We start from the raw sequence: 143299 nt of genomic DNA on the forward strand, positions 1-143299 counted from the left end.
TGTGCTATTCACAGAGGAGACGACTGGCATCTTGTCACCGTAAGACATTATCTGCAGGTTTATTAGGAAGCATGTCTGGAAAAAGTCAGTTATGTCCTGCTATCACAAACACAATGGGATTTACTAAACTCTACCTGGATTAATTGATAGTGTATTTTCATTATCAGAGGTATCAAGTAACTAAGGACAAAACCTTTGTTACCTTAAGTAGAATTTTTGGTTATTTATACTGTAGTGGAGTACTTATTTTTTTTAGCTATTTACTTCTACTCCTTACATTTTCATCCAATTATCCTGTATTTTATACTCCTTATACTTTGAAAATAGTTTCTTTACTTCTATTTTATTTCAGGTTGTTTCTGTACTGGCTTGTCCATAAAAAACAAAAAAATATTCAGATAAATAGTGCTACTCGAACATAGTGATTTTGATTGTGGTTGGAGGCAGTACTCCACCAAGTTGTTTACCAAACACCCCAACAAAAGCCTTAGAAGAACAAAACGTAGAAGAACACTACATTTTAAGATTATTTGTTATTTTCCTTTTTAGATTAGCAACTAGGATTAATCATTCACTTTGACAACACTGTCTACTGTATACAGACAACCATGCAAGCGTAATTGTTAAAAGAGGGTAATACACTCATTTTCATGTTGTCTTATCTTACATCTCTTGCCCTCGTCAATTCCTGTAGATATGCTTGAATGTTAATTTACATTCCCATAATAATAAGTAAAAGGTTATTGTTAATATGTCTCTGAAGTTTGACTTTTTGCACCAATACTTATAGGCAAATGAAACCCATGTTGATGCTCAGTATTGATCAGGAGCAATACTGGAGGCAATACTTTAATACTTTAAGTAGTTATATATCCGGTACTGTTATACTTTTTCTTGAGTGAAATGTTTGAGTTGGTACTTCTGCTACTACAAAAGTAGTTTTAAACCCTAGTATCTATACTTCCAATTGAGTAACAGATCTGAATACTTTTGATACTCACTGCTGTTTCGCCTCCAAGATGCACAGGCCCATAACGGCTGACCTACGTAAGTGTTAGCCGTTTTTACAGCTGAAACATGTGACATTATGACTGCGTATCATGTGGATCTTTTCTTATAGACATTGAACAAGTCAGAGGAGATCACCGGGTTTCAGCCAAGGGTGGTTTCTTCAGTAGCAGTGACACTTTGCCCGTTTCTCTTCGAGACTCTGGGATCCCTGTTAGACCTCCAGGCAGTATGAACTCTTAATACCAGGACATTAAAAAAAATATGTTGAATATATATATATATATATATATATATATATATATATATATATATATATATGTATATATATGTATATATATATATATATATATATATATATATATATATGTATATTCAATATATTGAAGTATATTCCTTAAACCCCCTTTTATTCATTGCCATCTCAGTCCTTGCTTTTTGTGTAAATGGAGACTCTTTCATGACACAGAAAAGCAAACATCAGCAGAGAGAGCAGACAGGTCCAGAGATTTTATTAGTTGATACCCGTGAACAGATAACAAGTGCTTTGAGGGTTTTAGAGTAGTCATCCTGCTGATCGAGAAACTAAAAGCACAAAAATGCCCTGAATATGTAACATGCATAGTAATGTGCTCGCATCATACTAAAGTGTGCTTTCGGATAATGAAATGTAACCAGTTGAAATTTACAATGCACTTGGTACGCAGTGTCACCGTGTTTGTGCTGAGGATAACATTTGGTACATTGACTCAACGTAAGCATTTCTCTACCTTACATTTAGGAGGTTACTGGGTTAGGTTAATAAGAATAATTAGTATGATGACCTGTACAGTGCATCGCAATGACTCTACTAGAAAATAACCAATGAGACTTCTCCGGCGGCGCGCCCTGGTTGTTCACTGCTGCAGGCAGTGGCCTCAGGGGGGAGCTGCGTCCCAGCACTTCCTGTGTGTAGAAGAAGGCAGCATCCACGGACGGAGCAAAGAGGCCTCCAATGTTCATTCTGTTTCCTCTTCACCCCATTTCAAATTCTAGATGTTCAGTCATTAACGAGTCCGGGTCCAGCTCAGTAGGGAGTTAAGCCACCCCCTGCACTTCCAACATGGTCCAACATGCACCATTTTCCACATGACAAGCACTCGACAGTTAGCAGACAGAGAGAAATGAAGACGGGCATTGGTTTTAGAGAAGAAAACATGAGATATCCGTGCAACTAAACAGAAAATTCTCCACACCGGGCAGCAAAACATCTCTGTTGTCACTTCAGCACAGGTGCAGCTCAGTAAATCAGAACCGAATATACCAAACCAAAGATTTTATTTCAGTAATTTCATTCACAAAGCAAAATCTATATAGATTCATTTCACACAGATCTATTCCAAACGTTTTTTTTTATTGTTGAGATAAAAATTTAGCATAAAACCAGTTTTATTTTATGGAAAGGCTCTGGCCCACACGAGCATGGGGAAGAGACTGGGCGGTATTCCAGCAGACGGTTATTGACAACCTCCACAAGGAGGACGGATCATTATCAGAGAGGAGGGATATTCACAGAGCGCTGGATACGATATTAGTGGAAAGGTGAGAGGAAGGAAGATCTTTGTTAGAAAGGGGTGCCTTAGCAACAGGGATCACCAAAACCTTAAGATAACTGTGAGGCAAAGCCCATTTAAGGGTTTAGAGGAGAGTTACAAGATGCGAACTACAGCCGGAGACTGTGCTTCAAGGACCGTCACACACAGATGTAACCGGGACATTAGCTAAAACGGTCACATCTCTGGTACCAGACATACTTTCAGAATCGTTTTATCCGGGCCATAAGGGTTCCAAGGATCGGACTGTTGCTCAGTGGGCCAAAGTCCTCTTATCAGCCGAAAGTAGGTGCCTAAAGTCAACAGTGAATTGATCATGGAGGATTTAGAGAGCCATCTCATGCCCTGCTGTTGGTCCACTTTGTTTTGTCAAGGCCAAAGTTAGTGTAGGTGTCCACCAGGAGATTTTTTAATAATACATTTTTAATGCTTCCACGTCAATTTTATTTTCCACCAAACTGGCCTGACCTAAAACTCTGTACAGAATCTATGGAGTATTGTCAAGAGGAACAACAGAGCCAACAATACTTCTGGGCTTCCTTAAGTCCCAGGCCGAGCCACAGGCTGGATACCTCCATGTCAGGCTGGAGACCCAAAAATAATTCACCCAAAAAGGACCTCAGATGAAGTACTGGGAGCATGTCCTGTAGAGTCAATGGGCAAAAATTTGGATTTTCATTAGCTATAAGCCATCATTATCCAAATGAACAGAAACTACTCTTGAAGTTTATCCCGCTGTGTGTAATGAATCTACAAGCGACCTTCCTTTTTGTCCATTAACCTTTGCATGGACTTCTGCTTTGAGCCGGAGAATGACGGCGACTTTGATGTCAAAGGTCTGTGGTCACATGTTATTTGCCTAAAGGCGCGGTTAGAGGAGTATCCAGCCGGGACACGCGAGGGCGTGATGCCCCATACTACATGTGTTCTGCCTTGGTCCTGTCCTTCAGGCAGTGTTGCCAGACTGCGCAGGTCTCCACCCAACCGGGCTGCTTTTGAACGTGTTTGGCTGGAAAAACAGCTTTGAGCGGGTTGCAAAAATGTTCAACATTTGGATATTTTTTTTTATTTTTTTTAGAAAGTATTCATATTTCCTATTAATACTTTCAATCAAAAATATTTGTCATTGTGTGGCAGAAAAGTAAAAAGTTACAAATTTCAATGAAATGTGTCCCCGCACTCGTTTCGTTTTTAAATGCAGAGAATCTTACAAACTTGACAAGGTCAATCAGTGATATCTTGGTTAAGCGTCACTGTGAAAGGATATTGGTCAATGTGAATTCTGACCCAATCTGTATAATATGATTGAACTTGACTTTGTAAAGTGCCTTGAGATGACATGTTTCATGATTTGGCGCTATATAAATAAAATTGATTTGAATTGAATTGAATTGAATTGGCAACGCCCTAAAGGGGGTTAAGAGTCTGTTGGCCTGAGCCTGTGGGAGACTCTTTCTGCGTAACCTGCGTAAGTTTTCTTCTTTGTTTTAGTGCAATTTTGATCTTATGGCATGTTCTTCACTATGCATGAAATACCTTTATGCTTTTAACGCGAACTTTAAGACAGGTTGAGGTTCGGGCTGGTTTTTATTGAGGTGGGCGGGTTTTGTGTTGTGTTTGGGCTGGAAACTGTCCGTCAGATCTGGCAACCCGGCCTTCGGGTACTGAATTACTGAAATAAAATAACTTTTTTTATTTTTCTACGAAGTTCAGTTTTATTTAACGAACCTGTAGCATCTTTTATCACGACGTGCACACAGCACAGTGGAGTCCTGTCACGCGTCTGATGGTCCTGTGCTCTGTGCACCAGTAGATGGACCCATGGCACTGGAAACGTTTAGCACTACTCTACAGTACAAACCCCAGCAGCACACGGATCTCATTTTGCTCTTTATTTTGTGACTGCACACACTGGAACTGTGCCTACGCTCGAAGCTTGGATCGCGTTCCCCTGAACCTGTACTGGTGAGTCACGCTTTTAGGCCTCTGAGGTATTCACACAGACTTTTGGAATCGGTTAATTTCACTGGGAGCGTCGGAACTGGAAGCCAGGAGGTCGGGAAAGCAGCGAACCAAACCTTCCTTCGGCAACAAGTCTGGTTAAGAAGCGGCGCTGTTGGAACGTGAACTCTCAGCGAGGACATTAGAATGGAACAACAGTGCCTCATGGTTGCTACATTAAGCCCTTATGTCGGATTTTGGAATGTAATGAAGATTGGTTTTAAAATATGAACGGGTGGGGCCGCATTCCTAATAATCACCAAACTTTTCCTACCGCTTAGCTGACGTTTCATGTGCTTCGTTAAAGACATATAATAAAAGTTTTTAAGAGTATTAAAAAGAAGCTGGGTTTGTTTTTATTGCTGACTGCCTTGTGACGACATTTGCACACCTCATTTTAGTGTTTATGGCCCCAAAGTGCTGCGGCAAATACAAATGAAAGAATATGAAAATAACAAAATCAATAAGCCAAGTCAAGCCCGACGAGCATTTGCCCTCTGAGTGACGAAGATAGGGCAGAATTAGTTTGGATGTGCTTAATCTTTTACACCGCATGCCGTGTGATTCGTTAGCGGGGGACCCTTTGATTGGCATCGTCTCTTCATCAGTGGTTCTGTTTCGGTGGTTCGGCCCAGTAGGGCCTGCACTGCACCAGCAGTACGGCAGCAGACCTCGAAGCAGTGTCCAAGAGCCTCCACAGCAGCCCCGTGCACCCCGGCTCCAACGTTTGGGCCCCTGCTCCGGCCCCTGTGTGGCTGTCACCCCACCAACAGGGTCTGGTCGTGGCTCTCCAGGACAGGCTTTGTCAGGACGACTGCATAAGGCCTGTCAGGCGCTTCCCCGTCAAAGACTTCCCCTAGAAAGTTAAATGAAATAGTAATAATAACAAATAAGTTATTACAAGACTGAAATCCTAATTGAAGACGTGTTCTACAAACTATAAAGCCACTACTGTTTTAAAACATTTTCCACCTTTAAGTTTTCTATTGTGTTCTTTTGTTTTGCAGATGAAAATTAAATCTGTGTTCAGCAGGAATTAAACCAACAGGCCCTATATTGCATGTTAGGTTGGAGGGTGGGATTTATAATGTGTATATAAATTATTAGACACACTTAGGTGCTTTAAAGGTATTTTACAGGCTGAGGGACAGTTATATAAATTTGAGGCATAGTTTTAAATTCAGTTGGGAGTGTGCCTCAACATGTGAAGTTAAATACATGGTCCAGGATTAGTGTCTGTATGAAGAGCATGAAAAAAATCCATAGTTTTTGTTAACTATATTAATTTCTTTCTGTTTGTAGTACGAGGGGTTTTGTGTTTCTGTGTGTGTAGAATGGTGTTCTAATATAAACCAGTTAAAAAAAACAGATATGAATCTCTCTATTACATCTTGTAGAAGAAAATGTTTGAAATTAATAGATTTCTGTCACTTAGTGAAATGACTTCATGCTTAATAAAGATTGAATTAATATAATTGCTAATGACTCTCTGAAAAGGGATGCGATGAGCATGCTCTTGTTCCCTCTCCTTTTTACACATCATAAACCAAGTTGCAGCTACATAGCAACATATTAGTAATATTGTGTTTTTCTATTTCTCACATTTAGATGTTTTTTTCTTCCAAATATACTTTCCTGTATTTCTATATTTAAAGTAAAATGGAAAAAAATACAATCCGAGATGTATTAAATAGGAAGAAGCTTTATATTTTCATATATATAAATATATATATATACACTAAAAATGTCCATCCTTAATAAAATGTTATTCTAATAGTACGTAAACTGATTTATTTATTTTTATTTGTTACTTAGAAGTACTTTTCTGTTAAATGTAAACCTGAATCCCTGATTTTAAGCACATCTGTGTAATTATTTCTTTGCTTCAGTGTGACATTGTTTTCTTTAAAAAGATGGCATTTTCATTCGGGCATATTTTACAAACCAGTTTTTGTTCCATTTAAACAATTTAAACTTTGAAAGCGCTCAAATATCAACACAGTTATTATCAATAGAAATAAAAATGAAAGTAAAATAGAAAAAAAATCTGTCTTGACCTAATTATTTGTTTAAAGACTTTCTAAAACTAAAAAAAGCTTTTTTTTTTAAAAAAATGAATACAATCAAAAAAAATTGAAGGAGGAAACTTCTGATTGCTCTAACAAGACCAGAGTCTTACTTTGGTGCAGCCACTCACATCACTGTAAAAATGTCTCATTTACACAAACACATGCTTACACACGTTTAGAAAGCCACTACAGAGTGTAATATGGTTGTAATTGCAAAAGCCACTGATAGTGAGCCAGCCAGTGTGGTTTCTGTGATATGAACAGCCCCAGCTCCAAAGGACTTACCACGCTGCGGGTGAACTTCTCCAGGGAGGTGCGACGGCCCTGTTCTGTGTCTGCTGGCTGCTGTTTTGGGAGGGGGGGAAGCAGGGTGAGTGTTTGGGTCAGGTATGGGTGTTGACGGGAGGAAGGTTGGCGGTGGTGTCATTAGAGCAGGGAATAAAAATAAAAAGAGGAGGCCAAGCATTGCAGAAAGTGAGGGCCCGGTGCAGGCAGAGCAGAGGGGGTTTGCGTTTGGAGGGGGGAAAGGTGTAGGATCAGTGAAAGGCCAGCAGAGGGAGCAGTGTACAAATGAGAGAGGGCAGAAAGGCTGGCATGAACAGAGGAAGCTGTGATCTGATGAAAAGCTCCATATTACACCATTAAACAGCTAAGATGTTTCTGTTTTTTAGCACTTACGCTCTGCAGGAAGTACACATAGCGTTAAACAAATAAAAAGATTAGGTTGTATTTGGCAGCTATTAGTGCATCCCTAATAAATTGGAGTCTGGCTTAAAGTTTTCCCTTTTCAACACCGGAGTTTGCGATTTTTTTTTTCTGTATCGTTCCCTCTGAGCTTGCGAATATTTAAGCAGATCCTCTGCTTCTATAATTTTGCAGTCTCGGGTCTTTTTACATCATGATACTTGGAAACCATGAATAAATAACAGTCCAGTCTCAACAACCTGAAAATGGAATTCGTGACCTGGTAAAACATCACTGACCTATCACATATCAGCAGAAACAGGCTCATAAACATTGCTTTGATTACAATATTTTTAACTATGTAAACAGTTTATCTTTATTACTAAAGGCAAATATGTTCACTACGGACACTTAGTGATTTCAGAGTGCCATAATGTATGTATGTACAAGTGTGGTCACTAATATAGCAGCCCATAAAGTTTGGTTGATTCAAGTTGTGAATCTTTTCATAATCTCTGCATTTCTGCTGATATTATGGTATGAAACATCATCGGAATTGCACAGTAGAAAATTTTTTTTTTTTTACACAACTTTCACAGTATCTAGTTTAATACCTAATTCTATATGTATATTTTTGCTTTTAGTTATTTAAATAAATACATCACATACTGTATATATTTTTTGCCAACAGTCAAGTAAGTTATTGTTGGGGATTTATTTCCTCTGTGACATTTCTGTCTAGAATTATCTCCTGGAATCAACAAGAAGATGCTGAACACATGGATTTTTTTATTTTTTTTAAAGGGCATATTCCATCTGGGGCATGTTGCTGTCAACAGGAATCCGATCGATTTGTTGACCAAAAAAAAAGAGCTGAAGACCTTCGCCGCTCTCTTCTTGAGAGGCCAGTGGTTTGTTGTCTGCTGACGTCTGAATTTAGGTGCTCTTTTTTAAAGTGTTTCTTGACTTTAGTCGTGGAAATAAATAATTACCGAAGAGGTCATTGTGGGAAAACAATTTAATATGCCTTCTAACTTAAAAAAAACCCTGAACCTCCTACTTAAAAACCTGCTGTCTGTGAAACTCCGTGTAAGGGGCAATGTGGTCACAAGCTGGTTTCCGGTACTTTGGATCAATAACGGAGTAATGAGTTTTAAAGTGCATCACTGGTTTCTAAAGGGAAATATGAAGACTCCCATCAATCCATCAGAATCGAAAGGAAAATACTTCTTACTATATAAATACACTGGATCTTACGCTTGCAAAGCTCTGAAGTTTGCAGCTTGCATCAACATCCTTCAAAATGAAGGTCCTTAGTAGAAAGGGGAAGATACATTTATCTATGCCAATAGTAAAGGAGCAGATACTGAAGGTATTCTTCTATTTCTTGAAGATGCGTAATACTTAAATGTTCTTCAATATCAATTGATTAAAATATAGATTTTTATATCCTTTATATTCTTAACTTAATTTTAAATCTCATATTTAATTTAAGACTAACACACACCTAATTTGTTCAATCTTTTATTTCTAAGCTAATTATAATTTGTAATACTACAAACATTGAAACATACGATAAGCATCATACTGAATAAATCGTAAAGGAATTTTTTTGCCTCCAAATGTTGCATATTTCTCACATAACATAAAAACCCTCATGGCAGAACTTAAAGTATAAAACCCAGCACTCTTTTTACAGAGCTACCGTAATCCTTAAAGAAAAAACAAAGAACCGAACCGGTTTGAGAGATGCAGGCAGAATGCGGGAGGAGCAGAGGTCGGCGTCAGGGCTGCTGGAAAACTCACCTTCTTTCTGGCCAACAGGAGGTCTTGGTAGATGTTGGATCGCAAGAAGCGTGCATAGCTGTCACTTTTCATGAGCTTGAATATGTGCTCCTGCAGAAGAGAAAAACAAAACAAAAACATAAACATCTTTGTCTGGTATGAACACAGCAAGAAAGCTTCTGGTTTTATTGACGGACAAGGTGTATGCACAGCCGATGAGTTCACTTAAACCTTTTTACATTTTGTCACATTTCAAAGGCGAACTTGAATAAATTTATACCAAAATTTAGTGCGATTGACCAAAAAGACGTTCAAACTATTTTCAAGTCCGCATCCTCACTAAGACTAAGAAAGTAGAGCACATAACCCCAGTTCTAAAGTCCTTACACTGGCTCCCTGTATCTCAGAGAATAGACTTTAAAATACTTCTGTTAGTCTATAAATCCCTAAATGGCTTAGCACCTAAATACATTACAGACTTGTTATCAGTGTATCAACCCTCCAGACCACTAAGGTCTTCTGGCTCCAGTATACTCCACATACCTAGAACCAGAACTAAACATGGAGAAGCAGCATTCAGTTCCTATGCTCCACTTATCTGGAACAAACTTCCAGAAAACTGTAAAAGTGGAGTTCCTTTAAATTAAGATTAAAAACACATTTGTTTAAAATTGTCTTTGACTGTTCTAGTTAAACTGTTTTACTGTTTTAATGTTCTTTTTTGTTTCTACATTCTATCCCTACTTGCTTTTATTCTGTTTTATTTTCCTATATTTTAATCATGTAAAGCACTTTGCATTGTCTCTGTACTGAATTGTGCTATATAAATAAATTTGCCTGGCCTTCAAATAAAAATCTTAAAAGCGGAGTGTGCGTCTGCATTCGCCCCCCCGAGACAATATTTAGCTCCTTCTACACCTGATATTCCTTTTCGTATCCAGATTCAGATAGAAAAAGTCTGTGAATTTCAGTTTTTAAGTTTTGCCACAAATTCTAGTGATGGTGCGTTAATGGTAGTGTGCTTATTTTTGTGATTGTGGCAGATTGCAAAGATTTATTTGCAGAGGTGGGTAGCAACTAGTTACATTTAGTCAGTTACATTTACTTGAGTAACTTTTTGAACAAAATGTACTTTTAAGAGAAATTTTACTGCACTGTACTTTTTACTTTTACTTGAAACATATTATTACTCAAGTATTGCTACTCTTACTCGAGTCAAATTTCTGGCTACCCTACCTGCTGTGAGTAACTTCTTGAATAAAGAATATACTTGTTTTAACCAGAAATGTTCCAGAGAGACAAAAACCTAGAGTTTATGTTAAAGTGAGACTTCTTACATGTACACAAGCTTTGTTGTTTTAATATTTCCTATCTGTTGAGTTCATTGAGCGATTTGGAGGCCAAATAAATGTACAGTAAATGGTGGATATTGTCACTGGAAGTACTTTGCACTGTTCCAACCTGCTGTATATACATTAACCGCTGTAAGTGTTGTTTTCAAGTTGTGGAAAAAAATATTTCAAAAAGTGTTTCTGCTGCCTGAATTTGTTATTTGGCAGTTATGTTATTCTTTGTATATTTTCTTCCTGTTTGTCTTTCAAATACCAGAATTTGCACATAACCTTATATATTTGTCTGTCTGATTACAGCATTTTTAAATATTATTTTAACTATTATAATTAGTTAATCAGTTCTTGAGTAGCCATCCCACTGAATACTTTTTTGCTCTTACTTGAGTAATTTCTTGGCTGACAACGTTTTACTTTTACTTGAGTAAAAATATATTGGCGTGGCGCTACTCTCGTAAAGTCATTTCACAATGAAAGCCATTTAATGACGTTTGCTGTTAATTGTTGTTACAAAAAAAAACTGAACCAAAGTGAAATCTTTTGTCTACTTAGTTGATTTTTAAAAGGAATTGGTTGCACTGGATTTCATTGAGGGGAATTAGAGTAAAGTGAGCTCAATGCAATTGCTTACCTTCTACTTCACAAACTTGCCCTACATAAAGTTGGTATATTAGATAAAATCCCAATAAAAAAGACTGTGCTGTTTCTGGTTGTAAGATTAAAAAATAGAAAGCATATCTGCCAGGTTCTGTTTATTGACCTGGTCGGTGCTTGTGTGAATGACTGAGAGCAGAATGGCAGAGCAGAAACGAGGGATGTGTTGCCAGTCAGAGACTCTGTGCTCGACACATGACCAGTCCACTTTAAGATCAGCTTAATCCACTGTGAACTGAATGAAGGACCTGTTCATGGTATTACTCGCCTCATTAGGCCCAGCCACAAATACGCTCTGTCATTCTTTCTCTTCCCATTTATTCCCCTCTCTAACCCGGTCGCGTCTACACTCAAAGGTTTTGGGACTTCTTTGTCGAAGCGGCTGAGACGCGTAGATAAGTGGCCGGGTTTCCACTCAGCTTATATTGCTGGTGTTCTTTGGCCGTGCGCTCGTGAAAACATGAGGCCATGTGCATCCGTGAACAAAAATCCACACAGTCAACCTGAGCGTCTTCAAAGCTGTATCGCCCAGGGTCCTTGAGGTTCTGGCTGGTCCGCTCGTAGCTGTGCGAGTCCAGGTTGATGGAGCTCGGAGCTCCCTCGGCCAGAAACTCCTGCCAGATCTCCTGGGCCCTGGTGGACACCTCCTGGAGCGGCCTTCGCTTCAGATCCTGCACCGCTAACCAGAACCTGCAACGGCGTTTCACCGAGTTATTGAGATTTTACTGGGAATGGAACCTGTTCACGCTTTCTCAAGAACCTCTAATGTAACGTTGAGGGTCGGTCTCACCGTAGGTTCTCGGAGCTGAACTCCGACTCCAGGAACCTCAGGAACTGGTCCCGTCCCACCGGGTCCTTCAGAGCCTCCTCCAGGGAGTAGCTCCACTTCTTTACCCGCTGCTGACTGGGCTCACGGCTGCTCGATGCGAAACAAAAGAGAACAGATGAATGCCAGACCACCGGGCCAAATCCACTCGACGACGATCCTCACCTTGCCTCCATGTCCCAGCAGGTGGTGTCGTCACTAATCCAGGGGTTCGAGGGCTCCACGCCCGTCACGAAGGGGTCGTACTCCATGAACTGCTCCGTGTAGATCATCAGGCTGTCGGCCACTTTGGAGACCTTCATGCAGTGTCTGTCCAGCTGGATGTTCAAAAAGGTTATCTGAGGGCGGAAGGAGGGAGAAAAGAGGGAGCTAAGTAAGGTAACGGCTCATCGGTCTACGTGTCTGATTGTCTCCGTGATGGATGAGAGGCAGATCTGCGGTAATGAAGCGCTGAACGTAAGGTCACGCTTACCTCCTTCTGAACGTCCTCTTTGGTGGGCTTCCTGGTCGGCTGGGAGCTGATATGGATCGGACTCGGTTGGCTCTGGCCGTCGTCTGGCACCCCATAGACCGACTGGAAAAAGTGAGAGGAAATGGATATCAGGCAGGAGTTTGTAGCAGTGCCAGTGGTTCACTGATATGTTAGGTAATCTTAGTGTAACCTTTGTGTTTTTTTAGGTGTTTTTATGTTTTTTTTCCCCCCGGGGACTTTTTGTTGCAAACATAACAAAGAAACTTCTCATAGCAGACTTCAAAAACAGGCAGAACATGTTTCCAAACCAAGTATCTTTTTGATTAAAAAAAAAATAATGTTATCCAGTTGAAACAAGAAGTTTGCATCAGTTGCATAAAAAGACACCAAATAAATGTTCTCACTTTCTGAAACTGAATCAGACCTTTCCTTTGGGTCAGTTATAACAACCAAAGCTGCTTTAACTATCAGCTCTGTTCATTATATTGAAATATTTTTTCCTCCAAATTTGATGTTATGGCTTCAGTTTAAGTTTCATCTGTCCACTGGACATGTCTCCAAAAGATGAAGGTCTTTGTCTGTGAGTGCATTCGCATGCTTTAATTGGGTATTTTACCTGCAGTAATGGCTTCTTCCTCACTGGGTGGCTTTTCAGCACATTATGGTCCAGGGTTGTTTTTTTTACTACAGATTCTGGTGTTTGCTAATTGTTTGAACATCACTTTTTTCATGGAAGGAGTGTTTAAGGTGTTGCCTTAAAATACATCCACACGCGCATCTCAGTTTAACTCAAATGCAGTGATTTAGATTCCTTCAAAGCCATTAGATCATCCTCTAGGATTTGCCAAGAAAGTGGGAAGGGTCTATTTTTCTCACTCTGCTGAGTTCTCCTACTGTTCTCCAATTTGCATTGCTTGATTGTTTTTTTTTTTTTCATATTTTACCTTTTTGTTCTCTGTCATTTTTTTTCTTCATAGTAGGTACACCTGGTCTGCCGTTCTGTGACATTATCCGGGGAAGACAGATCACCCGCTATTACCATATAATGTAGAAAGGATTTCTGGATCCATGTGTTCTTCTGTGCTTTTTTTGTCTCTCTTATTGTGTCTCTGCTCTGTCTTCTCTAACCCCCTGTCGTTCGAGGCAGATGACAGACAGTGGGTTCTGTTGGAGGGTTTTCCTCCCTGTTAAAAGGGAGTTTTCCTCTCCACTGTCGCTTCATACTTGCTCAGTGTGAGGGATTGCTGCAAAGCCATCGACAATGCAGACGACTGTCCCTGTGGCTCTACGCTCTTTCAGGAGGAGTGAATGCTGCTTGTCAAGACTTGATGCAACCTACTGGGTTTCCTTAGATAGGAGACTTTTTGACCTGTATGTGTAATCGGATTGAATTTGACTTTGGAAAGTGCCTTGAGATAATATGTGTTATGAACTGATACTGATTATATAATTACAATTGAATTGAATTTAAAATAATAAAAAAAACAGTATAAATGATCTCTCTCATTAATGTTGCCTTTGTCAAACAGAAATAATTTCTTAACTGACATAAAACAGGATTTATTTTTACATTTACAACAATATACTTATTTTATTTCATTAAATATCAGACACTTAATAAATCTTAATATTTTGTCTTAATATGAAAACTATATATATTTTAAACAAAATACACTTAATACAGTTAAAGCCTATATTTGATAATTTAGAAAATAAAATAACAACCAATAAAAATGTATTCTAAATACATTAGTATACAAAAAATCTGGGATTGAGAATGTAAATGTGTAATTAAACATGTAAACCAAAAACGAGCTGCCATTTCACCATTTCCTTCAGAGAAGATGGCGCTACAGTATATTTGGGACAGTGAGACCTGATGTCCACTTCTATGTTGCCTCAGTCTGTCACCTTTTTCACCCTGTGTGGGTTCTTCTCTCTCCGACACTTGCGGATGTCCATCTCTGTGGTGTTGACGCAGCCTGGCTGTGAGAGGCAGAAGGAAACATGACGGTTCGGCACACTGTTTGCATGGGCATCTATTGTTTGCCAAACACAGTATAATGCCATTTATTCATGCACAGACACGGCCTCTACCTCTACATTTTCGACTCACTCTCTGCTTTCCTTCCTTGTGGGCTCACGGCTGCAGCAACTCTGACATTTATGCTGTTTTTTTTTTTCTTTTCGCATAACTCACCACTGGTCGATGAACGTCCCAAAACGCCCTCTCCTGGCTGTCAAGGATCTTCCTCTCTGCCTTGTCCTTCTTTCTGTCGATCCTGCATGCAGAGGAAACAAGCCGACCAATACAGCATATAGAATTAAAACATGAGGTCAAACTGCATAAATTCAACGCCGTCCTGGGTCATAAATAAAATAGCCTCTCTCTCTCTCTCCTCGCTGAAGGTTGCAGCCAAAAGAGCAAAAAAGGAAAAAAAAAAAGAGGAGTCTGGGTCCTGATCTATCTGCTGGTGTTACCTCTGGAGAGACCAAGCCCTTACATAACTGACATTTACTGATCGGCTCCCGCGTCATATTTTCCCTCCCTGATGCATGGAAGCTCAGGGCTTCATGCGTGGATCTTACCCCTGGCAAACAGCAGCACAAAGACCGATGTGACTTTTTAGGATGTTTGCACTGACAGCAGAGGATAAAAGTGTCATGACTACGGGACAGGGGCTTTATTGTGCTTACACCCGCCAGCCACCAGATAGCAGCCTCACAAAGCAATCCGGAGCATGCGCGCGTTTGAATCCACGGGGGAATTGCTGTTACCTCCTGCAGAATAACAAACCGATGTGTCGAAGCAAAGCATGATTGACGTGTGCACTCACTTGACTTGAGCCTCGGCCTGCATGAAGATGAATTCCCACTTCCTGGCGAAGGCCCGCTGCAGCCGGGCGAGGTTCTCCTGCAGGACGCAATTTGGACAGAATTTATGCAAGACTTCTCGACGCAAAGCGTTAAAATGCATAACTGTTGACGCCGATCATCTGCTGTGCAGTGCATTGCAGAAGTATTCATACCCCTCCTTGAACCTTTTCTGCATTGCACTGCATCACAACCACAAATATGAATGACTTTCTGCTAATAACCGCTGAAAGTGTACATCTCTAACACGGGAGGTCTCAAACCCAAATCCTTGAAGAGTCCGGCAACTTTTAGATGTAACCCTTGGACCTGCGCACATGAATCAAATGGCTAAACGGCCTCACCAGCATACAGTTAAGTTTTTCACCAGTCTTCTTTGCAAGATTGTTCAAACTCAGTCAGATTGGACGTAGATCTTCCAACCTCTAAACTAGATTTAGGTCTGGGCTTAGGCCATTCTGACTTGTAAATAGGCTTTGATCTGCCACAGGTGTCTCACTCAAATCCTCGGAAAAAGGTTTCTAGTGACTATGAACAGTTATGAATAACATGATTAGGTCATTAGCAGGATAGTTTGTAGCTATCAGCTGCGCCAGGAGGTAATGTAGTCATTTTTCTCAGGTCTGTTGGACTCGGATACCAACCCCCGAGGACTGGAGCTCGTCTCCCCTGACCTGGCAGTATGCTTGTTGTCATTGTCCTGCCGGAAGGTGAACCTCCACTACAGCTTGAACTCTGCTGCACTTTAACAGGTATTCTTCTGGGATTGCCCTGCGTTTAGCTCCTTTCATCTTCCATTAAGTCTGGCCAGCTTCCCTGTCCCTGCTGAGCAAAACCATCCCTGCAGCGTGACCCTGCCACCGCCAATGTGTCACTACGTGGATGGTGTGCTGGGACGATGTGAATGTTTAGTGCTTTGGCTTTCTTCTGTAGCTTTTAAAGAACGACATTGGTTTACCCACAGGTGGACTCTTTATTAGGTGATTTCTGAAGGCAACTCACCAACAGAATATCAGAGTAAAGGAATAAAGGGGAGTGGAAAACACTGGCCCCATCTTGGCCCCCCTGGTAAATTTGGTCTACAACCGCCACTGGGAGTGAACACAACAGTGCAGCACATTTTTTTTAGATTTTTCTTTTTTTTTAATGAAACATTTCGGAAAAGAAACAATGTCCTTCTTCTTCAGAAATCCACACTTGGTGTTGGTTCTTTAAACACAACCACCATAAAATCCATTAAAGCCTGTCGTTCAAAGCGTACCGATACATTGGCGAGGCACCGTAAAAAAGCAGCTCTACAGCACAAGCGGGCAGATTTTATTCCTCAGGTGTGTTTTGGACAGGTTTCAGCGTGGTGATGTACAAAAGCTGAAATTACGTTTAGTAAAAAGCACAAAATGTAATTTTTAACAAATGTATTCGTGTCTCTCGGTTAATGCTGGGAAAAAAACAGCATCTGTCAAGTTCAAGTGAGTGTCCTCGTTACAGAAAGGAAAACCTCCGACCAGCAGGCGTGTTAACAGTGAGAGCGACGACGCCTGCAGGCATAAAGTGACCTGAATAGAAAAGGAAGGAAGCGAACTGGACAATAGTTGCCGAGTCATTTAGAATATTAAAGTGCAGTAGATTGCTGCTCTGTGTGTAACAGCGAGAGATCAGCACTAGGGTAACGCGCCTCCTGGGGCCATATCGATCTGCTGATGCCAAGTAATGCTGAGGATGTTTTTCGGGGTACGTTTTGTGACCAGGAAATTAATGCCATCAAACGGATCTCCTGGAGCCCAAGTCAAACAATTTATGCCATTTTTAGACCCACGAAGAGAAGACTAGAGATTGTTTTTCCTGTTTGTCATTAATTTACTGGTGATTTTTTATTTATTTTTTTAAAGCAAAGGAACATTTTACTTACTGCTTCGTAGTCAGCAAGCTCGAGCCTGGCTTTATTCTGCATGGTGCGCTTGCACAGGTAAATGGCTGTAGGGGAGAAGGAATAATCACATTTTTTAAAAGGTCAGATGGTTTTGCACGAAAAGGTCATATGTTTCAAATGGGAATCTGTTTTTCTGAACCAATATCTCAGATGCTTAAAGCAACCCTGACGATTATCCGATTTAAGCCGGAAGGCTATTAATTATCTTATAAAAATAAAATCAAAGCAAGAGGGGCCATCCAGTGAGACAGAGATGTGGTCAAACCAGCCGACGCGCCTTGATTTGTTAGGCTAATCCTGTCCCACCGGGTTCTCTCTGGTGGATGTTCCTAAGGGCCAGATACATTACAGGGAATTGCCCCGTGGATCAATACTTAGTGAGTGTCAACAGCAGCTCTACAGTGTGAGCTGTGTTTAAGCTCTGGAGAAACACGCAGCCAAAGGCATGGGGGGAAATCTTAGCAGGTTTGAGAAGGAGGTGGAAGTGGAAAAGAGCGTGACTCACCATAGTCCGTGTTCTCGGGTTCCCAGCAGTTTGAAGGCCAGAAGTATGGAGACTGAGAATAAATTGAGTTAAACAAAAGAAAAAAAAGGTTTATTTTCTGTTTTACAAACTAAATACATTCTTTATCTCTTTCTTTTCACTATTTTCAGTACAGTGCTGGTCAGAGGTTTGCATACACTCATTATTTTCAGATTTTTATCAGGCATTTGAACCATTGCTTTTTCAGCACACAACCGCCATGAGTTTTTAACATGAGTTTTTAAAGAACTGGATGCAAGATTCAATCTAAAGTAGATTAATTCGGATTAATCTGTAAATGTGACTAATCTATGATACTTGGTAATCTTGATTTTTATTTGGATCAATGCGTATTTTTTGCACACTTGGCATTCCATATGAGTTAATTTTTTAATGCTTGTGTTCCTTATTTATTTCTATGTACTGTGTTAGACTTTTGCGTTGGAATGTGCTTCTGCGTTTGATCTTTCATAAATTCTGCTCTTTCTTAGTCATTAAACTCATAATTCACTCTCTCCTGCTTGCCTTTGGGTCTTCAAACGAGACAATTAATGGCAAATACATGCAGGATCAAGATTATACATAGAAGTTGTTTTTTTTTTGTTTTTTTTGCCAAAATTTTTCTTTGCATATCATAAAGCAACAACATACTTTTAGTGGAACTGGTTAGCCATTAAATAAAGAATATTAATATTAAGCTTCAGGAACCAAACCAGTTTGAAATTAATATTAATTTTGGGTTGGCCAGAACCTCATTGCTGACTGCAAAAAGCAAGTGGGTTCTCTGTAATGGGATGTTTGCTCAACTAGTGAGGGTGTATGTATGATTTTGAGCCTGTGTGTGTCCATTTCAGCAAAAAATACAATACATTTTAAATTGTGCACGCATCGCTTGTTTTAAAAATAGTTAATGGAGGCTGCGTTGTTCAAACACATTTTAAACACTGGAAATTAATAACATTTATGCACATGATAAGTGTGTGTGAACTTATGATCACCAATCTAAACTCCCTCAGCTTTATTGTGATCATACGGTAAACAAATATTTGTTTAAATGCAATCTTGGAAATTACTTCAGCTACTATAAATACCAGTTCAGCAATGGAGCTTTCGTTCTCATGGTTTGTGTTTAACTCTGTATTCTAGCTGGAAATACAGATTCAAAATTCCTTCCTGAGTCCATCCATAATTGATGACTTCAATTTGTCATGCATTCTTAATAATGGGACAGAATTAGAACCGCATATTTCATTTGCACTATTTGTCATGAAGGTAATTAGCCAGAGGAGAAAGGCTGATGCTGATGAATGCACCTGTGCGAACATAATAACTTGCTCTCATTCAGGACTGTCAGCTGAGAATAAAGCAGCCCGCCCCGTAACACAATGCACGAAAGTGTGACAAAAGAGTAAAGGACAGCCGCCATTAAATCTGGGTCCTCCACTAGTGTGGTATCTATTTTAAGGCTGCCACGATCTCATGCAGCGCCGCTACGCAAATTTCCCAGTAAGTTACGGTTGCACTGTGGATTGTTTTCAGAGGTTCTGGTGAAGCGAGCCTGTTGCATCACCGTCAGGGAATATTTTTAGCCCCGGCTGAATGAGCAAGTTTTTCCCTCCCTGCGCAGGCACAATAATGGCTTTTAATCTTGGCCAATACAAGCGAAGATAAATGCTTTCACAGGCAGCGTAGACTCAGGAGGAAAAGCAGGGACGCTACGCAGCCGGCTCTCAGCTTCCCATCTTGGGGCTTGCAGGTCAAAGATCGGACAGGATAAGATGGAGCAAACAAAAACTCCTTCCTGACAAGCTCCACGGCTGACCCTTAGGCTCTGTCCCGCTGCCCTCCTCTCGCTCCGATGCAGCAGGGGTGCACTGTATTCTATCGACCTTGGTGGGGGTGAGTAATAGGCTTAGGAAGGATTGCTCTCATTGGCTTTGCACAGTAAACACATCCCTCTGATAAACAACCATCATCTTATTATTCTACACCCAAAGGCCTCCCTAAAGCCCATCAAGGACAGCCCCCCGCAGCCAGCTCCGGTGTACCTGAAAGCGGTAAAGGGTTCCGTCATCCTTTAGGGTCAGGACGTGGTCAGAGATGGGAAAGATGTAGCCGTGGGCTGCGATCAGACTACCGAGGTGGATAGCTTCAGCTAGTGGACAGGAGGGCGGGAAAGCACATGAAATTGTCTTCCACCGCTTCGGGTTTGCATGCACCGGCGACGTCTCTCAGCAGGCCTTACCTGGATCCTCGATGGAGAGGTTTTTCATCAGCCACTGAACGATGTCCGCCCCTGTTTTCCAGAGAACGGCATCAGTCAGAAAGGGCGTCACAATTAAAATCCGCAGCAGTTGAAACAAAAGTCGTCTACTGTCAAAGCTGTCAACGTTAAGTGTCTAAATATAACATATCATGGCAGACAGGTTTGTGCTGTGTTCACTTTACAACATTCACCCCCCCCCCCCCCTCCTCCCCGTTGGGGCTACGCAGAGGCTGCTGGAAAGGCCCGGAGGAAACCATGTGAAAGACTGACTCAGAGAGACGGAGCAACCTCCACGGCCTAATCTTGTGACTCACTATTACACAGAAGCATAAACATGGAGGAACGTACACAAACAGGCACACAAACAGAAAGGAGAAGGAGCTTTTTTTCTGATTTACTGGCAAGGACAGGATCAAACAGCCGCGCAAAGACATTACCGGCCTCCCCCTGTAGTAGTAGTAGAGGGGGAAAATGAGCACAGAAGGTCAAACATGTATAATTTATCGTGACTCATATGTTTTTGCACGGTGAAAGTGATGGAAAAAACACAATGGCAAGGGTAAAGTTATAAATGCATCAGGTGAGATAAGCCCTTTAAAAAAAAAAAGAAGCAGCTCATTTGGGTGCTAAACATTAAAGCACAACACGCACATATATCCTCGTTTATGGTTTTCACACAAATACGAACCTGATACCACACTTGGGATCTTGGAGAGGAAGCTTTTAACAGTCCGGATGGCAACCCCTCCTGCTTTCTCGTCTTGTATTCGGGTAACAATGTCTTCCATCTGTGGAGCACCAAGACAGAGGTTGCTCATATTGTCGCATTTCACTCACTACTGGCTAGAAATTTTACAACACAACCACTTACACCAGTTCTCGATTTAAAATTCAAGCCATAACCTGCATAACTTGAAACTGTATGAAAGCAATTGGTGAACAGCCAGATGGCAAAATAAGACGGCAAACACCAAAAAATAATGTGTTGTTTAGATTGTAATAAAAAGGCCTTTATCCAGAAAAAGAAATTAGTTAAAACAACTTGAGCCTTTATGCAGCAATAGAGATTCCTCACACCTCTAAAGTTCCTGTGACCAATTTCTATACATTTCTAAAATGTTACCAAATCTTCTTGATTATAAAACAAGAGCATATGTTGTCATGTATAAAATGTTATAATAATTTATTATGTGCCCATTTTGTCTTTACATTGTGCTATTTTACAAGAACAAAAAGAAACAGCCTTTTTTCTTGTTTATTTTGTTTCCCACAGCTCATAATATCCAGAACATCCAGTGCTGAAACTTCAATGATGGCCATAAACACACAGACTATGACTTTCCCCTGAATTGATCAGGTCATTACTGTGTCATTACTGCACAACATGTATACACATTTGTTAAAGGTGGCACTAACATGTGGTTTCTCTTCATTGCAGTGTAGGCCAAAGGACTTTCCGGAGATCACATTACAAATGCTGCAGTACAATAGACTAACCGACAACCGCCTGCACGCCATTGAAAAGCGCCGCAGATATACAAAGCAGTGAAGTGAATAAACATAAAACAAAAGCTTTGAAACAAAACTATTTGCTAATTTTATGTGAGATATTAGCATCTAAATATGCATGCACAGTATTTTTCCTGCACATTTTTTTACAAGAATTTGAAGAAGCTGGATTGTGCTGGACTGAGATATTTCTGTCAGACCAGCGGTTAAACATTTCATTTAACCGACATCCACAACTGACTTGCAGCCCCACTTGATATTTGCAAAAATATGTTGCAGAACCGCTGACCATGACCTCTGAAAATAACAATTTTATCATAAGAGCCAAGCTATACAAGAAAGCACACAAGGTATTGTGTGTTATCTTGCTAGATAGCATTAGCAGTGCCATAGGCAACGAAGACCTGTTTGAAACAAATACTACAAAATGAGTGACTTAAAATAATTTTGCAGCTCTATCTATCTATCTATCTATCTATCTATCTATCTATCTATCTATCTATCTATCTATCTATCTATCTATCTATCTATCTATCTATCTATCTATCTATCTATCTATCTATCTATCTATCTATCTATCTATCTATCTATCTACCTACCTACCTACCTACCTACCTACCTACCTACTTACCTACTTACTTACTTACTTACTTACTTACTTACTTACTTACTTACTTACTTACTATGGGGCCCCTGAAGGGCCATTGAAGTGAAAAACAAACCTATGGAGCAAACCACATACTTTTTTGTGTGTGTACCAGATGGTTGCTTTTTGTTTATGCTAAAGATGGCAGGCAAAGAAGTAACGGGTGCACATGAGAAAGTAAAAAATAAATAAATAAATATGTCTATGCCTATAATAAAATAAAATAATAACAACAAATGTCCCTCTAGGGGCTGCATACTTATAACTTCATCAACTTAGACTATTTTAGTGCAGATCAATCACATAAAATAAGGTTAAAAGACATTTAAATTACAGATTGGAATGTAACAAAATAGGTAAAAAAGCCAAGGAAAGGTGAATACCTTTTTTGTATAAAGCACTGCATGACTATTTTAAAGCAATGTGCCTAATCCTTCAATTTTATATGTCCTCACCTTCAGCAAAGGAGTTAATCTGATATCTAGGCTTTGTAGCTTTGAGATGTTTGATGTCAATGCATGTATGTAAAATGCAGAGGACGGGCGACATGCTACGACTGACACATCATATCATATTCAAACCTGGTGAAGTGGCTTAAAGCTGCACAGTTTAATTTAAACATTTCTCTCTCTGACAGTAACATAAAGTGACATCCTGTAGAATCTTCTGCTCTGTAAAACTCCAAACCTCAACGTACAAAGTACACGTGGGTTCAAGGTTCAGCGCAACTTCACACCGTCTTTGCATGGTGGTGGCCGTATATTTGGGGGGATTTATTTACTGGGGATTTGGAGTTTTCCACAGTTGAGAAAGCTGTCAGTGTTAATCCCAGAGGCAAAGATAAACATCACACCTCCGACCGAGCCAGAGCCTCAAACACATCACACATCAGCTGCCTAAAATTAGGCGCATCCCGACACGGCTCGCCATGCAGCCACTACACAGGCCGGATCGCACAGCAAGCAAACATTCAGTCTGCCAAGGACAAACAAGACACATCATTATAAGGATTCATAATTTATTATTATCACTATGCAATGTGTCTAAATGTCAAATCTTCAATGATTTATGAGGTGGGTAAGATGATCTGGTGGAGCCTGACTTGGATCTCCTGGTTATTTACTCTTAGGTGTGTACCTAAAGGCAGTTTAATGCACTACTTTCCATTCAGGTAAATGGATTGGCTTATGAATGCTTTATATCCGCTCATAGGGTAAAGCCAGACAGATACAAACATGCACACACAGTTTGTGTTGGTCAGTTTAGGACGGGCGTTTAGGACAAATGTAAACAGAAATTATAGACAGCCTTTTTTTACAGACATCCCGCCACATTTAAGGCTGACGCCAAGTCTTGAAGTTCAGCTCACAGCATCAGGCTGCGCTCTACAGTTAGTGCCCGTGCATTTCTGGTCAGTTGGACCATAGTTCATTCATCCTTTAAGAAAGCATCCATGTCAGTGAGTGCCTTTTACGTACACAGGGAGGCTGGCTTGAAAATCCAGACTAAAGCTCCTTCCAAGAGCGTACCTATCCACGTGCAGTATGTACATTCGCTGTTAACCTTGTCACAGCATCTGGGTGCAAGCTTGTCTTTTGCCAGTGCTAATATCGTTTCACAAATATTGGGAAAGCATCATAATAAAGCTTTGTAGAGACATTTATGAGTAGTGCATGTACAAACTGTAATCAGACATTTTTATTGCTTTTAAAGAAACAACTTCTTCCCCACAGAGTGGTCTTTCAGCCCATGTTGGTACAGGAGTCATTTCACTGTGGATAATAAAGCTAACCTACCAGCCACAATCCACGTCTTCCTAAGGTTTTTTCCCCTCTTTATGCACCCAATTAATCTTTCCAAAAATGTTAAAAAACAAAAACAATTGGACTTTTTTTTCCCGAAGTTTAAAGTCGTTTCGCTTCCTATCCAGAAAGCTTTCTCAGTTCAAAATGTCTGGAGTGGTGTGGAGCTCCAAGCTTTGTAGTGCTGCCCAACAAAGACCTCGTAATGACTTAGATAACATGCAAATTGAACCGAAACAGATCCACCCCAATAGTAATGGGAGTCGTTAAGGTCATTGTTGGCCTGCAAATTAAATCGAAAGTGGTCCACGCCACTGCAATGGGGAGTTGTTAGAGTCGTTATTGGCCTGGCTTATTAGTCGTTATTAACGACTTCAAACAAAAAAAAAATTCCGTTGTTTTGTTTTTTTAACATTTTTGGAATGACCATGACGTGGATGACTGAGAATCTTCACCAGCACCCAATTAATCCTTTATTTTCTTCGGCCTGAGCCCGGCCGAGTCCCACCAGGTTCCACCAGGTCCGACCACCAGGTGCTCACCCCCACCCCCCCTCACCTATGGTCATGAGATATGGATCACACGAGAAAGAATGAGATCCCAGATACAAGCGGTTGTAGCGAACTTCCTCCAGACGGCGGCTGTGCTCAGCACCAGAGATAATGTGAGGAGCTGTCTTTCATCCAGAATGGAGCTAAAAGTGGAGCCACCGCTTCTCTGTGTTGAAAGGAGAAAGTTGAGGTGGTTTGGACCATCTGATCAGGGTGGGAACGCCTCGGGATCCCCCCAGAAAGAGCTGGAGGATGTCACTACAGGGGGATGGGTGTCTGGGATTCCTTCCTGGACCCGCTGCCCCCCATGAGCCGATCTTGGATAAGTAGAAGAACATAGACGTATGGATGGAAATCTACAGTCAAAGCTATTCCCTGATGAAGGTTCACATTGATTCATACACCTGCCCTGCAAATCTACAGCAAGACACATTTTATCTTGCATTTTACAAAGCATAAAGCTGGTAGAGAGCAAGTTGGATTCTGGCAGAATAATTTCTAATATCTCATCTTATTGAATTGCATTAAGATTGATTTGTGAACATTTGCTTTGAATAGTCACTGCATCACCTGTGTTGATAAATCTCTTGGGAGATGAGCAACTACGAAATACATTTTTGGGGAGTTTTTATGACTTGTTGGTAATTGAGATCTACCTTCACCTTATTTTGCATATGAAGTCATATTGAATAAATTGGAATATGTTCTCCAAAGAGGCTCATTTCTTAGATTAAATTAAGAACCAAGAATCTTGTTTCAGGAATGAAACATTCCTGATAAGTTAAGACTGTGCACTGATCCCAACCAGTGGCCAGATGCATTGCCACTGGTTGGGATCAGTGGCAATGCATCTGGCTCTTCTCTGGACTTGTGCTGCATAAACAGAGTTCAATTCTTGCAGACAGCATCCCACAATTCCCTGAATTGTCCTCACCACCAGTGCTAAGTCCTTCCTCTCCTTCACTGTGCAGCTCCCATACCACAGTTATGCTAAGACATAAAACATTTTCTATTGTAGCAATGTAAACGTACCTTTTGAAAATAATAACCTTTGAGCAGGTATAAAGCATGTTTTTTTTTTTTTTTATTAAGCACACTTTTCTGTATTAGAAATATTTTTTGTTGGTCTGATGCAATATTCTAATCTTAAATGTTGTGCTTTGATAAATTGTCAGCAGAAAATAATCATAATTAAAATAGATAAAGGATTGAAAACATAAATATGTGTGTAATTAATCTATATGATGTGCTTCAGATAGCAATTAGTTATTGAAATTAATGAATTTCCCAATGATATTCTGATTTATTGAATATGACCGTATATTGTTTAGGCTGCCATACAAAAATAAGCTTCGTGACTCAGAGTCTTTCCTTTGAAGATTGAATGCAAAAACATTTAGCAAATATTAAAAAAAATATATTGTCAAAGGGAAGAAAATAGCTTTGAAATCAGAACAGTTTGTTCTGTCTCCAAAGGATAACTCAAATCCCCCTTTGAGCAGTATATTGGAAAGGAAGATCTTGTTCTCATAAAAACATGAGTAAAATACTGCTGAACACCTTATTTCTCTATATAGGGACGACAGAGGAGCTATGGAAAATGTCGTCCACTTAATGGCGTCCCAGCATGGAGCGAAAGGTTTCTGAGGGCTGATCAGTGCAGCTCGCATGCAATTAAAGCACTTTGGTCGTTGCTCTGTCAATGCTTATCAGAAATAAAGTAATTTTCTTCAAAGCTAACTACTAAGTATTCTCATTTTTAGCACATATGAATGCATACATCCTTATTAGCACTCTGGCTTTAAAATTACATTTTTACAGCAGCAACATAATTTAGGAAAAATCATACCTTTGATTCAAATACATTGTTTCATGGAGTAAAAAGTCCCCAGTAATGTGGTGCATTATTGGGAAAGTGTCCTAGCACCTCTTCAAAATGGAAAAGACGGGAAAACATGCCCTCATATAATCCACACACCTTTATAAGCTTTCTGCCTTGCCAGTGCAATAAATTGCCGTGTTGTGGATGATTTTCAAAGACCGCATCTGTAATGGATAGGATGTGCAAAACTCATTCTGTCTGTTGCATTTCGATGAGCAAATCCCATGTGCTGCTGGCACTTTGGAAGCTGCTCTAAAACAAAAAGATGAATTTCTGAGCAAAGTTTCAATTTCTGAATGCAATGCCAGTCAGAAAGGGCCGTCACATCTCTCCAGAAACCCAGGATGCATGAAACTGTTTTTAATGAATGGACTGCCGCTATTTAATTTTTTTATTTATTATTAAAGGCAATATTAGTTATTACAAAAAAAAAAAAATGAAGGAAAAAAGGTTGTTTTGTCAGCGGAAGTTCTGCAAATACTGTTCAACTACATAATGACAAAACAGAAGCCAAAAGTTTTATTTTATTTTTACTTTTCTGAGCTTAATAACAATTGTTACAGTTGACAAATCAGATTTACATAGGCAATGAAAACACCCCCATTATTCTACAGGTTTGTGTATCAGTAACGATGCCCATGCCAAATGCTGAGTGGAGCTTCTGCAGCCTCCATCCACTGAAAACCTTCCTCTGGTCGTCGGATGTGATAATGATAATAATTATAAAAAAAAAAAAAACATAATGACATTGATAACAATGTCATTATGTGTAATGCACTTTAAGTATTACAAACAAAAGTAAAAGAATAATAAAGATATAAAAAAGATCAACAGTTACATTTAAAAGATTAAATATCAATCCTAAAACCTGGAAAAGCTGGATTTAACTCTGCCAACTCCTCACAACTGCTGCTTGACCCAAAATATTGCAGCCAAGATAGCCCCAAGGTTGTAAGCTTAATTCTCTCGCTATTTCACTGTAAAAAAATAAAAAATAAAAAAACAACAAAAAGACAAGTTTGCAGAACTCAAAATTTAAAGGCAACTAAACTCAGAAATATTTTAAAGTTTAGGACTTCATGTTAATCATTTACGTTTTATTTTGTAGTTGCCATACTTTGAATTTTAGGGTCAGGGGTTTGTGTCACTTGGAATACTGAATCTTTCCAATTTATACGAAAGAAGCAGTGACTTAGAAAATGTAATGTACAAACCATGAATTTCTTACTTTACTAAGATCAGACTGTTTTTTTTTAGCCCTTATTGCCCTTCAGTGGAGACATTTTTCATCCGCATTATAACTCAGACAGTAACTGTACGAGTTTCAAAGCAGCCTCTCTACGAAGCAGCCTCTCTACGAAGCAAATGTTCTGCTCTCTAACCCCTGCGTCACCACCTCACAGTTTCAAACCCTAACCTCTGGTAATTTAAGAATAAATTGTAATAACCTTAAACTTAAATGGGAAACTGTATTGTCATTGTACAGAAAGTACATGAACATTTCACTTGGCAGCCTCTCTTTGGCAGCAAATTATTACACTAACAGAACACTCAGCCTCTAACTCAAAAGCCATCCCCAAGAGTTGGTTTTCCTACATTTATTAATAAAAGCATAAAAGCTAGCAGACCTTTTTGCCGTTTCGAATAACCCATAACTTAAAGGTTTAAATGCTGACAACTCATTCAGTGATGTTAAGGATTGCATCTGCCTTGGTTTTCTGAACTGGCTTAAATTATTGTCCCTATATGTCACACTTAGTTTTACAGGGTTTCACAACAAAAAAATAGTTTTTCAGCCCCAAAAAAAGGAAGTTGTTCTTTTTACAGTGTTGTAACACGAGAATGATAATGTGTAGAACTATTTTTTTTATTTTTTTTTATTTATTTATTTATTCGAACATGATACAAATATAAAAATAAAAATAAAATAGTGCACAGTAACAAGAAGTGCATAACTAAACTAAGATTGCTATATGTTATCAATCTGGTTAAGGTAGTCCCATAAGAATTTAATACAACATAACTGTGCTTCGTACAGAGCCCATAGAGGAGCACCGAGGGAGTAAAAAAGAAATCCCTTGCACCACAAGTAATGAATGCGCCCTCCTCCCTCACAGACATTGAACAAGATGCCACCACTTTCTGTAACATCTTTCTATATTTAGTAATAAATTAATAGACAAAGTTCCCTGGAAATGACTGGCAACCTGTTCTGGTTCATAACTAGGAAGGAAAGGAAATCAACCTTGAGACACGGCAGAGCAGGGATGGAAATAAGCATACGGTAAATGTGATGTGCTATTAGTGTAAAAACATTTTTACGTACTAAAATTAAAACACTGTGCCAGTCTTTCAGGCCCAGCTTTTACAAATGAGACTGAAGATGGATCCATCGGTAATGGTACCATCAATGATTCAGCAGACGCGGGCTATACGTCCCTGCTGGTTTTTTTGAGCTATGAAGGAAATGAAAAATGTCCAGGTGATGGTTGAAACAAAGAAAGATGTCTGGCCTGGAGGTGATTATGGCTTGTCAGGGAGTGCAGGGGGGGGGGGGGGGGGGGATCAAGAAGTGAGAATGAAAACTTAGAAACTCCCAAAAGTATTCCCAGGCATCCAAATTAGCTCTTTTATATTTCATAAACAAAGCTCAGAACACAGTTGATGTATTTACAACATTTGGAGCTATTTGAATAAAGAAAACATTATCAAAGAATATGACAAAAAAAAACTTTATTAAATTACAAGCTATACAGAATGAACAACAGGGTCCTGCCAGCAATAGAAGCAGAATAATAATGATCATCCTGATAATTTTAAAAGAAAATTCCTCTACCTCATTGTCATTATTATGGTCTATATACTTTGGTTACCCAGGCTAGCCTTGCAAATACCATCTTGATCTCATTGGGGTTTTCATCTGGTTAAATAAAGGAAATTAAACATTTTACACCCTTAATTAAAGCCCAATGCAATCAGCTGCCATCCGCTGATACTTAATTTGTCAAAAAAAAAAGGTTGCATCTGCATGTAATTGAATCTTCACATGAGGAGTGCTGCCACAGTGAACGGGTGGAAGATGGGGCTCTGGTCTGTTGACACCAAGACCAAACTTTTTTGCTTGTACGCCAAACTCCATGTGTGCACATATGCATGCCAGGTACATGGGGTGGTGGCAGTAACATGCTTCAGTATGGACAAGGAAGCAGGACAAAGTTGATGCAAAGATGAATGGAGCTAAATGTGGAGCAACTCTGAAAAGAAACCTGTAAGAAACCTGTATGTTCATCCTCCAGCAGGACAACAATCCTAAACATGAAACCAGAGTAGTAAAGGAATAGTAGAGATCAAAGCGCATTCATCACGTCTTAGGATGGCACAGTCCAAGTCCGGACTCAGGGGGGCTGAATGCAAAAATCAACACACATTTGATTCAGAAAGGGTTCTGAATACGTGCAAGTTCATTCCTCTATCATGTACTACTTTGTGTTGGTCTATCACATGAAATGCCATTGAAATACACTGAAGTTTGTGGTTGTAGCGGGGGAAAAATGGGGAAAGGTTTATGGTGTATGAAGACTTTTGGAAGGCCTTAGATTTAGATGTCGCTATAAAAAAAACACAGAAGAAATGGACGGCATCCTTTTGCCTTAGGTCACGACGTTGCCTGTCTCAACAACTATACGTCCCCAGAAGTTTTCATTCAGTTTAAATATATGACATATGCTTAACTGTTCCCCAGCATTCATATCTGTGTTTTTGCAACAAACAAAAAAAAAGTGCGGAAGTCACAAGGCCTCCTGAAAGGAGGCGCCATCTGCTCCAACTGCTCTGAGGTGTTGTGCCGACGGTGAGATTGGCTTGGCCCTGCCTCAAATCCCTGATTGTGTTAAAATGTTTACGGCTTCTGATTCTTCTGAAACTGCTGTTCGGTGACTGCGCCGTTGCCAGTCGCCTCGTGTCGTGCCAGTCGTTCTTGCTCTGCAGTCTTTCGGTAACTCACTGTGTGAGTTGGTTCAGTCAGAGTGGATTTAATAGGATTGAATTTTAATCACTTTAAATGGTGCATTTTAAACTAAATTACATCTCAAAGCCGTATAAGTGAATAAACTTTTTTTTCTTCTCAAAACTTACACACAAGTGAACAATAGCTACTTATTATATTGTTCTGTCTGGATCATATAAAGTGGGACAACATTACGCTCCTTGCAGGGATGATTCATTTAGTTGCATTGAATCTGATTTCTTTTGGTACTTATTTTGTGACATATTGCAAAGTAACTTCTCCAAAGTACACAGCCTGTCGCCCAGTACTCGCCCCAATGCCACTTTGACCTCTGCCCCATGCCGTCTGCATAATAAAGTGAGTTCCAGCTGGTATGTGAAGCCCCCGGGGGGACCGAGGTGAGAATACAGCCTGCTAGAGAGCGAAGACACCCCACTTATTCTTTTTCGTTTCTCCTTCCTCCTTGCGACGCCAAAACAACTCTGGAGCATGCCGAGTCATGACGGGGGAGCCGTGAGAGCTTCCCTGCTGGATGTGACACACAGAGGAGAGCCACCGACAGCTGCTCGCGCGAGCCGCACGCAGGCTGGAAAAAGCCAAGCTCAATAGGCGCGACGGTCGGGAACTCGGACTGCTCGGAGACGTGTGAATGAATCACATTTGCATAAACTCCCTCGCACGCCGACACGTCTTCGTGCACGGTCATGTGTGCAGAATTCGAAAATGAACCCAAACATAAACAGTTTTCCGCGGACGTGTAAATGTGTAAATTGCCATCTTCCACAGAAACGCCCGGCAGGGAGAGACTTTTTCTTGCATGCAACAAACCGTTTTCCCTTCAATCTTTTGAGCATCAAGTGCCTTGCAAATATATTCGAGGGTGGAGTGTGCATTTGTGTTCAGCCTCCCTGGGCCAACTCCTTGCAGAACCCCTTCTCATTGTAATCGCATCGTGTAATCTTTTTGGGTGAGTCTCTATTAGCTTTGCAAATCTAGTATGCCATTATTTTTTTTTTTTACCAGACTTTCTTTAGATCAAAGTAAAATAGCTCAAAGCCAGTCAGACTGCATGGGGAGCATTTCTAAACAACAATTTGTCAAGTCGCGCCAAAGATTCTTGACTCCATTCAGGTCAGGGTTTTAACTAGGCCATTATGCTTTGATCTACACCAGGCGTGTCCAAACTGCGGCCCGGGGCCATTTGCGGCCTCAGTGGGGATTTTGTGAGCCCCCCCCCCCCCCCCCCCCCCCATTGCATATAATTACAACAGACAAGTTAAAATCTTACAGTTAAATGTTGGGTACAACACAAAAAACATCTGTTGCACTGAAAGTCTGAAATGTATTTATAAAAATTGGCTAAATACAGCTAGTCTAATTTGCTTATTTAAAATAATCAGATTTGATTTTGTAGAGCAGGTAAAAAAATTTCACAATTGTTTGGGTATGTTATTTTTTTATTAATAATTTGACCATTGAGTGCTTTTAACTTGATAATTTCGGCCCACGAGCCAAAAAGTTTGGGCACCCCTGATCTACACCATTCCATAATAGCTCTGGCTGCATGTTTCTTCTGCTGGAAGATGAACACTCACCCCAACCATAAGGCATCTGTAGCCTTCATCATGCTATCCACCTGCATTGCCCTGCATTTAGCGCCATCCTATGTCCCATCAGCTCTGACCAGCCTTCATGCCCCAGCTGAGAAAACGATTCCCCTCATCATACTTCTGCTTCCACCAGGTTTCACAGTGGGGGGTTTTATGTTCAGGGTGAGGTGTGGTGATTGCTGTCACACAGCATTTTACATGTGGGGCAAAAAGTTTATTTTGATCTCATCTGACCGGAATGCTTTCTTCCACATCATTCACGTGGATAGCTTGAGGCTTGCTATAATAGCTTTCTTTGTGCATCCCGTTCATAAAGAACAGATTTCTGGACTCAGCAACTTATAGGGGTTGTGTTAACAGACCTGTTGTCTGCAGCTACTTGTAAATTCCAACGTGTGGAAATTTAAAAGAAGCATCTCACAACGGCGTTCTGTTGAAAGTTTCAACGCCGAAACGCAAGATTCGCAAGTAATGCGCAGGACGCCGCTGTGGACCCGAGGCACGGGGTCAGATGTCAGCTCTCTGTCTTCTGGGCAGAGGCTTCCCAGGTGCAGGTTCTTCAATTCCACCTGATTCCACTTGAAGAGAGACAGAGGGAGACTACGGACGCGAGAGGTCATCCATGTGGGGGAGTAGTGGCTTATTCCAGGGCAAACTGGAAATTTATGCAACTTGTATCCAAGAAGATGGTGGAAGAAAGAAGAGAGCAGGAAGGAAGTCCATATACGGCCGGCTGTGTCACAAGACACCAGCCACTCCATCCTCGCCTTAGAGACTCTGCCTTTTTGTAATTTTTGTATTAAATCCTTTCTTATATGTTAATCATGTTGTTATTCACATTTATATGCTTAGATCTCTGTTAGAAGACAGTTTTTTTGGACTTTTTTCAGGCCTGCCTTTCTCAGAACGAGACCAAAGCTGTTTTTAGACATTTTTCATCTCTACTTTTTAAATGCACCAGAAGAAGAAGCTTCTGAAACATGGTCATCTTTTTATATAGCCTGATTTTTGTATCTGTTCTTTTTAATTTTGTCCTTTTTCAATCACATATTGTTTACTGAGTTTTTCTTTTGGTAAGTGCCCTTCCATCTTTTAATAATGTTTTCGGTTCTTGACTGGATCATAAAATAAAGGCACGTGTTGAGGTTTTAAGGTGAATTAATTTTAACTCTCTCCTGGACTCACACCATAGCTCCCTGTAGGGGACAAAGAGCAACTCTTCTGTAAAGAAATATAAAACTTTATAGAACTAGGGAGATGGTCCAAAAACTGCGAAAAAAACGCCAGCAAAACCCCCTTTTGCCCCTTTCGTCAAGAACAGCCATGTAGGTTTTATATTTTATTTCATTTTTGATTGTTTAATTTTTCTTTTTTTCCCCTTTTAAACCCTACCCACTCTGGTAAGCTTGATTGGGACATTAATTCTGAGCTAGCTTATGTAAAATCTCTACAGTAGGATAAGTGGGTGTGAATTCTGCAGGGGCCTTATTTCATTTTTGATTGCTTTATTTGTTTTCTTTTTTTCTTTTCTTTTAAATCCCACCTACTCCAGTAAGCTCCAGTAAGGGTCAGATACGGCAGGTTGATTCGACACCACTTCAGGCCTAGTCCACACATAGTAAGGGTTTTAAAAAGAAATTAATTTCTCCCCTACACTGATTTTTAAAAATAATACCACACACGCGGGAGGTCTTTTAGAAAAGTTTTCATCCACACCAACCCTCCACAGAAATAGTGTTATTTTAAGTACGCTAGACGCACAGGGAGCAGTGTACCACAAAACTAAAACTTCTGTCAGCCAATCAGAATCCTTCAAAAACAACCACGACTTCCTGTTAGGAATAAATCATGGCGCCGGGAGGTTTTGATCTTCTGGACAGATGAAGAAGTTGAGCTTCTTTTAAACACCAAATCAGAATATAAAGTTAATAAAACTCAAGACAATGTCGATTTTAACTCCACCGTATGGCCAAGATTATAAACAATGGTCGCACATGTGTGACGCAGCAATATGCGTTGCAGACCGTGATGCGGCAAATATTAACATCTGTCTTTTTACGTAGGCTTCAACGCAGGCTCAAAACTGCAGCGATTATAAGTCTCGACTTTAGCTGGAGTTTTTAGAATAATTCATTTTAAGGGATGTAAAACGACATTTATGTGTGGCTGAAAGGCATAACCGCATAAAAATGTCTCGTTTTTACCAGATATCCTGCTACGTGTGGACTAGGCCTCAGCGTAGCAATGGGCCTCCTGGATTCCTCTCTACTTAATGCTCTCCTTGTCTGGCCTGTCATTTCAGGTGGATAGCCATGTCTTGTTAGGCTTGTGGATGTGCAGCGCTCTCTCCAGTTTCAGATGTTGACTTGAACAGTGCTCCCTGAAATGTTCAGGGTTCAGCTTACCGTTTTATAACCTCTTCCTGCTTCAGGTCTCACCACATCTTTGTCTCTGACCACTCTGCTCTGTTTGTTGAACTTTGTGATGCTGTTTTTTCACTAATGATCCCTAACACACAACTTGGCCTTTGGATTCATGCATCAAGATTTAATTACACACAAGCAGACTATTTATTTATAGGGTTGATTTCTGAAGGGAACTGATTTTGCTGGATTTTATTCTGTTTTTGTTTTTCAGATTAAAATGGGGACTGAGTACAAATGCATGCCACACTTTTAAGAGTTTTATTATAATACCGTAACCTTTTTTTAATTCCATTCGATCTCACTGTTACATGCAGTTTTTGTAGGTTTATCACATAACATCCAATTAAATAGAGTCATAGTTGTAGTTAAAACATGAAAAAAAATTAAAAAGAGATGAATGATTAGCACTGTGATCTCATATATGCATTAAAGTTTAGAATTTTTTTAAAAAGGAGTCATATTTTTTCTCAGATCTGTATTACAGCACATGTTGTTCAACATCCTTATCTGATCTTCTGAAGCATGCAAGCATTAAATGAGCTGAAAATATTCATGACACTGATGAAAATCTAGCCCTTGGATCATCCTTCTTCCCTCTAGTCAGGTGTTGACAGGTTGATTCGTGTGTAATTGAATTACACAGCAGGCATTGGCAGTCTATACTACTAGTATCCACAACAGAACTGAGTCCCAGCAGAAGTCCAGAGTTGCAGGCCTGCATTAAGAGTCCACGTTTAGAAGCAACTTGATTGCCCGCCCATCTGGATGCTAATAAAGGAAACATCCTTTTAAACCAGATGGATTTTCCTCCGTTGGTTAACCTTCGTTGGTTATATTAGAAACAACCAGACCAGAGTACTGGATCAGGACGTTCAGGCCAGTTAGGAATCAAGAAAACACTTTTTTATGTGCATACATCGGTTCAGATTATCGTTCCAAAAACACGTGTGGCATAACAATCAAAGCAATTAAAAGTTTAGCTCCAGTGATCAGCATTCCTCCTTTCTTTTTTGCAAACTGCTGTGTCAAAGAAGACGAAAATCAAAGGCTTGATGTTGGCTAAATTCTTGTGAGCAGCACAGAAATGGAGCAGCCGGTGCTGAGGAGAGTTTAAGCCTGCCCACAAACCGCGGTGACTCATCGGGTCACCTTTTGTTGATGGGACTCAAGGAGGACAGAAAAAGATCCCCTCTCCTCTTGTAAACGTCTGTTGTTGGATACTCCATGGGTTGCTAAGGGCTTGAGTGCTGGGGGGAAAACGTGAGTCTGCCGCTGCTCTGAACAGACAGTGCTCTCTAACGCAGAGTGCCCCGGTCAGAAACAGAGGCCGCTGTTCAAAAATGAAGGGCATTAACTGCCTCAGACTGGACAGGCTGCTTCTACAGGCTGCTTCCTACCCTGTTGTTGTGTATAAATCTGCACATGTCCCGAGCTTGGTCATTTTCTCCATTACCTGCAGTTTCTTTCTCCGTGGGAGATCACTCAGTTGAGGAAAATGTACATACAGGGAGGCAAAACCTCTCTCACCACCTGCATTTGAAGTGCTTTTAGGGCTCTGTTAAAATTTGGACCACATTAAGGATCAGTATTCTCTTTTATTAGAGAAAAGGATCAATGGAAAGCAACTGGCGTGCAGAGCAAGGAACGTGACGATAGGGTGGGGAACAAATTGTGAAAAGCCATAAAATGTTAAATTCCATCAGATGCAATGCCTTGTACTCACACTACTTGGACGTCTCCAAAATGTATCACTTTAAAACCTCAAACTTCGGTGTATTTTAGATTGCACACATACATAAAAATGCACGCATGCAATCCACACATTTCAGATTTTAAGTATAAAACAACTTTAAAACCATGCATCATTTTCCTTCCTATATACCAAACATGTGGTTGTTAGTATCGATATTGTTTCTATCAACTCAAATTCCAATGAAGTCCATTGAAGTTTGTGGTTGCAAACATCACAAAGTGTGAAAAAGTCACGGTGGATGAATACTTTTTCAAAACGGCGTAGAGAGGATGTGTAGAAAGTTTCAGGATTTCACTTTTTTTTTCCCTCCACCTGTAGTCCTTTACTTTCTCGTCCTCAGAAAAAGTCAAACTCTCCCCTTTGTAGTCCTCTCCCCAGCATGTCCTCTATGAAACTAGTGGTAACTTAACTCATGCAACAATGAAGGATATCAAAGGTGGAAGATGAAAGAGCTATTTTGAAGAAACTGGCTGAAGCACCTCAATCGGGTATTATTCTATGGGGCTTCCAATAAAAATTCAATTTTTATAACCCTCTTGGTCAATAGACCTTTACCTTGACTTAATATCTGGGGCGCAGGACACGCTAACATGTTCTAATGCTTGCATGAAATTGGTTTGAGGTGCTGAAACCTCAGAACCATCTGTCTGCCTTTGATGCAGGCATCGTCCCCTGACATCGTTCCTGCCGGCCCCCTTTCCTCGAGGCCTGGCGGTAATTGGGTTGCAGCGAGGGGGGGAGAGGGGGGGGGGGGAAGCGGATGAGTCGTCGTGCCTGGGTTTGTCTCGTCCCTCGCCGGATTCGCAAGCCTGCTCTTGATGTCTGAGGCTCAGGAGACGAACTCTCCTGCTGCAGAGTCTACTTACGGGTTAGCAGGGGAGGAGTCCACATGCAACTAGAGGGGCCCTGATGACTGAATGAGGCTTTGGAACTGAACAAAATAGCTTATTTTAAGTTTCTAACAAACACGATCTGTAACTCATCTACATTGCCTTGTAGTTACGTTACAATTACAGACTGCAATATATTTAATTGGTGTTTTATGTGGCACAAAGTAGTGAATAACTGTTAATAGAAAAAAAGAGGAATCATGGTTTTCAGCTTTTTTAAATGTATCTGATACGTCTGCCCTCCATTTGTACTCAGGGCCCCAGGATCAACACTGTTACCAAATTTAGCTGCCGTTGCACCTGCAAGCGTGTTGATGTACATTTCTACCAGTTTTGTAGATCTAGGGAGCTTTTTGAATGTTTTTTTTTTCTAAATGAAAGAACTAAAGAAGAGTATGTGTTGATCAGTTTGTGCCAAATATTCTCTACTGGTCCATGAATTGTTATATTGTAGCCCTTGTTATATTTACGGTTTAGGGTGGCCGTCTAAAAGTGCGGAAAGCCTAAGTTCCTTTAAATCAAGATTAAAAACACATTTGTTTAGGATTACCTTCAACTGTTCTAGTTAACTGAAGCACCACTATTTTTTATCTACATTTTAATCTTACTTGCTTTTATTCTGCTATATTTTAATCATGTAAAGCACTTTGCATTGTCTTTTTACTGGATTGTGCTATATAAATAAATTTGCCTTGCCCTGCCTTGCCTTGTCTTGCTGGGAGGTGAACATTATCTCCAGCCTAAAATCTTTTGAAGCCCCATCACCAGTTTTCACAGTGGCAATGGACTGAGACTGAGATTATGGTCAGTCTTAGTTTTCTGCCACACATACAATTTTGCACCTTGGCCAAAAAAAATATTAAAAAAATGTTTGTCCCATGTGTTAGCTGTGTCTTATACACTGCTTGTGGCAAACAGCTAAAGATACTCATGTCTTCCTTTCATCAACGGCTTCCTCCTCAGCACTCTTCCACAAAGATCACAGTTGGAGAGAATGACTTATGGTTGTCCTAAATTCTTCCATCTGAGCTGCAAAGATCTAGAGCTCCTCCAGAGCTATGATAGACTGCTTCTCTGATTGTGCGTGTCAGTTTGGGTTAATTGGCCATCTCTCATTTTTTTGGGTTACTGATCAGTGCTCCGTGAGATGTTTAAAGCTTGGAATATTGCTTTACAATCCAACCCTGAAAACCATAATTTCCCTTCCACTTTACTGCTCCTTTGGTTGCACATACCACTTTAATACTTTGGTCTATCTCACAGACATCCTAATAACACGCATTAAAGACAAATTATAAAAAAAGGTCGAGGTGTATGAATACTTTTGCAAATCACTGTATCTGCACTCCTTTGCAATTGATACATTATCCTTTTTAGTTCCTCAGTAGTGCGTACGGGTGTATAATAGCATGTAACAGCACTTTGCTGCCAAATGATGTGTCACATCTTAATCAGCTTAGCCACGTTTTGACCTAAATGTTATTTTTCTTCTTCTTTTTTTTAATGGCATGAATTCATAACACCATCTGTTCCTAATTCCTTCTCTCTGGCGACAGACTTTATGTTGCAGTGTGCCAAACATTTTATACCCCGGCCCTAAACGATCCTGTTTCTCCTCAGCTCCACTCCTTGTGCACTTTAAAGCTCACAAGAAATCAGTTGCGTGAGAGAGGCCCTTGACCTTTAAATATGCATGGATTTTCTGTCATGGCTGCCGGTGTAGGAGAGGATTTTTTTTTACGGCTCCGCTGTGTATCATTAGGCTCCACCCGTCCTCTCTTTTTCTGCACTGTTGTACAACCAGCACCCACACACACACACACCGCTGTTCCTGCAGACCTGATATCCCCATTACCTGTGCTGGATCTGATCTACGCAGCACAAAGTGGATCCACGTAGATCCTCCCTTACGCCCATAAAAATCAAGCAATCTGCATTTTTACCAGCAGGATGTTTTACTAAGAGCACCCCTTCAGTTCTTATGATGAGCTATGAAGACATCTTTGCCTCTTACTGGATGACAGATTTGCAATGCGGGCAATAAAGCCTTGTTATTCCCAACTCATACGTGCAGGTAATGAAATTTGGCCAGCTGGGCTCACATATGGAGGTAAAATCTCATCTCCCGGTGCCACGGGGTGAAAGGCAGCGCTGCACACTTGTAATATGTTTTGCTGCACTCAGTCCCGGAGGCGACGACTCCTTTTCCTGACAGAGACCTGCAGAGGAGATGTTTGCAGCCTTTGTCTTGGTGTCGTCGCGCCCTCGCACAACTCTTGTCTTATTATGATGCACGCTAACGACATTCAGCGAATGAAGCCTGAGGGGGTTTAGAGGGAATCAAAGTGAACCGTGGCACAGATAGAAAAATGTGCTCCATAATAGGATGTTTTGCTGTGTTGTGTTCAGTGACGGTACTTAAAATGTCTTGCTGTCCAGGGTGTGGGGGGGGGGGGGTAGACATAGGATATAAGTAAATCCTATCTTTATTTGCATATTTCGTCAGAAATAAATATGTCTTGGCATCTGATTTGTCTGCTGATTTAAAGGATTATTACATAGCATTTAAAGGACTCTAAACTCCATGTAATTTTAATTAGGTCAATATCTAAAATACTTAAACTGATCAAACCTTCTACAATAAACAGATATCCTTTGTAACACAGTCTCAGATTTGTTTGCTTTATTCTGTTTGTGAAAATGTAAGGGGAAACATGTAGAAAAGATCTTTTTAAGGCGTTTTGACATTAAGTCCACCTTAGGTTTAGTGAAGTGTATAAAAGTATATACAGTATACATATACAGTAAAACCCGGCAGAAATAATAATTTCTTTACGCTGAAAATTATCCTTATGAACCACATAGTCTAACATCAAAGAGCAGTATTTATTGTATATTTTTTTAGTTCGTAATAGTTAATATAGGGCACAATATAAGTTAATTTATTGCATTGTTCATTTTTGGGAGTGTGTGTCAGGGTTAGGGTAATTTTTTGCTCATTTTACCAGTAAAGTGAGAACCTTGATGTGAATTGAGGACCGAAAAAAGGTCTGAACTTATTTTTTCTGGGCTAGGAGTTTGGTTTAGGATTAAGGTGTCAATTCGGTTTAGGTGTGTGTGTGTGTGTGTGTGTGTGTGTGTGTGTGTGTGTGTGTGTGTGTGTGTGTGTGTGTGTGTGTGTGTGTGTGTGTTGGGAGGTAGGGAGAGGTCGCCCAGGTCACAATTTATGCAAGAATGGCCGCTGGTTACGTCGCATCGCAGTCAAAAACACATATTGATGCTGATCTATTGAGCCCCACCGACCACCTTCTGCGGAAATCTAATGCATTGCTGGGAGGCAACTAAATGTGCTCATAAATCTTTAAATGCTTCACCCCAGGAAGCCCAAAATCAACCATTTATCATGTCCGCAGAGCGAGAATGTGCAGCCCAACCATCATTCGGCTTTAAATTATTGAGAAAACTCTCCAGAAAAAGGAACTAGCCATGCTATGTAATCTAATATCCTTTCAATATATTTTATAATTAAGTGTCTTTTACTGTCTCACTCCCAGCCACCAGCTATCTGCCAGTGACAGCAGGCTGTAATTTTAGCAGTGGCTTGCAAGGCCAATTGGCTCGTCCACACCGGATTTATAAAGACACCTTAGTTGTTTTATAATTTCCCCCCTACACAGCAGCTGCTGAGAGCACCTCTCTGGGAAAGGCCTCACAAAGATTTTTCAGATGACCTACAGCAGGAAGACTGAAAGCCAGCACGTAAAGCATAATGAGCTCGCTTCATCTTTGCAATTCAAAGTTTGCAGAATGCTATTTAATCCAAATTAATGAGTCCGACTCCAAAAAGCGGATTACCAAAAATTGTTTTTTATAACCTGGAGCCTTAGTCACAGACTGCAAAAAGGGCCCAAAGTTTCTTCCATGCAAATTAGCTTGGAAAGTGTTCAAATCGTAAAAAGTTTTCCCGGCAAAAGGTTAATGGTATGTCTTCCTGTATGTTTTCGAGCTGCAAGTTGGTGCTAACTTGCAGACTTGCAGCAAGAAAGTTAGAATCCTGGTCTCTCTTCATGGAGTTTGCATGTTCTTCCCGTGCATGCGTGGGTTCTCTTTGGGTACTCTGACTTCCTGCCGCAGTCTAAAAACATGATTCTTAAATTGGTTATCTAAATTTCCCGTTAAGTAGGCATGGATAAGTGCCAAGTTGTTAGTTCTGTGTGCCTCTTTGTTACTCTGTGATGAACCAGCATGTTGTTCAGGGTCTTTCCCACCTCTTGTCCAATGACAGCCAGAGATAGGCTCTAACCCCCTAATAAAGGATAAGCCGGTACAGACAATGGATGGATGGTCATGGGTTATTAGGGTTAAACGGTCTTTAGTTTGCATCTAAGAAAATAAACATTTCAGAATGAGGGGATACTTAAACAAAACAAATGTTCACCAGGATTTTAATTAACTGTAGTGAAATATTCATTGTTAAAGTTATTAACATTTGTTTTACTGGAGATAAAGTCATCCTGTCGTAAGATGTGTTAAAAAAAAAAGATAAAGCTGACTGGATCGAGCTATCATGGCTTCATCTTAATTTTATATCTTTTATTGGCTTCATTGAACTGTCAAAACATTCAGTAATTCAGATGTAATATTAATATTCAGTTGTAATATTACTGCTTCATCACCCCCTTTTACCATATTGTTTCAATAAAACTACAAACTTCATTGTATTTATTAAGATTTTAAGTGACCCCAGTCGGTCGAGGCAGATGACCGTTCATACTGAGCCCGGTTCTGCCGGAGGTTTTTCCTTCCCGCTAATGGGTGGTTTTTCTTCCCACTGTCGCTTCATGCTTGCTCAGTATGAGGGATTGCAGCAAAGCCATGTACAATGCAGATGACTCTTCCTGTGGCTCTACGCTTCTCCAGGAGTGAATGCTGTTTGTCGGGACTTTGATGCAATCAACTGGTTTCCTTATATAGGAACATTTTTGACCAATCTGTATAATCTGACCCAATCTGTATAATATGATTGAACTTGACTTTGTAAAGTGCCTTGAGATGACATGTTTCATGATTTGGCGCTATATAAATAAAATTGAATTGAATTGAATTGAAGTGATACACTAGTACAAAGTGGTGTATGGTTGTAAAGTGGAGAGAAAATTTTATCTTTTCAAACTTATTTGACACAATAAATTTGAAAAGTGTGGCATACATACATACAGCAAAAAAACTACCCTTTACTCTTAAACAAAATTTGGTCCAACCAATTACCTTCAAAGTCATCTAATAGTAAAGAGAGGCGTGTGTGCATTTATGTCTGAGGATAAATATAGCTGGTCAGTGTAGACCTGACAGGTTTGTTGAAGACACATTAGTAAACAGCTTGGGGCACGAAAGTACATGGAAGAAGGGCCTCTGATCACACGAGGCAGAAAAGCTACTTTTTTGGCCAACATGCAAAATGCTCTGTGTGCTTAACAAAATAACACTGCACACCTCTATCAATCCATCATCCCCACCGTGAGACATGGTGGCAGCAGCTTCATGCTGTGGCGTATCGCCGCTCAATCCAGTATGACTCAGTTTGAGGAATATTGCATATTATAAGGTGGAAAATCTTATACATTGGCTGTGCAAGGCTGGTAGAACCTTTGAGCTGTGATACAGTCCTTGCAAAGTATTGTGCCAGGGGGCTGTAATCATATGCACATTAAATTTTTGCAAAAATTAAGTTTACATTTTTTTTTAAATCATGTGTATGTTTCCATCCACTTCACAATAATGTCCTACTTTGTGCTGGTCTATCACATGACAATGAAAATGAAAACAACAGAAGAAAATGTTCATATTTAGGGTGTATGAATACTTTTGCCAGGCACTGGAATGAGTATTTCTCATCGTAGCATAGTGTGAGGGAATAAATAAAAAAAGCTACCAAAGCATCACGGTTACATGTCATATTTGATGTACTAATTTATACTAAAACATCAAGCTTACAATGTCTGTAAAAAATAAAAGGAGCCGGAAAGTTCAGAAAGAACTGAGTGAAAGTCTGGTTGACTCAGATTTAAGCCTGTTTGCTGCTGACCCGGATAACTGAGAATTTTCACAGGCAAGCTGGAAAAAGTCTTTCATAATGAATAGATTTAAAGTTACTGAACAGTCAGAAGGACAATTGTAACAAGTTGATCCCACAGCCATACATGTAGAAATGTTCCAAATACATTCAGCCTCATTGTTTCCCCCAAACACACGTGTTAATAGCTGAAGACAGTTTAGATAAACCTGAAGCATTGCAAGTGTTTCAAAGTACTTTGGCCAGTTCAAGGGGAATGAGCTGAACCGTCTGGACATCTCTGCATGACGCCACCTCTTCAGCATGCATGGATGAAACCGGGGATTTAATGGATTGAGGATTTCGTTTCAGGGAAATAAAATGGCAGAAGTATGGATGTGCACAAAATAGTTTAAGTTGGACGAAGTAAAATGAGAAAAAGATACAATATATAAGAATGAAAAAAAAATAAAAAGCTGAAAATTTACATGTGCATATGTATCCAGCCCCTTTGCTGATACGCCCCTGAAATGTTCTGATGCGACCAATTAGCTTTAAAAGTCACATAATTAGTAAAATAGAATCTACTTGTGTGCATTCTAAAGTGTCCCATGGTCTGTCAGGATAAACACACCTTTTCTGAAAGGCCCTAGAGGCCACAGCACCACTAAACATGCCACTGGGCAAGGAGGGCATTAATCAGAGAGGCAGCACAGAGACCAAAGGTATCCCTGAAGGAGCTGCAGAGCCCCACAGCAGAGACTGGAGAATCTGTCTGTATGACCACAATGAGCCGTGCACTCCAAAGGCATGTTTTCAGTTACCCAAAAGGCACACGAGTGACTCCACACATGTATGGCGGAAGGAGCTCTGGTCAGTTCAGAGTAAAATTGAACTTGTCAGCCACCAAGTAAAACATCACCGTAAGAACACCGTCCCCACAGTGAAACATGGTGGTGGCAGCATCATGCCGTGGGGGATGTTTCTCAGCAGCAGGGACGGGGAAACTGATCCGAGTCAAGTGAGGGACGGATGATGCTAAATACAGGGGATATTCTGTGTCAGCCTGACTGCGATCTGAGACTGGTTCAGAGGTTCACCTTCCAGCAGGACAATGACCCGGAGCTTCCTGCTTGGGGTCAAGAGTAGTAAGAGTCCATCTAACCGGCCGGACATCTTACAGGCATGTAGAGTGTGAATGCATGCCACTTGAAACAAAGAATTCAGCAAATTTGTGCATATTTGATCGTGTTTCAATGAAGATTATGATCGTAGTGTTGCTCTGGTGGAATAATAATAACGTTTCTATGCCTTTATCCAGAAAATGGTAAATGCTGGCCTGTCTCTTTAAGACATTTATTTGATTGACAGACGTAGCAAGCAGTTTTCAATCTCACAAGGCATTAAGCCTATTGCATAATCGCTTGCTGGGTGTTAAAAGGTACATGAACCCTGCATTTAGTCAACGACGACAATCTGTTTTATGGTCAGGAAAACGCTTTAAATACTACAGCGTGGCTTCTTCTGCGAAAAGGCCCTTAATGGAGCTCGTCTGTGTAATGGAGGACCTGCAATGAGTTATGCTCTCAGCGGAACATTAAGGTCACATCAAAACCAACAGCTGCTGACCGTTGCTTCATTCGCTTAAGTATTCAACATGCGCTCACTGTGGAAAACAAATCCCATAATCATGAATTTTTATTCGGCCCTTTCTGCCATGTGCAGCCAAAGTGTGGGAGGAACTCCTTTAGCTTTGCTCTGGTGGTGCCGCCCAAACAGTGCCATCATTACCCGCCCCCGTCTCTCTGGATCTGCATCAATTCTGATAATTATTATAAGCTTTAAAAGCATTTGGCACTCCCTTCCTACTTTCTTTTCCGCTAATGAAGACCAATTTCCAACTAAAGCGAAAAGCGGTGGTGTCAAATGAAAGCCTGGATGTATTGGAGTGTCTAAATCAATTAGGCTCAAGTTGCACGACACTTCTAAGTAGCTGTTTGCAAAGGGAGATGGGGTTATTATTAGTTTTAAACGCTGTTAATGGTAGGGAACATCATGCTTTGTGTACAGCACATTTAAAAAGTATTGATACCCTTTGAACTTTTTCACTTCTCATCATGTTACAACCACAAATTTGGGGGTATTTTGTAGGTTTCTTTTCTTTTTTGAGGATATACAAAATGAGAAGAAAATATCTGTATTTTCTTTACATTAAAATCTGACAAGTGAGTCTTTTATTAAATTAGAATAGGATTGAAAAGTTCATTTATTTCAGTAACTCAGTTCACTTAAAGAAACATTATATAGATTAACACAAACTGATTATGTTTTTTTAAACTCCAGCTACTAAAAACATAGCATTTAAGATTAGATTATTGTATCAGACCAATAAAAAGCAACATATTTAATGCAGAAATGGGGGCTTAACGGAAAGTATATCTAATACTGGCTTAAAGGTTGTTTTTTATTTCAATATCTTCCAAACAAGCCTCTTAGAAATGCATATTACAAATTATTTAATAAGATTAAATTATGTATTAAATCCCTTTACTCTTGTATCCCTAATTGAAATCCAGTGCAGTCCACATATCTGGCATCTATGAAAGACTGGCAAATACAAAGCAAGGTTAAATTTGCTGTAACCCATGTTGGCAACAACACAATTTAGTTTATTTTATTTAACATTTATTTAACCAGGAAAGTCCCATCGAGATTACTAATCTCTTTTTCGAGGGAGTCCTAGCCGAGACAGCGGCAGCGATCACAACAATTCATCAGACAATGACATAACAATTTCAAAAGACTATTTAAAAACATTTATGAACTATGGATTTCCATTCCAAACCTTTGAGCAAGAGTTTAAACTGGCCTATTTGAACCAGCTCCTGTAATTTCCAGTCTTTTTGTAAATTGTTCCATGTTGTGTGGGCAGAATACAGAAATGCCACCTTACCGGCTTCTGTGCAAAGACACTTGGTACAGACAGTAGCATAAAGAATACAGTCCAGCCGCTTTTGGTAGAATATAATCATACAGATATGAGGGGAGCAGACATAGACCCTTATAAATTAACATATACCACATAGTGAGTCTACGATTCTCTGGCCAGCTGGCCGGCCCACACGTGTTCACAGTGCTGTGTGCGGGGCGCACAGTGTGTGATAAACCTCAATGAGGCATGATGAATAGAGTCCAGTAGTTACTTGAGTTGGGGCATTCATATAAATGAGGTCACCATAGTCCAGAATAGGTATAAATGTTGCAACTACACGTTCCCTTTTACACTGAAAGAAGAACATAGCCTACTTCTGAAATTTTCAGTCTCAGTTTCCTAACCAAGTGTTCAACATGTCCTTTAAAACCAAGATTGTCATCAATTAAATACCTAGACATTTAAAAGATTTAACTCTTTCAAATTATTGCCCTTTGAAAAGTGACAATTGGAGGACTTATCTGCAGATTGCTTGAGAATAACATCAACTTGCTCTTATTTGCATTTAAAGTAAGATCAAGTTGCAGAAACATGTTCTGAACTATGTTAAAAGCATTTTGTAATGTAGAGACACTGGCACTAAGAGTTTTTGTAAAGATGTAGATAACCATATCATCAGCATAAAAATGGTAATTGGTGTCCACAAGATGCTGACCAACATTGTTCACATAGATGGTAAATAAGAGCCTTGGGGCACTCCTTTAGTTAATGAGAGAATATTAGAACAAATATTATCTGATTTAACACATTGGGACCTGTCAGTGAGATAATTACAGATCCATCCAACTACCTTTTTAGATAATCCAATATTGATCAGTCTCTCTTTGAGTAAAATGTGGTTTACAGGGTCAAAGGCTTTTGACTCATCAACGAAAAGTGCTGCACAATGTTGCTTTTTGTCAAGGGCTATTGAGATATCGTTGATCACCTTGAGTTTTGCTGTTATGGTACTATAATCTTTCCTAAAGCCTGGCTGGAATTCACCTAAAATGTTGGAATACAAAAATTATTTCAACTCTGCATTTATTAAATATTCCCACAATTTTGGTAAGATGCAAAGTTTTGAAATCGGCCTATAGTTATTTAAAATTATTTGGGTCACCACCTTTGAATAATGGTGTGACAAAAGCCCATTTCCAGATTTTGGAATTTTGCATAGTGCTCAGACTTAAGTTAAACTTATCAGTCAAAGGTTTTGCTATTAAATCAGTTTTAGAAAGTAGGGATCGATTAAGTCAGGTACTTTTGGTTTACGTGCATCTAAGGATTGTAGTGCGTTGTGGACTTGATACAAAGTAAAAGGCTGGAAAATAAATGTTGATGCACCAGAGGGTTGTTACGGAGCAGTCCCAGAGTTGCTTGAGTTTATGGAGGGTGTAGATAAATCAAATTTAGGTTGAAACAATTTAACAATTCAAGTTTGTCATTAATATTTGATGAGTTATGGATAATGTAATTTGGCAAGACCTGTGAGTTATTTTCTGCAGTGATAGATTTGTTGGTTTTCCAACATCTTTCAGGATCATTAAGGCTATCAGTTGTACTTGACAAGTAGAATTTGGATCTGGCATTTTCAATTTGGGACGAACTTTTATTTCTTAAAGTTTTGAAATTATCCCAATTGCATTTTAGACCAGCTTTTTTTTTTTTATTTCGCCCTGGCTAAGTTCCTCTCATGCAAAGCATTTGCCAAATCTGGAGCAAACCAAGGATTATCTCTACCTTTAACTCAAAATTTCTTAAAGGGGGTGTGCTTATTAACAATAGCCATGAAGCACTCATAGAAAAATGACCAGGCTGTTTCAACATCTGGAATGAGGTCAATTCTGTTCCATTGGCACTTAGAAATGTCATGATGAAAATGCCTCAGCATTGAAATGTTTTAAATCTTTTTTACGATGACTTGTGGTTTTCTTGTATCTATTTTGGATAACAATGTGACAAGAAGTGCTCTAGTCAGATGAGATAAAAAAAAAAAAAAAACCTTGTCACCATGTTCAAACTGCAGTGTATGCTGGAAATCTCACATTGCACATCACAATGAAAACATCAGCCTCATGGTGAAAGTGTGGGAGGCTTATTTTGGGGAGAATAGGGACTTCAAAAAGCTCAAAGCTAATGCAGGATGTGGGGTAAACCTGTTAGAGGCTGCAAAAGACTTGAGACATGGGCAGGGCAGGGGTTTATCTTCCAATACGACAATTTGTGGCAATTAGTAAAAACTGATGTTTTCTTTCCAATCTGACTGAGATTGAGCTCATTGTCAGGGATTAAAAAAAAAAGTACAAAAAAAGCCAAAACTTTAAGTCTCTAGATGCGCAAAGTGGGTAGCAACGCAGCCCAGAAGACTGGTTCTACAAAGTACGTAATCAGAATACATAAGCACACTACCCTTTTGTCATCTTTGTTTGTAAAAAGAACAAAAAGCCATGTTTCATTTTTCTTTTACCTTACAATTGGATGTTAATCGCATAAAATCTCAATAAATGTGAGAAAATGTGAAAAAAACCTTCACGGGTATGATTATTTCTTCAAGGCACTGCTGTATATATATATATATATATATATATATATATATATGAGAGCAGTAAATTCAAATAAACCAGAATAAAGAGGTGTGTTTAAGCTTTTAAAAAGAGCAGTTTTCCTCTCCCTTGGGTTTTTCACTCTCAGCTTGATGAAAGCAATCCCGTGTCGGTGCTGTTTTTGGCCTCTGCATCTACGACATAACAGTTGGAGAAGAAACGGGAGCGGGAACACAGCAAGCTCAGACACAACTGCAATAAAATTCAGCATGGCACAGAAGAAAGAGGGGGGGGGGGAGGAGAAAAAAAACCTGCAAAGGATTATTATGTAACTCCTGTAAATAGTGACAAACAGCGCAGCCTCACTCACGTCACAAATTCATTTTGAAATCTCCCAGCGCTCTGCAGGATAACAGAGTCATCTTTGACAAATGGGTTGCACAGACCTTCATGACTCTGGATGCAGCTCCTCACACATGCACACAGAGATGCTTGTGAAATTAATATTTCAAACGTTTGGGGTGGGGTGGAGGGGGACGGGGGGGGGACTGTGCTGACAGTGTGGTTAACAGCGAAATCCCAAAAGGCAGGGTTACGGAGTCCGAGTGAGTCGAAGCGAACCGGGGCAGAGGGAATGCGCCGGAACAAAACCAGATGGTTGGTCCTCCGAGCCATGTTTAGTCAGACTAGTCTGCGACTGTGAGGGTGATTAACATTTGGGCCCGGGTGAGTCATTCCTGCCTCGTCCTGAAGCCGGTGACAATTACAAAGAGTCTCAGCGCTCCGGCGCCAGACACTCCATCAGTACCTGCACTTCCATGATACATGGATGATTCTGCATCCCTCTGTGTCTTTGTCTGTCCTGCTTACATGATTCAGACATTTTTTTTTTTTTTTTATCAAAACACATATCTCTCCATGCCAACCTTTCAGATGTGTTTCTAAACAATACAAATGGCTGTGCTGGCAGATGGATCTGCAATTACAGGGCATTTGTGGATCCAAATATTTCATTCAGACTTTCACTGTGTGACAAGCTGCATCACGCTCTCTTTGTCAGCAGCAATCATTCTCCGTTTGAATGTCATGTGCTCTTTTGTTGCCGTTTCATCATTATCTAAGCACTCCTTTTGGTGACTGAGCAGAGAAGGGCGCGTTTAATGAAGCATTCAAAGATTAAATTATGAAATATCTTGCAATCACTAGCTTTTTTTTTTTTCCCAGCAGAGAATCATACCTCATCAGTTCTATTCAAGAAATTGAGGGCGCTCTTGTTGCTGACATTTGAAGAATGCTTTGACAATTTGGATCAGAAATGTTCAACAAAAATGAATTTGTCTATATCTATTTTTTTAATAAAGGGTTGCCATGTACACCAAAATATAGAATGGTGTACAACTTCTGTGTTCTTTTACTGCACTATTTTAAGTATTCCAAAACATTCGAAATAAACACATAAAAAGGTCAATAAGCAAATTAGTAAGTAAAAGCTATTATTGTCACTACCTATAGTAATAATGAAAAATGTAATAAACTATTACTAATCATTATGATTATTATTATTATTATTATTATTATTATTATTATTATTATTATTATTATTATTATTATTATTTAGGCATGCTGTGAATGAAAAAAAAATTAAAAGGAAAATGTCCCAAGGGTAGATAAGAAAATATGCTTAGGTCGTGGTGCAGGTTATTTATTAGCATAATCGTTTAATTACATTTTGGAGACCGGTACTATTTTGGGCTTTTGAGCCCTCCAGAAAGCTCTCCTAAGGTTGTAACAAGTTGAAGTTGAAATAATAAACAAAAAAATGTATTTAAAAACCCTTGATGCGGTATTCCTTCACCATGGTTCCCTTTCGATTAATGTGTAAACACTGCATGGAGCATCTTTACGTCTGAGCGTGTGAGAATCGCTTTTTTTTTAATGTTCCTTTAAAGATTTAACTCAAATCAAGGACAAATGAAACACCTGACCCTACATTCTTATTGCTTAATTAGCCGTCAAATTTTCATCAGCCAAATTGAGTTAAACAGCCTTTCTGCTGAACTCACTGTAGTCGGCGCACACAAGTAATCTGCATAGGCACTTTAAACGCCAATGCTCATCAGCTGTGCGCGCCTGGAAAAGAGGCACACGTTTATTAAGTTAATCTGTCACTGCGGTCTATTGAGGCAACAACGGACGTAAAAAACAAAAACGTAAGATTAAATTCAACTAAACATCACAAGCGCTTTCTGGTGAAGAAAGAAGCAGATACATGGAAGTCTGGTGGCTCAAAGTACTTTTGCATTTTTTTATTTCCGACGTTTTGTGTCTAAACTTTGAATGGGCCACTGTTAACATGTAAATGAGGCTTTGATTTGAACCCTTATAAGACAATTCTGGCTGAATGTTTAGAGTTTTAAGGTTTTAGGGATGCCAAAGGTGAACCTCCATCTTGATCTCATGTCTTCAGCTTCCCTTAGCCTGCTGAGGTACCCGCACAGCAAGATGCTGCCACCACCGATTTACATGTATTAATGGTGGGATCAGCATATTTAGAGGTTTTACACCACATGTGCATTTTGCATGTTGGCGAAAAAACTCAATATTGGTCTCATGTGGCCAAACCTTTACAGAGCAGCTGTGTTTATATGGAGATTAAATTAGACACAGGAAGGACTAATTTGCATTCATAAATCTTGGGGCCTCTTAAGATAAGTGGTTGCACTGTATCTTATTTAAGAGCATCAGGGTCAAAAAGGCTGAATCACACTTTTCTTTATTTTTGTTTGCAAACAAATACATAAAAACCGTGGATACGGCTTATTTCACTTTCAAATTAAACACTGCTTTGTGTGGTTCTTAAAATCTTAGTAAAATTCAATAAAGTTTGTAAAGTGGGAATGTGTGGAAAGGTTCAGGAAGTCTACATACTTTTCACCACAAAACAGATTGTCCTTCTCCTTTTGCACTTCTATTTCAAATATTTAGTCCTGTGAATTAATCCTGCTTCCACTTTCCTCTTTATCTCTTTTGCGCACTTCCCATTTACATGGATAGTTAACCCCAGGTACTTAAACTTATCCATCTTCTATAGCTTTATTTCCTGCACTTTTATGGTTCCTATCGTTCTTCTTCTGACCTTCCTTTCCTTTTCTCTCCAGGGCACACGTTTGCATGATGCAGCTTCTATTTTTGTTCTCAATACTCCAACTACAAATGACAGTATCATCTGCAAACAGCCTAATCCTTGAGTACGCCTGCCAGACCTGTGAATCACTGACTTACGCTGCAAATACGACATATCAGCCTGGAAAGCTGCAGGTAGGGCACAATTACAAAGGCAGGACAATAATGGCCACAGAAAATAAAGGGTAGAACCAATCAGATAAGCACGGATGTGATGAAAACTCCAAGCAACGCACTCTGTTTTAGGTCTTAGAGCAGCCAGTTGTGGAGTTTTTAAAGACATATGCAGCTCATTCAGGACATAATCAAGGGCATCATTAAAACATCACTCTGTTGGTGCCGCCAACTTGACTGTTATGGTTACAGAAAAGCGCTGTTGCATCATGGGTAAAGAGTGACGAATCGTAAACTCCCGCCTCCGGCTCCGTGTTTGGTCCGGTAAGTTTTAGAGTCTGAGCTTGTTCAGAACGACAAGCTGTGTATTGAATACACATGAAGTAAGTCAGTCTGGCTGGCTGGGCTGGTGAATCACCGCTGCAAAAGGGCTCTTAGTTTATCCCGGTAGTTTTAACAAAAAATACAAAATGCTGATTAATACAACAAAAGAGTTGGATTTACAAGAAAATATGAAGAATGGGGTCACAGATATCTCTTTCTACATTATTGCTTATATATTTGTTTTAACCTCCTGCTTACCTCTTTAGAGTTTAAGTAGAAAACGTTAAACATTAAATTAACAGCTTATTTGCTAGCTTTACAGAGTAAACGTCCCTTATTGAGATCTTTTGTTTTTACCTTCATGTTTTAACATGTTTTTCTGCAGACGTAGATCGTTTTGTGTTTCTCTTTAAAGCTTTTACTGTCTCTTTTTATCTATTTGGTTTGTAGTTATGTACCTACTCCTGCAAAGCACTTTGATTGGTCCAGACAAATATAAGCATATAGAAAATTACCACAGATTATTTTTTTACAGTGCTTTTGAAAAACATGGGGGCAGAAACAGCTTTTTTATGTTAAATTGTGTTCCTAATTTAGGGTGTCAGCAATACCAGAGTTAGTCACCGGTCTGAAACATGTCAGAGTGTCGCCTCAAGGCTCTGAGAACCAAGACTGGACACCAAGGTGTCATCATGAGCCATTTATGGCTCATGATGAAAAAATTATTTTATCTTTTTTTTTTCTGGGTTAATTTCGAACAGCTAAACTGGGTAGTTGCTTCCCTAAAAATGCATTCACATTTCAACCAAACCTTTTACTCTATACGCATATAATGGATACACAAGAGTCCCATCCTGTGAGGGTTTCTTCATGAAATAACATAGATGGCATCATAAGTGAGAAACATGTGGAAATATTGAAACATTATCACAAGACATCAGCCAGGAGGTTAATGCTGGGGCACAAATGGGTCTTCAAAATCGGCAATGCTCCAAAGTATAACACCTAATTAGTTACAAAGAGGCTTTCAGGACAACTTTTGGAGTGGCCATCGCTATCCCTTGATCTCAGTCTCATAGAAAATGTGCAGCGGCCTACAAACCTGATTCCGTTACACCAGTTCTGTTCAAGGGAAATGTCACATTTTCAGCAAGCCATCAACGTTTGCAGAATGTTTGACCCGTCATACAGTTTGAAAGGCAATTATACCAAATACTAAGGAAATGTATGTAAAGCTCAAAATTTTAGTGCAAATAAAATGTCCAAAGGATTTTTTTGCTTATTATTCTAACAATTGGCAAATAGAATGATATGTTGGTCATCTTAATCGACCAAAGCAGGAAAATAAATGTATTTTTTCTTTATATACAGTGCTTTCAAACATCAGCTTTCACTTGTAATTTGTATCTCATGTATCTCATCCAGGTCACTCCTTCGGTGTCCCGCAGAGATTTGGATGTTGGCAACAGTGCAGTCAAAGGTGTTTAAAGACTGCTCTATCTATTGTGCGACTTCACACAGAGTTTTTATTATGCATGAAGTTCAAGGTTTAAAGGGTTTTGGAGGGGCTCCAAAAAAGTGGGACACAGTGGTAAGAGCCATTCCCCCACATCAGCCGCCCCTCGTCGTCAGCCTCTGCATGCATGCACACCATTGCGCTCCGCTCGCCAAAAAAAAGCCCAACAATGGCTGCATTATTAAATTCTTCAGGGCACATTGCTGATAATGTGCAAACAGATAAGCAGGAGGTTCCTTTTTTTCCCCCCTCACCTATTTCAATTCTTCATGGATGAGGCGAGTCAAGGCGACGGCACAGTATGCAGGCTGCTAAACCACTGTAAATTATTCTCCCCGCCTACACTTTGCTTTCAAGATTTTCATGTGTTGGCCCCTCTGCTTTTCTAAACACAAGAAGAAGACACACAACACATGACACAGACAAGAGCCGGTTACGTAAGAGATCAAGCTTTGCACTCATGTTTTTTTTTTTTTTATCTCTTTGACCCAAGCAGGGAAGCAGCCCAGCAATCCACATTTGCACTTAGCATGCACAGGCACATAGGCTACAGCCCATACCAGCACCTCAGATAAAGACTCCCATAGTGCAAGTGTTAAAATGATCGCGCATGATAAAGCGCTGGGCGAGCTCGTCCGTACAGTTACAGAAGCGATATCAAGAGTGTTTGCCTGCAGCGCGCTATCTTAAGTGCACACGGGAACAGCAAACAGTGGTCCATAAACACTTCAGACTGAGGTTAGCCTGAAAAGAGGGGAGATATTCCCTCCGTGGGCCTCTTTACAGAGAGGCGAGAGCGAGTGTGAGTCACGGACCGCATGAAGAAGATGAGCAGTGCAGCTTCCCTTTTCTGACCAGAGTGCTTCTGTTAGCCCTTCAAATCCACCCAGCTGTCATCCCTGCTGTAGCAGGAACAATCAGTTGTGCAGGAAGCTGCCATTTAGTTGTTGTTGTTTTTTTTATCTCCCCACCCAGCAAGTGAGAGACGACGTCCAACTGGTGGTGTGATGGCGACAATCTTCTATTCATTTTCATATACTTTACACTGTATGCTCAAGGGGAAGTCCCTCAAAGAAACTCCCTCTTCGTTCCGTCTCTAAACAATCTTCACACCAGCGAGATGGCAATCGTCTGTTCGGATGGTGAGCGAGGTTCAGGTTAACGCTGACAGTAATTTCTTCCCTCCGGGAATATTAGCTTCAACATCCATCTACCTAAGCGGGATGACACAGGAGCTATAACCTCGGTTAGTCAGCCCACAGCTGTTGTTACAGGAGATGACACTGTCATTATCGCGCACACCTCTTCACGTCCAAGCCAATGAAAGGATCGGCTCAGACAATACAGGAATTAAGATATTTTGCTATTTTCTTGGCATCAAGCAGGCCGTTCAAGCGATCCCAGAAAAAGCGCCCCGTAGGAATAGATGAATGGGAGGAGAGAGAGGGATATGGTGTCTCAAAAGAGCAGATATTTTTTTTCATGAATATGGGACGTTCCAAATGGGCATCAATTATTAATTAGCGAGAAGCAGAAGAAAGGCCGCAAAAAGCAGTGAACGATGAAAAGTGGAAAGATGGTTAAAAGGACTCTCCAAAGCTCTGCAGGCAGTAGTGGGTCCTGCCGAGCTGAAAGAAACATTACTGTTGTTAGTATGGCAGCAGTTACAATTTTGGTCCGCTAACAGCTATAGTTTTACATCTTAAACGAAACGCAAAGTCAATGTTTGGAACTGAAATTCTGACAAAATAAAAAAAATCAGTGCGTGCGGATGGTGAAGGATTGATGGAGCATTAAAATGTGCCAGAAGTTTAATTTAGTTGATTCCCTGTGTTACTGTATCATAAAACAGCATTCACTTCTATTTCTGGATTGATGTCACATCTACATGTCTCTAATTATCAAACTAATTTTAATATCTGTAAAGGTTAAGCTGAGTAAATACAAAATGTTGTTTTTAAATAGTGATTTAATTTATTAAGGGGGAAAATGGTATGAGAATCAGCCTGGGCAAATGACTTAATATTAATGAAACCCAATTATTTCTAAAAAAAAAATCCACATTGGAAGATTGTCAAGCATAAACTGCTTGTCCAAGGTCATTTTACATCTCCTTCGGCTTTTAAGTCAAAGCTTTAACTAGGCCACTCAAAAACCTTCATTTAAGTTTTTCTTGTTTAAATTATTAATAGGTGGATTGCTGCTGTGCTGTTTGTGCGCTTAAGCCCTTGAACTTATGGTCAGAATGCCTGATTCAAGATTTTCTGCCTGAGAACAGTAATCATGGTTTAGATATATTGCACCGAATCATTCCAGTCCTGAAGTAGTATACACACTAAGATGTTAAGATGTTTTCTGGCAAAAAAAAAAAAAAAGGGGGGGGGGGGGGGCTGAGTTTTGCAATATTTTTGGTTAGCAGTGGATTTTGGCTTTCAAAACTCTCATATACTATATTTTTATAGTCAAATCATGAGTGCTGACTTTTAAGCTTTAGATAGTATTCTGCTCATTTGTGACCTTGAGGATGAGTTGTTGATAATGGATGAATTTTAGTAGACCTGGCAATCACGGAAAGCTTCACCTCTGTCAGGGTATGGAAATGAAACAAAAACATGGTTATCAAGAGAGTAAATTCATGATTGAAACCAGGTTCCTATTATGTTTTCAGGTTGGATCAGGTTGATTTGGATCAATATTTCCCGTTAACAAACAAACTGTCACTTGGAATCTAAAGTTTGTTTTCATTCGGTAATTTTTGTCTGATGTTAAAATTTATTTAAAAATGTATTTGAATGTCTGAAACTGAAACAATATGACAATAAAACTGAAGAAATATGCAAGGAAGCAAATATCTTTACCCACCACATTACTCGTTTCTGCCCTAGATTTCAAGCCAATCTTTGTTGTCCAGTATTTATCCACCCATGGCTACTAAAAACAACTTTCACTTTTGTGAAACAGCTAAAAATAAATCTTACTTTTGCACAGACCATTAGGACATTGCCCTTCCAACTGCTAATCATTAGCAAACAATACTAACTTTTTGTGTCTGGTAAAAACATTTTTTTTTGCAAAATGTTGATGCCTGACCAGAATCATAAACGCTGATCCTATCGTTATTTTTTTTTTAACTGCAACTCTCTTCAAAAGAAAAGAATCAAGTTAAGAAAGAAAAAGCATCACAATACTCTGAAATGGTCAATTATCAAAGTTTATTTTGGTGCCCCTGAATTTAAGCCTAATGTTTGTTTCTAACACTTACCCACCCACAGCTTCTTAGACCGCTCTGGACAAAAATAAATAAAAATTGGTGGAACTGCTCTGCAAAACAATCCCACTATAAATCTCATCTTCCTGAAAACATGCTGTCATTCTGCAGCAGTTTTTTTGTTTGCAGCTATCTCCACACACAGGTCTCAGCCTCAACAATGGCCCGGTGGAAAAAAGGGAACAAAAGATTTTTGCTATTATTAATTAGCGAGCATCGCCCCATCAGGGCTGTAAAGTGGCCTTTATGCTCAGCTTAATTCAATTTCTCATCACAGTTATTCTCTTCTTGGTTTCTTTGTTGCATGCTGAGGTGCCAGTCCTATTCCAGTATAATAAACTACAAACCGAGAAAAAGGGAAAGTCTGACATAGCTGACTATAAATATCTCCAACCTATGTCTGTGCACTTATTCATCTTTTTGGCAATACAACGTATTGCGTTTGCTGCTTTGCTTTGTTCTACTTTCTTTTCCTCATGGGTAAAGAGAGACAGAGGAAGACAGCACTTATATCACCTATGCTGCACGAACAGAGACAACCTCCTCCTCACCAGAGCACTCCACTTCTCTTACGGCAGGATACGTCACAGTCACCTTTGTCTAACCGCCTACGCAGTAAACTCAACATTCTTTAGCAGAAAATGTTGCGGATTGGACGCTGCGTTTCCTTTATGCTGTGCGACCAAACCAGATCCCCTTTGTAATATTTTTTGTCTCTTTGACATCAAACCGGTGCTAAGATTATGATGTTTTCCAGCCGGCAGAGGCTGAAGCCTGCGGGACGAGGCTGCCAGTGTTCTCCCAGGCGGCCGAGCATATTGGGCGGCCATCTGGCTCTCAGCGAGCAGCGTTCCGCCGTCACACTGCGCCAGCTTGCCCACCCACCGGGTCCAGAGGCTGTGGGTGCCTAGAACCCTCAGAGATCCAGCACCTCTCTTATGTTTGGCCCCTTCTACAATCTGCAAATCACCAAGAGATAAAACTCAAGGCAATACAAGGAAATTTCCATTATGGGTAAAGTTGCACATCTGGACCAAAGGCTGGGTGCTGAAATATTACTACTTTCTTCTTTTTAGATGGTAACACTGTTGCGTTCTGACTTTATGCATTCAAAAGCTTCAAATAAAGACAAACCAACAAAAAAAAACCTTTGGGAAGAAGGAAGGGCACAAAGTCCTGTCACTCTGAGAATAATCTGTCTGTTGTCACATCATATGACTAAAACATGAAATGACTGATATTCCCCCAGACGGCCTCCTGACAAGCAGAATCTAGACTCTTAAACGCGTCGCCCGCAGGCATGTGCAGCGTTACGTAACGAAGCCACACTGTGAGATCCGTGTGTTACAACAAACTGCAGTGTTCTCGGTTTTTCTGCGTCTCAGAGTGCTTGGAAGTACAATGGTGCATGAATTCTTAATTGGTCGCAATGCTAGAAGCGGCCCTAAAATAGAAACGCGTCAACATCCAGGAACACCTGAATGTCTTACATAAGACAGGAGAAGGGTCTGGTCGCGCAGTTTTCCCTGGGTGGTTTTATCCATGCAAATGGCGGACAAACATGACGTGGATCATATGCTCTGGTGCAGTGTGTTGAAGGTTTTGAACTGCTGAGGTAAAAAGCTTTCTTCATGAACAGATTTAATTTTCTGTATTTGCTGGTTGGGTCATACTTAAATGTTTAAAAACATCAAACAGACAAAGACAAGCTGAATTTTGAAAGGATGTCCGAAGCAACGTGACTCCATGTGAAAATGTAAATGTAATCCCTTAAATTTAATAAAATGTTATCCCAACCTTGACATAACAACTGCCATCGAGTGTCCGCGGCAACCAGGACAACCAGGAATTTTATCCCGCCCCAATTATTTGTAATTTAGCCACGCTGAAGGGTTTTCCAGCATGAAAGGCCAATCTAAGGTCAGGTCACAGCTTCTCAATAAGCTCAAAGTCAGCACTTCCCCTCTGCAGCGCTAAAACCTTCATTTTGTGTTTTACTTATCCTAAGGCGGATTGGCAGATGGGCTTTGGATCGTAGTCCTTTTAGTCCCAAACTGATGAAGGAAATGTTCATCTGGGATTTTCTGCTAGAGAGCAGATTTTGTTTATCTAACTTTACAAGATGCTCCATATTCCTCGTTTCAGTGCAGGGGGAAGACTATACTGTTTTGCAAGAAGTCTTATAAAATGTTACTTTATTCTTGTAATTTTACAACTTTTTTCTCATCATTTAAAAAAAAAATATATATATAAAATACATTTTAAGAATCCTAATTGGGTCACCCTGGCACTAGGGGTAACAGGCTGAAAAGTTTGGGAACCCCTGGTCTAGAGAACATTTTTTCAATGTCTTGGGGATCAATATGTTCAATATGTTTTTCTTTTGCAAACATAAGATGTGATTTTTATTTATTATTTATTCATTTATTTTTTGGTTAGCAGTGGATTTGGGGCTTTCATAGATACCATTTTTGCCCAGTCTCTTTATTGTACTTGAATCATGAGCAGTGATCTGAAATGAGCCAAATGAGGCTTACAATGCTTTAGATATGTTTTGAGTTTTCTTCTACCCTCCTGGATGAGTCATTGATCCACTTTTAGAGTAGTCCAAAAATAAAAAAAAATGGCTTTGTAATCCTTTTCACACTCAGACTTGAGATCTTGTCATCTACTTCATGTTGTCAGGCAGGTTCTGATGTAGTGATTTCTTGATTTTACAGATTCTGAACTAATGAAGCCAAACTGTAGCTTGGATAATGAATGAATGAATATATGAATGGATTTATTTCAGACAGAAAGACAATTCAAACTAACTAAAAAAAGTGATTGATAAACAACATACAAGAAAATCACAATCAACACTTGCATATTCGTCAGTATGAGCACCAACTCCACTTTACATATTCGTATATGAACTTGAGCATAAATACAAACTACTAATAAAAACAAAAGCACTATCCCATTTTATAAACCTGTAAGTATAACCTCAGATGTGACCTTGATTAGTAGCAAGTGTCTGAATAGGGGTATGAAGAAGTCAAACTTATTTATTCATACCCCTTGTCCCTCTTGTCACCTAAAACGTAATGGTGAACTAATTGTTTCCCTTTTGATTTCTAGTCTTCTGATATATATATATATATACACACACACACACATATATATATATATATATATATAAATATATATATATATATATATATATATATATATATATATATAGATATATATATATATAAATATATAAATATATATATATATACACAGCTTTACATATCAGTTCCAATGCACACATGTATACCCATACATGCATACACATATCTATTTGTATATGCATGTACTGTATACTTATACACACATGTACCAAAATACATTCAAGCTAAAATAACTTCAATCCTAGAACCATCCCTTGTGAGACATTCACACCTATACACATTCACACCTATGTACTTCAAGCACTCAGAGTACAAAGCCCCTCCCCAGACTCATAATCATAATTATTGTCAATTCACATCACAATTACACAGAGCTAAGTTGGACTGTACAGCTTTTGCTCTTTAGAAATTACATCATCCTTTAAAAGCGGATTTTTCTCATTACTTGGGTTATCTATGACTGATATTAAAAACTGTGTGATGACGTGAAACCCTGACCTTGCCTGCACGATGAATTCTTGCGGTATTTGTGTGTTCACAAATATAATACTAGGTAATGTACAAAACGTAGAGTGCTACAAATGATCAATCTGGCTGTCCAGGTTAGTGAAACCATTAAGTCTGATAATTAAAAAAAAGGGAACGCTGAAGAGGGTAAAGGGGTAAATACTTTTTTCATAGCACTTCAAATACCACTAACACCAGTAAGATCATGGAAAGCAGGCCTGTGACCCCCATTGGAGGTCCAGCAACACATACTTTGTGCCTGAGTTAATCGAAGCAGACCTGTCTGTTTCTGTCTGTTTACTTCAACAAGGTTTTTGATAAGGTTTTCCAAAAAAATAAGAATACAACACGTATTCAAAAGATCACAAACTCCTCTCTTAGAGGACGTCCAGACTTATTCAAAACAGCATTAACAGATAAGAGAGAAGAGGCGAAAGCCCCTAAAGAAGTATTTATTTGAAGTAAAGCTCGGCTGACGGCTCGGATGGAGTCCCAGACGTAAACAGATGTCAGCAGATGTAAACTTATTTCCTATCATGCAAACACCGGTCCCATCTTCGTCCTCCGTGCCTGCCTGGATGACTCGTTTCCAGTGCCCACGCAGGTATTTGTCACGCTGCGCTTCGGCCAAAGTTCAACCAAGCTGAACAGCGTGTGCACAAGCACGCCGTGCTGTGTGCTGCCATTTCTTTGACACGGCGGACGACCGCTGTGCTTCAGCTCCAGCCACCGGTGACGGTGCGATGGAGGTTGCAGTTGTTGTGTTGATGCAGAATTTCCGGAGGGACCCTAAACACACTCGTCGTTTTGCTGCTTCATTTGTCCCGCCTATGTACGTGACAATTCTGGGCCGGGAAGTCAATCGATGACTTCAATCATCCCTGGTCTAACACTTATCTGAGATAGAGCAGCAGGGTTAACAGTTCCAGGACATAATTTCAGGCTCCCACCTGCCCAGTTCTCTACTTTCCAGCTCAGTCTAGGGAGATGGCAAGGTATTGCAAGGCCAGGAAACATGTGGGGTTGCTCCGGGAGGTTCTGGGTCTGCTTCAGGGTCTTTTCCCAGTGCGACATACCCAGATACCCTCCATTGCTCAGGAGGTATCATAACTAGATGGCCAAACCATCTCAGTTGACTCCTTTGGATGGAAAGCAGCAGCGGCTCTGATCAAACTCCTCTCAGATTAAAGTTTCTCACCTCATCTCTAAAGTTTGGCCAGGTCACCGTAAGGAGAAGAAATCTTGTTATGGTCAGAATGTTGATAGACAAGGAAATCAAGAGCTTTGCTTTCTGGCTCAGCTCTTTCTTCACCAAGGCAGACCAGAACAATGTCTACCTTGCTAGAGATGAGAGCCCGATCCAGCTATTCATCTCCTGCACCAAACACCAGGACACTTCACCTCCGCTTGAGCAAGAGACTCAATTATTTCAAAACAGTCACGCTCCTCTGATTCCGTTTATGATTCTCATTAGGGGGTTCCACGTAGCTCTTTAGGAGGATTGGACATTCTCCCAAGGATTTAAAGAACAATACAAGTCGCTGCTGTTTACCCAGTTTCAGCTTCCATCATCCCGCTAACAGCTGACGTGAAACTGTTTATTCACACAATGCCAGCATCTTTATTGGGAGATTTAGAGATATGGCAGGGATTCAGAATACCAAAGAGGCCTTGCTCATTATTTCAGCTGGGAGAAGAAAATGCTCAGACTTCCCTCAGTGGTTGTAAAATCTCAACCTCCATGTGGCTACAACCTTATAAAAAGAACTCATAGCCATTGATGCAGAGGCTGTAAACAAGTTTTTTTTACATCCTGTCTTTCTTTCCCAGCGTTCAGCTAATCTGTTTACCTCCCTATATGAATGAAGAGCAATTAGGCAAAGGATTAAACAGGAGATTTGGGAGTTTTGCAGTGATCCCAATGGTTGCACTGGATTCCATGGTAAATCTAATCAAAAGAGTCCTAGTGTCCTGGTAAAGGACTTTGAAGCTATTTGTTTGTGGGGAAAATACCACTTCCTTATTGGCTGTTACAGATCTCAGCCTTGGAGACTTAGCTAGTTCCCCCTAGCCAAATATGCACGTAATTAGCCTCCAATACCCTCTAACCCTCTCCAATCAAACGGTACTGATTGAAAGTAAAGGCGCCACAGGGACGAGGAAATTACCCCTGACAATGAAAGGATCCCTTACTGCCCAGACCCCTCGCTGAAAGGACTGGTAGATTATTAAAACATTGGAGAGCAGCCAGGAAACGGACACAGAAGAAGGAATAGGGCTCGGATGAAATGGGAAAAAGAGAGAGCGGAACTTGATTTTAAGTGGTTGAAAGATAAGACATCCTGACAGCGAGGCCAGTGTGTGGTTGGTACACTTTCATACAAAAGAGAGCACTGTCCAGCGTTTGTTTCTCACATCAAATAGTGTAGACTGCATAGACCTACCTTTCTATAGACAATCATATTGGGCGAGTCCTCCTCTGGTTCTGCGGCGCCGGTCCCTCCCTGATCTTTGGACCCCTCCGCCATTTTCACTAAGGCCTGCAGAGAAACAGAAACACTGCATCATCTCTGCACAAAAGACCAAACACTCACCAGCCACTTTCTTGGGTATGAGACATAATAAATAAATGAGACAGTCCCATGGCAGCAACTCAGTTAATTAAGTCATGTAGACGTGGTGAAGATAACTTTCTGAAGTTTGAACTCGGCATCATGACGTGGAAGAAAAGACACCTGAGCGAAAATAAATTCTTTATGTCGAAAAACAGAGGATCACGGATAGCCTGGTTTGAGGCTATATAAAGGCAGCTGTAACACAAGTAAAACAAGAACAACAAACTGAGTGCCACTCCAGCTAGCTAAGTTCAGGAAACTTAGGCTTCAAGTCACCGAGGGTCTCCAAAACTGCACATTAGTATATAGGATAAAACAGTGCCTTGTGCAATTATTCTAATTTCAGCCGCAACATTCAGTGGGGACCAAATTTGTCGTAAAAAACAAAACATGAAACCATTGACTGTTCCTACGTTGTTTCGCTGCTATAGGCTGGTGATGGTGATACACCAAAAAAGTTCTATTAAAACTGTGACCACAGTTTACTCATCTTCTGATGGCTGCTTCCATCAGAATAGATGCACCATTTCACAAAGCATTAAATCCTCTAAAAACCGGTTGCCAAAGCACCAAGTACTCCAACGGGCTCTGCACAGATCAAATCTAAATACAACAGAGCGCCATTATGATGCGGTGGAACGGGAGAGTCGTATCATTGACATGCAGCTGACAAATCTCCAATAACTGCCATGATGCTATCATGCCAATATGAGCTAAAACCTCTGAGCAATGTTTCAAGAACCTTGCCGAATAACAGTATGTTCGAATGGAAAAAGGGGTCCAACTCATATTTATGCAAGAGACTGACTACCAGTTAAGTCTGTGAGCATTAAACAGGGAGATGTTGAGCATAAACCATAAAACCTGTTTACCAGGACTGGTGTGTTTTTGGAAGGGGGGGCAGCCACAGGGCCTGCACTGTAAACAATGGATGAACTCACTCAGACCAAAGGGCACTTTAGAGTAGCAGCTTCTGCTAGCTTTTTGGTTTTTTTGTTTGTTTTTTGGGCGCCCAAGGAGAAGCCAGGCCTTCTAAGTGCTAATAACTGTAAACTATGTTTTAATGTTTTGTGTCATAATCTATTGGCCGTAATCTAATGATGGTTATCTTAGACATGGCTGCTCTCCCCACATCCCACCCTATGCTTCATGCTCTGAAAGCAGCTGTTATAAGTTGTTATAGGTTGTTTATTTACAGCTTTCAAACAGTCCTGGGCACTTTCTTCGAGCTTTTACACTCTTGGGAAAATTAATTCTGCTAAACCCAGGATTTCCATAGCCTAAACTTTACAGAGCTCACTTTGCTAATGAAGGCTATTGTGTGTATCTAGTAGACGAACCATTTATCAATTATTGATTCTTTATGCAGTTTATCATTAAGTGTCACAGATTTTTTGATGCTAAAATGCTAAATGCTAAAAGTTGAAAACGGCACAGAGAAAAAAAAAAATCCCCTCCATGACATTTCATTATTCATAGTGAAAGCTAAAAAAAATACTTTTGATTAATTATTAAAAGGCCAAAGAAAACAAATCTTAAAGGCTTTCGTGACAAGCGTTCAGTGCCTTCGAAAAGTATTCACACACACTGAACCTTTTCACGTTATGTCAACAAACTTCATTGTATTTTGTTTGAATTTTAGGAGATAAAATAAGACAAATTAATGCATAACCGGTAACTAAAGGAAAACAATACATGGATTTCTAAGGTTTTTACAAATAAAAATGTGAAAACTTTACACATATTTACATTTGCACGTCTACTTTCAGCCCCCTTTATTCTAAAACCCCCAAAACCAAACTCGGTGAAACCAGAGTCTGATGTAATTATCGGTATAAAACAAGCTATTCTGTGAAGACCTCACAGGTTTGTTGGAGAACATTAATTTAATTTGCTTCAATTCATTGTATTTACAGGTATAGGTACATCTCCAGAAATTAGAATATCATGAATAAGTTAAATAATGTCCTTCACTTGTTTCAATATATGTGAAAATCACATATTATATAGATCTTTTACACATGGAGTGAAATATTTCAAGCCTTTATTTTTGGAATTTTGATGATAATGGTTAGATATGAAAAAAATAGGAAATTGAGAAGCAGTTTGATATTGGAAACCCATGGTGTTAGATGCTAATCAGCTAATTAATTCAAAACACCTCCAAAGGTTTCCTGAGCCTCTAAATGGTCTCAGTCTGGCTCAGTAGGCGACAGAAACATAGGGAAGATTAATCCACACAAAATGTTCACAGAAGCACTGAACCAGGAGTAGCTTCTATGTTAAAGACAATAAAAAGAGTTAGGCACAGCAGCAGTTCATTGTGATGCTTCATCTGGCAGAGAAATAGGGCTAAACAGCTAAACTCTGATTCATTTTTAAAGTTTATAGGATGAAACGGAGCACATACAACAACAAACAACAACATGAATACCGAGGACCACAGCAGACAAATCAGGTCAAAGATTGAGGAGAAGCTTAAAGCAGAGTGATGTTATAAGGCAACATCCAAAGCTTTGAATAATTGACAGAGCCCATTCAATCATCTGGAAATGGAGAGAGCATGGCAGAACAGCAGATCTAGCATGTATCTACATGAATTGGTGCTGTTGGTCAAGCAAACAGAGAATTAATAAGAGAAACGGCTGAGACACCTGTAGCAGCTTTGGAGGATCTGCAGAGTTTCATAGCTCAGTACAGCTCAGTAGTGTAGTCTACAAATCTGGCCTTTGTTAAAGAGTAGCAAGAAGAAAGTCATTAGAAGTCCTACTGGTTGCTCGCAAAAGCCGTGTAGGGGACGCAGCTAACATTTGGAAGAAAACGCTTTGCTCGGATTAGACCAAAGTGGAAGCTTTCGGCCTGGATGCAAAACAGTACACACTATCCCCTCTGTGAAACATGGCGGTGGCGGCATCATGCTGTGGGGATGTGTCTGTTTGCAAGAGATTTGGAAGCTGTTCAGAGTTAATAGAAAGATGTAAGGAGTGGAATCAGTTTATATTAGAGGAGAACCTTTTGGCAGCGGCAAAACACTGGACTGGGTCAGACGCTTACGCTGAACAGCCAGAGACAAGGGAGTAGTCTAGAACAAAGAACATTCGTGTTTGACTGACTTGATGAAGTCCAGACCTATATTCAATGGATAATCGGTGGTAAAACATCAGCGTTTCTGTTAGCAGGTGCTCTCCCTCCAGTCAGACTGAGGCTGAGCTACTTTACAAAGAAGAATGGCAGGAAATGTTCCTGTCTGGATGTGGAAATCTGGTAGAGACATACCCAAAACACACGGCAGGGAAAGGTATTAGTACAAAGTACCTGTACAAGAAATGTCCACTTCAGTGCTGATCTGTGACACGAGATCCCAGGAAAATACATTCATGTTTACAGTCGCAACAGAAAGTCCAAGAAGAGTAAATAATTGTGCAAGGCATAGAGCGTCATCTTCATTCTGCAGCTGATATACTGGCACATCTTCCGGATGAGGGTTTGGGATTAGATGAATTATATAAGCCTGGCTACAAAATGACACAGGTTTGAGCCGGAAGAAAGCCGAAGTTGTTCACAGTCAAATTGCACAGACGGCGACATGCAAGCAGGCTCTGTAACCGCCGCTGAACACTTGTGCGTTACGCCGCAGAGTAGGACGATGTGCATGAGTGAATGAGTAATCACCTGTTCTCGGCTCTCTTGTTTGTTATCGCCACCAGAAGCGCGAGGAACAGCACCTCTCTTTGGTTGACAGGTTTGTGCTCCGTTTAGAGCCTGAGCACATTAGACAGCTAATCTTTGAATCCGCCTCTGGGGCCATATAGAACGCCAGGCGAGTATGGATTACATAGCACCTGCTCACAGAAAACCAAAGTGTGCAAGTAGTTCCCCCACCCCCCGGTGGACAGGATGCTGTCATTTAAGCGAACACCTTCCGTTCCAGACCGCCTGCTCAAGCATGCAAAGCCCAAGTCCACCCGGAGTCTGATGAACGTCTCAAGGAGACACATGCACAGCTTCAAACAAAATGCAACACAGATAATGCAAGGAGACATTATGCACATTCACCGGATCGCGGCTCCTGCAAAGAATCGAATAAACAAAGGTCAGCAACCTCGCAGGCAAACTGCATAAACTGGGGAAAGAGTTTGTGCACGGCGCCCCGCATAACCGTGCTCCACATTCAACGAGAACCATACTGCCATTAAAAGGTCCCAAAGCCCCGATGTCTCTCTGTAGAGCAATGCAACATCTGTGACACCTGACAGTTGCCATCAGTGAAGCATTTATTACCTTGGAAAAAAAAAACAACAAAAAAAAATAACGCCTGGTTCACTCTGCTCCCCTGGTTGGCTGCCCCCTTAGCAACAAACAGCAGGCGGCTTCATGGTGTAGCTGGCAGGGGGGTGGAGGGGGGGTAGACTGGGTGAAGAAGACGGGGCGAGAGGGGTGGAGGTGGGGGGGGGCAAAAGCAGTGAAGCAGAGAGAGATGGAGAGTGAGAACTCTGAAGAAAAGGAAGCTGGACGGCCACTGCAGTATTCCTCTAGATCTCCACCTCCTCCTCCTCCTCCTCCTCTTCTTCTTCTTCTCTTGTAGCCAGTCCTGCGTTGCTCTGGCAGTCGAGGAGATCCTCACATGCGTGCACCTCGTTCATCCCCCCCTCTCCCTCAGTCTGCATGTGCCAGGGACAGAGCGAGGGAGAGCGAAAGAGTGTGAGTGAGCTAGAGAAAGACAGAGCGAGTAGAGAGGGGCTGATCAAGCTGAAAAAGTGGGAGGGATGACGGAATTAGAGAGAATATAAAGAGGGAGGAGAAAGACGGGCGGAGAGAGAGAGAGAGAGAGAGAGAGAGAGAGAGAGTGTGTGTGTGTGTGTGTGTGTGTGTGTGTGTGTGTGTGTGTGTGTGTGTGTGTGTGTGTGTGTGTGTGTGTGTGTGTGTGTGTGTGTGTACGCAGGAGAGGAACAGGCAGCAGTAGAGGAAGGACAGAGAGATGCACACAGCAGCAGCGCCCACTGATGCTGGAAAGAAGGAACAATTAAGGCGGCGCTGACATACCGTGATTAACAATGCAGAACACACACAGCATTCAAAGCGTTTCCCAGCGACACTTTATTCTGAAAATAAAGTTATTGAGCTTACTTGACCAGATCTTATATTTATATTATTTATCATATTTGTCATATTTATCAGACAGATCTCAGTTCATCCATGGCGTCCTCCTTTACCACAGCTGCTCACGGTGGTACCCTAGGTTGAGTGCATGGACCAATCCTTTTTGTTTTGCCTTTAATACGGTTCTGCTGGGTTACGTCACAATGGAACGATTGCAGAAAACTGTCACCACTCAAAGAACCCAGCTGAAATCGCTCCCAAAAACAAAATGTTCTTAATTGCAGCAAAATCTGACCAAAACAAAGTTTACGTGTCAAGTTGTATAAATACTATGATGAGCCTAACTGAGTTCTGCATGAAATTCTAATTGATCTTATGTGGTATTCAAATTTTCTGAGACACTGGATTTGTTAGTTTTTTTTTATCTTTATCTCTATCTCTAAGCCATAGTGATCAAAACTACAAGCAAAAAAAGCTTAAAGTTTTATACTCTACGTGTGATGAATCTATATAATATATGAGTTTCACTTTTTGAAATGAGAGACAAAAAATATCTAACTTTTTAGTGATATTCTATCTTTTTGAGGGATGTAACTGTATACAATGTATAGCCCCACTTCACAACATGATCCCAGTGCACTTGAGCCAATCCTCCTTTACCACAGCTGCTCACGGTGGTACCTTAGGTTGAGTGCATGGACCAATCCTTTTTTTTGCCTTTAATACGGTTCTGTTGGGTTAAATCACAATGGAACGATTGCAGAAAACCGTCACCACTCAAAGAACCCAACTGAAATCGCTCCCAAAACAAAATGTTCTTAATTGCAGCAAAATCTGACCAAAAAAAAGTTTACGTGTCAAGTTGTATAATCATGAGCCTAACGGAGTTCTTCCTTATCTATGAAGAATTAAGAAAAAGATGAAAACACATCCATTGAGCCTTCTGAAACAAACAAAAAAGTGATTTTGAAGATTATCAAATGAGAATACATTTTTATTAGAGTATTACATAAGATCAATAAAACGAAATATGTTTTTTTACAAAGAAATGTCAGCTTTCCCAGAAACGTGTTTATACTGACCAGTGTTTGCTCTTAATATTCGGTCTAAGCTCCTCTTGCATGAATTTCTACATCTCTGTTGTAAGATGGACTCAAAGAAGAAGTATGAAGTGCTCCAGAATTTGGCGCCGGAGACTTTGGATCAATACTAGCGGAGGATATGGACTCCCAAAATCATCACTGACAGCAGAAACTTCAGACTGAACCTCAAAAAAGTTTTATTCCTTCTTTAGAAAGTACATGAAAAGCAGAGCACCAATTAAGTGCTCTTGTTCCTTAGCCCGGATCAACTACTCCTGAATCGGCTTTGCTTCACAAACCTCTCAAGATTGCAGTTAACCCTGATTTCCGTGTATTTTTGTTCTGCCACGGTTTTTCCTTGACCTCAGCTTTCCATTATTAATGATTACATTTTGTGGTTTTTCCTCCTAGTGGAAGATGCTATTGACTGTCTGCTGGACAGCAGTCTACAAAGCAATGTTCCTTATGACAATGTGGGAAATAACATTTCTGTGTTAAAACCCCTTTTTTGATTGGATGTATATAATGTTCAGATTTTCTGCCATTGTCCTCAAAAATGAACAGAAATAAACCCTTATAACAGACCCTTCTATGTATACTCTATATAATACAACTTGCAATCGACTCGTGGTCTGTTTGTTTTTATGAGCACAGCATTGTTAGGATATTTCAGGATGATGAAGAAAAGCTGGTTCAGGCCTCTGTTACTGCTGGGCCTGATTACTGCCAATCATCACTATCTGAATATCCCAAAAGTTCTTTAAAAAAAGTTCTTCAGCCGTCTAAAATGCTGCAGCTGGAGTCCTGAAAAGAATGAGTAGCAGAGGTCTCCTGTGTTGGGATGTGATGTAGGACTACCTGTGGTTCCTGGAGGTACCAGGATCAGGCTTGCAGCCTTGATGGGGAACCAACTTCTGATTCTGACTGGAGATTCAGAAACTCACTCTCCATGTTTAAAGTTAGATTTTAACTTTTCGTTTTACTAAGGCTGATATCTGCAGTTGGAACAGAATATTCTTGCCCTGAGATACATTAGCAGAACTTGCCAGTCTAACCATACAGCTGAGCCCATAATTATTCATACCTCGGCCAGGTTTAGGTTTTAGGCAATCTTTTCATTTTTAGCAAGATGTTTCCCCTTCCTGGCAGTAATGTTTCCATTTTGGAGTGAGCCAGCCAAAGTCAGGACTTGAATCGGATGGAGAATCTGTGGAAGCAGCCACGACTAATGGACATGGTAAAGAGGTCTTTCAGCTTTTAAGAGTCACAGCTCTTCACTAAGGATACATTTTCAAAAATATCATTAAAAACATCCAAAAGGTCTGGTCAGATCTCATTGTAAAGGTTTGAAGGACTATGCTGTAAATTACTTAATTTTTTTTTTTTCTTTTATGAATTTCTGTCTTTGCTTTTACGCTTGCCTTCTTGACTTTAAACATAACTTTTGGAGTTGTAGTTGGTGTTTTTTTCTATACCTTTAATATTTCCTACTGTTTGTCTTTAACTTTATTTGACCTGTTTGCTGTTATTTGGATTACTATTTCACCTTTAAGTAAATCTGTATCCATAATGCATTGAATAAAATTTTTCATTGTTGCATTTTAGTTGTGTGAAGAAAGGTTTTATATGCCACATTTACATTTTGCTTCTGATTTTGCTTTTTTATGAACCTGAAACATTTCAGATGACTGGGGGGAAAAATCAAATATTAGAGAAAAAGACAAAAGTAAGTACAATATTTGCTTTTCAAATATTGATTTCACTTATTATGAAGGAAAACGCACTAAAATCCACCTGGGCCTATATTCTGCTGAGGTCTTATATGTGCATAGCTTTTTCTAAGCAAGGAAAAGTTACATTATCTGTTGCTATTGCAATTTAAATTTTTCCATGTAACCCTAAATTAAGAGCACTCCTTTCAGTCTAATCTTTAGTTTCCTCCTTTCTTACATGGAAACTTTGGAATCAATGAAGCTTAAATGGCAAACGGATCTAACGGACCTTTTTTTTTTTTTTTCCTGCAGTAAATGAGATCCCAGAAGGCCCCCGGGGAAGATCCAACAGAATACGTGCCGTGTCAGATTTGTGAGTGCATGCATGCAGAGTATAAAAACACACAGGTTCAGATGTTTGTGTAGAAATGACCCGTTCCCCAGTTATCAGAGCACAACATCAATGACTCCTCTTTGCTGTTTCTTAGTCTTTTTTTCAACCCTGCCTCTGATTTGTCTCTCTTCATTGCTTTTATTAATATTGCAGATTCTCCAAAAAAAAAAAAAAAACACCTTTCATACAGCTTTCTCTAATCAAGCCTTATACTCAGATAAAAAAAAAAAGGCCTCTTCGATGTATTTGACCTGTTTCTGTTCTTTCGGGAACACAAAAACTGCTGGTGAGCCACCGAAAGCGAGGTCACACGTTCACATACGCGGTGTGCCTGGTGAAGTGTGAAAGCATTTGTTGGCCCAGAAGGATTAGTGCTTATCTCACACGTTTCTCTTTACGGCAGAAAAGAGCATCCATTTACAACGATCTGCAATCACTACTTTAAAGCTACGTCTCTGCGCAATCAGTGCAAAAAGACCCCCGCTTGGCACTAATTGCAACAAACCAGACAATCCACGGATCCTCAACATGCAGGCTTTCAGAAAGACACGCGGATCAGGCAGGCAGACAGACAGCAACTTCTCTAATCTGCTTTAAGGGGGGTGGGAGGGGGGGGGGGCAGCCCTGCTATAATCTGTATTAATGTAAAATTATCGAACAGCATGTTCAGAGCCACACCAATGCTGAGCAGTAACACCTCAGACCTCAGCGGGGCGTGTTGACCGACGCATTAGAGGCATTCAATATTAATATGACTTGCCCAGGGACCTTCTGGGATCTCATTTAATATAATCTGGGTTCATTATTTTTAGCAGCTTTTGTCGTACTGAGTGCAATGCAATGCTAAAGACGAGGAAACTTTCCCAACCAAAAGGACAAGAAAACGGTATTCTTAGCCACTGATATTTTTTCACAGTTTGCCACAAACAAGTGCCTGATTGTAAAGTGGAAGGACAATGATTCATGGGCCTCAGTATTTTCTGAAAATAAACCATTTCATTGCAGCTCTTACTGTACGTTTAAAGTTGCCATGCAAGAATCTCCTCCACAGCATCGAGACCTTTGCAGTCTCCACTAGGTTTTCTCTCTTTTAGCTTCTTCCATTTCTCAACTCTGACCAGTTTTCTGAACGCCTGTCCCTGCAGGAAAAAAAAAGGCCTCCTCACACAACGCCGCTGCCTCTTCCACGTTTCGCTGTCCGGAACAAGAGCAGCGTCAGTCTTCCGCCACACATTTGCTTTCTCCTGACTAGTTTGCTTTGTCACCAAACATAGACTGGGTCCAAGTGCAAACGGGACTTCTTACGGCTTTATTTCTGACACTCTTTTATAGACGACAGATCTGTGAAGAGCAAAACTAATAATTGTGGTGCTGACACATCCTGGACAATGGGTCTTTGGAGCTCCGTCAGATTTGAAGCGGGGCTGTTTGTCTGATCGATGCTCTGCCTGCCTGGCCTGTCAGTCTAGATGGGCGGCCATGTTTCGGTGACCTCTGTACAATATTTACCTCACAATTATGCACAACCATTGGTTGGTCTATCATCTAAGACCTTAAAGAAATATTCCTGGAACAGAAAGGTGACACATATAAGGGCTAAGTTTAGTTGCAAGATATAATGTACTTCACTTAAGGCTCTGGTTAAGATCTAGTGGCTTTTTATTATGCTTTATATGTATCCAAAACTACAACAATCTAAATAATCTTTAAACTCTCAATAGATGAAAACGTACTTTAATCAAACTGACTCCTAGCAGGAATCAGGTTACTTGTTCCACAACCAAATGATGTCTTCATCACGCTGGCTCTATCGCTGTATTACATCAAATCGCTCTGTGAGGTCCAGGTTTTCCTGTGCGAGCCCAAATGCCTTGTTCAATCTGAACAAAGTGGAAAAACAGCAGCTCTTTGCTAATCGCAGCACAACAGCAGGCGGCCACCTCCTGACAGCTTTCACTTTACCCGCGAAGCCGCAGAACCAAATAACCACGGCACCATTACATCCTCCAGTTGGAGCACTAGACAACCATAAACCGCTGCTTTAAAAGTACCACTCATCAATCAGGGTGTAATTCAACAAAATATCTTTAATAGATATAAACTTTTTTTTTTTCTTTTTTTTTACACATCACAGCTCAATGGAAACAGAATGACATGCTGTCACACATGTTAATAATGAAGGCAAAGGGGTGATCTGCTCTGTCAGGGAGCGCAGACTCTCCTGAGTCCGGCTTGTGGGCATCCTTTACTCCTTTTAACCCCATTATTTCCCTCTTGCATAACGTTCGTTTCTCTCTCTGCTACTTGGTTAGGCAGAACTACATGAAAAATAAATGTATAAAATAAGCCTAAAGGTGCAAATTTTTGATGAATAATATACTCTGCTTATATACAATGGCACAGTGTCCGAGTACAAAAGGAAGCGGGTTACAGCATGAGGTTTAAATAAGGGCTTTGGTCTTCCAAGAAACCAAATCTTTGTATCGGGATTTCAAGCAGGTTTATACAGAAACCTGTAGCTGGAGTCATTAGGAATTACACGATTTCTTACTATGTAATCATACACGGACGAGTACCGATTCAATCTAGTCTGAGATGAGCGGTCGATGCCATTTCACATGCTATGAAAGGACAAAGGGTCGATTTCATGTAGCGTTACATGTCAAATAATCCACGGCAGCAGGCAAGGCAACAAAACGTCATATGTCAGGAGGCATAAAAATAATCTGTATTTTGGATTGAGGAACCTTTTTTGTTAAAGGATGCACTTTGTCCTCATAAGAAACTGTCTAACATATCTAACATCTCATCCTTCCTGGGCATCGTGTTTGTCATAAATATATTATTATATCACAGAAGGGCATGAGAAAAATAAACTCCGACTTCACATATTTACAGTCGTATGGATTGTATATTTGCATCTTTATGGCACCCATTGTGTGTTTGTACAGTAAATATTTCTTTCCTGTCGCGACTTTTTTCACTTTGAACATCCATTGATCTTCTCATCACAGACCGGCCCGTCACCTTACAGTGTGCTGATGTGAAGGCTCTGTTTGTGTCTACCTATCGATGCTACCATCAAAAATAACATTTGGATTCTTATTTTGGTTAGTGATATAAAAATAAAGGGCGTCAGGGAAACAGCAATGAAAGTACAACATTTAATTTTATAAAAGCGTCCATGTGGATCAGAGCAATATTGAGCTTTATTGCTGTCAATCTGTTCAATTTTATTTAGGTTAGCTAAAGAGCTGCAGAGTCGGTCAGAGCTATATGCATGCATCTTAAGCATGAATGTTGTGGATTTTGGGCTTTTAATTGTGTATTTAAACTGTTTTTGCTAAATTTTTAAAACAGACTTCACGGTGGCACAAATTTGAATTTACTCTAGGTCCTACTACTCTAATCAGTAGTAGGACCAAGTTATACATACAAGCTGAAATATATACATATATCCCAATTAATATTGGGATAATTGTCCTTTAGCAAGTTGCAGAGAAACCCCAAACTTTTTGTAGCCATCAACAAGCTTCCTGCATGATTCAGGCTGAATATCTGACATCTCTTCTCATCAGAATGTGAAGCCTTCATTTAAATTGACTGGCGTCTTGGAGTGGGCCAAACTTTACCCATAATTAGAAGCTTAACACTACTGTTTTATACTTAAAAGGCAGTTTTTGTGTGTTGTTGCTCATAGCCCAGCTGAAACATCAAACAGTAGGGTGACCATTTTTTGTTCTTTAAACAGCAGTCCTATAGAAAAGCTGAGAGACATGCTCCAAAAGCTTGGTCTCTTGCAGGAAACCAACCAGTTTAAAAAGGTTTTACCATTTCTGACAGAAAAACAACATGAAATATCTGTCAAGATTTATGCAAGAAGCTTGATGATGGCTATAAAAAGCAATTTCTCTGCAAATTGCTACAGGGGATTGAAATATAAGGACATACTTTGGATCTGTGAGTGTGAAGATTAGAGGAAACGTGCATTAAATTCAAACGTGTGCCCTTAATTCTTCTTAAAATTCATTGTTTTCAAATTTTTGTCCAAATGCATCATTAAAAGCCATAAATAATATAACATCCATTCCTTGATGAGGGAATGCAAATCTCTGATCGGCGCTGTAAATGGGGTCAGATGCTTTAAATCCCTTTAGGTTACTTTCAACATTTCCTTCTCTAACATGCAAAAATGCCACCAAAGCATTACATCATTTTATGCAACCCCCCCAAGGAAGGAGGGGGGGGGGGTGCAGGCTTATAAAATCTAATACAAACTATTCATTTTCTCTGGCCTCCTTTTAAGTCTTTGTCTGTTTTCATGATTATTTTCACAGATGCACAGAGTTGAAGTACGATGGCATGTAAAGCAACGTTGGAGCTGGCTTGACAAGGAGGCCAAGATTAAAAAGCAGCTTCAGTAGTGGTCAACATCCCAGTGGAGAGCAGCTGACATCTGTGGGCATCAGTTCATGTCGATGGTGTTGAAGACCCACTCTGTGAACTTCTTGAGCTTGGCCGAGGCGCTGTAGGACTCCTCCAGGAGACGTTGGTTGTCCTCCCGCAGGCTTTGGATCTGGACTTGTAATGAAGCCTTGGCATCCTTCTCCTAATAGTACATCCCCCCAAAAAATAAACATTCAGTGTATTATATTCCACTTTGCTAAATATAAGAAATATTAAATTCAATTAACTGTATCTCACCTTCTTCAGGTCGTCCTGTAGTGCTTTAACCATGGACTCTAACTGGCTCAATTTACCCATCAAGCACGCCGGAATCTCCCTGTAAAGCAGGACAAGCAGGACATTATTAGCCCTGCTCTAACGCTTGATTTTACAGATGGGTGTGCAGCCAGCTAGAAAAGGGAAACTAATTGTTTCTATTAAGCAGCAACGGTGTGTGACTGGAATGAAGTGTGCGGGGTCTTCCACGGTGTCAACAGGGCTGGGAATGAGGGAAATAAAACAAACGTCCATGTCTTGCAGCGACCTGACACCTCTTACCCCGGCAGAGGCTGTCTCTGTGGAGCGGCCTGAGGCTCGGCCTGCTGGGGGCTGGCAGCTGATGTGCTCTCGGCTGTGGAGCTCTCCTCCTGGGCTGCTAGAAACACCAGCCTTTGCTCTAAAAACACACAAATGATGCGACGTTAGACAAGAACAAAAGATAAGCAGAGCAACGGTGCCCTCCTCTGGTAGAACTAGAAATGACAGTTGGGTTTGGGAAAATTTCATAAGACTGCTTATTCAAATTTCAAGCGTTCTGGGTCCTTTTTTTGAGTCCAGGTTATATTTAAGAATAGAAAAACTTCACCATAATTTTAGTGCGCACATTTTTACAGTGGTCAGGCTTTAAATGTGGAACCTGCAAAAACTACAGACATGGATGGATGGATGGATTTTTCAATTAAATTTTATTTATATAGCACCAATTCATGATACATGTCATCTCAAGGCACTTTACAAAGCCAAATTCAATCGGATTATACAGATTGGTCAAAAAGTTTCCTATCTAAGGAAACCCAGCAGGTTGCATCGAGTCTTGAAAAGTAGCACTCACTCCTCCTAAAAGAGCGTAGAGCTACAGGGAGAGTCGTCTGCATTGTCGATGGCTTTGCAGCAATCTCTCATACTGAGCATGCATGAAGCGACAGTGGAAAGGAAAACTCCCTTTTAACAGGGAGGAAAACCTCCAGCAGAACCAGAACCAGACATTGATCCAGGAATACTTTGTACGATATTTGGTAACAGCGGATGGATGGAAAGAGCTTTATGTTCTTCAGTCAGTTAATCAACATATAGCTTTTCTGATGTCGGACACGAATGAGTTGTAAACTTACCCTCAAACGCCTTGGCGGCATCAACCAGGTGTTCCCAGTCCAGCGGGCCATCGGCTCCGTTGTCAGGTAGGGGCATGAGAGCAGGATCCTGCAGCTGCTGCTGCTGCTTCTTCTTCTCCTGTTCCAGCTCTGAGCTCTCAGGGGCAGTCAAGTCTCCTTGGGTTAGGAAAAAATAAAGACAGATTAAAACCCTCTTAACTCCACACTTAACCACTCTTGTGCATCAAACTGATGCATAAAGTGACCCTAAATCACAGGCTAAAATTCCTCACATACCTTTAGTAAATCAAACCCACAGAGAAATACAAACTCTATAAATTGAAAAGAATCACCAAGAGATTTGTGTGATGCCCGTCGACCTGCACCATGTCGGGCGGTAGGTGAGCGTGGGATGGTGGAGCAGGTGAAGAGGAGGTCAGCGGATGTGTCAAACTGTGCGCTGGAGGTGGACTCCCTCTGTCCGCTGTAAATGCTCTCATCTGACAGCGTCCTCTGAAGGGATCGACGGCTGGGCGGGGGGCCTGGGAATAACGGCTTCAGGGAGACAGAGATAAAGAGTGGCAGGATGCAGGAAAGAAGTGTCAGATGCTGCTGAACTGGATAAAAGTAAAATAATATTTTGGTACACACAGTATCACCTCCACAAGATGTTCTAAATATGATATTATGATTTAATGTGTTCTAGATATAGAACGAAAGGTGCTGATTGCAGCTGTTTTTTTCAGAAGGTATTTTCAAAGAGGTTTAGTAACATTTTTTAACGATGTATTGGCAAATGTAAACTTTTAATTTCCTTTTTTTAAAAGGTGTAATTTGTGATTAGAAACTGCTTTTAGTTACTGATATTATTACTGTAATTGTGTGATGTGGGTCATGAGTCTCTTTAGCCTTATTAATATTAGCATTATCGGCTTTGTGACCATTTCAACCATCTACCCGTTACCTTAATGCTATTTTTACTGCTTTACTCAGTTTGAGATTGAACTATAGTGTTTAGCCAATAACCCTGGACTGAACTGAAAATAATAAAATACGTACCCCTAAAGACATCTCTTGAGTGTCTGAATCTTAATTACTTTCATTTATGTATTCATTTATCTATTTATGTTTAAATATTCAAGTTTAATTGCTCCACTTTTAACTAGGGATGCACGATATATCAACATTTATGTCAATATCAGCTGAAGTTAGTCTTTTTTAACACATTGGTATTGATCCCATAAGTAAAACTGGGCCAACATTAACAACCAATGTCTATTTGCCTTCTTGCTGTTTGTGTTCTCGGGGAGAAGACGGTGTATTTGTTTGGCCGTGTTTACAGCCATGGTGAAGCTGCCGCAGGATTGTCGGGTGTCTAACTGAAGCAGATGGTGTCGAAAACGTATCGACAAATATATAATATAAATAATATTTGTAAATATTGCAATTCGGCCATAACAAAAATATTCATGTCGACCAAACTTTTCATATCGGTGCATGCCTACTTCGAAATTTTTGCAGTTTCTTTATTTGTGTGAGATGTTCTTCTTTTCATTATTCTCTCACTTAACTCTTAAAGGATATTTATAGAGTTCAATTAACCAGGTATTCATGTTTTGCTCTGACATGGAGGTGTCAGCGGTGGACCTCTCGCCCTCTTGTCTGGCCTGGTAACGCTCCTAGATGGTGTGGGCGGGTTCAGGGCTGGCTGTATGAACACCTCACTGGCCGTCCTCTGTGATTAGCCACTGTCTATATGATTTCATAATCCCACAGGAAATCTCCCTTTGATCAGTCCTGCAACTAGATTTACACCAGTTTTTGATGAATGAGGCTCATTAACTTTATCTTAGAGTTTTTTTCTTTTCAATTTGTTTATTTAAAGTGTTTTTACAGGCATGTAAACCGTGTCCAACAGCTCCATTCCTATTGCATTTGTGTAATTTGGTATAAGATTACATAAATTACTATTACTGTTACTTACTTACTATTACTATATACTAATAGGAAGCCAGGTAATTTTGAAATCATAAATAGTAGGTAGATTTTAGTAATAAATGCTGGGCTAAAAATGGATTTTCCTACCTTCTCTTCATTTGTTTTAGGTGGCGGGCTGTCAAGTGTGATCAGCTTCTTCAGGTCTTCCTCCAGGCTGGATTTGACAGTCTGGCGCTGGGGCGACTGGGAGCCGCGGAGATTGGCCCTGAGCTGGGGCTGACCACCAAGCAGACAGTCACTCTGGTGCCTCCTGGAGACAAAAGCAAAAACCAGAGTCAGTCAGAAAACATCTTATTTCATATTAACTTTTGCAAATAGGAAATTTGCAAAAAAAGACATCCCTAAAAAGACATCCCTGCAGTTTATATAATTCAATTAAAATTCAGGCTGGCCTCAGGGGGGCGCTGTTCATCTTTAAATTTTATTTTCAAAAAACTTGCTCATCTGAAATGCTTCAGCACATTTAAAGATCTGCCAAAAAAAAATCTAAACAAACAAACAAATAAAAGATGTTTTTGCCTTACTTGCGAGTGCTGCTGAAATCCACAGAGTTCACAGTTCCTCCAGGCTTCTTCCAGCCAATCAGATACTTTGAGGTCGCTCCTTGACGAGGATAGAAGCTCTTGGTTCCCGGGGACTGGCCGTCCTGGGATGTGGGTGAGAGGTCCGCTGCGGCAGCTTCGCTCTGCGGCGACGAGGCGCTGCAGCCCTGTCCCATCGGACTCCCTGAGTGACCAGAGCTTATTGTGCTGCAGCATTGAGACACAGACATTAAACGTTCATTAAAATCAAAAAATGCAAGAGCTCAAAAGCAAGATTATAGCTTGTTTGGTTCAATGTTTCTCAAGATGATAGTCTAATTATATCAAATAGGTGTGAGGATACCATCCCTATATAAAACTGGTCCTCAGAATTGTCCTTTTATGAAAAAAAACAAAATTATTTTGTTATTTTCACAGCTTTATGTCCTCTAAGTGGTCATGTCTTCACAATTCTGTGCTGTCTGCATCTCTCACAGAGGTGAACACACACTCCCGCCAGTAGACACAGACTATGCTGGAAAACATGTCGCAACCACCTGCAAAGCAAGCTAAAATATCTGCATTTTTTTTTTAAACGAGGGTAGAAGCACCCCCTCTCCTACTTCTTGTCCAACTATAGAAAACAAGCCTAAGTGCTTCAGGCCCCGCCCCTAACAGGCAGCAAAAATCCACAGGTGACAGGTTTTGTCCCGGCTTGGCTGTCAGAGGGGAAATACTCCTCCTGGCTGCACAAGACCGGTTTTGTTAAGCAAGTTTGTAAATGTATATGCAAGGATAAAGAGAAGGAGAGAACATAGACAACATTTATTAAAGCAATCACTTGTTATATTGCTGTCAAGAAACGCAAAAGTCAGGTGTCCTTTAAGTGTTTAGCCAGGGTTTGGAGGAGGAGGAGCAAAGCTGACTTGTAGCAGATACCATGATAAAAACATTATTCTGCTCCTTATCTGCGTTCATGCCAAACTCCAGAGCTTTGGACTTTCACGAGGATGACTGCAGGATATACCTGCACTGCAAGGAATCAGTTTAGAAAGTTTGAAATGAGCACACAATGAGAACAGCAGCCCACCTGGAGTGGGACGCTGCGTCACTCAGACTGTAGGGGGCGCCATCAGGACCGACTGTAAAGCTGATTGTGCTCTTCACTGATACCTCGCTCCCTCCAGTGGGAGCAAGAGAGTCCGGTGTTGGAGGCGACGTGCTGGACGCTCTCTCACAGCTCCCTGCCTCGTCCTGCCATGGGATTTTTTCCTTGGACCTGAAGGCACCGGTGGAGGAGGCCGTGCTGCTCTGGGTGGCGGTAAAAGAGGTGGCGTCGATGCCGCTGTCGGTGGACGTGCCCTGAAGGTAGCCGTTGAGCTCCAGGTCGCTCCGTGCTCCGGATCGCGAGCCGACTTCGTACCACTTCTCGTCGCTGTGCGCCGAGCTGGAGGCGTTGCTGGACAGAGTGTTGCTACTGGAGTGGCCGGATGAATACGGAGCATCAGCCTGTGAACAGAGGAAGAAAAAAAAGGATTTCCTTTAGATCTTGTGAAGGAGAATTTAAACTAGGGTTGGGTTAGAAAACAATATGCCAAGCTTTACACATCTGAAGGGGCAGTGTTCAATGCACCCATCTAAAAACAGATGCCACATCTCCAAACTTAACAAAACGGGCAGCCACTGAAACTGAGAGGCTAAAGAAAGATAGCATTGGGTGGGAGAATACTGATATCTAACTGTTCACCCAACAAAAATACCAAGATTCAGCCTACATTAAAACACTGTGTGAGGAGGAAAACAAACATCCATGGAAGTGCAACATGGTGGTGGCAGCATCATGCTGCGGGCGTGTTTTTCTTAAGCAGGGACAGGGAAGCTGGTCAGAATTGATGGGAAGACGTATGAAGCTATATAGACTACTACAAACAACCACTTAGGTGCTGAAAAAGCCTTAAGATTGAGGCAGAGTTTCAGCAGGACAGCAAATCTAATCACACAGCCAGAGCTACAAGGGAACAGTTTAAATCAAAGCATGTTCATTTGTTGGTGTGTCAAGTTTTAGATGTAAATATCCTAAATCAAATTGGGAATTAGTTGTAAAAGTGTTTTATTTCACTGAAAATTATTAAGTTCTTACCAAGATAAAAAGCATTAGCTTTAGAAATGTTATCTTGTTTTAAGTGTTTAACTTTTCCCTGCAATCTTAAATCAGGAAATCTTGTCAAGTCAAATTATCTTGCTGCATGGACAGATAATTTCACTTGTTTTGAATACCATTCCCCTAAAATTTAGCATTTATATCTTAATTTTAGACAAACATTTTTCCAGTGAAAAAATATGGGCAACAAACTCAGTTGTATTTAAAAGCTGGTAGACCTTCACCTGGAGTTACAGTGAAAGGTAGGCCAAACATTTTTATATATATATATATATATATATATATATATATATATATATATATATATATATGTTTTTATTACAGAAATGTGAATACAGACCATTTATCTTTGAATTCACAACTATGTGCTTCTCTGTGGTCTATTACATATGATCCCTATAGGATTCATTGTATAATGATACAACCATAAAGGGTTGTAAATGCTTTGGCAACATACTGTGTAAGGAATCTTTAAACATTTCCTTTAAATAGCAGCGTAATGGTTGATTGCTGATTACCTTGATGTTCTTGTTCGGTGACAGGTGGCTGCTCTGATCTGATGGCTGGAGACGAGGGATCACCACCTTAGAAACCACAGTATCTGGAAAACACAAGTTAATCAACAATTTAAACTCCAAAAACATTCATGTTTTTTTCTTAGCCATGTATCTCTGTGTTTTGCCAACCTGAGCTGTTTTTGTCTCCCAGCCTGGTTGCAGCATCGCCCTCCCCGGGTCTGGACCAGCCAACGGCAGAACACGCTTTGACTCCATTGACACCGTCACCGGTCGCCTGCCGCACAGACGTGACAGTCGACTGGCAGTTGTTATTAAACCTGCGCGGGACGACAGGAGGATCATTTCATTCGCCGCGCTGCGTGATGCTACAAGCCGACGTTCAAAAATAAAAAGTCAGTTTAATCTGCATGGAGGCAGGCAGATGGGCTCACCCATCAGGCACAGCCTTCTGCCTCCAGTGGTTCGAACTCATTGTGTCTGTGTAGGAGAGGCTGGAGGGCGAGTTTGTGCTGTGCAGCGTGCGACCCATCACGATGGAGCAGGCAAGAGCGTAGTTGTCATTGCCTGGGGAAAATCTGCAAGCAGACATATGGATGACATTAAGGACATATGCTGCAACCAGACAGACGCGAATTCAGCTCGTCTGATGTATTGCGTAACAGATATATTATCCATCCGGTGACCTTTTAGGGTTGAGAGGCCGACCGTCGCTCGACACGCTGCGGGGAATAGCGGCGCTGTTGCGGTCACTGGTGTCCGAGGTCGCCGCCTTGATCAAGGTTCCCCCCGAGGCAGCAGCGCGAGGGCTGGATGAGCTGCGCGGCCACTTTGTGTTGTTGTTTGTTGGCCGGAAAGGGAACTTCAGCTCATACGGCATGCCTTCTTTGTGGTTCTTGTAGTCCACAAGTGGCATGTGGTAGATTTCAGAGCAGCCTCTGTAAGGAAACAAATCACTCCATATTAGGATAAATATTTAAACACGTCTGAAATGAAATAAAATGTTCAGGTGTTTCTGTACTAACGCTACCTGCGTGGGGTGGAGTCCTCGTGCGGGGGAATGATGACCACCTTGACGGTGACGGAGGTCCTGAGCAGGTCAATCATCTGCTCGTGGGACAGCGAGGCCACCGACACCTTGCAGATCTCCACCAGTCGGCTGCCCTGCCTCAGCCCAGCCTGCCAGGCGAACCCATAGGGCTCCACTTCGGCTACGATCCCCTCGAAGTTGACATGAAAGCCCAGCTGGCCCAAGGCGTTCCGGCGCAAAGTCATCTCTGTGGTCTGACTGCCTTTGGTCAACAGCTGCAGAAGTGGGAGTGAAGGTAAACATGTTGGACGTAAAGCAGATAACTTAGGGCTGGGCAAGTTAATGCGTTAATTTCGCGTTAACTCATTAGACTATTAACGGCGATATTTTCTTTAACGCGCATTAACGCATGTTGCTCACATGCTTTTATTTTGTGAAGGTCTGTTGCTGCGGTGTAGGGGTTTGAATCAGAACAGTAGGTGGCGATAATGCGCCAATAACCTCGCTGTCAGCCAAACCTCGGATTCAGAGGAAGAAAGGTGCTGGCCGGAAAAAAAACTAAGCCGACATGCGGAAGGCGGTGTTTCCCGCAGGAATTTGCTTAGGTGAGGCGGTGAGTTGGCGAAAGGAACAAGTTTTGTGCGGAGCGGAGCGGGGGGAGTCTGCATCGACGCCGTCGGTGAAGTCGCTTCTCGTTTCAAAGTATCCATGTGTTTTTGCCTGTTTTACCCTGCCATTCACTATATGCACGCGAGAAAGCAACAACAAAAAACCGCGTGTTAACGTCAAATAAACGCAAGCAACGCAAGCATATCGAGTTAGCAAGCATTTCAGTTTAAAGTTCTTCCAGCATCGAATATGACAGAAACAAGTTAGTTGTAACCACTGCCAAGTTAAACTTTGGTATTGAACACAAAATGGTAATGCTGCTCCCTGCTGTTACCTCAGAAATTGCCTGTTTTTGGTAGATTTTTTCCCCATAAAGAGAATTCCCTGTCAGTGGCAATAAGCTTTAATTTATTATTATTGCTATTTTTTGTTTTACATGTTTAAGTTGAGCTTTACACTAAATATGTGTTACTGATAAGTGCTACAAATGTTACAACACTTTTGTTCATATGGCAGCAGAACATTAAAATAAAAGTGCTCTTTACACTACTTTTGAGTTCATTCTTGGAGTTTGTAAATACAATGCGATTAATCGCGATTAATCAGGCAAATTATGCGATTAATAGCGATTAAATATTTTAATCGTTGCCCAGCCCTAAGATAACTATAACTTACATTTTGAGGGAAGACTCTCCATATTGACCAAATTAAGTTGATTAGGCATCTTCACCCACTGACCTCCAGTCTTTTGACAACCTCCCCGAAGTCCTCAGTGTTGTTGTTGATGGATCGAAGCGATACGCTCTCTCCACGCTCGTAGTAGATCTTCAGGGAGGCGGGGCTCCCGGTCGACCAGCCAATGATGTCACGGGTGGCGCAGTTGAACACAACTGCTTTGGCCTCCTGATCCAGCAGGATGATGAAATCATTCGAAATGGCCAGCAGGCATTCCCGTTCAGCACCCGCTACCTGATCTTCGGCGTAGACCTGCCAGGTGATCGCGCCGAGGCTGCGCAGCTCCGCCCCGCTGTACGGACGCACCTTCTCTCGACGCTTGTGTGCCAGAGAGATGAAGGGAAACTTCCCGGCGGGCTCCACGGGCGTGTTGGTGACGTGACGCTCCGCCAGATCCCGCAAGTACTCCTGCCGCGTGCGCGTCGCCATGGCGCCGAACTTTTCTGACTTGTGGGCCGCGTTCTCGGCGTTGATGACCTTGGCGAGCAAGAAATCCCTGAAGACAGTGGACTTAGGGAAGGTAACTCCCTTTGGGATTGGTGGACCGAAGGAGGGAACGTCCTGGGAACGGGTGACAGCCACGCTGCAGAGGTACAAAGAGAGATGACAGAGGGGGAATTTTCACTTGAACTTGCAAAACAAAATAAAACAAAATGTTCTCTAGAAACAAAATGGAACATTTGGATATCTACTATACAGTAGTGGTAGTACATATGGAATACAATGAGTGATCTGTATAAAAGAAAAGCAAATAAAGGACAGATATCTATAAGAAAACCTTGGTCATTGTATTTAAATGATTATATACACCATGATATTGTCATGTATGGCTTTTAAAATACTCTTGACCTGAAGCTGGTTTTTAGCTTTTGATATTGTGTCTGTACGTTTTGTATGTTTTTAACTTGTTTTTGAATCTTTTTTTTCTTTTAATGTATAGCACTTTGGTCACCCCTGCAGTTTTTAAAATGTGATTGATTGATTGATTGATTGATTGATTGATTGATTGATTGATTGATTGATTGATTGATTGATTGATTGATTGATTGATTGATTGATTGATTGTGGGAAAATGTTGCATGCTTTAAATGGCTGTATCTTCTAGTTAAAAAGGGGATTTTCCTTTCCACTGTCACCGCATGTAAGCTGCAAAGTTGTAAGCTGCAAAGCTGCAAAGAGGGATTGCTGCAATGTCAACAACTCAATGCAATCAAGTCTCCCTTGTTGCTACATCCCAGTTCGGGAGAAGGAATTGCTTTAAAGTCAGTGACTTGACGCAATATGAATATTTATTTTTATACAAAAAAATATGTTTCTTAACACTTTTGTTGTGAATTGGCAGCATATAAATAAGCTGAATACAATTTTAACTGAATTATATATATATATATATATATATATATACACTGTTTTACAAAAACGTTTTCATTAATTTTTATTCCATCCCGTTACCCCTGCATTAAATCCAGAGCAGCCAATTGCCTTCAGAAGTCACCAAATTAGTAAATTGAGGTCGTCCAGGAGTAATTCAGTCTTAGTAAAATAAGCTATCCTAAACTGACAGCTGTAAATATGCAGAGCACAGGTAAGAGAATCTGTTGATATCCTAAACTAATTTGTGCAATTTCCACATTTAGCTATTTCAGAATAGAGGCAAGAAGAAACCCACTGCTGAAGGAAAAAAGTAGTATAACTTGCCAGATGCCATGTAGGCGACACAAGAAACACAAGAAGAGCGTACTCTTGTCAGATGCGTCATAAATAATGTTTTATTACCAGAGATCACCAACCTTTTTGAAACTCAGAGTTACTTTATTGGTGTTGTGTCACACGAAGGACTACTAGTACTGACCTTTGAACTATAAGAGTCAGAGTTCATCTTAACTTTATGTAAAATAAACATATTTTTCATGTTTTGTTATGTATATTGTCGTTTTTAAATCTATATAAATGAAAGTGTGATGAAAAAGGAAGAGTAACATAATAAAAAAAGGTTTTAGATGCAGCTCACTGGTGGATTGTGCTTTTTTTAGAACAGGCTCATGGGCACCACATGTGGTCGCCGGGGGCTACTGGTGACCCCTGTTTTTGACCAACATGTAAACTGAAATGTGTGGTGGGAAACCAACACTGAATATCACTTTGTGCAAACCATCCAGATGGTGAAAGATGGTGGTAGCAGCATCATGCTGTGGGATGCTTTTCTGCAGTAGGACAGGGAAGGTGAATTCAAATACAGGTCTGGCCTGGAATAAAACCTTAAAGAGGTTGCAGAGGACCTGAAACTGGAGCAAATGGTTTCCTTATCAGCAGAACAAGGACCCTAAACATACAGCCAGAGCTACAATGAAACAGTCTAGATCAAAACATATAATAAGATGGATAAGATCTGTGGCAAGGCTTGAAATGTGAAGTTCATAGATGATGTCTATTAAACCTGGTTGAAATTCAGCTGTTTTACGAAGAGGATTAGTCAAATTAAGTTGTTTCAAGAGACCAAAGCGTACGACAGTAAATGCACATAAAAGTGCTCCTAAAAAGTATTTTTAAAGGGGGGGCTAAAAACAAAAGCAAATCACACTTTTCTGATTTATAAACAAATTATCTGGTTTTCTTCCACTCTCCATTGGTCTAGCAAATAAAAAAAAAATTATTTTGTAGTTTTAAAGGTAATAAAATCTGAAAAAGGGGTATAAATATTATCACAGTGCACTGTGAAAGCACAGTGGGGACATGTTAGTCTCCTATTAGGAATCGTTGCCTTTGACCTAGATAATTAATACAAAGAAGGGTGTTAAATTCTCACAAAGCTCTCCTCCTCCTGTTACCCTCCACTGCTCCAGTTCCGACAATGGAGTTAAATTGCTATAAATTAGTGAGCAGGTGTTTGTAACATTCCCTGAAACCTGTTGTTGACAAGAACCTTGGCACAAAATCAGCAAAAGGAGGTTTAATTTGCAATGAAATAGTTGAACCGCTGTAGGAGAGATTCTACAATGAAGCTTCAGCTTGCACGTTTTAACCCTCTACTCGCTTCATACACATTCAGAAGCTTACAAACAAGAAAAGCTAACAAGTAATAAAAAAAATCAACACGCTGTGTCTGATAAGCTGATGTGACAATCCTGACAAGACTGGATCCAACCCATTAAACTCATCACACAGCCGATGCCTGCAGCAGAAACGTTGCACACCACGGCTTACTGGCCCTGACGTATAAAAACTATGCATTCAACCTCAGATGACAAGCCAGCTCTCAGTGCTGTCACCCAGCTACGCTCCACAATATCATGGAACGAGCGCAGCGGTTGGCGTTAGCGAGCACAAGCAACCTACATTTCCTAAACAAAGATCTGGTTATGCAATCCTGCTCTCTGGCCTCGTGTGACTTTGAGGCAGCGGTTGAAAGCAGCAGATTAGCACCGCGCTGGCTTCAGGCCACTTACTCCTCTAATGCGCTGTACTGGCTCAATATGACCGAAGCGCTCCCCAAATCTCAGCAGCAAACAACAACACACTATTAATATAATTTGTGACATACTCCTTATTAATAGAGATTAGAGGGACATTTCAGTTGAACAGAATAATGAAAATCATTTTGTTCATGACAAAATATTTGCAAACCAATCGCACACGAGCTACGTAGACTATGATCAGGTGAGAGCAAAACCAATTAATTGCATCATACGTACTGCACAGTTTTAATAATTTTAATATAGCAACAATAATAGCCGGGTTTCAGGAAGTTCCAGTAAATTTGGAACTTTTTAAGACCAATTTATGACCATAATTAGGTAACATTCGCACCTTCATAACCTATGTTTAATTTACTGGATGAATGGGGCAAGTTAAACAGAACTTCAGATTGTCATGCAGGTCCTGGATGTCTTAAGATCAATTAATTATTTGGCCAATTCATACCGCAATTTGTACTTAAGCATTGGCTTTCTGTCCCTTCCTCCTCCAGTTAGAGCTGTTAAACAAACCCTTTCATATCCATATTCTTAAAGCTACAGTAGGGAGTTTTGGGACAACTGTGGACTTAGCCTGAAAATTTGAACAAGCACGCCTTACAGGTCCCTCCTCCTTGCTCTTTGCAGCACTACAGCTCTCCCTCCACAGCGAAGCCTACCATGTTGCTCCAATTTTTGCCTGTCTTTGTTTCTGAGCAGGCGCCACTCCAGAAATAAGCAGCTTTCCTGTAAAGCAGGTTGTTTATCTACCAATTCTGCTCAAAGCTGCAGCCCACTGGAAATCTTGAGCATGAATTACAGTAGTACTGTGCGAGAGATGGGTATGAGCAGCGCATACACAAGAGTGCATTGACACTGCTAACAACCAATCAGAGCTAGACAGTCTTCCTGGCTCTGATTGGTTGTTTCTGACTGGGAGCGGTGTATTTCAGCAAATGGCTGTAGTACCACTAGGAGGAGCCAGAGGGGCTTTTTTTCACTGGTTTCCTGTTTCATATTTTACTGTCAGGACATAGTGACCGTTGTAACAAATATGTAAAAGATACATTTATACAAAATTTACCTACTGCAGCTTCAACGTGCAATTTATTAGCTGTTGCAGTTAAGTATTTTCATGAATTAATGGAATGAATTCTCATAAAAATTCTCAACTCTCATATTTCAATTGTATATTGTAATCGGAAGACTTTGCATTACAATTTTTTCCAATTTATTTTGGTTCTGCAGGCCGTTAGGGCCCGTTTACACCAGACACGTTCCAGTGCGTAAGCGCAGAAAAGCGCATGTCCTATGCTTAGGTTACCTTTTCATTTTAATCAGTCAATAAGTTTACACCAGAAGCATAATACGCGCGTATTTATGCTACACGACACCTAAATTAGATTGAAGTTCTAATTTCAGATGTGTATACGCTTCTGTTTGGCAGAGAATGAATGGGAATACAACATCCTGTGTCAAAGTTCACTTCCGAAATATCCCAAAATGATAATTGAGTCTCAGTTCGGCCACAAGGTGGTAGAAGTCACCTTGTTGTTGACCCATTTTTTGCTGAGCACTTTGCCTTTCCTCTCGCAACACTTCGTCAACTTGTATAACGAAGGCCAGGGTGCGCCTTCTACTTAGTTCTCTTTCCATTTGGCGAAAGTTCTTCTCTGCGCAGAGACACGCAGCTGTGGAGCATACTTTGCAGTGAATTTTCCTGCTTTACAAGGTGGCAGCGTTGTTTTTGCTGCCTTCATATATTGCCATGATGGTGGAAACTGAATCGCTGGACTAGATGATAAAAGACTGGATGTTGGAAATTTAGCTAAAAAGAGTTTATGCAAAAATTCATGCCACAGAGTTACACAGCTAAAATTTCTACCAAATTTAAATAAAAGTTGGAAAAAATTATCTACTTTTATAGCCTGAATAGTGAGATGATCTAATTTAAAAGACTATTTTGGACTTTTAAGACCCCACAGAATCCCTGGGTAAAGATGCACCAATGAGGCTTTTTCCTGGCCAATACCAATTTGGTTACACAATTCCCATTCTGACCAATACTATGTTTTTCCTATCAACTATAACAAACAAAAACAGAAATATGAGTGGCAATGGTTCTTTGATAGAGGTAGCAGTTCTGGGCCCAACCAAAACCATGCAGCATCCCTGAATAGACGTGGGCTACTGGCTCCAATTTTAACAGATTCATTTATGTTTTAACACTACACACAGAATGCGTACCAGTTTTCTTAATAGCTCTTGGTTTTGAGTCAAACAGAGAATGAAAACATTACTTTATCCATTCAAGCATATTTCTCTAACATTCAACACTTTTTCATGAAGTTATATCAAAGTACTTGCTGTTGGTTGATGTGTTTATAGACCAAAAAGGTGGATTTTTGTTTAGGTTAAAACAGAAGAAAAATCTCTATCTATTGTGTAATCTAGATCAGTGAAAGATGAACTAATGCATCCCTAGTCAATAACTCACCTTCTCCCTCAACGATAAGACACCATGCTCCACTGCTTCGTGTTAATATCCTGAAATTCTGGTGCAGTCACAGACAAGCAATGATATGATCCGATAAAGTGATAAGTCTATTGACTTTTGTAGCCAAGAAATAAAAAATAAAAAATATTCAGCAAGTTTTAGGAAAGCTCCAGGGACAGAATTTGAAAAACACAAACAATCTGAGTTCAGTATCAAGTGATTCAAGCAGAAGTCAAACGTTCACAGTATTAGTGACTCTGGGTGGAGTCAATAGGTTGTCTTCCTGGATTTTCTATCTTGTGTCTATATATAGTAAGTAAGGTAAACCAGAATGCCGGACATTAAATCTGGCAACATTTTAAAGCTAAAGATGTCCTCTAAGATGAAAAGATATCCACTGGTCGATGAAACACAATGCCTGACAAAATAAAAATAAAAAAAACACTAAAAAATATAAAAAAAAAGAGAAAAGAAGATAATCCTGAACGCGACGCTGGTGTAGAAAATGAAGACGAAGACGAGCCTGGCGCGTCCGCACCTGAGGTGGATACTGTGAGATCTGAGGAGACGCTGCTCTGCACGCTCCTCTTTACTCACATCCATGAGCGGCTGAGGAGTGCACTTCATGTGCGTGGCACTAACTCCTTCAGACCACTTCGGCTCATGCAGCCCAGAGGCGAAGTGGCAGCCGGGGAGGGGGGTGGGTGGGAGGAGGGGAGGGAGATTGTATTGTACCAGTGTGTGAAGCGTGAGCCTTCAAGTAAATTAGTGTACAAGCAAAAAAAAGTGTGTAGATCCAAGTGAGCATGAGGAGGAGGTGAAATGGGAGAAATGGGGCTACGGGAGTGACAGAGAGCAACTATGTGTGTATAATATCTGTGCATGCAGAGAGGTGGCTTTGAGTTAGCGATAAAGGGAAAGAGTTGGTCTATCATTATCACCAGGCCAAGAATAAGCCGGCGGAAAAGAACAAACATCGATTCGACAGCTACTGCAGAAATAATGTCTTTGTTCATAATCAAAGAAATGTGCATGGGTATATATAGCTTAAGCAGCTCACCATCCGTGAAAACGAGGAGAGGGTGATGCGAAAAAGCTTTTATGTCTGATTCATGCCTTGCAGTCAATTCTTTTCTCTTAATGCTGCCGCATGTACCTGAATAAAAAAATGGCTACTACCACTCTGAGTGGGATGGGCAGCATTTAAGGGCAACATAAGAGGTTGTGGCCCTAAGAAGAGATAGGTCAGGCCTGGTTTTGGTTAGGCTGGTACAGTCCAAAAATGTAAAAAAAATATACTTTTTCTAGTTCTGTGGAACTACAGAAATTATTGGTTTAAATATTCTGTGGGACAAAGGTTACAACTGTTGTGTCCCTTGTGTTAATCCACCCCTGAACCAGAGATGAGATGATAAATAATGAGTGTAACAAAAGTAATTTCCCTCTGGGATTATTAAAGTATGTCTGATTCTGATTCTGAAACTAAGGGGAAAAAGGACTGAACTGTTGCACAGGAGGACAAAGTAAAGTTTGAATTTAATTTAAAAAAGTCAAGGCCCAGAGTCTGGAGGCAGAGCAGAGAGTTACAGAATCCAAGTTAATTGAACTCCAGTGTGAAATTTCCAGTTAATGATCATTTTTTTATCTGCAACTGTCGGGTAACTATGTTAATCAAGTCCAAAGTCCACACAGAGGACTACCATGGAGTTTCATGCTTATCTTACATTCAGAGCTTTATGGAGCAGCTAATTTCATTTTAAAGAAGGACTTGGCACCTGCACACACTGCCAACGGTCCCAAAAACTGACTCCATGGTGTTACTGTGCCTGCTCAGCAAACTCGCCTGATCTGAACCCTACAGAGAATCTATGTGGTATGGTCAGGGGGACGAAGAGAGACACGAGACTAAACAAAGCAATCAGTGCTTCCTTAATATGCACTGATGAAGAAACTCATGGAAAAGTCCCATGCAATTTACTAAGAATTGAATTTTGTTTTTCATTTTTGATCTGTATGCCATAACATTCAAAATGATTAAATTACATCTATGTGATAATGAATCTATAATATTTGTATTTTCTCCTTTAATAATTGACACACAAACTTTTTGATTGTATTCAGAGTTTCTCTACTTTTAATGCCTCTGCTGATGATGTGGCATTAGGACCCACCTGTAGCATGTGCTGTCAGAGCAGGGGTTGTGCACTCGAACGATGATGAAGACATGCTGAAAGTGAGACCGCACGGCTCTGGGCGTGAAAGGGTGAGCTCCCGGTTCCTGGAACACAATGGTCACAATGTCGTTCCCTATGTGGCGCTTCCTTAGCAGCTGGAAGAACAACAAAGATTAGCAAGAAAAAATACTGACTGGGAAACTGACAGTGAAGTGAACACACATGCATTTGGCACATTTTTGCAGGTTCATTTGGTTTTAAAGCCAGAACGAGGATCTGACTCGACAGCAGCGGACCTGATGCACTCCTGTGAGGTTTTCTTTAGTGCTTTAGTCTCCAAAGAGAGACGTTTCCCAATCCCGACAGACAACAAACATTATACAGCATACAATCTGTGTGCTCCGTGTTTACCTGTTGTTTGTTGTTGGGTGTGTAAGGCAGCATTGTGGAAACATGAAACATGATCTCATAGTCCTTGTAGGAAGTGTACAGGGAGTGAGTACCAGTTGAATCCGCTGCGGGAAGAATGAAAATGCAGAATTGAAAACCATTATAATATTACCCCCATTCATTTGTGCTTTCTGTGCACAACAGGATGCACTTTCACCACAGTCCAAACACGCAGACAATAGTGAGCTGTGAGTAGAATTAATATTCATTTTGGGACAATCTGCGTCTTTAATGCGCGTATCCTGTGCATTGTTTTAGATCGCCAGTAACAAAGAGGGAAAGTATAAACTACAAAGTGTACGAAATACAAATAGTATGAGAAAGGTATTTACTTCTCAGTTCAAGCTAAGCCAGAATTACTCACACTGAACTGCAGAGAACAAAACGTGGTCTCATGTATTTCTAACCAACCACAAGCCTCTCATACAATGTCCTGCAGCACTTTGTTACATTTTAACAACAAACTCTTATGTTTTATGTGACAAACTAACACAAAGTGAAGCAGAATTATGGAGAGAAACAGAAAACATACTGTCTAGAAGTTGAAAGTTGTAGTGTGTGTTTGTTTGTTATCCCGTCTCTGATTAGAATTTTTTTTTCTAGAACCAACCTTTGCTTTAATTAGTTTTTTTTAACATGTTCCCACCAGCTTTAAACATCCATGGATGGACATTTTACGTTCATTCCTCTTTGCAAATTGGCGAGTGTCTGAAAAACCTTTTCAAGTCTTGCCACAGATTTGTAATTGGATATAGGTTTAGATCTGACCTTTCCCTTGTAGCTTTGGCAGGAGGGTTAAGCCTGTCTTGCTAGAACGTGAACCACCACCCAGTCTTGAGTATTTTGCAGCTCAATGCAGTTTAGCACAGTTTTGTCTCCATCCATCTCCCCTGTTCTTACTGAAAAAAGCATCCCGCAGCATGATGCTGCCACCGCAGCACAAGGTTTGTGCGGGAGAGTTTAGGGTACATTTTAATGTAGACCAAAAAGTTACATTTTCACCCAAGTTCCCTGTTTATGTTTTGTCCCAGTTTTTTAATGGTTTGTGGCAGCATTTTTCAACACATGACCACAATTACTCACCAGAAAAAAACTGTGAGCCAAATGTAAACATCACCACACTGGAGGGAAATTAGCTAAGATCCAAATTCTGTTGAGTATTGCAGCTTTCAATCAGCCTAACATGTCAGCAGGATTCCCTCCCAGGGGAGAGTATATCCAAACAGATAAACTTTTAAGGTGCCTTCATGGAAAATTGGACTGCCTATATTTTAAATCCGCAATCATGTTTGAAAACTCCTAGCAAACATTTTCTCTTGATCGAAGTATGCCAGAGACATACAGAGCAATGACTTTCAGACAGGGGAACACCCAGAACCATGCTGTGTGCGTGCGTGTGATTACTTTTGGTGTCCAGCTGGGCTCTGTACTTGGTGAAACCCTTGAGGCGGATCTTCTCCCCCAGCAGCTGGAGGAACTCCTCCAGGGCGGGACCGGCGGTCTCGTTGTTGTACATTTCCTCCTCTGTGCTTTGTCCCGCTCGGCAGTACATCACGCCCACCTTCACCTGAAAACTTAGCTGAGACCAGGGACAGGTTCTCTTTAGACATTTGTTTTTATAGAAAAAACTTGCACACTTTTCCTGACTCAAATGTCCAGAATGATTCATCTCATTTATAAAGAAAATATAGAGAAAACCCGTATGAATTTATAGCTGATATATTTATAAAGAAATATGACAAGACAGACCAATAGAAAGCAAATAGAGAAGATAGGATACAAATAAGGACATTTCTTAATGTAAACAATTTGCCATGCTGTATTTGTATACTGAAATCCATCCTTTAAGCAGTTCTGGGCAGAATATGAACCCTGCTACTTTTAACAGACCAAATAAGGAAAACAGCAGTTTATTGGAACTAAACACCCACACTTCCTTTCTGTAAAAGGCAAGTCATTTCAATCCTGTGTCATCCTCCTACCCCTTGTTCATCCAGCTTCATCAGCTGCTCTGTGACTTTGGGAGTGTTGAGGGCCAGTCTGAGGCAGGACAGATCCAGCTCTGGGAGAAGGTACTCCAGTACGTCTTTGACGGGCAGACCTCGGGTGGTCCCGTGTTTGGAGGTAGAAGGCACTGCATCCTCCAGTATAGAACCTCTAAGAGTTGTCAGCTGCGTGGGTTGAAACGTAAAGGGAGATTACCCAGAGGTGAAGAACAAGGGATGAACCTCAGGATTTTTACATCCTTTTGAACTTCAGCAGAACAGACCGTTCCCTGACAAATGAAATAAACAACAGGACAAACTGCACTGCAGAGTCTCTAACACCAGTGTATTTTCACAACTTTAAAGGCAACAACAAGAAAAAGGCAATTTTGACTCAAACCTTTGGGTAAAAATGAAAAAAAAAAAAAAAACAATTAGTAGTGGGATGGCCTGTCCAAGCATTCTGTAGCACAAAGTGTGCATTGTTCTTAGCTCCCGGGACTGAACTCAATCACCCAGCTATCTTAGCAGCTGGAACAGATGGACACTCCCTCTTTCCTACAAGTTGGAGGCTGCGCTGAGCTGATGTTTACAATGGACCAGTGTTCCCCATGTTTGCATGAGGGAGTGGGGGGGGGGGGGGTAGTACTTCAGTCTAACCTGTGAAGTTTAAATCACATGCACCTGTCCTGGCGCAATCCACACACACAAAAAAAGCAAGTAGATGCTTCTGTCACTGACAATGCATGCCATAAATCTCATAAGCCCTACAATGAGGGGTGGAATCAAACTCTGAAATTAAAGAAGATTTTTTTTCCTTAATTAAAAGGTGAGGCTCTTCACACGGTGGTTTTGAGTTACTGATAGACCTTCAGGGCTTTTGGAGGAGAGTACTTCCTGAGGTTTCTTCACAAATTGCTGATATCGAGCCGACAGCTGAATTGCTCGAGGGGAAGGTTGTGCAATAATAACGATGATTAAAAAAAAACAAGCAATGCAATTTTACATTTAGTTGGTTTTAATCAAAGAGTATGCAAAGAAAAAAGAAAAACTTAACCCAGCATGACTGGGTAATAGATACGTGGACTGTGACGCATACCAGAAATGCTTTTTTAAATTTAGCTATTAAATACCCAAATTATTGAATATGAAAATAAAAGTCTAAATTGTGCAGTTGAAAAAAGAAAGTAAATTATGTTATGGGTGTTGCAGGCATGTCTGACCTCGCTTGTTCTGAAGATGATGCGGTAGTTGTACTGCTGCCCTCGCTCTTTTTCCTCCTCCAGCTTCTCTCTGCGCAGGCTCACAGCCACTGGACCCAGAGCCTCGTCTATACCGAAGTAGTTCCAGTGCTCTGAGACGCAGGAAAAAGACACATTTCCAAACAGGGCACGTCAAGACAGCACATGTTTAATTAGTTTGTAGATCGTCAAATATTTAGTGTTGGTAATAAGTTTTATGCACTCATCATTGGCATAAATGTGATAATATGGGACCTTTAATCTGTTTAAACATTGTATTTTTTGTCTGGAACCTTAATACAACAAACAACTTACACATACTTTTGAAAATGAAGAATTGGGCACTTTTCTTTATTCCAGAAAATCCAAAATATACATACTGGCACTGTTCAGCAAACTCTATAAGTTTTTAATATGGGTGACGTTGAAGCTTATCTAGAACCTAAATATTAGCCTGCTGTAGCCAGTCCATGTCATGTGAGTTCTTGGAACACCAAATTTTACCCACCAATAAACTGTCATTGTCTCATCTGATCATAAAACATTTTCAAGAAAACTCTTGCCCTCTTCAGGTGGGCAATCGTAAATTTCAGTAATGCTTAAAATTGTGGATCTTGGAGCAGCCGCTTCTTTCTTGATTGAATGTAAAACTCACGTCAATGTGGATTAGTGATCCAACATGGTGGTTTCTACTAAAATATCACCATATTTCTTGTTGAACTGACTGCTAACTCACGAGCTCTAGCCAGTTGTGGTTAGAAAAACTTCACCTTTAGGTTTCCAGTAGAAAATTGTGACAGAGTGACAAACAAAAGACGATCAAAACGTAAGCACTGCAAAAAAAATATTAACGTACGCTCCAGCTATCAGCAGCACAATGCGAAGACACATTTAAAATCACTGCAACCCTGTGCTTAAACTAGCATGAAAACGATACAGAGAGGACAGACAACACTGAAAAATGCCTTCGCATCTCAGCTTCCACATTTGTGCGCTAGGTCTGCTGCAATAACAAGCATTTTTGTTGCAAATGATATGAGTTCATTTTTTGTTTTGGAAAATCAAGGATCTAGAAGACATAACAAGGAAGAAACAAAACTACAGCACAGTACAGCTCTGGTGGTGGAGGAGTGCAAAGCTAAAGTGATTCAGACGCTGAAAGAGGCAGAAAGCAATTAAAGATTATCCCAAACACACATCAAATGTTTGGCGGTGTAAAGGTGAGGCTATCAAACCTCAGGAGACTTTTACTGTCAGGCATGGTGCTGGAAACATCATGCTGAGGGTCTTATTAGGCAAAAAGTTAAAAGAATACCAGAGAATACCAATAAACTCATAAATCAAGGTTGAAACTTGGACTAAAGCAAGGTATTCTAACAGGACAATGATCTCAAACACAAACAGGGTTAGGTATTGATAAAGTAGGCTCGCAGCAAGCTTCTTGAAAAGGCCCAAGGAGAACCCAATGAAAAATATATAAATAAGCCATGAAGCAATTTAAAGGAACTCTACCATATCTGGTAAGAGCGATGTTCAAATATCCAGTAAGAATTATGCTAGAAGCTTATGGAGGGCTACCTAAAAGTGCTGGATTCTCTACAACCTGATGAGAGTCAATTATTCACATATTAGTCAGTATGTAAGCATTTGTGCCAGTTTGTATATTTAGACCCTGTGTTGTTCAGAAAACCCTCCAAATAAAATCTAACTTTTCCAACTAAATCTTGCTTTTAAGTATCTATTCAATTTCTAGATTTTATCATCATTCATCATAAACAGAAAAGTTCAAACGCATCGATAAAAGCTCAAAGTTAATACTGCATTCATGTTCTGATGAAGTGTATGTAAACCTCTGATGTGCACTGTGAATGCATCTTACCTTTATGGTAGAAAAACTTTTTATAGTAGTAGGCTCCCAGGTCCACGTGTTCCACGATGTACTGTTTGCCCTTTTCGCTGACGGCGCTCGGTCCCTCCTTCGGTCCCTCGAGAACCGCTACTCCAGCGTTAGTGCAGTGTGTGCTCAAAGATGTTTCATACAAATGACTTTCTCCCTTCAGGGTCCCCGAGCTACTGCTGCCCGTTCCTCCACCCACAAGTCCGTGGTACCCTGCCCCACCCAGTCCCAGCCGACGCCACCCGTTCCCATCCGTGCCGATCTCGTTGCGGAAGCAGGGGCAGCTCAGCAGCATTTCGTTGCTCTGCTCGTCGCCGGCGTCCAAGCTTGGGCTGTCTCTGGAGCTGAGCTCTTCTTGGCTGCCGCTGGGGGAGCTGTAAGGCAGGCTGTGGGTGGATGAGAGAGTGGAGGTGGCGGAGGCTACGGCGGCAGCGGACGCTCCGGTGGTGGTGTTTATCCTCTTCCCTGCAGTCTGTCGAAGCTGGGTAATTTCGTTGAGGTCGAAGAGGATGCTCTGAGCGTCGTAGTGGGCGAAGCCTTTCTGACAAACCCAGGGTTTAGGAGGGGGGGCTGTGTCCTCCGTCCGACTGTCCTCCACATCAGAACCGGCTCTCGAAGAGTCCAACTCACCTCGTACGCTCTTAAGCTTCCGGAATATAGACTCCCCTCCCGTTTCGGACTTGGTGCGTCTTTTTGGAGGCTTGTCCCTATCTCTGGGTCTCAGCAGATGTCCGTCTGGGACGTCCTCCTGAAGCTCCTGAAGCTTTATCCCCACGTTCAGAATGTCCTCTAGGTTTTCCGGAGCCGGGCTGCGCTGGTCGGCTTTATCCTCTTGATAACCTTTCAGCATTTCAAAAAAGCTGTCCTTAGCTATTCCGTGCTGATCTATTGACGACGTGCTGCCATATTCCCGGTGAAGAGGGGACCATTTAGCCGCTGCCGACGGCGCCCAGTCTTCGCCGCTGTCTCCGCTGCCCTCCATCTCGCTGATGGCCATGTCGCTGTTGCTGCGCTGACGGACGCGCCTCTGTCGTGGGTTTTTGTGTGCAGGACCTCTGTAGTCTCCTGGGGCCAGGTAACGGCCGTCGGGGCTGTAGCTGTTAGGCGGCGCGTGGGTTCGGTTCCTCAGGGAGTTATGGATGTTACGTAGCATAGAGGAGTCCTGAGGGCTCAGAACAGAACCTAACTTAATGTGACCTTTGATAACAGACGGGACGCCGGCTCCAGAGTCTGAGAGCCACTGAGAACCTGGAAGGTCTTTTCTCGGGGGCCAGTCGGCCACCCGAGCCCGGACACCCATTTTAGGCACTCCTGTGGTCACACCGGCGTGGTAGTTGTCTGAGCGGGCCGGCAAAGCCCCTCCATTAACTGGCCGAAGACGCCCGGTGTAAAACTCGTTAGTGGCAGGGATGGAGCCCCCAACCGTGCACTCCATTGGTGGGCGCTTCAGGCTGGTCATGACACAAGTGCCAACGGGTTAAAGGCACTTAGCAGACGGGCATGGTTGCTTCTGGGACTGGATGCTACTCGCTGACCTCATGAGCAAATTTGATTGTTGGGATCAACAAGTGAAGAGGCAAGAGAGCTCCTCAGCACTCCAGCTTGCATAATGCCTCCTTAGCTGCACCAATGCTGACGCTTGTCATGTTTCCAAGTCCAATCGCAGAATCCTGAAAAGATATTGAAACGTATGTTAGGATTGTGCGGAAATATCCACAGCAGGAGATGACCAAGAGTTTAACTGTATCTGCATTGTGGCGCAAAACCTCCCCTGCGATAAAGAAATATATTTCCTCATGAAATATATTCATGAGGAAATTATCCTCACACAGGATTTGTAACAAAACAGAAATCCTCTTTGTTAAAATTACATCCAAGTTAACAAATAAATGCATATATAACATAGCTATGAACAAATATAAAACAGAGAGATATGATTGATTGATTGATTGATTGACAAAAAGAAATCTTTAATATGCATGTTCTGAAAGATGCCACAAAATGATCTAAAATATGTAGAAGTACATATCTAAGCCACAAGATGCACACGTGTCTGCAGAACGAAATATAAATATGCCATTTCCCCTCAGTGAATACAGATATATAAAAGTTAGAGAAATCTTTCATTTCAGATAAGGCAGTATACTTTTCAAACCAATTTCAGCAAAAGCCTTAAGGGATAAAAATAGAAATGCAGGTTTAAAAGAAGAGTACGACTAAATATACTTTTTCACTGTAAACTATACAAGGATTGGTATAACAAGATTTTAGAGCCTTGTATAAGTATTCACACTCATTGTGATTTTTTTGTCACTGATCAACATAAAGTTGTTTATAGTTACAAGGTTGAAGTAAAAATAAAATAAAAACTCTGAGGTTCATTTATATTCTATATTATGGCTCAGGACTTTTCAACTTTTGATATTATATGGTGAGCATCTTTGTACAGAAGTCCTGCAACAGATTATCAACTGCACTTTGACTGGGCCATTCTAACACATAATGTCATTCGATCTAAACTTTTTCATTGCAGCTCTACCTGTAGGCTTTGGGTCATTGTCCCATCGAACGGTGAATCACCACTACAGATTTTATAACTTCTGACCAGTTTCCCTCCTCCCTGCTGAGCAAAATCCTCTCTACGGCATGATGCAGGTTGGATGCATTACATTTTATTTAGGGATATCAGAATAAAGAGGGCTGAACATAAATGCATACCATATTGTTCTGATGTATATTCGCAAAAAAAAACCCCAGTCTAAACAACATGCCTCTTTGTCTTTTCATGTTACAATTATGCACTAGCTGATCCATCACTTAAAAGTCAAATGAAACACACCTTGGAAAAATTGAAGTGGGGTGAATGCTTTTGCATATTCTATAAAGAACTTCAATCTTTCAAGCAGCAAATGTTCAAGTCCATCAGTTTGAGACTTGAGTGTTCTTAATTTGTTTGCTAAACTATAGTTGCTAAGATCAAACAATCTTATATCAAAAAGCACAGAGGCTCTTAAATGTCATGTGAAAAATGGGCAGTGATCCTCTGCCTGACAAATCGGGCCAATTTGGCAGTGATACACAGAGTGAGATTAAATCTCTTCCTTACCTGGCAAGCTTTGCCTCTGATCACATTGGCCACTAGCTGTAAGTGCACAGCGAAAGCCCTCCGCTCAGACACTTTCACACTCAAAACATCAGGATCCATAATGTTCAACAAGAAAGAAAAGGGACAGACAAGAAAAAAGATGCTCCGCTTTCAGCTTAAGCATAAAAAGAAAGTTAGAAAATGGATGTTTGAAATAATAAAAAAAAAAAGAGTAAATGTATTATGCCTGAGAAGAATTGGCACATTTTCACAGGGGAGAAGATGATTCAGATACGGGTCAAATGCTCCCTAGACGGCACAGCTTGTTTGATGTATCAACAGAGATTTACAAGTCAAGTGAAGACTGCAGGAGAGAGAAATCCCAAAGCTCTGCAGCGTAGACGATTCAGTTTTTAGAGCTGCCTCAGTCAGAACATCCTCAGCTGGCCAACACTAAGGTTTTCTGACAAAGCAACTTTACACTATGTTTTCAATTTCCCCTTTACTTTTCTTACTTGTTGTTGCATCAGTCCAACTCAACCCTTTCCATCATTATTACAGTGAAGCTGACAGCGTGAATTTAGCAGCAAGGGGGTGATAATGTTGCAGAGTTTTGCATTTTTATAAGCAGCCCTTTAGAAAACTTGCACTGTAGCAATGTATCGATTTTGCAAATGTGTGAAAAAAAAGTACATTAACTTTAAGCATCTTTAGGCATCGATACTTTACAAAACTATACATAAACCTTTTGGCTCCTTTACTCCGTCCACCTAAACCAACAAGCTAAGCAATAATAGGAGAAGCAGCTGAGCGGCCCAAGGTAACTCTGGTGGAGCTGCACAGATCCACAGCTCAGGTGGGATAATTTGTGGACAAGTAAATTGTTGGTCATGCAATCTATAAATACTGGGAAGACTGAAAAGAGGAATGACACCGTTGTAAGAAAGCCACAGAGCATATGGGACACAACAAAAAGTCTTATGCAACCCAAATTAAACCTTTTGAGTTGCAAAATGTTTTGTGTTGTGGAAAAAAAACATTGCACGTCAGTCTAGCCAGAACCCATCGTCCCATGGTGAAACATGGCGATGGCAGTATCATGCTGTCGGGACCATTTTCTTAATCAGAGAGAAGGAAGCAGGTCAAAGTTAACGTGAAGTTGGACAGGGCAAAATAAAAGAAGAAAACCTGGAAGAGGCAGAAATTAAGTTGTGAGAATAGACTCTCATCGGGATAAATTTAAGCAATTTTGCAAAGAACAAATTGTTCTCTAGATGTGCAAACCTGGTGGAGATTAGGGCTGGGCGATATGAACCAAAAATATTACACTAAATGATGACATATATTTATCTCAATATGTTTTTCTTTTCATTTAATTATAAAAATAATTATAAATTATAAATTATTAATAATTATAAATTAATTATTTAATTATAAAAAGGCATTTCTGATTCAAAGCTTAATCACAAATTTCTCACAGGCACATTTTTTTTTTACAAACAGCTGTAGATAAATATGAAAAATAACATACAGGAATACATAGAAGTATAATTCTAATGCAACAATATGGTCTCATCTTATATCGCTTTTAAAAAAATCTTGATATTTGACTAAGTGCAGTAACTATGCGTTTGAAGGACTAAGTTAGACTTTCAAATAGGGGTGGACAATATTTCAATATCAATATATATCATAATATATAAAGGTGATATGACATTTCCAATATTTCAATATACATTACAGTCTATAATTACAGCATTTGTCACTGAGTAACGGTCTGGGTTTTATGTAATTTCATGTATTTTATTTTTTAAACCAAATATTTCTAAAAGGTTATATCGGAGCAGTTTTATAAACAAGGTAAAATAATTGTTATAAGTTTGTACAGGCATATGCTTTCTTTGCAGTCTTTCTGAGGCTTTTATTTTGTTTATATTGATATCGTAATTATATCGTATCAATCAAAATTAAGAAATGTATCGTAATATACGTTTTGGCCATATCGTCCAGCCCTACTTTCAAACCAGAAAAAAAACAAACAATGCATGTCAACATCAAAGCATGGTAGGAGCATTATGCTGAAGGTCCAGTACACTCCCAGTATTACTGCAACAATGCACATCAATGATGGAATAATCAACAGGACTTGAGCCTGTATTTAAAATCTTGCCCATCCTATCTGGTGTGGATAGGAGACATTTCAAAATAGATTAAAATTTGGCCACCAAGTCTTTAATACCGAATTAGTAAAATTTTGTTGCTGTATAATCATTTAATTTCATTATTATGACATTTATGCCCATTAAGAGTTTATAAATTCGTAACCATCGAGGTATATCCTTATCTAATTCTATTTCGACAGGATTCTTGGCATGTGTAGGTAAATGTATGAATGAGAGACACACTGTAAAGTTTATCGGCATAACGGGGTCAATCTTTGATTGCTTGGTCCCACTAACATGCTGTGGGGTAAAAGGGAAGGAACCAATGCTCCTAGAGAGGAAAATAAAATTTAAAACTAGCAGAAAGTAAAAGACAGAAACAAACAATCCACTCTACACAAGGGCTTTTGTTCCAACTTATCCCGCCAGCCTCATCTGTTTAAGGTATTTTTCTTCACAGGTTTTATAGAACATCCCCAGACTGCTTATCACTGTTGACTGGATTCATTCAGATTCCTCTAATTAAGACTTTAACCTTTTGGCTCAAACCCGACTTATGACTGTTCATAAGTCGGGTTTGAGCGATACACACAGCCTGATGTGTATTGCTCAGAACGCCTCCCAGCATCTTGTGACATAACACACACAAATTACAGGGGAAAGACAGACAGGACAGATGAATCACATCATGAATCAGAAACATGAACATAGTAAATCATGAGTAAAATACTTCTTTCAGCCGGGGTCCCACAGTGGGAAATGTTTTTTGCTGAGCTGGCTGGCCTGCTTGTTGTCCCTTGGATAAAGGGCAACAAGCTGCAGTTGAAAGAGTCTTCATCCTGGGTTTTCAAACAGAGAAGGGACGAGATTTCCCAGCACACTGGGCAAGTGTTACCAAAGCTTTGACAAAAGATTCAAGGGATTGCCCTACAGGCTTGTAATTACCGCGTGCTTGAATGGGATAAGGGGCTGTTTGCCTGACACTATTGGCTTTCAAACAGGCACCCAACCATTTAGGCCAGTGGCTGTCCCTGGCTCCTAATCTTTCTCCCCTCCGAGGGCCGCCTGGGCTGTCGGGCAGCAGACACAAAGGTCCCTCTGTGCTGGCTCGGGCAAAACCGGGGCCCCATTCCAACACACTGAAGTCTTTGAAAATTGCTTGGCACGGGAGCCTCGCATCAGCGGTGTACATGGGGCTGGCCAGAATGACCAGATGAATTAAAAGCTTGGCGAAGTGGTGAACAAAGCCTGAACCAGATTAAGTTCAAGATAAAATAAACTTCAAAAACCAGGAATTACACATGGGCCGGTATGAGATTCTCACAATGTGATAATATGGAGTAAAAATACCAGTTTGACAATATTTAAGCAAAATTGTTAAAGACGTATAACACAACTTGCTATTATTTAAAAAAAAAGGAAAGCAGTAATAATAATGCAATATTCTGAACAATACAATCTTGTTATTTTAATTTAGATACATAGCTCCCTCTAAGTGCTCTTTTTGTCATTCTGCTTTTTATAGAGCAACAAGTATAGCATCTGATATTAGCTTCTTAATTAGTCAGGCAATCTGCTCTAGTAGAGCCTTTTTTAGCTGCTTAACAGAAATTACACTTGGAAACAAAAAAAAGGAAAAAAAAATAAATAAAAAAAATGTAAGAGCTGCATGTTAGCCTGCTGAGTGGCAGTGAGCAGCAGCAGGTAGGGCCGCTTTAAGCCATGTTTCTCAGACTTTAGAATAATATGACCCAATACTTTAGCAGTTTCACGGTCGTAACTTATTTATACCTGCATGGAGACCGAGCCACGTCTACAACTTGGTGACCCATTATCAGTAATCTGAAAAGAGGAGGCAGGATGTAAACTGACATAAATTATTACAAAACTGAGCAGATAAATTAGCTCCTCTTTACCCCTCGTGGCTGTTTCTGTTGAAATATAGTTTTTCAAGCTGCTGAAAGACGTTTGCGGAGTTATCTAAGACAACATGGATTTCTGTGTAACATTCTGTCCGTGGTTAGACTTATTAACGAGCAAACATGCAGTTGGTTTTAATGTCGCCATTTTGACTGGTATTATTTATTTATCGCTAAGGTTGACTCCAAATGCATAGTGACCCTTTCATCTGAGACAGGATTGCTTGGTCTTCTAATTAAAAGGTGTCGTTTCTTGCGCTTCCTCCAAAGCCGCTCGCTGTTTGCCAAGCGTCAGAAAAAAAAAAAATAAATAAATAAAAAAAAAAAAAAAAAAAAAAAGAAATTACACTTGTATCTTTCTAACAATAATTTTACAATAGCAATACAGAAGAGTGGCACTTCTTACGGTTTACACACAACTTTCCGCGTTTTTTGTGACTGGAAATTTTTCCAAACAGTCAAATTGATCTTTTTTTTTTTTTTTTTTTTTTTTTTTGCAACCAAAATTATAATAGACTTCTTTCAGCCAGTTGAGCTGCAGTGCACAGCAACAGATGGTTGAGGAGCACTGGCCATCATACATCCTGGGGTAATTGATCTAGGAGAGAAACCCTGACACCGGTCTTCCCAGTGACATTGTCCAGCCAGCACAGAAGGATGATACAGTCCAACCAGCAAGTCCTCAAGTCTACCTGGGGTCTCCTCCCAGATGGACCTGGCCAAAACAAAAACGTAAAAGGGAAGCACCCACAAGAAATCCTGATCAGATGCCTTAACCACCAAAGCTGACTCTATCAAAATAATGGAGCTCCTTACTCTGTCTCCAAGGCTGAGCTCAGCCAGTGTGCGAAGGAAACTTTGTATCCAGGATCTTGTTCTTTCAGGATGATCCATATCTCATGACCATAGGAGAGGGCTGTAACATAGATTGACTAGTAAATCCGAAGCCTTGCTTTTGGGCTCAGATTTTTCTTCATCACGAAACGCCGGAGCCGTGCAAAGCTTGTACAGACAAGGCATCAATCAGTCTATCTATCCACAGTTCCACTGGAGCGTCACTTGTGAACAAGCCATCAAGATATTTTACCTCCTCCACCTATAACAGAGACTATAAGAGGGGGAACATTTCACACAACAATCCTTCTCTGGCATCTTGTTAAAAGAATCTTATACCGTACAGTATGACCCAAAATACTGATCGTTTTGAAACTGTCACTTCTCAAACCTCGGTATACCTTGAGGACTGTAATCAAACCACGCATAGTAGGAAAAGGTGAAGGGTCAAGGATAACAGACAAACACGTAAAATGACCAGCTGTCATCTGGTTACACACACACACTCTTTTTTGCAACATAATAACATGTAGGCGCATAATGAGAAATCAAGTGACTCCTACAAAAACCCATTTCCCAATTACACAGGGAGTGTTGGGAAGCAAGAGGTAAACTAAAGTTTACCATAGAGAGCCACAAGCACAGCGGACTCTCAACCATTTACAACTCCTACAATCTGTCTGACTTTACCCACTATGTTGTCTGGTTTCTCATCCAGTTCGTATATTTGGCAGCAAACTAACCACTTGCCTGCTTATTCTATTGAGCAAACCTGAAAAGCAAACACCCCGAGGGGATGTTCGCAGACAAACGACACAAGCAGCACCCGACCGCAAGCCGGAATCCTGGAATTGCACCGATTTCAGGAAGTTATGAATACTTGAGCGAGAGGAGAAGTGGGGCATGTTTGGGCAATAAGTGCAGCACTGACTATCACACTTTTATATGAATGCACAATAGAGTTCTGATCTATGCACGACCCGCTGGAATAAGGTGAGTGTAATACAGGATATGTGGAATGCTTTAAAAACCAACAGAGCGTTAAGATTTTATGGTGCAAATTGTCCTGTGATGTGCTGCTGCTTTTGCTGCTCGGCCCCATCTCTGGGCCTCTCTCTGTCTCTGCAGCACAGCTCAGTAAGTAGTGGGCAGAGCTAACTACTGGCAAGGCAAATTTCCCTCACTGGCTTTACATGAGGAGACAGTTCTGGAGGAGTGCCAGTGCATATTCATTGCCATCATATCCAGCAGAGTATTCTTCCCCTCCTTTTATCTAGAAACCCCTCCGCCGAGGTTTAACGTGGGAGAGAGAGAGGGGGGGAAATAAACACTTCAAACACTTCACAGTCGAGTGAGTGACGGAAAACCTGCAAAACTATTTCTAATTATCTGGGTGGACAACTGGTTCGCTCTTAGTGGCTTTGTCAAAATTCAAGAGGGTCTATTAGCTCGTATAAAAGCGAACTGCACGGTGAGCAGCTTAGGTGGTCCCTTTATGTAAGAACCACAATTTCTCCATTCTAATGACTGATGACAAGCTGTCAGAACAAACCACTGAAGAAAGTCTGCAGCCATATGTCTTACTTGGACAACTTTCTGCTCTGTAAAAACACTGAGTAACAAACACTGAGCCTGGGCTGATTTAGATCAAGATATGCCCTCATCGGCTTAAGAAAGTTGCATTTAAGGGAAGCATTAGGAGGAGAAGCTGTGTGCCGCTGCCTGCAGAGGAATGTAAAAAATTCCAACGAGCTGGCTGTCGAACTGCACCAGTTTGACGGTGCGGTTAAAAACTGGAAGTCAGCTTTAGGCTGCACTTTCCCTTTGCCTGACACCGACTCCAAAGACTCCATTAGAGACATTATACTGCTGTACAAAGACGGGCACATGCTGAGACAAAAGGCCAAGACAAAGTTCAGAGCACCAAACTATACAACACAACATCAACAGAAAAAGACACTCGTGGAAATAATCCCTGCTAACTGATGACAGATAACCTGTTTTAATCTCATTAACAGCATTTTCTGTTCTTTCCAAGAGGCTGAGGGAACTATTTCTTAAATAGAAAATAGAGAAACAAAGCAAAAAGTCTAACCTGACTCTCACTAGATGGATGTAGTTCCACTGAGATCCACACGGATCCACACATCCTTCTGGAATGGCTGCCATAGACCAATTCATTGTTATTGTTTTGATCCGGGTTTTTTGCGCAATGCGCGCCGGACTGGTAGACAAAAGGTGAACACACTGGTGGAGGAAAACAAAGGACACGAGGATTTCTCGACGTATTTTTCTTCTTTAGATAGCGTATCACAAGATCGTTATAAGAGTAGGTTGGTGGTTGATGGTATCAGATTGCCAGATTCACACAGCAAAAGCCCGAAGGGATGGAGCGAGTCTGTGAAATGCTGGCCAAGTGTTCCGTAACTATACATAAGTACAGCTATAGCTATACAGCTACCTTATTAACACACTGCAAAAATGGATCAAAAATAAGTAAAATGTTCTTAAAATTAGTGTATTTATCCTTGATTTGAGCAGGTAAATAAGATGATTTGCCAATGGAATAAGAATTTTGCACTTAAAATAGGAACAATTCATCTCAATCATCTTATTTCAAGTGCAGTATGTCTAATTATCTTATTATCTTATTAATACCACATAAAATAGACGAGCCAATGAGGATCGCCGGGTGGGATTTTCGTAGATATGACGTATCAGAGAAGCGGCTATTTTAATTCAGACAACCATGGCGGCTCGCAGCGAGGATGCGAGCCGCCATGCTGTGCCCGGCAAAAGCTGACCCAGGAAATGTCCCAGATTTCAGTGTATCATGATGGAGTAGAAAAGTTTCACGCAGCAAGAGGTATTTACCCGGTCCTGCCGCTGTCCCGACGTAGCAGAAGAGCTGAGCCAAACACACCTTTCCCCGCCCCGTCGGCGTTGCAGATCGGGCCAAACAAACCAACAGAGACTCTGTGCCCTCCCGCTTAGCAAAATCAGAGATGTCCCGGGTTTTCATTAGAGAAATCTGGTGACCCGGTAACGTTTATATTCTATTTCATCAGTGTTGTCCAATCTACCGAATATTAATTATTTAAAAGAACACCAGAGAATGGCTTTGAAGGTTTTTGTTAGTGGAAACGATGGTTTTAGTTTCGATGTGAGCGGTTGAAGTAGCACGTCGGCAAAGATGACGGACAAGTTATTTATCCAATCATATGCAAAGATTTTTGATAAGGCTCCCCCTTCTGAAATACATCTCCAATGGAGCAATCCCAGATGGATGTTTGGAGCTCTGCGGAATTAAATCCACCTGGCAAAAGTCAGGTTACAAAAAGTCTGACTGGAATCAAAAGTATCACAGCCTGGCTCGTAAGGGTGTAAAATAAGAAGCTTTTCAATAAGTAAACTTAAATTAAGGCAAAATAAATCATTAATCAGGAATAACAACAGTAGTGCATGTGAGTATCAATAGATCAGTTGTGTCTGGTGTGAATGTTTATAGAACAGTGATTGCGCAATGTTTTATGGTGAAACAAATATATCCAAACAAGCAAAGATATAACCAAATCAGACCAAACCAAATACCTGGACTGCCTGCTATGGGGAGAGCAAGGACAGCCTATGGTATTAGGAGCAGACAGGTAACATTGGTCCCAGGTGTTCCCAATCACCTGCAGACTCCAAATCACTTCGCCTGACAGACAGAATGGCAAATATTAAGGCAGGCAAAGACAGGAGTTGTCACAGACGGTATTGATCTTGACCAGCAACTTAAACATCTGACCCTTTCCTATCAATGAAAGCATCATGCCTAAGAGCTACCAGGTCATGTCAACCATGACACTCTTCGGTGTGGAAGTTGTTACTAAGAAAGGAAGGATCAAAGTTGACATTTATTACTGGCAGTGAGGTATCTAAAAGAAGAAGTTTGGAGTCTGCTGTTCTGAACATTTTTCTTCTTATATATATTTATGGATATTTAAAGAAAATTGCTGTCTGCCACAGGACTTGAACTCATGCCCATCTAGGAAATGTTTCCTTATGTTGAAGAGAAAGAGTAGATTAACCCAGATATGACCTCAGGACACTTATTTTTTTTTGTAAAACACTGTTAACTATAGTCCTTAAAGGGAAATTCAAATCATCTAAAATAAAATCTGTATTGGCAGGTTACAAATAACAACAACCACACATTTCTGGTCAGTAAGTCTCCATCAAAATATTTTTCTTCAATGCTAGACTTGTCAGTTAAAGTCTTCATTTGGGTTGCATAATGTTAGAAAAACATGTAAATGAGATGTCATTCCTATAACTCTAAGTTATAATAAACCAACATGACTGACTCTTCTTTTACTTCATCAAAATGGCCTCGACACTTGTTGTGAGCCTACGATCTTGGCCACTGATAATACACATCAAGTTTGAACACAGAGGGTTTAAAGCAAGGCTGCGCAGTTTCACAAGTTTAACAATATCGTAATCACAGATTGCAACATGCATATCGCAAAGAACCGCCTGGAGTACAATAAGTGTTAGCTAATCATTTAAACAGACATTAACGTTTTTTTATGTTTTTTTCTCAAGCTATTATCATTATTACATTTACCAATATTATTGCATATTGGAACTTTTCCTAATATGGTGCAGCCCCAGTTTAAAAGTCTAACAGGCCAAAAATATTATTAGCATGCAGAGTTTGAATGCAGTGCACTTGAAATAAAATATTGAATATATAATTGCATCCAAATCGGCATTTACAGTTGAAATATTGCATGCTTTGATACTGCCATAATGATTACAATTCAGTATATTTTGCAACTCTGGTCTGATCTCATCCCAAACTGAAATGGTACGCTGTAAATTGACATAGAATTGCTTAATTCACTAAACATAAATGTTGCTTTCAAATGCAAAACATCTCCCCTCTACCTTCTTACAATTGTAACAGAAGACATTTGGAAACACAATAATAACTAATTTTCTAATGGATTATCACACTACTGGATGAAAGTGACAAATGTCATAGAAACCATGACTTTAATAATCTTATTTGTACAGTCTGTTATGGAAATACCCTATCTTTCATTTGTAATATTGCATTAAATTTCAAGTAAATGCCTTTTAGCCATATTAATAGCAGTACGGTAAATTACTATATTACAAGTTGGACTCTAACTTTAAATATAGGATTAAAAAGAAGATTAATATCTTTAATTGCAATGGTTCATATTGTCAAATAAAAATTCACAATCACTACAGCTGTTGTGCTGAACTCTCTTTTGTTTAAAGCTTTTTTTATTAAGAGGACTTTCCCCATTTTCCATCATAGCATTCAATTTGATCTTAAGGGCAGATTTTTTAAATGAATTTGGTCCAATTATGCAAAAATCAGCAAAGTGTTTAGTATCCATACGTTACAATCTCTTGCAATACAAACTGCCAAAATAAAGGCCATTTCTAGGGCTCATGTAAAAACTGTACCCGTCCAGAGGGCTACAGAAGCTATGGAGATGAATAAGCTTACGTAAACAATAGATATAACGCACAGAACACACTATTAGTACATTTGGGTTTTTTCCTAATGAGTTGTCTTCATCTTCCACTGTTTACATCTGAATGATAAACCAAAGAGAGGTAAAGAAAAAATACATTCTTACTAAACACATCTGTGTGCACATGCCCTCAGACCGCACTGGCAGACCCAGAAGCGAGTGGCAACAACAGAACGGCACCATATTTGCTCTGGGATTGCTATTATCAGTCAACAAGATTCCTTTGTTGATTCACACAACCCTGTTGCTGAGAAAAACAAAGAGCGGTCTTGACTTGTGTTGCCTACGCTGACAAAGATAAAAATCAAACGGTGATGTTCCCCCCACCTCTTCGTAACGATGCATTTGTTTAAGAGCTAAGTTGTTGCATCTCATCCTGCTCACAGCTAAATATATATAGTAGGCTGAGGAGTCAAGCTTCTACTAAATTATGTTTCATTAAGATATTTGCATCATCTCTAGTATCTAATCCAGTGACGTTATCAGTAAGTGGTCATGCGGAAAGTATTTTCTGGTATGTAACCAGGGCAGAGATTATTCCTGAAAGAATTCTGATGTGCTTGTTCGGACAGGGATAAATCTCGCTTCGACATTCCATCATGAAATGAAAACAAATCCATTTGCTTGTGTTCTTGGTTTTCTATCTCAGCTTCTCCTAAATGCAAATTGTGGCTAAAATAAAACGTGCATGCAAACAAATAAAAAAGCAAAACATGAATTATATTTTTAAAGCGATTTGTTGGCGTAGGCCAGTGATGCTAACGTCTGTATCCCCCACCATAAGACACTAGCAGCCAGTTCACCGTTACACCTGTACGGTTCTTACTTTACTACTGCAAATCAAAATCTTTAAGTCATGTTTGTTTTTCTAAGCTAGTTGTCTCGTGAGCATACAGTGGGAACAGAGATGAAACCCTTGTCTCTCTGGTTGCATTGCATGTGGGGAATAAAGATTAACCCTCCACTATGTCGCTGCTTACTTCCAATGAAAATCTTAGTTGCTCTTAATCGTTCTGATGATCGTCATCAAATACAGTCACAGATCCATTCTGACCGGTGATCAGACATTTTCTCATTGTAGTCATAGGCCAAATATGAAAGTGGATTATTAGTAGGTTTACTGTTTGGTAGCTTTAATAGATGTTCTATGTGTGGATGGGACTATAAAACTATTTCAAACAGTAAAACTATTACCCAACAAACACAGCAATAAAGCTCAAAGTTCATCTAGCCAGCGGCAAGTCTAACATGATTCTAGTCAGTCTGTAATTAATGTGCAAACCGTTTGTCACACAGAGTGATCCAAACGTAGTCATGCCTGGAACCTTTTCATTTTTTGCCACGTCATATCCCCAAATCTGAGCGTATTTTATAGAGATTTTAAGAGACCGGTGAACATAAAGTAGTACATAATAGTTCATTGGGAAATGGAAGAAAAGGGATAATTGGTTTTATTCAGTGTCTCCAACCCCGACCCTCTCTGACTTTGCAGAAACTCCTTCTGCAGCAATTAGAGCTCTAAGCATTTTGGAGTATGTCCCCACCAATGTTTTTTTTTTTTTTACATCTGGAGCGTGAATTTTTTTTCCCAAACCTTCTTTGCATATAACTGAAGTTCAGTAACATTGAATGGACAGAGTCTGTGAGCATCAGTTTTCAATTCTTGCAGAATAATCCCTTCAGCCCGATACTGCCATCATGCTTCACCCTGGGGGTGGTATGCTGAGGGTTATGTGAGGTGCTGTTTTCTGCCACACAAAGCACTTGGCATGTGGACCAAAAGGTTTTCTCTTTTTCCTAAAATTTCCCCAGATTTCCTGTATATTCTAAATGCATCGTGGCAAACATTTAATATGAACTTATTGCTTCCACTGTTCCACCAAGACCAGATTTAGTGAAGACAGGAAATGCTGTGTGGTTGCTAGAGGGGAGATGTGCCCTAGGTTGGAAACAAACGACCGGAGATGGCAGTGTATTTGTCCAGTTTAACATTGGTCTGACACATATTGCAAACAGTCAATCACAACACGAAAGTTGAAATCAGCACCTCTCTGATAGCGTTCTTTTTTTTCTCCACTGTACGGTAAGACTATAACACAATGGTCGCACTTGTGACATCGACGGCGCATTATTTGTCGCAGACTGTGATGCACTGGACCCTAAAAGTCTGACTTGTCACGTAAACATGTAGGCTCAAAAACTGAGTTTTTAGAAATCTCCACTTTAGCTGGAGTTTTAACAAGCATTCGTTTTTAAAGACGTAAAATGGAGTTTACTTGTGGATGAAATGCCTAACCGCATCAAAATGTATTAGGTTTTTCAGGTATCCGGCTACGTGTGGACTAGGCCAAAATGACACATGTGTGAACTCTTATTAGACTCTTATCAGCTGAACAACCATTACTCTTCGGTGAGCAACTGTGACATCCATTTGCCGTCAGATGTATGCCGTTTTAAATGTGTTTATTTTGTAGACTTCTACTCTGGAGGATTTAGGTGGTCTTGGAGGCAATTAAAAGTTTCTATTTTAAGACTTTGACTAAACAGCAGTATAATTTTAACAGCAGTGTAGTTGCAGGATTTCCTATTTGGTCTCACAGTAAAATGAAGTCATTATTTGTGTTTCGCAACCTTTTTTCCTGTTGAACTTGAGCAATGTCAGTACAAATGCAATAAGATAATTTTCCTGCACTGCGCCTTGTCAAACAGCACTTTGTGGGGCTGAGACAGAGAGGCCTTTCTTTTAAGTCCCCTAACAAAAATGTCCCCTAACTAATATGTGAAATGTAGTAAAATCGAGCGTTACCAAACAGATAATCACAGCTTGGCGTGAGGCTAACATAAATTCTCTATGTAAGTGTTGGGATGAGGCAGTTCCTATCAGCTGTGAATTAAAATAGAAGGATGGGAGAGTAGCAACAGTGTAATTAACGGCATTGAAGTACAGAAAGGGGGTTGAGTGAATAGTTTGTGTGCTTGCTGTCTATAATTTAGCCTCTCCACTTCAAGGGGGAAGGGAATCAGCCAGGGGTGGACCAGCAAACACTTTAAAACTAGCTATTACTTCACTCTCGAATCAGAGAGACTTGAGAGCAAACAAATCAGTGTAAGCCCCCAGTGTTGCTGGAGTGGCACACGCATGTAGCCTGCACAGACTGACTGTGACTGCTCCACTGGACCGATGGCCCGTCATCCACAGCAGCCGCTACAGAGTAGAGGAGCAAAATGATTGTTATTCAGTCATAAAACGCAGACAACATAAGCAGAATAAATTAAACGTTAATTATAACATTGGGATTTTGATTGTATGAAGTCAGAGGCCGGATATCGGATGTAAAAGTGTGCTGAATCCCTGGATGCCCCTAGCATCAGTCATGCTGCAGGCCAGAGGCGTCCAGTGAACATACACAAGCTGAACACTAGAGAGCCATGCTATCTGCATGTGTACCCATCAATGATAAGCAGCTTTAGGCAAACTAAACTTTGGGCATTAGGTAATATAATTATATTAAGGCATGACCTCACTGTTCTGACTGGAAACAACTAACTGATCAGAAATTGAGTTTTAGTCTAATCACCGGCACTATTCAGTGGCTCGCAAAAGTTATTCACGTGTTGTTTTGTTGGTTTTACCTTGCCTGCATGCTGAATTCTCGCGGTATTCGTGCGTTCACAATCAAGAATCCATCTTATCCCGCTCCCGTCTCAACCGTTTGAGACCAACCCAAAACGGGTCAACCAATCACGATGCAGTATTATGGTTTAAGGTGGTGCATATAGCTGTGTATGTAAGCAAGATGTACTGAGCCCACAGCCAAATCAAAAAAAACATGGCAGCGCAGGAGGACGCACGCGTAGCTGCTGCTATCACATTTGTCAGAATCCATGATTGTCAGGAATGTCAGTATCCAAATAAGTGCGCTTTTATCAGCTTAACTTGTGGTTTTTCATGGCACCTGCTGCTTAGGTGGTAGGTGGGTACTAGGTGTCATTTCACATAATCAGCTCAGAATGTTTTACCTAATGTCCTTCCTTTCCCCAAACGGATTCGTCATTGACAGACCCAGATTGATAATGTGCAGAATGGCTTGCCAGGTTAGTGTAGGTCTATCGCATGACATTACAATAGTATGTGATTGTAATCTGACACGTGAAAAACTTCAAGGTTTATTAAAAAAAACTTTTGCAAACCCCCTTAAAACCCCTTTTGAATATTTTGTTAATATCTGCACCATGCTTGAAGGCAGTTACAATGTTTGTCTGTAAAAGGAAAGCAGTATTAGGATCAGCAAACGTGTCCCATTAGCACATTAGCTTACTCAAAGTAGATGCTCTTGAATAGTGGCTGCTTCATGCATGGTGTTGTTTTATAACTATAACAAGACTTTCTTAAAGCCATGCAGGAACATCTCTACAACAAGTTTACAGGGAAGGTTCCACACTTATGCATTGTTGTGTGCTGCTCCGCCTGGAACACAAACAGACAAAGATCACAGGCTGCACTGCATGTGTGAATACCGCAATAGGAAGTAAGAGCAAAGTCATAAATATCCAAGAGTGTCATCAATAAAGAATTTCTGCAAGAAGATGCAAAGTTTGATAACCCACAAAGACAACCTGTCCCAGCAAGGCCTTCTGCCAGAGTGAAGAAATCATATTCATTTCTGCAAAAACAGAATGAAGTCTCAAGTGCGAGATTTCCTGAGGCAGGCAGTAAAAGTTAGCATGCAGGATAGTTTGAAATATATGTTCTACACAAGGACATGAAAGGGTAAATGGAAAAATAAGTATGAGTTCTTATTAGGTTACAGTTAGAATACATACCAACAAAAACTTTCTTCGAGGGCATCCCTGAATACAAGTGCATGCCACACTTTTCAGATTTTTTTTATTTTTTTTTGACAAGAGAATGTAGAAAACCATGCAACCACTTGATCAGCTCCATTACATGAAAATAAAATACATTTCACAAACCCTAGAGTGACATTTACTATCACACAATGAAGTCACTAAATTTATAGATCAAGTCCAAACGTGGCTGTTTGGTGTTTCATAGTTTGTGGGAAAGTGATCTTATGGAAGTCGAGGTGGTTTGACCAAACAGATTAAAGAAGGCAGGGCCCCCCGCAAGTAAATATACGAAACCGGAGCTCCACCGCAGCAGCACCGGCACCACTGACCACAAGCTGTTTACGCCGTCCGCAGAGGATGTAATCAAATCTGTCATAAGCTGCTCTGCACGTGCCCTGTAGTTCATTTTCATCAATCACGCTGATCTCCTGATCGATCAGCAGCTGCTTGGCCCACACAGATATCTCTGCAGCAATCAGGACGAAGCACATAAATTCATTAGATTACACTGATTGATGATGGGGGAATGTTTCCACTGTGCAGCTTCACTACAGACTAGCATATGCTGCTCGGGAAGAACATAAGCTGCAAAGCAATGAAATGAAAACTGCCAGAATTGAAGCGAAAGCTTGATAAATATGCCCTCACACTGGGCAAACCCTTCCTCTACGGTCGCCAGACATTAAATGTGTGCTCAGTAAACAAGATTTGCAAGCACCTTTGGGCTTGCAAGGTAATAAGGTAAGGTTCTTGCCAGGTAGGCATTTTAATAATGGTGGAAGAGACAAAGGAAGACCTTCTTATTATCATCTGGGTGGAAAGTCTCACGGGTATTTGTAATGCCTCTGGAGAGCACTGATCGTCTGTCTTCGCTTACAGCAGACTGGTTTTTCACATATGAAGGCTCAGGTTTTCCACAGTTATCGCTTCTGTGCGTGAGAAATAACAACGTGCTCCTAATTCACCGTTCTCAAGCTGGGAAACCCGGAGGTGTGAGCCCAAAATCCGACTACAAGAACGGCTTTGCAAAGTCACACACGTAAACAGTTTCCAGGCATCGATTCTGGCACGTGTCCAGAGCAGAGCCGAGTTCACTTCCAGTCCAATTATAAACGGTCGGGCCGCGGAGTTAATCAATTCATACAGAGCCGAATAAGTCAGCTAGTGTTGCGTAACTGCGGTGCCCTGCTCAATCACGACATGTCAGGAAGCCGTACTGCAAACCTTGCACAGCACGTCGCTGCTGGTCGCACGGCCAGCCCTGTGACTGTGGTTTGCAATGCCCTGAAACCAGTCCAGTCTCATTTAAAGCAGCAGATACAGCAAGTTTAATTGTGCTTGTACCCCCACTCAAATCCCCCCAAAAATACATTAACTAGCAATGAAGTAGTTGTGTTCTGATTTGGATTTAATCAGGACTCTGCTACCTCATAGGCTTCATGTTTTTTTTTTTCCCAGCCCCTCCTTTGCACGGTGTTTCTCTGGTTACTGTTGCTGCTGTTTCACACCTGATTTAGTGCCTGCTGCAAATGAGGCAAAGAGAAAGACATACTGCAGAAATGGGCAAAATGCATGCAGGTGCAGGTTGCCTTTTTTAATGGCAGCTAGCAGCCGACGGTGACTCCCATCTAATCAGCATTCAAGTCAAGCGCGAGAGCCATGTAAACACTGGCACGACTCTACCTCACCTCCTCCCAGCAACAGTGGTGATAAGAGCTGAACTAAGCAGCAGTTCTGTGGAAAGATCCCTGAAAACAAAACCCATAAGAGGAATTTCAGCAATGCGCGCCGTGCGGTTGGTTACACTCGGGCTTCTTGTGAAGGAAAAGCGAGGCTGGGTATGAAGGAGCTGATCAATGAAACACAAAGGCAACAGACAGCAAGAGAGGAAAAGCTGGAACGGCAGCCCCCGTTTGTTATGAACCGACTCGGTCTGCCCTTTTCACCTGAAGCAACATGGAAAACAAGGGGCTGTGGCGCAACTCTGCAGTCGTACACCAGTGTTGCACATTGCATGCGGCACCTTGCAACAGTATTCACGTGCTGCTCCAAACATTTTCCCATTTTGCGGCGCTGCAACCACAGACCAGCAAAAACGCGATTGTGAAGCAGAAGGAAAAGGACAAACACTTTTCAACATCCCTTACAAAAATAAAATAAAATAAAATGTATGCCACAAATTTGTGTTTATAGCTCTAAAGAAAACCACCAACTGCCCTCAGAACTCCTGATTTGTAAATAGTATCCGTCGTGTGGATCAATTGATCTAGGTACAGAAGTGTTTTGTGAAGGCCTCAGGCATTTGTTAGAAAACATTAGTCCAATGGCCTAAGCAGTGGCCTACTGGTCAGATGTCGGCAACATTAAACTTTTTGGTACGCATGGTGAAAAACTAACACTGCACATGACCCTGAACGCATCATCTCCACGGTAACACATGGTGTTGGGAGCATCATGCTGTGGGGATGCTTTTCTTCAGCAGGGACAGAAAAGCTGTTCAGAGTGGATGGACTTAATGGATGGACTTAAACACACATCAATGGTTGAGCTAGATAATGTAAAACCTTGATAGTAGCCAGATGCATGATGGTAGCTTTTGTCACATTGCATTGTACAATGGAGCATGTTGTTCTCTGCTACAACATTTTTTTCCCCTACAGTAGAATTGTATCGGAAAGATCTGTCCAACAATGAATGGACGTGAAGGATCAGGTCTTACTGCTCTTAACATCCGTCGGGCCAAATATTTTCTAACAAACTGGCCGATAATTACACACGGACAACTGGGCTATATAGAGGCTAAAAGTGACGCAAACAAATCGGCCAAGTTTCATCTTTTAAACATACAACCAAAGGTAAAAAGGAATGCTCTAAATCAAAGAATCCAACAAAGATAAAAATAAAACATCTGGACGTCTATTCTGAAGCTGAAGAAGTTTCGCTTCCCATCCAGGAAGCTTTCTCAATTCAAAATGTGAATTGAGAAAGCTTCCCGGATGGGATTGATCATGAGCTGGATGACTGAGAATTTTCACCAACATTTAGATCAAAGAATATCCTTGTGATAGAATGGAATTCAACCAGACAAATTCAATTTTGAGAAGCTGTAGCAAGTCTTGAAAATTTATGTTTATCAATGTTCTCCATTAAAATGGTAAATGGTAAATGGCTTGTACTTGTATAGCGCTTTAACTAGTCTTGACGAGCTCCAAAGCGCTTCACACTACAGTTCAGTCATTCACCCACATTCACACCCTGATGGTGGTGAGCTATGTTAGTAGCTACAGCTGCCCTGGGGCAGACTGACAGAGGCATTAAATAGAACAAAAAAGGAGCTATTTGGGAAAGAAGAATTGGCAGGAGTTTCATCACAAGCTGGTAACCAAAAGGCTCGCAGCTGTAAGTGCAGCAAAAAATGTATTCTCCAAATCACGGACAAAAGAGGGTGCAATTTTTATTTGCATTTCTAAAACGTTTTGAAAACTATGCATCATTTTATTCACACTTCACTATATTGAACTACTTTGTAGTTGCCTGTCACATAAAACCACGATAAAACACATTACGGCATGTGTAACGTGAAAAAGTGCGAGTGGTATGAGAACTTTCGCAAGGCCCTCTATATACCACACTAATTAACATAAATTCAAGGCTAATCAGGTTTTCCCAGAATAACTTAAGCAATCAAGATGAGTAAAGAGACACTCCACATGGAACATTTCCCTGCACCCCACTCACTAAACCTGACACACGTATTTGTTTAAGCAGCCATTTCAATCTTGCCGAGGGAACGTTTGCTTTAACATGGTCTGAATCTTCCCGCTGAGATTTATTGAGAGCGCAAAGCGGGCTGGAAATTAATTCCCCTCGTTCCAAGGCAAAGGATTGTGGAGTTCTGGAGCAATCTGATGCAGGATTATTCCCGTTTTAGTACAGGAAAGTAAGCCTCCCTCTCTTTTGATCAGCGCATTCCTAGAGCTCGACTTTTAAATATCATAAGAGACAGCCTCACGCCGTTTGCTGCTGTGCTCCCGTCCCAGGTTTATTACACAACACATAATAGAAGTTGCTTCTGGAAGTAACAAAAGTGTTGCCAACATGAAGAGGGAAGTAGAAAAGTTGAGCAGACCTGCTTATGTGTGGAGATAGCGGCTGCATGCAGGAAAGAGGGGAGGGCAGCAGCAAAAATCGACCCCCTCCGCTCTGCGTTTTTTTTTTTTTTTTTTTGGATTTTGGAATTATTTTCCGAAGCTGCCCGCACAGGCTCTGCGTGAGGCGTGGGCTTCCAGCTCGGCCCGATGTTTTGATTCTCCTCAAAGAGGAGTTCTGTAATCCCCTTCCAGAGAAAGTGAACGGGCCAAGAAGGGGGAGACGGCGAAGCAACTGGCAGACGTGTCGAGACAATGCCGAGCACGTCGTTGCAGCGCGGCAGCAGGGATAGCCTGCAGCAACACATCGTCACCGTCATCATCATCGCAATCCCAGTTTTCATTGTGGAACACTGAAAGACAGCTCTTATTATTCCGATCAGCTCCTCGTCCTGTTGCTGAATCTGTGTCCCGCGTCGTACTATTTTCAGCCCCTGTGAGGTTTGAAGGGAGGAAAGCGGGGGGGGAATTTCTCAGCGTCTGATCTCTGCCTCACTGTGGGTTCTGGTTGGGGCTGGGAATCTGGAGGCAGGATGAGGGGAACCAGTTGCACAGCGTTGTTTTTTTTATTTCTTTTTTGGGTTCAACAACATATAAAGTAACAGACCACCAAACGAAGACGCGAGGGAACGATATCATGGTGAAGAGCAGCTGTCTGTACCTGTATCGCTGTTCAAACAGCCCCACTCAGTATCTCCCCCGGAGATAATTATAAGGTCTGAAACGATGGAGGATTTTGGCGAGGTTGCGTTTCCCAAAGCGGTGTGGCAGGTGGGGGTGACGAGTACGGGGGAATTTTCCTTTGTCTGTTTGCTTTAACTTCACGGCAGGGCCCTAAAAAAAAAAAAAAGGGATTACATCATCACCATTGTAGGCCCCCGAGCCCTCCGCTTTCCCTCATCAGCAAACGTACAGTGGATGATCCGACCCGGACAAAGACCAAGCCTTCCACAACAGTTTAGCGGACAGGAAATGAGGACCCAGAGTCACACCTCGTTACGGTCAAACTCATCGGCCCACACAGCCACCAGTAAAAAGACACCCAAAAAAAACCACATCGAGTCATTTGACCTCTGACTACAAGCTGACTAACATCAGCCGGAGCTTCCCCTTTTTACATAAAATAGAGCAATATTCTTCAAACTGTTTCAAAACCTTACGTCAAAATTCAGAAACGAGTGACTAGTTGTCATCGGATATATGAAGAAATCTGTCTTGGAGATGTTTGTTATCTACCAGGGCTCTCATCGCAATGGGCGGGTAACCGGTATCAAGGCATAACTAGGTGTTTAAAAGTTTTACGTTGAACAGCATTCCTCCTCCTGTGCCTCATGCTGTGCATTGAAGGTCAGCTGTCTGAAAGTTGGCCAGACCTTTCTCTACCAGAGACAACTATTCAGCAAACTATTTTAGTGGAAATAGTTCTGGTTGTGAAAAGCACGGACAGTTGTGGAGTGGAAACTAAAGTAGTGTCAGTCTTATTAGAATAACACTGTAGAAAACTACCATCACCGACCACTTTATTAGCTACAGCTGTTTAAATCACCCAATCGCATGGCAGCAATTCAACACCTTTATGAATCAAGAAGTGGTGAAGACGACTTTGAATATGGCACGGTTGCTGGTACCAGAGCGACTATTTCAGAAACCGCTGATCCACTGGGGATTTTTTACTCCCAACCGTCTCTGGAGTTTACAAAATACCGTCCAAAGAAAAACAAAATATCCAGAGTTGCAGTCGTGTGGAAGAAATCAGCTTGATGATGTCAGAGGTCAAATGAGAACAGGAAACTGAGGCTTCAATTCACATAGACTCATCAAAAAGGGACACTGACATATTGAGAAAGTGTTGCCTCATCTGATGGGTCTCCGTTTCGGCGGCGGCGTTCAGTTAGTGGTGTTATCAGGTTTGGACAACATGAAAGTCTGAATAGATCGTACCTTGTCATAATGTTTTAGGCTGATGCTGGTAATGGTATAGGGGACAATTTCTTCACAACTTCTTGGGCTCCTTAGTACCAAGTGAGTATTCATTAAATGCTGAGTATTGCTGTTGACCTTGTTCATCCCTTTAGTCCACAGCAGCCGTCTTCTGATGGTGACTTCCAGCAGAATAATGCATCAGGTCACAAAGCTCAGAGCATCTCAAACTAGCTTCTTGAACATGACACAGTACTTCAATGGCCTCCAAATCACCAGACCTCAATCCAAATGGGCGTTACTAAGACTTAAACCAAGGTGAATCTGGTGACTCTGCAGCACCTGCGGGATGCCAGTGTGTTGATACAGGGGAAACTCTCAGAGGAATATTTCTGACACCTTCTATGCTTCAGACTATTACAAACACAAACAAGGCCGAACCCGTTACTAACCAGATGCAGCCAAACTAATACACAAACTAATATAGAGTAGGCCTACATCCGTAATTTCCTTGTGCTGTTTTTTTTAACATGCAATGACAATAAATTCACATTCTGATAATATGTTCAATAACTTAAAAACTACTATTGAAAATTGTAGCCGTTTTTTTCTCTATTTTTGCTTAAGTCTTAGTATTGAAATCAAAGCGACATAAATGTTATTGATAGCATTACTACAGCGGTAAAGATCAACAGAGGTGCATTTCAATAAATAAAAATATCATCAAAAAGTCTATTTATTTCAGCAGTTTGATTCAAAAACTGAAAGTCATACATGAGTTCAATACACAGAGTGAAACATTTCAAGCATTTATTTCTAGTAGTTTTCATGCCTATGGCTTATAGCTAAAAATAAGATCTAGTTTAATAATATTTTAAATTTTAGGAAAAGTGTGATGACAATTGTTCCGCAGACAAAAATGAAGTGAGGGTAAATGATAAATGGCCACTGCTAAACAAAAAATTGAGTGGAAGGAAAAAGGGAAAAATAAACTGCGTGTAATTTCACTTTTTTAATTGAACTACTGAAATAATTAAACTTTTTAATTATATTATACTATAATTAGCAACAATTGTTGCTATTCTGTTGTAGGTAAAAGTAAAAGCCGGCTGTCGCTTGATGGTTGAGTAGTTGTCTTGCAATCAGAAGGTTGTAGGTTCGATTCCAGCTTCCCCTTATCACATGTTGATGCACCCCTGGCCACGCACTTAATCCCAAATTGCCTGCTGAGCTGTGTATCGGTGTATGATTGGGTGAATGTGGCTCTAGCGTATAGAACCTTGAAAGGTCAGTATGACTGGAAAAGTGCTATTTAAGTTCAGTCCATTTACCATTTAATTAGATCTTGTGAACATTTTTATTCAAATTTGTCCAAAAAAAATGAAAAAATACTGCGACAGTGGTGTTCACAGAGAATCTGACACTGGTCCATTCCTAGAAAAGATTTATTTTCATGGTCTTTCAGTGTGAGGGAGGGTTCAAGGCCAACAGCAACCTGTGAGGCTGGAGTGCACCTTTCCAGGATGACTCATTAAAGTTTTTAAATGAAAAAGCAACATATACCAAGAAAAAGGGCATTCAGAGAAATGTCTCAACGAATACTTTGAATATGTGCAAGGATGAATACAAAGCATGCCCCAATGGGAAAGGAAATGTAAACAGTAAATGTAAACAGCTGCAGCCCATGCATTTATAAGTGGCAAATTATGAAGCAGCACAAAGCTCCTCTTCATGTTCCCTTTCATCTCTGCTCAAGCTATTCCCTCCGAGCCGATACGCGGGAGACAATGAAAACATAAGCTCAACTTGGTAACAGGAAACTGCTGTGAATATGTGTCGCACAGACCCGAGAGGGAACGATAACATTTGCGGTGTAAACAGTGACCAAAAAAAGTAGAACTGCACCAATTAATTAACGAGATACCTGCCCGATTTTCCCTACACTGCCTCTGATCTGTCATGAGAAAGCTAAAACATGGGACATTTTTTTTCCTTTTCAAAGAAGTCATCAAAACTAACTGTAACCACACTTTTCAGTCAATACACAAATTAACCTACGGTGTGTACTCTGGTGCATTCAACAAATATTCTAATTTCTTTATTTTCTGTGAAGAATCTTCAGCGCGTTATTTTTATACTATCTGTCATAGACCTGAATGTTCCCACTGTGGGACAATAAAGGATCCTCCTCCTTCTAGTCTAAAATCAGAATCAGCAAAAATGAGAAGCAGAAAATGGTATCAGCTGGAGAAAAAAAACACTGATCGGTGCAACTCCGAAAGAAAAGAAAAACACAACACTATTCTTAGCAAGGGCAATTTATGCAGACAGAAATCATGAAAGCAGATATTTTTAGCCTCCACAAGGAGCAAAATCTGCTCTAAAATCCCTTTTAGACCGATATGTGCTTTTTTATCCTGCTGTTACTGAAATTAGTCTCAGAATCTCAAATGAGCCATTATAGGGCCATGCAGCAAAACAGAGGGAGCTTTTCTTTTCCCTGAACACAATAAATCTGCTGCATTTGCCTTAGATTTATCCTCTGCAGGAAAGAATCCCATCAAAAGTAAAAGGAGCAGCCTAGTGTGAGATTAGACTCAGCAGTAAAGATGGCAAGGAGCTCTGTGATCAGTCATGCCCAGCCACTGCAGGTCAGCTAAGCCTATGGGAATGCGAGAAGTCCTTGATCGTAGCGGAAAGCTAAAGTCCAAGGCTCCCCTTTTATTCTTCCCTCACCTGACAAAGGCCAAGGTAAACAACAAGATTAGTTCTAGTATCTAATTTAAAAACTAATATGGATAAAGCACTATGATTTTTGTGTTTATCTGCTAATGTTCTGTTAATAAATGCTATTTTTGCATTCCTCTGCCACTATCAAACCCCCCATGAACACTGTTCCTTATAGAAGTGTATGTGTCTGAAACAGTAAGAAAAAAAAGGGTAAGTAATAATAAAAAAAAAAAAAAAATAGATATAGATATATATATAGATATACTATATATTATATAGTATTTTTTATTAGTTATTACCATTTTATATATATATAATATAATATATATAATATAATATATATATTATATAATATATATATATATATATATCTATATATATATAATATATATATATATATACATTTCCAATCTTGTGCTCTACAAAATAATTTAACGAGCAATACGTAATAAGAGCAATAAGTGTTTCTGACTGAACTGAATAACTATCACCGCCAGTCAACAGACATATTTTCTTACAAGATGCAAAAGACTGGGGGCGCTACTCAACGCACACTTCAACAAAAAGAAAAACTTTTTTAGACACTGCAATATGTTCTTTCGGTACCACTTTACAAGACTCCCCTTATAGATGGCTGATAAATAGTTTATAGATGTATTGTTAATTAATGATATAAACACCGTAGGCTATAACTCATTCATAAGTGTTTAACGTGTCTTAATTAAGGGTGAGCAAGAGACGAAATGACCGGTTTGTGAAGGGTAGTAACTTATTCTGGAATGTTTCATACAAGCAACTTTAGACGAAATATATAGTCGAATAGACTAGGCTCACTATTTGGCAAGAAACTGGTTAGTTTTGTCTCTTGTTCGCCCTTAATTAATGCGTAATAAACACATAGGAACGAGCTATAAAGTGTTTACAGATTAATAAATACCATATCTATAAACTATTTATAGGGCTTGGGATCCGCATTGCATTGTGGGACGTGGCGGCCATGTTGATGGCAACGCAAACGTTAAAATACCTCTGACATAACGTTGTTGAACGAAGAGACGGAGAAGTAGAGTTAAAAAAAGAATAGATTAAAAAAAAGATGTTAAAATCCCGGAAAGGATCTGAAATTTACCGGGACACATTAAATAGAGAAGCCAGGGACCGGTATGTTGACAAAATCAGCATTATTAATAATTTGGATCCATATGAAGTTCCAAACAATGAGTGGAGCGCCGACGACGACTTGTTGCCACTGTTTTGCATATCAGAACAGTGTGAGCGCCTATACTTCATAAAAGTTCCAAAGCTAAGAGTCCTTGGAGTCTCATGTGCAGTTTACGAATGGATGGGTTCAGGAGCTGCAGCTCATAAAGCCAGCAAACAGTGGGAACACAGTGATTCGTACAAAGGTAAGCTGTTCTCAGACGGGCTCTGGCACCTGCTAGTTTAGTAGCTGCTAACCGTTAGTGCTAAGAACCACTCACACATGTAATGTACTTTTAACTAGCTGCTATGTGTTTCAAAGGTGTAGTTAGTAACGGTAACTGCCAACTCTCCCTAAACCCTCTGGGTTTCTCACATATTTGAGCCTTTTCCTGCTGCCGTTTTAGTATTTATGTGCATGTATGTGGTGTCGCGGTTGAAGGAAAGAAACAATGTAGGCTATAAAATAAAACCGTGCATCTTTAACTTACCAGAATGAAAATGCAGGGAACACACTCTCATTGACATCGGGATACTGTGGAAAGTTATGTTCGGTAGTCATAAAGCCGCGATCCAAGCGAGCCGACGACTCCGTGGTTGCGCCTCCAGGCAGGAAAGCGGTGGAAAGTTAACCCATTTTCTATGTTTTTCCCATGGCGATCATGTGTTGCGCTGTTACAGCCCACAACACAGCAACGGTTTACCATGGTTGAAATCAAGTTAAGGTCAAATTAATCAAATTAAAACACGGCTGAGAGAGGGAGTACGCGGTAGTCATAGGCAGTAGTCTGAGTAGCGGCGGCGGAGGCAATCAACATGGCGGCCACGCAAATATTAAGGAGAGCCTTATTGTAAAGCAGTGCCCTTTTTTTGTACTAATGGCGCCCACCCAGCCTATGTCGCCCTGGGCGGAGCGCCACATCGCCAATTTCCGATATCACTTTGCACTAAACTTTGCAAGGCTCTATCAAACCCCATTTTAAAAGCAGATTCGGCTTAGTGACCACGCAGAGCCTCGGGATTCCCACCCTCTCACATTACCTGCATCCGTCTATGCTGACTTTAAATGCATAAGATGTTGTCATCTAACGGAACATTCAGTGACTTCCAGTCAGCCTGGCGTTCAGGCACACGGGGAGCTGGACATGGCTGGGGGACAACTCAGGGTTAAACAGATGTGGACGAAAGGAAATCACCTGGTGCCCGTGGGGTAAGTCACGCGAAAATAACTGGGGTGGTGACACATTCATTTGTTTACATTACATCCGGTGTAGCATGCAAAACACCACCTGTGTTTGACAAACAGCCTCCTTCGAATGCACCAGGGATTCGGGAATTTTGACAACAGCAGTGATAAGGACGAGTCCCCCACCACCGTTAGTTAAGAAATAATACACCGCTGGCACTGATTGCGCACTGGAAAAAAAAAACAACATAAATATGTGCCTTGCTCTCTAACGCAGACAACCAGATGTTAGTGCGCTCGCACGTGACCAGCGCCACATTCCCGACTCACCTTTCCTCCTTTTCGGATGTCACAGAACACGGTTTTCCTCTTTTTGTCTCAACTCGTAAGGTGCTGCCGTTTTAGTCACACACACACAGAAAAAAAAACAAAACTAAGCGGCAGCTCCCTCCTCGCCTTCACAAGGAACGTTTTGGCTCCGGGTTCAGTCCCCCCCAACAACAACAAAAAATGTCCCTCCGTCTTCTTCCGAAAGGCAACTTGGAAGTTTGATAGAAAGTTACTGCTTTGCCTCGCTGCGGTATGCAGCTGCTGGAGGGATGAGATCATTCAGGCTCTGCCTCCCCTCACCTCCCTCTATGCCCGGGGAGTCTCGCGAGAAAGTACGGTGGTGGGAAAAGCAAAGCGTTGCCGTGGCAACACAGCTCACCTGTGGAGGGTGGACAAAAACAAAGACATTTGAACCAAAGAGCTCTCACTCTGCCATGGGAAAACTAGTTGAATATTCAGGCCTTAACTCAGAAATGTTTACATGGAGGTGCTTTTAGAAGAAATAGATTTAACTGAAGGTAAATAACAAATCATTTATATATATATATATATATATATATATATATATATATATATATATATATATATATATATATATATATATATGCAAAACCCAGTTGGTTTTTAGAGTCCTGAACCTTTTACTAGATGGAAGTGGGGAAAGAAAGATGTGTGCGTGGTGAGTGAAGTCTGTTGCATCAGCACTGGCTTTCTCTTGGAGTCTGCATGTATAAATGACCATCAGAGAGGGCCGCTGCGTTCCAATAACACGTTCCGCTTACCTCACCACCTGCTGCAGGTTCTTCCTGTTCTGCTGAGAGCAGCTGGAGAATGACATTATGCACAGTTAGGCTCTCTATCACTGACCTGTAGAAGTTCGAGACCAGCTGGTGAGGGAGGTTCGTGGTGGATTCTGTGATAGTAACCTGGCCAGGTCCTGCTGAGGCAACGCATTCCCAAACCATGACACTTTCAGCTATATGCTTCATGGCTGGTATGAGGTTCTTTTCTTGGAATGTTGTCCTTTGGTTTATGTTGTTCTCAGGTGTCCATACATTTCACTTTTAGACATGTCTGTCCATAAACGATGGTACCAGAGGTTGTGGTATTATTCGAGCTATTATAAGATCAATTCAGAGTAGTCAATTACTCTATCATGCATATATTTATACTGTAGGAGTAAAGTCAGATCATGTGAAAACATATAAACTCTGTGCATACTAATGTTATATACATTCATGTTTTATGTACAAAACTGAGCTGATTTTATATGTTTGAAGAGGCTTTTGAAGCACATTTTGTCATGACTTGACCATGATGTAACCCCCATATATTTTGATCTAATCCTGGTGTCAGTTGAGGCCAGGGTGAGGAGTGAGTGGCAAATATTAATAAAAGTTACAGTATGTAGGATAAAAAAAAGAAAGCATATTAATATAAATACACTCTTACATCTAATCGAAGCTTGTCTTTTCCAGGGGCCTCTGGGTAGCACATTAACAGAATTGACAAATGATCTGTTTCGAGGGCCCTGTGTCTGCAGAAACTTCTTACACCTCGCAAAGAACTCCTTAAGCCATCACCGTTAACTTTTTTAACTGCTGCCATCTGGTAAACATCAAAAGCAGAGCCACCAGACATTTTAAAAATATACGCAGCTTTATTACTCAATGCTGAATTCCTGTTGGGATTATCCACTTATATATCTGGTGGAGTTTATTCATTTTCTACCAAACTGTTTCTTTCTGTTGAAGATATTCAAAATGTATCCAGTTATGAAGTTTTGCAGTTTAGTTGAGTAATTCATCAGCCGTGTACATAAATGAGCATTTAACGATCTTTTTTTTCTCTCCTGCAGGCAGAATGCAGACAAGGCAACATTTCATTTCTGAAAGTCACGCACAATCCTGACAAAAAAACGGGCAGCAAATGTATCCAGGACTTGTCTCCATGCATCGTGACAGAACATTGTTCTGATGCGATTTGTGAAAGGGCAAAAACAGTGACGGGAGCCTACGACCACAAACGCCAGCACAGGCGGGGGATAAAAGCTGCAAAAGTGTCATGAGCTTGAGTGTTTGACCCCGGGGCATCCGAGGCAAAGCCCATCAGGACACTGCCTGGCCTGTGCTGACTGTAGCTCTGACATCACGAAATGATGTGAATGTGAGCGGATGTCCAGAAAATCCGATGTTAATCTGCGGACCCTGCAAACAAAAGCCCCTTCGGTACATGAAAACTTAAAGCTGGATGAGAGCTTATCACACCAGGGTAAGGTCGATGCTTAATTGAGTGATTCAGGCCTTGTCTTTAGGCAGCAATGTGGCAGTAATGCATTCCTGCAGCTGCATGGGTTGCTTGCGTCAGCAAATTTTACTTAGAAATGCAGCTTAAGTAATTGGCTGCATGGAGGTCACCATGTAATGCTGACGCGTTCCCTGTTGGTTATTTTAAAAAGGTGCTAAAATAATTGTTCAAAATTCCTCCTGCTGCATTTCCAGATTTATTAGGCCACTCCAGGCACTTGTTCAAAAATCTTTATTGTGAGCTTCGTTTCGGAGCAGAAGATGTCATTATTTCGGACAGGCAATAAATAAAGTAATAAAACACCTCAAGGAGAGACCGATGTAGGCTTCAAGATTTTATTTCAGCACAAACATTTTTGTTTGCTCTTTGAATGCCAATTCATAAAAGCGTGACTGGTGTTTCTATTTGCAAGATGGTTCGGTAGCGCCATCTGCTGGTAGCACTAACGTAAGACCAAAAACAGAAAGGATCCATTCTCAGGTTTCCCCAATGATCATACTCTATAAAATACATTTATTATTTTTTGAAAAATACAAAGAACTTCCACTAATTTTAAGCACTTATGTGACCTCAGATGATATTCCATCAACGATTTAAAATATCACCCTCATTTATTAAGGCTTAAATGTGTGGAGGCCAGCATGCCAGTTTTGACAGTAATGGATGAAAAGCCATTAGGTGGCAGAGGCTATTCTTAGGTCTTTGTTAATCTTAGCAGTCTTTGGATGTCAGGCTCTACATCAATAGTTGGGAAATTCTTGCTGTATCTCTTAAAGGGCTCTCCCTCCGGCCCGATGAGGAACTTCTCGAAGTTCCAGGAGACGTCCGCCCTGCTGACCGGACTCCAAACCAGGAATTTGGGATCCTGCATGAGGGAGCTGGGGTCGTCTTCGGGAAAGGGGAGTTTGCTTTTCAGATAGGCAAAGACTGGGTGTGTGTTTGCTCCGTTGACGTCGCACTTCTCGAACATGGTGAAGTTGGGCTTGAAGCCGCCGCCTGGTCGCACGTGCTGCAGTGAATGCAGAATCTCGCCATTGGTACAGTTCTCCTGCAGAAAACACGCATTACCAACATTTACAAAAGTTATTGCAGATGAAAACAAATGATACGTCACTGGCAGAAAAAATGTCTAGCTTAAAAATAAACAACATGCCGGGCATTTCTTTCTACTACCCTGCAAAGAGGGAACTACAAGTCAAACTTTCCTGCAATTAGTTTATTTGTCCTTGATTTGAGCAGGCAAGTTTAAATGATTTGCCAACTTAGAATAGGAACAACTCATCTCTATCATCTTATTTCAAATGCAGTAAATCTAATTGTCTGACTATACACTGCAAAAAGGGAACTAAAAAGCAAAAAAAAAAAAAAATATTGAAATTATTGTATTTTTCCTTGATATAAGTAGGTAAATAAGACTATTTGCCAATGGAATGAGTATATTTACCCCTAAAAGATAATTAGATATCCAGCACCTGAAATAAGATTATTGTTCCTATTTTAGTGCAAAAATCTTATTTCATTGACAAGTAGTCTTATTTACCTGCGCAAATCCAGTAGAAATACACTCATATTAAGAGAATTTTACTTACTTTTAGTTCCCTTTTTGTAGTATAGGGGTCAAAATATTCATTCCATTGGCAGATAATCTTATTTACCTGCTCAAATTGAGGGCAAAAACAATTTAAAGAAAATTTTACTTACTTGTAGTCCCCTTTTTGCAGTTTAGCTCCAACAAGATATCTAAATAGCAGGAAATGAGTCGGAAGCGCCACCTCTGAATTACGTGTCTGGTGGGTTCAGCAGCAGCAGCACGGACAAACGTCACAAGTCAGATTGCTTCAGGTAAACCTGTCGTTCGACTTACCTGGTATCCAAACTGGTTACATGGGAAGCCCAGGACCACCAGCCGATGAGGGTACTTGCTCTGTAGCTGACTGAGCTCGCTGAAGTCCCGGGTGGTGGTGCCTCAGAGCGAGGCCACATTCTCTATGAGGACAACGCGTCCCCTGAAGACGTTGAAGTCCACAGGGTCCCCTTCCAGCGAGGTGGCCCTCAGGTCGTAGAAGGTCTTAGCAATGAAGGTCATCTTGGCTACTGGCGTGTCTCGCTGGAGGGAGACTGGGTTTCGTGGTGCGACTCTACCTAAAAGCCCCCGATCACCTGACTCACTCAGGGCAGCAAGTTGCCTTTCATAGGTGTCAGATGGCCCTGCAGGAAACTGATCGCCTGGTGATATACACTGCTTAGAAGTGCCAGATAAAGGGATTAAACTGATGGTGAAAGCTAAACAAGTACAATATATGAGAGGCCTTTCAAGCCACAAGCCTCAATGCATTTTATTGAGATTTTATGAAACAGATCAGTTAAAAGTGGCCCGTAGTAGTGAAGACACGTGATTTTGAAGGAATTTTATAAATGAAAAACCCAAAAAGGATGGTGTGGATTTGTGTTCAGGCAACCAAGTCAGGGTATATTTCATGAATTGCCGCTATATAAATAAAATTAAATTGAATTGAATTGAATATAAAACCTTTCAGTCGGTTAAAGGCATAGATCTTTCTAGCAGTTTTGCACATTTACACGCTGACATTTTTTGCCCATTCTTGGTGGCAGAATAGCTCAAGCTCGGTCAAGTTGGCTGCAGACCATATTATTGTATAACCTAACCCTGACCCTGCTTTCAGCTTCTCCACAACTTCAACCCTGACCCGTGTGCTCTGTTCCTTGGTCTACAAGACGCTTTTTGTTCGCAACTGTTCAAAACTCCCAGGCCTTCACAGAGCAGCTGGATTCATGCTGCGATTAAATTACACACAGGCTATATTTAATCAGCTGATTTCTGAAGGCAGTTGGTTGAAATGGATTTTCTTAAGGCACATCAAAGGAGATTGGACACAAATGAAGGCAACATTTTGGATTTTCCCTCCACTTCATAATTTATCACTACTCGTGTTGCTTTTTAAAAAAAAATAAAAAAATCATAAAACCCTATTAAAATAGCCAGAATTTTACGGTTATATGGCTCAAAAAGTGGTAAGATAACATAAAGAAGTGTTTTGAAAGTTCACAAAATAGTGTATGATTGAATTAATTGGCAAGGCACTGCATCCTCTTAGTTAGCTGGATTTTTGGGGAACCAGTTTTACCCAGTGTTATTCGCTGTGTTTGGTTTTTTGGCATGCCTTGGTGCATGTATCAACTTTCTTAGTCATCAAAAATTAAACATTCACCTGCGTCTCCCAGCATCTGATGAAAAATACATGAGGCTGGTGCCAGAGCTCCATGTACGCCTAACATTACTCCAGTCCTAATGAAATAACTCGGCAAAGTTCAGAGTGCCAGTGTGTTTTGTTTAAACATGAATATTTCCATATATAATTTATTTTTAATTTACCATTTACAGTTAACATACATTATTTAAATTTTTGCCACAAACTAGATCGTTTTTCCTAAAATCAGACATCCGAGTCTCAATAAACACCTCATACTTAGCAAAACCACAATTTCAATGAACCACATTATGTTTTTGCTATTCAGAATGAGTACTTCAAGCAGCATTTTTGATAAATATCCTTCCGAATGGCACAGATGTGTCTCCGTTGAGGTGAAAGTCCATAGAGTGAATGAAACAAACCCGCTCTTGGTTTGAGTTTCCAGAACTTAATAATTCAGACCTGTGCTCTGACCTCTTTGTTCCCATCTTTGTCACTCCAGTGCAAAAATATGGATGTAAACTTTCCACTGAGCATCAACTAGTAATAAAAAAGGGCAAAGAAAGCAAACAGTGACTAAAGTCAGTAAACTATGCAGAGATATGGTAAAGCTCTGCATTTGAAGAGAGAAAAGGTAACGAGTTGATTACTTTTATCTGGCAGTAAGATTCCCTGATCATTCTGCCAGACTGGCCCTCTGCTGGCAACTGTTGTTTACTGCATCTGTCGCCCTGTCATTTAAAAAAGTTAAAGTAATGCAGCCCCTTCCTGGGTAACATGTCTTTAAGTTTTAAAGTGTCAGAAAACAGGTTAAAAAGTCTAGTATCCTTGACCTGCAAGCTAAGGCACTGTGACAGACTTCATTTTTTAACAGGCACAAGTCCTCTGAGCATCATTATCCTGACTGCTCTTCTCTTCCTGCAGAGCTGCCTGATCCAAATTGTTGTCCAGAGACCCAAACAGGTTGTCCATGTCTCTCTTCTGAGCTTGAAGCACCAGTTCTGTCACACGGATGAATGACTGCAAGAACAAAAAAGGTGGAAAAATGTATAATGCCTTGCAGAAGTATTCTTACACAATTCAACTTTTTCACATTTTGTCACATTAAAACTACAAATTTCAGTGTATCTTGTGGGGGTGTATGGTTTCAACCAGTGTTGCATAAATGTAGAGGAGAAAATAATGTTGTTAGCTCCACATTTTCCAAATGAAAGTCTTAGTTCAGTCCGTATTATAAAAAGTATTATTTTATTTCCGATACCCCTAAATCAAAACCAGTGCAACGCACTGCCTGACAACATCAGGGAACCCAATCCTATTGGAATAGGAAGAAAGTAATTGTTAAAAAAATTACACAGAAATTGTTTTAACTTAAATGCAATATTTTGTGTGAAGACGGTTCTTGCATGACAATGCCCTGTGCGAGCCCCCTTCTGAAACCCGCGAACCAATCAAAATGCATGAAATCGTCTAAATTCTGGGGCTGAATAAAATGCAGTCCCACACAATGGCTCAATCCAAATACCCTTACAGAACAGGGACTCTTTAGCCAAAGCGGAAGTGCGTCAGTGGTCGCCATGATAAGTGCTGTCCGAATAGTGCAGTCAGTAAGGAAGAAGGTAGGAAAAGTAGCCTGTATGCTCCCTCCCGCGGCTAGTTTTGCCTAGGAACTCCACGACGTCCCTTACTGGCGCTAAGAACCCTTTAGGTATCCCACGATTCTGTGCGTGACATAACGTATAAGCACAGCCCCCTCACGCAAATCAACGAAAATGTCAGAAGAGAAGAGATCGCCGAACCTGACCGTCGCCAGATGGATGTAGTACCGCCGAGCTCCACACGGCTTGCCCATTCTCAGATCACAGACTGACAGGTGTTGCTCAAGAATATCCCTGTTTTTAGCACTATCCATCTTCCCCTTGACTTAGACTAGTTTCCCAGCCCCTGCTGCTAAAAACTTACCTGACTCTGCCAGATGGATTTGCTCCGCATATCCATCTGGAAACCTTCCGTTGAAGTAATTTTGGGAAGGGGCGAAAATACTGGTTAGCTGATTGGCCTATGTTTGTGATAGACGGGCCAAATAAACCAATCAGATCAACGAAGCATATGACGTACTCGTCAACATGCTTCGTCGCAAAGCATGTTGAGCGACGACGAAAACACAACCACAAGCCAAGCTACTCTTGCTGCTGCAGGTAAAGGCTCGTTAGCTCAGCAAAGAAATACTCTGTAATTCCGATAAAACTTGCTCGATAGCCACGCTAACGCTAGTTTCGTCGGCTGAAGCCGCCATGTTCATTAGACTGAACTGTCGCGCTTCTTGTTGCGTCACACCTCAACCCGCCTCAAAACCAACGCTGATTGGACGTTCGTTTGGTGAACGGCTCCAAATTTTCTTTAACGGAGAGTAGCCAGACTGATCTGCGAGTGAAACCTTGAAAGCTCGCGAGATCAGGATGGTCTCACGAGGCTAGCTAAAAACATCCCTACAGCATGACACTGCCACCACCATGTGTCAGTGTGAGGATGGTGTTCTTGAGATAATGCATTAGACATAGCGTTTTCCTTAGTGGTCATCTTCCTCTATGCATCTGGGGAGTTACTTGCGTTCCTTTTTACTAACTCAAAACATACCTTCTACTTTTAAAGCTTAGTAATGGCTTTTTTCTGGCCACTCTTCTATAAAGCCCAGCTCTATGCAGTGTCCTATGGACACAGGTTGACTCCAGTCTCTGCTGTGGAGCTCTCCAACTCCCTCAGGGTTAGTCTTGGTCTATGCGCTGCTTCACAGAACAATGCCCTCCCTGCCTGGTCTGTGAGTTCTGGCCCTCTCTTGACGTCTTTGCTGTGGTACCATGTGTGTTCCATTTGAAGACAACAGATCTGATCGTACTCCAGGGGACATCAACAATGTGGATATTCTTTTGTAACCCTACCCTGACTTGTATTTCACAACTTTGTCCCTGGCTTGTTTGGATAGCTCCTTGGCCTTCATTGTGCGCCCCTTGCTTAGTGGTGATGCAGCCTCTGGGGCCTTTCAGAAAAGATGTGTTTACACTGACAGATCATGTGACACTTAGATTGGACACAGGTTGACTGTAATTCACTAATTATGGGACTTTTAAAAGTCGTTAGTTGCATCAGAACTTTTAAGGGGCTTCATAGCAAAGAGGTTGGATACATATGCGCATGCCAATTTTCAGCAAATTATTTTTCTCATGCACTGGTTTGAATACAAGTAAACATGTTAATTTTCAGATATTTCTTTGTAAAATCTTCTGAAAGTCATAAATTTCCTACCAAATCCCAATTATGCACTATTTTGTATTGGTCTATCAGGTAAAATCCCAATAAAATACATTGAGGTCTGAGGTTGTGACCTGACAAAATGTGAAAAACAGTAAGGAGGTGTCAATACTTTTTTAAAGCACTGTATGCATATAAATGATGTAACAGATTTACTTTGGAACAGCAGTACCTCACTGATGTTGGTGCTGGTGGAAGCGCTGGCCTCAAAGAACTCCATCCCATAGGTTTCTGCTAGCTGTTTGATTCAAGAGAATCAGGATGGAAAGCCATTTAATTATATATTTTTCCACAAACAGGTTTAATAAAAACACATTAAGTTGCTAAATAAAAGGAAAACACAAGAGACTTGTTTCTCAGATTATTTTGAAGATAACATCCTTCATCAGGTATTGAACATACTTTTCATTTAGCCCATATTTCTGTATTAATCTTTTTGTTGGTCTGATTTTGATCTTAAATGTCGTGTTTTCATTAGTTGTTAATCATCATAACTTACAGAAATAAAGGAAGGAAAACATCAGTCAGTGTATCTAATTAATCTACTATATAAAGTAATTCACTGTGAATTGTGTTACTGAAATAAATTAACCTTTTAATAATATTGTAATTTATGTAATTGTGCACATTCTTCTCCACATCTTAAAATCAACCTTCCCAAAACTAGAAAAACAGATAATAAAATTCAACCTTTTTTCCTTGGTCTGTCGTAACTTGTCTCCTTAACTCCTCATCAGCTTTGTTTCCCACCAAGATGGTTTGTACATCCTCTGGGGCGAACTACAAAAAATAAATAAATAAATAAATAAAAATTGACGCAGACAAGAGGGTATAAAGGGCTTCATCAACTTGTCACTGTGCAGCAAGTGTGACAAAGTTAAATTAGAGCACTCACTTCATCTACATCACCGGCCCACTTAGCTATGTGCTTAAAAGACGGCAGGTCTGTGATGTCATACACAAATACGATACCCTGTTAAAAGGAAAGAAAAGAAAAAAAAGAATGGAGGTATGTTTGGTAAATATAAGTTAAGCTGTGCTTCTCTATACCTGGGCCCGCCTGTAGTACTGTTTGGTGATAGTCTGATAGCGTTCCTGTCCAGCTGTGTCCCTGCACAGGAGTAAAACACACGTAAGCAATCAGATAACACTACATTATAGGTGCCAGCATCTGTATGTGCAGTTGCTTTCTGTGTAAACATTCCACAACATACCAGATTTGAACTCGAACCCTGAGTCCATCGATCTGTATTGTTTTCATTTTAAAATCAACTCCTAAAAATGAAACCAGGAAGAAAGAATTTTTGTCACTGATAACAGAAAGAGAAATATAAAAACAAATATACTGATGGGTGCTCTGTGGTGAGGGATTGCTGCAAAGTTAACTCTATGCCACCAACCGTCTAATGTCACTAAATGCTCATTCAGAAAGAGGGAGTGTTGCAAAGTTAATGACTCAATGCATCAACCATCTAATGTTGCCAAATGCTCATTAGGAGGGAGGGATTGCTGCAAAGTTAAGGGCTTGAAGCACCAACCATCTAATGTCACCAAATGCTCATTGATAAAGAGGGATTGCTGCAAAGTTAACGACTCAATGCATCAACCATCTAATGTTGCCAAATGTTAATTCAGAAAAAGGGATTGCTGCAAAATTAAGGGCTTGAAGCATCAACCATCTAATGTCACCAAATGCTCATTCAGAAAGAGGGATTGCTGCTAAATTAACAACTCAATGCATCAACCACCTAATGTCACCAAATGTTCATTAAGAATGGGGGATTGCTGCAAAGTTTATGACTTAATGAATCAACCATCTAATGTCACTAAATGCTCATAAAGAACGAGGGATTGCTGCAAGGTTAAAGACGCAATGCATCAACCATCTAATGTCACCAAATGCTCATTTAGAAAGAGGGATTGGTGCAAAGTTAATGACTCAATGCATCAACCATCTAATGTCACCAAATGCTCATTAAGAATGGGGAATTGCTGCAAAGTTTACGACTTAATGCATCAACCATCTAATGTCAGTAAATGCTCATTAAGAATGAGGGATTGCTGCAAAGTTAAAGACACAATGCATCAACCATCTAATGTCACCATATGCTGATACAGGAGGAAGGATTGCTGCAAAGTCGGTGAATTGGTGCAATTGGCTGAGCTTCCTTAAATTGACCAAATGGCATTTGGAACATAATTGGACTGAATTGTATTATAACCAGGATCACACTGCAGCATGTGCACAGTTATGGTGAAAAAAATTAGAACATCCTGTTAAATGTGCAGAAAGTGTTTTAATTACAGGTAAATAAAATTAACTTTGTTTTTCCCTCATTAAACAAAAGAAAAAGGGTTAGGCAAGAGCTATGTTTTCGAACAGAGAAAGATTTCATACATACCAATAACTAGTCTTACCACTTTAGCTGAAATTAATTCAGTGTTCAGTATTTCTGTATATAAATTTGATTTATGTCTTGTCTCAGGTGCCTTGACATGATAATTGCTGTGAACTGCCACAATGTAAATAAACTGAATGGAACGAGGTTCAGTTGAATTCTGAGCCTTTGATAAAATCCTTAAAACTTTGTTGACAACTTGAAACTCTGTTTAAAAAAAACTGCTTTGTTCAACCTTCCATACTGGCTAGTCATGGGCTGCTCTGATCTGTCTTTTGATTTATCTCTCAACAGCAGGAACCTGAAGACTTTCTAAGTGTGTAGCAAACAAGCCTTTTGCATGATTTTGGAAATATGTGCAGCAAACTGCGTAAATGAGAAGATCAGGAGTAGTTTTCCCTTAGAAAGTTAACTCTTTGGTTAAGCCTTTAGACATTCTAGGCTTGTAGTTGTAAGTTTAAGCACAATACAAAATAATCAGTAAACATAATGTAAAGGATCACCCTCGTTAATCGGTGGAAAAATGCCTGTGTGTGACTTTACATAAGCTAATTTGTGAGATTTTCAAAAATGTTGCTCAGAGTCACCATTGTCTATCTGCTACTAATGGAGACGTGGTGATTTAAAAGGCAACACTGTTTCTGCTAGGTGACACTATGAAGAGAAGAGCTGAGAAATGTGGCTGGCTGGGCAGCACAGCCTGCAGTATAACCGATTTATATCAAAACAAAGGCTGTACACAGTCCTGTCAGCCACAGCTAAAGGTTCCGTCCAAAAAAAGAGAAACGTTTTCCTTTAAAACCTGCACAAGTTAGAATTGAGCCCCCCTCTTCATTTCCTTACAGTTTGCATTCAGCAGAGCAGAGTTCCTTATAATGTTCTTAAGTGGTCTCAAAAATAGGTGTTCTTGCTTTCTGAATGTTTGTCCTTCCGCTGTTTGCTGAAAACATGACTGGGATGTAACAAAATCAGACTTCCCCGCTTGCATTATAGGTCAAAGTGGATCTTTAGTGTCCCAGTGTGCTTTCTGAAGATAATTTCATGTTCAATTATGACACCAAATGTAGCTTCTTTATGTATGCAAACATTTTAGAAAGAAATCCGCTATGTAAAAGGAACCATGTAACCATGTCAAGTAAAATATTACAAACCAAGTCTATTCTCTGACCCATGAAAGATAAAAAAGGCCCTTCTGGGCATAGATGCATGCTGTCCAAACAATCACTTTGCATATCTTACCACTCCCTCATGCAAACATAAAGCAGGCGAACAATACAAATAATCGTTGCCTTGCAAATCTATTCATTCACTGAAATGTGTTAATTTTCCTATTTTGTCAAATTACTACCAAGCACTGTGTTGTGTTGGGATTTAATATACTTGACCTATAAAAAAGGAGGTGGGTTATTGAGAGGCATAAAGTTTTCATCATTTCTAAAAAAGGAAAAAAGAAAAAAAATCAAAGTATAGCGGTTATTTGCATTCAGTCTATGGGTGTACCGATACATTGATCCAGATCAAAATGCTGATTAAATGATTAATGATCCAAATACACTGATACAAAATGAAAACAAGCTATATCGTCATTTTTAAAATACACCTTAATTTTGAAATTCACAGGGCATGAGACTATAGTTAACAGGTGATCTATTATTAATGCACTCTTTTTGATTTAAATGTCTGATAAGCGCTTAGAGGTAAAATAGTCAAATCATATATATTGATATCAGTGTAAGTAATTGTGTTAGATGGTATGATATCGCATTATATCGATTTATTTAATTTAATGAAAGTACAGACTTAGTGATAACATCGCATCGTGATGAATCTGGTGATTTACATTCCAAATTCAGCCCCCCTGAGTCGAAGAATTATTAGAACCACCTTTTGCTGCACACACAGCTGCAGTTAATTTGGGGTTTGCCTCCACCAGATTTTCACAGCGACAGTTCTTTGCAATTTCATTGGAAATGTTTGAGACTTCAAGCTGGAGGGTGATTAGCGCGTAGGGCGGAATATACTTCTTAGAGTTTTATTGAAATGAAAAAATAAATAAATTCTGTATGGGTGTTGGATTGTCACATGAAATCTCTATAATACATGAAAGTTCACTGAACTAATGTTACAAATCCTGAACTGTTCATGGTGTATAAAGACTTTTGCAGGGCACTAGATGCTCAAATAACTGGGTTTAATCCAATGTTGAACTGGGTTCACCCTCTTGGTCTCATGACACTAATAACTCTGCCCAATGCTCCACACTATAAACCGCAGAACTTTCCTTTTTAGTCAAAGTACATTAAAAGAAAAAAACAACCAGACACACTTTTTAAACGAATAAATACTGAAAAAAAGAGAAAAATAAAAGGCCCAATAGTGACACGGTGGCCTAATGTGCACATAAATCCACATACAGAATAAAGAATCAAAGTGAGAAATGAATGCATTTCTTTTAGACCTTAATTTTCCTCCAAGTCTTTCATAATTCCAGAGTCAGGAGTCATTTTAGAAAACCAAAACATTCCCAGCAGAACCTGAAGCAGTCTCTTACACCAACAAATGAACTACACAATAAATAAAGTTAAACTAAATTATAACACCTAGTTGTTCGGCACCGGGTGTGCAGCTGTGTTTTTCTAGTTAATCCTGTGGCTGAACGCGTTAAGTTTGTCGCGAAGAACTTGTCCGATGACTTTTCTCGTCTTACCGATGGTGGAAATATGCGAGGGATCAAATTCACCTTCGGCGAACCTGCGCAGCATGCAGGTCTTCCCCACTCCGGAGTCTCCGAGAAGGAGCAGCCTGAACAACACGTCGTACTGTTTAGCCATGATGACCCAAAACTAGAACATGACACAGAACAGCACCTAATCCATCTGCCAGCTTCTGGATCTGATGCTGCCTTCAGGGCGCGTCGGACATCCCGCTTCCGTCCGTCAAAAGTCCCCGTCAGCGCAGCGGAGTGGTGATCTCGTTATTTGTTCACTCGTTTGATCGATATATATATATATATCAAAACTGTTTAAATGGGACCACATTGATTTATTGATTAGATTCTCATTTAAAACAAAATGCCATTTAACTACAGGTGCATGCAATAAGTATTTATTGCCAAGCTTATTTAATTCCTGAAATATAACTATGCACTATTGTACTACTGGAGCACCTTTGAGCGTCCACTTTATAGTTCTCTGTTTCGGTTCGAATGTAATTTTCTATAGCTTAAAATGCAACACAAACCCTGCGTCTTTAAACCACAATTTTCTGGGCAATTGATCAAACTCACTTCAGCAGTTGTGTTGATTTTCTTTCAATTTTACATCCAAACAACACTTTTATATGACATTCCTCTGCCACCCACAACGAAGAAACTGATCAGAGATATTTTGAGTATGTTGTTTTTCTTTTTCTTTTTAGACCC

The 143299-nt window shown here is 40.6% G+C and overlaps 4 protein-coding genes across 8 annotated transcripts; all 4 read right to left on the bottom strand.

Moving 5' to 3' along the window:
- Nucleotides 1-1503: 1503 nt before the first annotated feature.
- LOC105938396 (regulator of G-protein signaling 6) lies at nucleotides 1504-63284 on the bottom strand. Of its 3 annotated transcripts, XM_036150516.1 has the most exons (16): nucleotides 63189-63284; nucleotides 20722-20821; nucleotides 20013-20063; nucleotides 19816-19922; nucleotides 17750-17801; nucleotides 17224-17288; nucleotides 15278-15354; nucleotides 14641-14722; nucleotides 14352-14426; nucleotides 12441-12542; nucleotides 12134-12306; nucleotides 11933-12058; nucleotides 11646-11832; nucleotides 9161-9250; nucleotides 6956-7015; nucleotides 1504-5457 (listed from the first exon to the last, which is right to left on the bottom strand). In XM_036150516.1, the coding sequence occupies exons 1-16, from the start codon at nucleotides 63270-63272 to the stop codon at nucleotides 5407-5409; spliced, it is 1482 nt and encodes a 493-aa protein (XP_036006409.1). In that variant the 5' UTR covers nucleotides 63273-63284; the 3' UTR covers nucleotides 1504-5406. The 3 variants fall into 3 exon arrangements, with proteins under 3 accessions (XP_036006409.1, XP_036006410.1, XP_036006408.1); XM_036150517.1 differs by lacking the exon at nucleotides 6956-7015; XM_036150515.1 differs by having other exon boundaries at nucleotides 1504-7015.
- A 10430-nt stretch (nucleotides 63285-73714) lies between these two features.
- Nucleotides 73715-128966, bottom strand: LOC105938391 (signal-induced proliferation-associated 1-like protein 1). Its single transcript, XM_012880106.3, has 21 exons — nucleotides 128652-128966; nucleotides 98711-100398; nucleotides 96814-96944; nucleotides 95588-95776; nucleotides 95010-95184; nucleotides 93567-93670; nucleotides 93153-93310; nucleotides 85036-85615; nucleotides 83689-83963; nucleotides 83345-83596; nucleotides 83093-83236; nucleotides 82830-82978; nucleotides 82662-82744; nucleotides 81073-81491; nucleotides 79986-80210; nucleotides 79549-79711; nucleotides 77817-78018; nucleotides 77485-77640; nucleotides 76652-76769; nucleotides 76352-76430; nucleotides 73715-76256 (listed from the first exon to the last, which is right to left on the bottom strand). Exons 2-21 carry the CDS (start codon nucleotides 100185-100187, stop codon nucleotides 76113-76115), a joined length of 5223 nt encoding a protein of 1740 aa, XP_012735560.2. The 5' UTR covers nucleotides 100188-100398; nucleotides 128652-128966; the 3' UTR covers nucleotides 73715-76112.
- Nucleotides 128967-131279: 2313 nt separating this feature from the next.
- On the bottom strand, nucleotides 131280-133340 carry LOC105938379 (glutathione peroxidase 2). The gene is made up of 2 exons (XM_012880093.3): nucleotides 132823-133340; nucleotides 131280-132006 (listed from the first exon to the last, which is right to left on the bottom strand). The coding sequence occupies exons 1-2, from the start codon at nucleotides 133042-133044 to the stop codon at nucleotides 131653-131655; spliced, it is 576 nt and encodes a 191-aa protein (XP_012735547.2). The 5' UTR covers nucleotides 133045-133340; the 3' UTR covers nucleotides 131280-131652.
- A 960-nt stretch (nucleotides 133341-134300) lies between these two features.
- Nucleotides 134301-142838, bottom strand: LOC105938403 (ras-related protein Rab-15). 3 transcript variants are annotated; one of them, XM_012880129.3, is made up of 7 exons: nucleotides 142619-142838; nucleotides 138694-138754; nucleotides 138530-138590; nucleotides 138375-138452; nucleotides 138170-138259; nucleotides 137652-137717; nucleotides 134301-135190 (listed from the first exon to the last, which is right to left on the bottom strand). In XM_012880129.3, the coding sequence occupies exons 1-7, from the start codon at nucleotides 142707-142709 to the stop codon at nucleotides 135038-135040; spliced, it is 600 nt and encodes a 199-aa protein (XP_012735583.2). In that variant the 5' UTR covers nucleotides 142710-142838; the 3' UTR covers nucleotides 134301-135037. The 3 variants fall into 3 exon arrangements, with proteins under 3 accessions (XP_012735583.2, XP_012735580.2, XP_012735581.2); XM_012880126.3 differs by having other exon boundaries at nucleotides 142586-142838; XM_012880127.3 differs by having other exon boundaries at nucleotides 137636-137717; nucleotides 142586-142838.
- Between the last annotated feature and the right edge of the window lie 461 nt (nucleotides 142839-143299).

This window comes from Fundulus heteroclitus, chromosome 19 (genome assembly GCF_011125445.2).
Source record: "Fundulus heteroclitus isolate FHET01 chromosome 19, MU-UCD_Fhet_4.1, whole genome shotgun sequence".
NCBI lineage: Eukaryota > Metazoa > Chordata > Actinopteri > Cyprinodontiformes > Fundulidae > Fundulus > Fundulus heteroclitus.

Bases quoted from the DNA above. Each gene is read 5' to 3' on its own strand.
- LOC105938396 (XM_036150515.1), bottom strand. From the start codon at position 63,272: ATGGCGGAGGGGTCCAAAGATCAGGGAGGGACCGGCGCCGCAGAACCA. The intron at 20,064-20,721 runs GTTCGTATTTGT...TCTGGAAAACAG, and splicing joins GATCCCAAGTGTGGTATCAG to GGGCGGACATCGTTCAGTGG. The intron at 9,251-11,645 runs GTTGACTGTGTG...TCTCTTCTGCAG, and splicing joins ACAGCTTTGAAGACGCTCAG to GAGCACATATTCAAGCTCAT.
- LOC105938391 (XM_012880106.3), bottom strand. From the start codon at position 100,187: ATGACCAGCCTGAAGCGCCCACCAATGGAGTGCACGGTTGGGGGCTCC. The intron at 83,237-83,344 runs GTCACCGGATGG...GTCTGCTTGCAG, and splicing joins CGGCCTCTCAACCCTAAAAG to ATTTTCCCCAGGCAATGACA. The intron at 82,745-82,829 runs GTTGGCAAAACA...TGTGTTTTCCAG, and splicing joins GGGAGACAAAAACAGCTCAG to ATACTGTGGTTTCTAAGGTG.
- LOC105938403 (XM_012880126.3), bottom strand. From the start codon at position 142,709: ATGGCTAAACAGTACGACGTGTTGTTCAGGCTGCTCCTTCTCGGAGAC. The intron at 138,591-138,693 runs GTATGTTGTGGA...ACTCCTGTGCAG, and splicing joins AGGGTTCGAGTTCAAATCTG to GGACACAGCTGGACAGGAAC. The intron at 137,718-138,169 runs GTTGAATTTTAT...TGAATCAAACAG, and splicing joins CGACAGACCAAGGAAAAAAG to CTAGCAGAAACCTATGGGAT.